The 112744-nt window shown below is 35.6% G+C and overlaps 3 protein-coding genes across 6 annotated transcripts in view; 2 read left to right on the top strand and 1 right to left on the bottom strand.

The window, feature by feature from the left end:
- Positions 1 to 310: 310 nt before the first annotated feature.
- On the bottom strand, positions 311 to 86401 carry LOC149785908 (coatomer subunit beta-like). Of its 2 annotated transcripts, none has more exons than XM_089976135.1 (24): positions 86298 to 86401; positions 76040 to 76145; positions 72107 to 72336; positions 71054 to 71223; positions 42802 to 42916; positions 39602 to 39694; positions 34490 to 34627; positions 31341 to 31460; positions 27661 to 27768; positions 26514 to 26657; positions 25731 to 25876; positions 25108 to 25204; positions 23294 to 23348; positions 21835 to 21937; positions 20873 to 20996; positions 18675 to 18746; positions 17770 to 17925; positions 16660 to 16749; positions 12769 to 12855; positions 11759 to 11903; positions 6794 to 6913; positions 3561 to 3796; positions 3187 to 3342; positions 311 to 2527 (listed from the first exon to the last, which is right to left on the bottom strand). In XM_089976135.1, the coding sequence occupies exons 2-24, from the start codon at positions 76128 to 76130 to the stop codon at positions 2468 to 2470; spliced, it is 2856 nt and encodes a 951-aa protein (XP_089832261.1). In that variant the 5' UTR covers positions 76131 to 76145; positions 86298 to 86401; the 3' UTR covers positions 311 to 2467. The 2 variants fall into 2 exon arrangements, with proteins under 2 accessions (XP_089832261.1, XP_089832260.1); XM_089976134.1 differs by lacking the exon at positions 86298 to 86401 and adding an exon at positions 77312 to 77335.
- On the top strand, positions 47172 to 61119 carry LOC149785909 (uncharacterized). Of its 3 annotated transcripts, none has more exons than XM_089976139.1 (5): positions 47172 to 47644; positions 51223 to 51525; positions 52774 to 52856; positions 56847 to 57135; positions 59252 to 61119. In XM_089976139.1, exons 2-5 carry the CDS (start codon positions 51243 to 51245, stop codon positions 60022 to 60024), a joined length of 1428 nt encoding a protein of 475 aa, XP_089832265.1. In that variant the 5' UTR covers positions 47172 to 47644; positions 51223 to 51242; the 3' UTR covers positions 60025 to 61119. The 3 variants fall into 3 exon arrangements, with proteins under 3 accessions (XP_089832265.1, XP_089832264.1, XP_089832262.1); XM_089976138.1 differs by lacking the exon at positions 47172 to 47644 and adding an exon at positions 48816 to 49211; XM_089976136.1 differs by lacking the exon at positions 47172 to 47644 and adding an exon at positions 49355 to 49599.
- Positions 86402 to 103686: 17285 nt separating the features above from the next.
- Positions 103687 to 112744, top strand: part of LOC149785910 (solute carrier family 22 member 7-like) — a 65702-nt gene continuing 56644 nt past the window's right edge. Inside the window, exons 1-5 of the mRNA XM_089978084.1 lie at positions 103687 to 103800; positions 106450 to 106761; positions 109968 to 110386; positions 110797 to 111036; positions 111532 to 111666. Coding sequence (XP_089834210.1) covers positions 103687 to 103800; positions 106450 to 106761; positions 109968 to 110386; positions 110797 to 111036; positions 111532 to 111666 — 1220 coding nt within the window. The remainder of the gene's footprint in view (positions 103801 to 106449; positions 106762 to 109967; positions 110387 to 110796; positions 111037 to 111531; positions 111667 to 112744) is intronic.

Below are 112744 nucleotides of genomic sequence, written 5' to 3' on the forward strand. Positions count from 1 at the left end.
TTCACTGTGACCTATTTTTACAACACATACTCAGCCATAAAGTTCAATGACTGTGTACAGCAGTTGCAAAGCAATGGATCTTAACATCAAAACTCAAAGCTGATGCTTACAAGAACAGAAAATGATTGCAGCAAGGTCACTGAAAAAGATGGTGTGACATAAAAGCCCATCTCTAGTGGGTACCTTCTCAGGAGCTTCCAAATAAAATCAGTTGACTGAGATCCATGTTCATGATTAGACTTATTTTTAACTATACATTTTGTGTTGTTGAAAGATGTATGTGCAAGTTTGATAATAATAATAATAATAATAATGATGATGACCTTTATTCTTGTAACATTGGCCCAAATTACAATAATACATTCAATCTGGTGCATACATATTCTGCTTTTAAATTATAAATTACAAAACCATTCCCTGATCATCAATGATTCCTGCAGGAATAGTACAAAATTATGCAAGTTATTATATTACATGATCTTGGCATAAAGTTGTACAACTTGAATAATTAGCATAATGGAACAAGATCTTCTCAAGTTGCTGTACATCAGATATTTAACAAGAAACTGATGTTGGTCTTCAGTATCTGTACAAAAAGGACACATCTGCTGTATACAGGTATATTTTTAATTTACTTAACAATTATTGGAAAGTTTCCATTTTTGACTATACGTTGTAAACAGATGATATATGAAGTATTAAAGTGATGTAATATCGAAAAAAGAAAACATTTCTTATCTTTTTAAAAAATAAAAGTTTAGCTTTTTCCATTGAATTTAAATCTCTACTGAATTCTTGCAAGGAAATGTCTTTATATCCCTTTTAAAATACAATAAAAAACATTTCCGTTACCTCCCAATGAATCCAAATAACTCCCAAACCATATGACAGATACAAAATCTTACTATATGTACTGGTATTCTCCCAAGTTCATGACAGATCCAATATCTCACTATTTGCATTGGTATTCTCCCAAGTTCATGACAGATCTAATATCTTACTATTTGCACTGATATTCTCCCAAGTTCATGACAGATACAAAATCTTACTATCTGCACTGGCATTTTCCCAAGTTCATGACAGATCTAATATCTTACTATTTGCACTGATATTCTCCCAAGTTCATGACAGATACTGGCCACATATAGCATATCTTGTGTTGAAAAATGGCTTTAAACCCTACAGCAAGACAGATACAAAATCTTCCTATCTGCACTGGTATTGTCCTAAGTTCATGACAGATACAAAAAAAAATTAATATTTGCACTGGTATTCTCCCAAGTTCATGACAGATACACACATCTGGTCTTTGTTTAGTGATTCCATGAACATATTTACAATGAAGTATGCATTGTTTCTATTTCATTAGTTTTGTGAAATTGCCAACTCTGAGATGTCATTCAGAATGTATGTTATTTTGCTATAAAATATATGAAAAAGTAGTTCTGAAGACAATATGTGAATACAGTTAAATTTTAATGGGCAATGGAATAACCATATACGTGTATATAGAAAATGAACCCCTGGATTAAAAATAAAACCCAACATAAAAATCTTCAATAATTTTTAACATTAATGTACTAATGTATGAAATGCAGCTTGAAGCCAAGTCATAAAAATGTACAATGCTCTGTCAATTTCACATCCTCTTTCATACAAGTAGAAAAATGGTGGGAAAATGATGATGGTCAATCAAGTTTCATCAGTAGCATTTACATGCAGTATACTCACTCATAACCTTATGAAGTAAGCTTGCTGTTTCTTCATTTCATTATTGTGTATGTTGGGGCTTAAATAAATGGATATATAAACAAGATCTATCAGTAAGCAAGTGCTATGGAATTCCTACCATATGAGATAATAAAAGTACTGACAAAGGTGAATCTTGAATGGGATCTTGATGAGAATATTAACTAGACAAGAGCAGGATGGTAATCTATCAGTAAGCAAGTGCTATGGAATTCCTACCATATGAGATAATAAAAGTACTGACAAAGGTGAATCTTGATTGGGATCTTGATGAGAATATTAACTAGACAAGAGCAGGAAGGTAATTAAGCCCATCCAGCTTATAAATGGTTGGAATTTCCTAGGTAATCAAATAATCCTGGAGGGGTTCTCAAGGTCAAATATTGCTATTATAATGACATCGTATGTGGATTGACCTTGGTGGATGGCAAAGGTGGTGGGTGAATGAGGGACCAAACAATATGAACATGCACATTTATTGGTGATAAGTTAGGTTGGTAACATACTGGAGGGTGAGAAATTGAGTGAACACTGTATTTTACATTTAATTATAGCACAGTACATGATTATGTTTCTCATACTGATGCCTATATTAGTCCCATTTGGATATGCATTTAAACTGTACACACTGAAGAAGACAAACTTGTCTGTTTTAATCAATGAAAATTGCCAATAGAAATTTCAGTGCTAATTGCTGAATACAAAATACATGTACTGTTTATTTTACTGCTTTCTTCTGTGAAAGATTGATCTTGTCTCCCATACTCAAAGCCATACCCTGAAATTAGGAAAAGAAAACCAATGATAAAACATAAAATGAAAACTACCCTGCTCACACATTACATTCATACTAATGGTATAAAGAAGTATGCTATATCTAAATTAAGTTCATCCTAGTGTATAAAGAAGTGTATTATGTCTATATTTATTCTACTGCTACAAAGAAGTGTGCTATGTTGACATTCATACAAAGTGGAATAAAGACTGGGGCGTCATGCTGCAGACATGTAGCATGATGTCCCACCCAGTCACATTATCCTGACACCAGGCCGACCAGTCCTAACACTAACCTCTTAAATGCTGAGCGCCAAGCGAGGCAGCTTAAGTACCATTTTTGTAAGTCTTTGGTATGACTTGGCCAGGGATCGAACCCACGACCTCCCGCATCTGAGGCGGACACTCTAACCACTAGGCTACTGGAGCGGTCAGATACTGCAGGAATTATGTGTTTGTTTTGCATCTTTGCGACCCCTGGTCCAGTCTCTAGTTGTGACACTGGAGTATGGAGTTGTCTATCCATGGTCAGTTCAGTGGTGTTGGCAGAGTTCTCCCTCCAGCTTCCTACATTTAATTAATCCAACTGCTGACTACGTTTAAATTTTTAAAAATTAATTAAAGATTATGACCTTGCTAAGCTGGAGTCTGATGATGAATTACCTGACTCTTGGCCCTAATCCGGATATGACCCTGTACAGGTGCTTCACTAGGCAGGTGGGCCTGCTTTTCTATGCTAAGATTGGCCAGAACATCCTCACCAAAGATTGACTTGGCATACAGATTGGCTGCCATGAAACCACAGTCCCCAGACAATGCCTAAAAGACAAGATATTCAAAACGTTTCACTAATGTATTAGATTGAAAACAAGCATCTTTTCATGAAGATAGTAAATTTATTATCCCTTCAAGCAGAAATTTTCATGTGACATGGAATCTTAAGCATTAAGAGAGTTTAATAACAAAAGAAAAATGTTTTCGAGAGAAAGTCTTCAAATCAAGTTAGTCTAAACATCAGTGAAAAGATGATCACACACCTTTTCTGGAGTGAGACACTTCATGTTGGTGCACTTGATAACATGCTGAAGGAATTCATGCAGATCAGAGATATTGGTATTGACAGCTACTTTGTTCTCCCACTCAAACTCTGCCCACATCTGTCGGAACTCAGAGTCATTACATGTTGCAGGCACAATATAGTCCATGATATCAATGTGGATATCATTCAGAACCACGCAGTTACGGTCACTTGCAGCTCCTGATATGTCATAAACTGAAAAAGGATTGGACAGTCTTAGCTTTATTAAATACATGCCATGTAATGAAATTGGATTGGACAATCTAAGCTTTATTAAATACATGCCATGTAATGAAATTGGATTGGACAGTCTTAGCTTTATTAAATACATGCCATGTAATGATATTGGATTGGACAGTCTTAGCTTTATTAAATACATGCCATGTAATGAAATTGGACTGGACAGTCTTAGCTTTATTAAATACACGTAATGAAATTAAATATACTGTGTAGTCTATTATGGTTGTGTCATCCCTCATTATACTTTGTAGCCTATTATTGCTGTGTCATCCCTTATTATACTGTATACCCTATTATGGTTTCATCTCTTATTATACTGTGTACCCTATTATGGTTGTGTCATCCCTCATTATACTTTGTGGCCTATTATTGCTGTGTCATCCCTTATTATACTGTGTACCCTATTATGTTTGTGTCATCCCTCATTATACTGTGTAGCTTATTATTGCTGTGTCATCCCTCATTATACTGTGTACAATTTTATGGTTGTCATTCCTTATTATACCATGTACCCTATTATGGCTGTGTCATCCCTCATTATACTGTGTACCCTATTATGGTTGTCATTCCTTATTATACTGTGTACCCTATTATGGTGTGACATCCCTCATTATACTGTGTACCCTATTATGGCGTGTCATCCCTCATTATACTGTGTACCCTATTATGGTTTAATCCCTCATTATAAAGAACCTAATTATAATGTAAGCCATATTATAGTTGTCATACCTCAGTATAAGGCTCCCTAACTTATAATGTAGGTCACTGCTACAGTTTTCATTAACATGTGTTATAATGAGGTAGGAACATACTACCAAATCATTTTCAAATGACCTTGACTTCACATCTAACTCTTAAAAAAGCCAAAGGCAGATGTATTAGCACAAACAGCCCCATTTTGTTGAAGACATTGCTGTAACAATGTCTCTTTCAAAATAAAATAAAAGGTTACATTAGAATAAATGTTATTTTATGTGCAGTTATAAAGTAATGGGTGTTATTGAAACCACAACTTGTTTTCCACCACTTATTTCTGTCAAAATGCTGATCATTGCTGATGGAAAAATTAAAATACACTGCAAAAAGTGGCCTGACAGTCCAACATGAAACAAATTTAAGATTTTTGGAGGCTTGCAATTTCTAAATTTAAAAAAAAAATCAAACAGGCTGACATTTGTATCAATACAGAAGATTTAATCCTACTTTCATTAAATCCATTACATCAAATCTTTTCAAACACTCATAGTTAAACAGTAATCCTACTTGGAATCGACAGCACCGTTATCAGTGATTACCTTTTCTAATCAATGGTGGCCATATTTAACGGTGAATCAACAAGATTTGTATAACTTTTAAAGTCCTTAATGCCAGAATGATTTTGTCTGATTTGATCAAATTTTGTTGAGCATTTTTTGAGAAGACATATAAAGTTCTTTTCAAAATGATTTTGTAATAGTAACTGGCATCAAATTGGCACCACTTGTACAAATTAAAAAGGCCTTTATGTCAGGATGTTTCTGTTGAAGTGTTAAAAATTAAAAAGAGTGGCTTTTGAAAAGAGAGTCATTTAAAAAAAATTTTAACAGTGGCAACCATGTCTGATTGCATCATTATTAAAAACTGAAAGCCCTTTATACCAGGATGATTCCTTCCAAACTTGATCGAAGTCTGCAGAGTGGTTTTCATCATTAGTCATGTTTGTATTTTCTTTATTTTTAGTAACAGCCATCATGTTTGAATGCTAAATGGATTCATATGTAAAAGAATTTAAAGCCCTCTGTGCCAGGATGCATTATGTCCAAGTTTTGGTCAAATTCTATGAGATGTCATGTAAAGCTTTTTCTATATTTATTAATGGTGGCTGATGGTGAATTGGTATTACTTGGATAAATCTGAAAACGGCTAACACCAGAATGATACCTGTTAAATTTGATGAAATTCCATTCAGCACTTTATGAGAATTTGCTTTAAAATTTTCTATTCTGAATAAGGGCAGCCATATTAGATGGAAGATAGGCATCATTAAAAAAATTGGAATAAATTTCAAGCCTGGATGGTTTCTTTCAAATCTAGCTAAATTCTGTTCTGCAATTTGAGATTCTGTTTAAAGGTTTTTCAATTTCCAAGTAATGGTAGCCATTTTGGATGATGGATCAGCATCATTTGAACAAATCTGAAAAACCTAGGAGGCTTTCTGTTAAATTTGGGCAAATTCAGTTAACCAATTTTCAAAAATTAATCTCTGAACAAATCTGAAAAACCTTTATGCTAGGAGGCTTTCTGTTAAATTTGGGTAAAATCAGTTAAGCAATTTTCAAAAATTAATCTCTGAACAAATCTGAAAAACCTTTATGCTAGGAGGCTTTCTGTTAAATTTGGGCAAATTCAGTTAAGCAATTTTCAAAAATTAATCTCTGAACAAATTTGAAAAACCTTTATGCTAGGAGGCTTCTGTTAAATTTGGGCAAATTCAATTAAGCAATTTTCAAAAATTAATCTCTGAACAAATCTGAAAAACCTTTATGCTAGGAGGCTTTCTCTTAAATTTGGGTAAAATCAGTTAAGCAATTTTCAAAAATTAATCTCAAGGTTTATGTATTTTTAGAAATAATGTATTTGATGGCAGATTGGCAAAATTTTAACAAATCTGTAAAGACCCTGAAACCAAGATACTTTGTGTCACATTTTGGTCAAACCGTACTAAGAGATTTTTGAGAAGCTGTTTCAAAATTTTCTTCATCCACTGAACATATATGAAAGGCACTAATGGCAGAATGATCTCTGTAAAATTGTTCACAAACTGGTGAAGCAGCTTTTGAGGAGCTATAAATAACATTGTGAAAGAATGATTGCGATCAATGAAAAACCATAACATAAACTTAATTTAAATTATGGCCTGGTGATCTAAAATTACATATAATTTCCTTTCACTATCTCATAATATAACCTCACCTATATTGCCAAATATGATCCCATTTTCTGTGGAGGCCACCTTGACATTGGCTTTGATGTTGCAGAAGTCATGGGGGGCCATGGTGAGGGGCTGTGGCTTTTCTACCAGTTTTAAGTCACCTATTGATAGAAAGAAAATATCTCTGTTAAAAGCAAACAAGTGGTGCACTGAAGGTGATACAATATTAATTGTCAAGAAAGCTAAAGGACTGTTGAATTATTTTTCAGGCTGTGTTGGAGATTAAACAGGAAAAGTTATTATTGGTGATTAGTGATGACACCCCATTTTAGGAAGGAAACCTGGCTTATCATTAGCATGACAACTGTCAGAAGGAAACTGCATGTAGTTCAGATCTATGGATAATCTTAAGCTCACTTGCTCTCATGTTGAAGTTAATGTTATCATAAATTACAAGTCATGTATGATAGCTACTTCAGTGAGAGACCACTCCGGTGGCCTAGTGATTAGAATGTCCTTCTTGGAAGTGGGAGGTTGTAGGGTTGATCCCTGGCCGAGTCATACCAAAGACTTGGCGCTCAACATTAAGAGGTCAGTGTTAGAACTGGTCAACCTGGTGTCAGGATAATGTGACTGTGTGGGACATCATACTACATGTCTGCGGCATGATGCCCTAGTGCTGGGCATCACTATAAACTGCCACACTGCAGACATCGTAGCGATAAGAGTGAAAAATTGTTAAAGCTACATTAAAAATCTTAATCACACACACACTTCAGTAAGAGGGGAGGATGGCAGCTCAAATTTGGATGAGTTTGGTCATGTCAAAATCCAGGAGAGATTCCATTTGGGAATAAAGTGAGTGAGCGTGTTCTAGATATGTCAAAATTGGACCACAAGTCTGAGATTACCTTGTTGTAGCCAGAATCATCTCTTCCATGAAGTATGAACATATCTGAGATCACAGAACAGTATCCTAGGAAAGTGATAGGGTCTAACCTCTTTTCTTATGAGAAAAAGAGAAACAAGTTGATGTCGGGGAAAACAGATGCGGAAAGAGGTATGACATAACTGATTTGACACCCGTCATGGACAACATAATTTCCCCTTGTATGTGGAGAATCTTCAGCTGATGTAATCCTCTCTATGACTCAGACTCCAAACTCGATGAGGACATTCCTGAAAAAAGCCATTAGCGAAGCAGTTTATCAGGACATTGATGGAATAGTGGTGATTTTGAGCGTAGTTGAGGTTGCTATGACTCCTCTGAATATGACACTAAATTGAGCAGATTGTTGATCCAGGATGTGTCAGCTTAGTGAGGCAATCAGAGCTATTGCAGTCTGTGCCCCTCATTTCTTAATTACCTTCATTAAAAAAAATGGAAAGAGGAATTGTGCTGGGCTTCGCCAATGTCACAAACTGCGATTCTTTTTCCTTATTAGCAACAAAATATCATATCTACTTTTTGGGTGAAAACATTTTTGGCTGTTAAAACTTGTATACACAGTCTTGGGTTTTGGAGTGGGGAAATTCAAAGGCACCACGAAAGCCATAAACTTTGAACTAAAATGCACTGGAATCTAGTTACATAAGTAAATCCTTTGTTCATATTGACAAACCATACTAACAGTGCATTGTTATATCATAATCCTCTTATTCTGATATCTGGCCTTAGTACTATATGCTGGATTATATCCCAATTAGTCATACTACCTGACAAGCTACAATCGACCACCACTGAAGGTGGGAACGGGAATGACTACCATTGCCATTGACCAAACGATAGCATTTTGTTGTTGTTGTTGAAAAATGTACCAGAAAAAATAGTTTTGTTGAAACTTCAAAGAAAACTGATTACCTCTGAAACACCAATACACTAAGCAAATGAAAAAATGTTCTACAATTATTTAATGCTGTCATAACAAATAACAAACTGGCATTAGTTTGGTCCTTCAAAGGAAGTCAGCACCAAACTTAAATAAAAGCATTGGAAACTGATTTATTGTTTCATTTTCCAAAGTGATTGGAACATTTATAGTGCTGTGAAAGTTTCCTGTTTGCAAGAAAAAAGTTCATGCTATGATTGCTATGAATGGTGGCAAAAAACAGAAATTAAATTTCCAATATTTCGAAACTACTGATATCGGGCTATCAAGTTAAATGAAGGTGAAATATCTCGTAAGAATGTTGTTAAACTTTTTAGTTTCATTTCCCTATGAAAAGCCCGACACCCTTGGAAGCCTTGGCAAGATGGTAGTTACCCCTGGCTGACCAAAATCTAGGCCAATTTATATACAGGTACATGAAGCATATAAACAACTATACAGCCACGTGCTACAAGAGTAATGAATATCGGAGTGAATTATTTAGTGAAATGTGTTTGTCAACAATGGGATATAGATCGAACAAGGACTACCATTATATATATGTGTTATTTGTGTTTCTCAAGGGAATTTGACTTGAACATGAATTTTCTAACATATAATCTACTGCTCAAATTCATGGATTTTTCACATACATGCACATATTTGAACACATTTTGGGGTGTAATTCACAAATGTAAGTTGTCAATATACAAGTGCATTTCAGACAAGTTGTCTTTATTTAATAAAAATTTCCACTGGTTCTTTTTCTCTCTCTGTGTACAACAACAACAGACAACATGTCTGGCTTGTTTTTCTCATATTTTCATGCGCGGACAGGGTAACTGATACTTCGACATGTTAACACATCATGGGTGGTGGACAAGTTGGACTGTAAACCCCCATGTCACTGGTGGGATGATACTAATTGCTAGCCCTTGTGCCTCATGGGCATAGTCCCCATGCCTCGTTGGCAGGGTGCTAGGCTTATCCCCAGTAGAATTACAATATATAAATGCCTTTCTTTCATCAATATAATGACAACAAAGCTTTCTGAGTCATATTGATCATATGAGATTCCAATGTCTGTTTGGAATCAACTCCAAATGCTTTCTACTGTATACAGATACAGTATGATCTACAGATGTTCTTGTGTCTGCAAGGGGAGAGCACATCTCAAAACCCTCCATGAGACTAATCAATGATTCTACTTTATTCAATGATACAGTTCATTCTGGTGCAGTTCATCATTGGGGAGGGGAGAGAGCATTTTGACATCACCCATGAGGCTAATCAACAATTATACAGTATTCATGGATTACAGAATGTTTTGGTGCCATTTAAGCATCTGCATTTGGGGCGGCGGGGCTGTTGTTGTAGGGTTTAACGCCATTTCTCAGCACATGATAGGCTATACATGGCAGCCAGTATTACTGGTTGAGGAAGAACCCGGGAAAACCCCGTAACAATCCACCGACCCATGAGAAGCTACTGGTAAGCTTTCTCACATATCCACATCAGTATGTGGAGAGTGCCTTAGACCACTTGGCCACTCGGGGCCCCTGGGGCGGCAGGGTTGAGAAGGTATCTTGACATCCCCCATGAGGTTAATAAATGATTCGGATGGGAGGTGTAGCTTAAAGGTTTTGCTACAATGTACGTTCCTTGAGCTGCTTTTCAAAATGCTTGACCAAGTATTTTCATACCAGAGTGCACACACATTATATGTGATCAATTTACCAGAAATTTGAAAATCTAACCCCTATAATTTTTTATTTTTTTTGGTACACACTGGATGATTTAATGCTAGAAATTGTCAGAAACAGGAACAAATACTAATTTTTACAACTTTTATGCAGATGTAACTATTTACAACATCTACAACCAACAGTAATGTAGGACAGTATCTTACTTATTTAATGGCAAAGTTGTATCAAAGTTGTATGTGTTGCAGTCTTTCATCTTCTGAACAGGCACCATGTTTTGTTCGGGTGACCATTTAGAAATTGCAAGAGTGCAACACACTCTCAGACATAGGATAATTGCAGAAGCCTTTTCTAGTTCTGTTTTCTTTTCTTTCCTGGAGAAAACTCTGAATATTCTACTTTCCTTTTCAACATGATTAGAAGTTGAATATTACCGAGATACACCGATAGAAGCAACTACTTTGCACAATTCAATATGGCAGTTAAAGACAGGCATGGTAGCCTTGATTTTGAATGAACCAATCATATTGTAGAACTGTATTCCTATATACATGGGATACATTACTGTCAGAATGGAACCAAGTGCCTGTTCTAAAGAGAACGTTGGAAGGAAATTGTTGATTAAATTTTTATACATTAAAAATTGGATTTTTAATAAGAAAAATGTACACCCGTATTCAGGTCCAAAATACGGGACAAATATGGGGAAAATGGGACACTTGGCAGCTATGGTCTTTATTAGAAATTACCTTGTCCTGGATCTCGAGCCTTCTTGGCCCCTACACTTTCAGCTAGATACATGAAATCTTGGGTCAATGAATAGTCATATTGTGCCGACAATTTTGGAATATTAGTCATAGCTTTGGGGATGGGGCAAATGGTACGGGTGATTTTACATAAATTTTAACAAACTCCTTAGTCCTATGTCTGAGAATTGGCATGTATGATCAATGACCTAATTGTCAACACATATAAATCTTGAATCTCTCAGTAATGCCCTAAGGTTTATCCATATGCCAAGGAACCTACCCTTACTAGTAGGGCATGAAAAGATAAATATATACATGCAAGTAACAATGACACTGGTTGTACATCTACCACTGGGAGTTAACTCCCTGGGTAATAATTTAGTAGCTAGTTAGAGATCCACCTGATTTCCAGATGTACACTTACTGGGCATGAAAAGACACAATTATACATCCAAATGATACTGGCCCTGTTGTCCATCCTTAACTTCCATGTGTCTTAACCCCCACTCATAACTATGCACATTTATTTATTGATCAAGAAAAGAATAATCCAAATGTGCAACAGTTATCTGTCCCTTATTTGACATAAATATGAAAAAACCCCACAGGAAATGAAAGTTGAGATTTTTGATAGTCTTTAAAGATAAACTAATGTAATGATGCTGAAAACAGAGTTGAGTGCGTACCAAGAGTAGCCAGTTCTAAAGACAGGTTTTGCAGTGTGTCTGCTGTCTGGTTGACCACAAGAACGTCCAGAACAATGTCAAACTGATTGACATTAACATAGGCCTCTGCATAGACTGGGTCTGAGAAACCCGTCAGCTGGGTCACCTGAAATGACCAAAAGGAATAAGGTATCTGTGAATTTTACTCAAAAAATCTTTACAATCTTCTGTATTATTGGATTTGTCCTTAACTTTAAACCTAGAATACATTATATACTTGTGTACCAGTCCACAGACCCTGATCTTTCATTACATAACGCACCAGCAGATCAGGATCAATGTTGTCTGTTTTACTGATTACTCCTAATAAACAGCATAGACCTGGATCTGCTGGCACATTATGTGATGGCATATCTGGGTCTGTGAAGTTGGTAGTTTGACTTGTAAGCGAGTATATATGGTAGGTAAGTTTATAAAAAAAAATTTAGCTTAGAAGATGAGAATGTTTTTTAAAGAAATTAATGCCATTTTAGTAGAGCCAACTTGTATTTAGCTAAGTAAAAATCCCTCATATTAAAGTAAATACTTGGTGAAGACAGACATTTGGATAAACAGACAAGCACAAGGACATTTAAGTGATCACCATGGCAGGCTTGACAAATATTAACTAAAATTAATGATGCTGAGTGAGGTTATTGACTTCAAAGATCTGTGACAAATATTAAGTAAAATTAATGCCAATGTATGAAGTGATCGACTTCAAAGACCAGTGATGAGTATCAACTAAAATTAATGTTGCTGAGTGAACTGATCGACTTCAAAGATCTGTGACAAATATCAAGTAGAATTAAGTTTTTGAAGTACCTGAGTTGAACTGAAGCTAGTAAAAGAGTCATTGAATAAATCTATTGTTGGAGAAGAATTTTGTTATCCAAAATTATTCTTCAGTCTCGATTTAAATTGCTGATATTAGACATGGCAAAATCTAATTTTAGTAAAGGCATGCAAGGACAATGTGAATTGATGTGTACCTTGTTTAGCTTGGATGATCCAAGAGGATCTGCCTCCTTTTTGCTGGTCATGCCAAGCGCTTGTGAAAGAGTCAGCTCAAACATGTTCTGAAATCAAACAATAGGTGGATCAATACACAACCATTAAAATGAAATTAACATCCTTTTTTCATGATGTAATTGTCAATTATCTTTATCCTTTTCAAAGTGAGATCCGTATGGTATAAGGCTCTTTATTTCAACTGCTAGAAAATGTTACCTGCAATGTGATGAGTTGATGTGCCATTAAACAACAATCAATTTCGCAATCAATTCAATAGGTAACAAAAGACATAAGTGAACTAGAGACTGGTTACCTGGTTGATATCAACCAAACGCAAGAGCAGCTGGGTAAAAAAACTGTGGTTAGCAGGATGCTTGTGTAGAAATTTCTCAAAATTTTCTTGGATAGCATATGTTATGAAAACTGTTTCAATGAAGATTTCCCTGTATTATTTTATTTTCTTGCCTATTTAATTTGCACATCAGCATACTTTTTCCATTATAGAAAAAGCCTTTGTTGCAGAGAAAGCTTCCTGTCAAATCTAGTCAAATTCTGCAATGAGCATTTTTTGCATTAAAGATGTTTAAATGTTTTTAAATTTTTATTAGCAGCAGCCATACTTGATGATGGATTAGCATGATTGGTATCAATCTAAAAATCCTTCATGCCAAGGTGCTTTCTTGGCAAAGTTGTTTAGATTTTCTATTTTTGGTAACAGTGTCCTGAAAGCCCTTCATGCCAGAATGATCTCTGTTAAGTGGATTTTGAGAAGCTTTAAAAAGCAAGAAGACACTCACTGGATGAAGGACCAGACCAAAGATAAGATGAGTTACAATGAATGTCAGGGCTTGCATGTCAATCACAGCATTACTGTAAAATGTTAAGACCATGGCTCCAAGGTCAAAAGTTGAGTTAGCATGTCGCAGGATTATTAATCTAACTTCGTAATAGTTCAATCCATCAAGGGGTTTAGGAAATGCATGCAAATGAAAAACTTTTCACCGAAACGGGAGTGAAAAGTTTCTTTACCTGTGACCTTTACACCCAAAGTCAAAAGGACATGTGATCATGTAACAGAATTAATAGTTTAAGCTTCATAAAATAACTGATGCCAAGAATAACAATAATCTCTGAAGGGGTTTAGAAAATATAAGCAAATGAAAAAACTTCGATCAAAAACTAAAACAGATTTTCTATGACTAAAATCTTGACCCCAAGGTAAAACGTAAGCAAACATGTCATAAACTGAATGCATCGTGTTCAAAATGATTCATGCCAGGTATGATTATAATATCACATGGGATTTAGGAATAATATGCAAATGAAACCTTTAAACAAATCATAAACCACTGATACTACCATAGCCACCATCTGAAACATGACTGCCATGTTTTCTATCCATTAATGTTGGTTTAACAAAGGATTTTAGTTTCCTGGGTCTCGAATGTGTCTATAGAAAAAGTGAATATAAATCCACTGTGCAGAGTTCAATGACTAGTAAAACTGAAAATTAAGATTATATTATTATCCTTACACAATTTCATTATGACTTAGCTAAAGGGATGATTTAAAAAAGAAATTCGTCTTAAACTATGTCAACACAAGATAACTTAGTATCAATAGTTTGCAACTCTTACCGGTTAACCCACTTTCTACACACTAGGTGGCTGCTGTTATACCTCGTTTAAAACAGTTTTTTTACCTCAGTGACATCGTAAGCAATGTTAACATTGTGGGGGATGGAGGCAGGGATTGCTTTTAATGTGATCAGGTAAGTATCATCAGAAGCACATAATTTACTAAGCAATTTGATACATTACTTGATCACATTACATTAGGATAATAGGTTGCAGGAGGAGGAGGTGTGTGTGATTTGGATTTTTTAAACGTAGCTTTAACAATTTTTCAGTCATATCGCTACGGTGTCTGCAGTGTGGCAGTTTATAGTGATGTCTAGCACTGGGGCATCATGCCGCAGATATGTAGCATGATGTCCCACCCAGTCCCATTATCCTGACACCAGACTGACCAGTCCTAGCACTAACCTCTTAATGCTGAGCATCAAGCGAGGCAGCTGTTAGTACCATTTTTTTGCAAGTCTTTGGTATGACTCGGCCGGGGATCGAACCCATGACTTCCTGCATCTGAGGCAGACGCTCTAACCACTAGGCCACCAGAGCAGTGCAGGAGGAGGCAGAGGAGCATCCTACCTGTATGTCACCCAGTAGGAGCATGACTGATTTAGAAAAACGACGAACCTCTCCTGTTAGTTTAGCAAAACAAGAGACAATTTGTTTATACATGAGTGTATGAGATTCCTGTAGGATTCAACACATTCCACACTTGATCATTACTGAATCCAGCATAAGTGGCAAATTCATGTCTGGGTCAAATATTGTGTTTTCATGAATGGGGAGTTGTCACAGTCTGTGCAGCTACCACCAACTCAATGAGACTCAGTTCTCTCCTAAGCAAAGCCATGTCATGCAAATGGTAACTAAAAATGGTCGACTGGGCATGATTGTGAGCTGACTCTGCTATGCTCCGAACTGAGACATTACATTCAAGGCCACGTTCATGGAAGTTGCTCATATTTAGTGATGACGTTTAATTTGCATGCTTTGAGCAGTCACACTCCAGTGACCATAGAAAGCAGGATTAAACCATTGCTTGGTTAAGAAACACATGGTAGCTGACCATAGATGACAGCTGACCAATGGTTACATGACATCTATATGGAAAATTTGGGGGGATTAGAATGGCCATTGTGACCAGGTGACTGCTGAACTCAGGTGACCATTAGGACAAGTTTGACGTTACATGCAGTTCTATTCTAATGGTTCATTCATTCTAATGGCACGTCCTAGTTCCTTCCTAAGAAAAACACGCTGTCACTAAGTAACCAACAATAACTATTTGTTCTCTCTCCTTGTTCGATCTGTCAGGAGAAGCAACAATGAAGGACCATGAATGTAACCTCACATTATCTGAGATGTATGGACAATATCCACACCAACTATGAAGACTATTATCTGAGATGTATGGACAATATCCACACCAACTATGAAGACTATTATCTGAGATGTATGGATAATATCCACACCAACTATGAAGACTATTATCTGAGATGTATGGACAATATCCACACCAACTATGAAGACTATTATCTGAGATGTATGGACAATATCCACACCAACTATGAAGACTATTATCTGAGATGTATGGATAATATCCACACCAACTATGAAGACTATTATCTGAGATGTATGGACAATATCCACACCAACTATGAAGACTATTATCTGAGATGTATGGACAATATCCACATCAACTATGAAGACTATTATCTGAGATGTATGGACAATATCCACACCAACTATGAAGACTATTATCTGAGATGTATGGACAATATCCACACCAACTATGAAGACTATTATCTGAGATGTATGGACAGTATCCACACCAACTATGAAGACTATTATCTGAGATGTATGGACAATATCCACTATGAAGACTATTATCTGAGATGTATGGACAATATCCACACCAACTATGAAGACTATTCTTACCAATGATGGCAGGAATGCCAGACATAACCCCACAACCATCAATCACTTGGCTAAAGAGAGTTATTAAATCTGTGTACTCTGAAGTCTCACAGGTACACTATGAATTTAGCTGTGCTACTTATTAGGTGGGGCATATAAAAATCAGCACATTTATTAAACATTTGTTAATAAGCATAGTCAACATCTTAATGGCAGAATCTCACACACACACAGACACACACACAGACACACACACACACACACACACACACAAGTGCAATAAAAAAGACCATAAATGATGCAACATCAAAGTCAAGTTACTTCAGTTGCTCCTAGTTCATCCCTGTTGATTAGCTGAGAGAAAGAGATTGGGTCATCGGCATGAACTTTCACTATCTTCTTCTCAGCAGCCTGCAAGAAATAGACACAGAGACAATTAGTCTTTAAAATACTCATCTGCATAGACTTTGAATAAAACGTGAATGTCTGCAACATTACAAAAGATGAGGATTTTATTTTGTTTGTAATAAGATTTGTATGCAAATCTGCATTAAATATTTAAAACGCATATTTAATAAAAGGACTCATACACTCACAATGCTCACAAGGCTGAATGCCATTCGTAATATTCTGAAGTTTTTGTAACAATTGTATTTTTTTAATGTTATCTTCATTAAATAATCTGAATGCACATGACACTATAATACAATTCAACTTAATATTAACTAACAACTATATGGTTTGAATTTTACATATAAATCAAAAGAAAATATACTACAGAAACTTAAAAACATTTATATTTCTTGTTTTTTTTTTCACCCCAAAATGTGAAAGGAAAAAATATCACTGGAACATGTTTTTACACGCTTGATAGTCATGACTTGAGTTGCATTCTTTGGAAATTTCATTTACTGCCTATTTTCTTGAACTATTATTAAAAGACTTTCTACTTGTTAAGACCCAGGTGATGTAATGTACATGCAATAGTACCACCACAATTTAGCTTTTCTCAACAACATGAATGCTTTTACAAAGTTGTATGGGCCCAGAGTGGCTGAGTGGTCTAAAGCATTCACTGCTGTTGAGTACTGCCATCTCACCTCTGTCTGCACAGGTTTGAGTCTGGGGCTCAGCCAAAGTGTGCGTACGTGAGAAAGCTTGCCAGTAGCTTCTCGTGGGTTGGTGGTTCTGGCTGGGATTTTCCTGGGTTCTTCCTACACCATTTATCGTGGCCACCACGTATAGCATATTTTGTGCTGAAAAATGGCATTAAAACCTACAACAAAGTTGTGCAATAGACCTTAATGGACTAAATGTAAGATCCTAACACTGACACCACTGATGCAAACGTCAATACTGTCAGAAAACTGAGAACTAAGCCTTACAGACGCTTCACATACAAGATAAATCTGAATTGTGAATATGTTTTACCCTTTGCATCTCTTTCTCCTCTGCCTGCTTGGCTGCCAACATAAGGGAGAGAGACTGCCGACATGAGCGGTTGAAGATCTCGTTCATCAGCGGTGTCTGTTCTGACAGTACACGTAGGCAGGTTGCAATGCGGTCCAGATCATCATCTGTGATGGGCTGTATGTTACAAAGGTAAATAGTTATATTTTAAATCTGTGATGGGCTGTATGTTACAAAGGTTTAAAATAATTATATTTTAAAAAACAACAGTGGAAAAGTCATGAGCAGTTCACCCACCAAGTTGATAAAATTAAATCAACTTGTTAAGATGTTTTGTAATCATGGCCCCCAAATAGTCTCCTCTCATTTATAGTCATTTCTCAAACCAAGCAAGTGTCCAATTTCCCAGAACTTTCATTTACAAACCTGAGTAGTTACCTTCCTTTAAAACTCCAAATTACAAGATCTACTTGCTCTAAGTGGCAAGGACTAACTGGGAACATCTTGTCTACTGGACATAAATCTGCACTTGCAAAGTCATGAAAATAAGCCAGCTAACTTTTCTGGATAACACACCTGATTATGTCTGGAAACTGGGTTATTACGATCTAATTTCTAGTGAGCATAATTTTTGAACACCCAGGTTTGCAAATTCACTTTCTTCATATTAATTTTCCCATCCCTATGTGGTACCCAGTACCCATATAATCATCTAAACCCATGTTAATTCTGGATATTGCTTTTTATGCTTAAAGATTATATTCTAATAAAACAAAACATGCATCCTTCAAAAGGAACTAACACTCGATTTACTGAAAAGAATTTCCAGGAAGTGAAATCTGCAGTTATAGTGAAGAGGAGATAAGAGTCAATTAGCATTTTTTTTAAATATGCAAGTGCTAATATGAATAATTTCATTATATTACCTTGGTGGCCAGTCCCGACTTTCCAAGATGAATTATTGTAGCCATAATAAACATGGACTCTGCAATGAAAGACTGAAACAAAAGGACCCAATTACTAATGACACTAGTTGCACCTATTTTCTATATATAAAAAAGTGGCAGTTATCTAACAAAGGAAAAATACTAGAGTGCAAAAAATTTCAGATAGCTAGGTGTAATCAAACTGTCATTACACAGGCATGGTACACAGATAAAAGATATATTCTTTCCCACACTCTAGCCTCTAAAATACTACACTTCAATTTCCAGTTATATTTTCTTAAATGCAATGAAAGGTGCATCCAAATACTTTAAAGCAAACAAAGTAAACAGGTTTTAAGCAAAATTGAATATAACTAGAACAAACTTGTTTCTATAACCAAAAATATGTCTCCTCCTCCCCGCCCTGATAATTAATATTATTCTGTGACTGGTGCTTGAGAGAATAAAAAAGACAACTCTAGAAATGGGACTTAAATTAAGTGTGATACAGAAAGTCCCAGAGTTTCAACCTTCTTACTGTAAAATCTAAACAGTGCAGTCAATTCAAGTTTTCACGTAGAAAGTTCAACTTTATACAAATAATGAGAAGTCTGTCACTAATCCTGGAAAGTGGAGCAGGAGGCTGAAATCTTGGACAAAAAAAGATTTGTTTGTCAAACAGTGCTGAGCAAAAAAATCAAAGTATACAAAATTGTAAAATGTAGAAAATCTGGAAAATTATTATGATTGCACGAAATTCTAATGAAGCCATACAGTGGCTCCCCTCTTACAAGGTCACCCCTTCTGGAGATAAAAACATTTTAAGTGAAGTGTAGCTTAATTAAGAAATGGTATTAATTCAGAAGATAAAATGTCAAATGGTTAACGATTAGTGGTGTCAGCACATTCATGGAAAAATATGAACTCTAGTAAATTATGATATATGCTAATTATTCAATATCTCAAAAATGCCTACACTCAAAAAAGATGTTTTCATTCAGTGTTTGTTTAAAAAAAATTACAGTTGCTATGAGTATGTACAAGTGCCATTTAAAATTAAAAAAAATAATAATCTGGGCCCCAGTTTTTTTCATGAGTATTTGTAAAACTTCTGTTCTAAATATAGATTAAGTACTTCACAATGCTTGCTACAGTGCAAACTGTAACAATTGGATTAGTTCTACTAACATCATGACTAGCAAATACAGGACTGTTATCGGCATCAGTGACCACTGCTGATATCGTGACTAGCACTTAATAGGATAAAAGTTATTTTATTCCTGATTTAGGTCGATTGAGAAGTAGCCAATTCGTGATTTTTTTGCATACGGCACAAATCCGTGAATCGCTATCGAGAGTTGTGAAATTCATGCCAAAATCATGAGGGCTGGCAGTGTGTTCGAGATGTGTATATTTTAACATATTCTTTTGTGGGGTTAATTTTGCCTTTTCTGCTAATATTACCAAATTACTACCCCCCCAAAGAATTTTATAGGAGTCAGATACAATGAAGTCTTATGACTCGATGGTCTTAAACTAAGTAACAGAAAAAACGAAACCGACAAGTTTATTAAAATTCAACAAACAATTTAATTCTCAATGTTATAAAATTCAAATTTAAGAAACACCTGTTGAAATAAATCCCAAATAATCCTAAAAATTCTCTCACAAGTCCAAAAGTATAAAATATTCCAAATAATTCCAAGTCTTGAATGCTCTGACATATCAATAGTCTTGAATGTGTTGATCTACCAAGTCTCGCTGCATCATAATGATATATCCAGAATGTTTCTGAATGAATTCACAATAATCCCAAAGTAGTGTTTTAGTCCAAACATTCAATGAGCACTTTGTAATAATTTAAATAAATAACTCTCAATTTATCACTGAACACAACTAAAAATGATTCCACCATAGATTCATCTTAAGACAGGAATAAATAACCTCCATTTGACCTATGCCACAAAAACCTTTTCTGAAAATGTTTTGTAGAATCTTTGAAGGTCAAAATGAAGGCTAGGTCCTGAACTCAACCCAAGTAAAGAACCTGTTTTAAAGCTTACTAACAAGATGAACAAGACAGTGGTCAGGTAGACCTCTACCCTCAATAACAGACACAGGTCAAGCAAACAATACAAATTAAATATGCTTAATAGAAATCAGATTTATTCATCAAGATCCGAATTCTAGCAACTCACATTCTTTTTCTTCTCATCTTTTGTAATGTTGGCATATCTGAGAGCCAATTTTGTCAGTGTAGTAGCCAGAGCTGCTCCAACAAAGAAATCCCCTTCCATCAGGTAGCCTCGCAGTGGGGGACGACTGGAATGCAGATTGGTAATCTTGTTTAACTTTTTGAAGAACATAAGAGACATTAAGAACATTAACTAAATAGAAGAGATAAGAGACCTTGCTGGAAAATAAATACAGCAAATTGAGACTTAGCAAAAAAAACTCCTGAAAAGGTTGACCATTTAATTTGGCTAATGTACCTTCTGTGACTGTTGCTTTCAGGATAAATTTAAGCGTGTAAACACAAACACAATAAGTTTGCTTTTGTTGAATTTTATGCCATTTTTCAGCACATGATGCACTATACATGCCTGCCAGTATATCTGAAGATGGAGGAACTAAGGAATAACCACCTTCCCAGGGGAAGTTGCTGACAAGCTTTCTTGCATACCAATGTTGGCTGGACTCAAAACCATGTTGACAGATAACAAATCCATCCCTCACACTGGGTATAAATAAATATATCTGCTGGAAAGGTTATTGAAAATATCACGTTCCACTTCTCTAAATGAAATAGTGCCATGAATTAATACTTGGTTTAAACATCTTGAACATATCATAAATACTCACTTACAAACTGCCCAGACCCAGCTCTGCCATTCCATAGTGTGCAAGTAGATCTGGGTCTATGAAGTTTGTTCGGAGTAATCAGTAGAACAAACACAGACCATGATTTGACCCTGAGTTACTGGTGCATTATGTGATGACAGATTAGAGTCTATGTTGTTTGCAGATGGGCTTGACTTATGAATGAGTATATTCAGGAACTTTAAGGAATGACTGCTATTCAGATCTCATAGGTGTGTATCAGCGAGAATGCTGGACAATTAACAAGTCAGGTATTATATTTCATATCCATTAATTTTACCTCACTTCCTTTTTCACAGGGGCCACAGTGCTGAAAGCACTTTGGGAGGCATATGTTCCATCAGCGGTCACCAACTTCTGCACTGTGCCTCCCATCTGGGTGTCTAAATGGACAGAAATGTTGCAGAATAAAACTAATAATTTAAATGTCACCAATGAACTAATCAGATCTTTGCAATACATGTACTTTTTGTACACTTGTATTATTCCCATTCTTTTTAACAGCTTATGAGATAAGTAGACAGCAATATGGATAGAAAAACTGAAATATACATAAATCAACCCAGACATCAATCAATGCATATACATGTATTCATCCTTCTGATATAATCATTTATCCTGCTATTCAACCAATCACCATCCACACAAACAATTCAACCAATCACTATCAATACTCAAACAATTCAACCAATCACCATCCCTACACAATTTCTACTGCATAAGAAAGGAAAAAGTATACTAACTAGATGATTAAAATAACACTAAAGAGCAGGCACATCCATGCTCAAACCCACACAATCACCCCATGTAAAGTAGACATTTCCATGTCAAAAACCATACAATAACACATGAAAAGCAGGCACACCAGTTCTAAACCCAATACAATAACACCATGAACAGCATGCATATCCATATTCAAAACCATACAATAACACCATGAAAAGCAGGCACATCCATGTTAAAACCCATATAATATCCCCATCAACAGCAAGCAATCCATACTAAACCCATAAAATATCCCCATCAACAGCAGGCACATCCATGCTAAAACCCATAAATTAACCCCATCAACAGCAGGAACATCCATGCTACAACCCATAAAATATCCCCATCAACAGCAGGCACATCCATGCTAAAACCCATAAAATAGCTCCATCAACAGCAGGCAATCTATACTAAACCCATAAAATATCCCCATCAACAGCAGGCGATCCATACTAAACCCATAATATAGCCCCATCAACAGCAGGCACATCCATGCTAAAACCCATAAAATAGCCCCATCAACAGAAGGCACATCCATGCTAAAACCCATAAATTAGCCCTATCAACAGCAGGAACATCCATGCTAAAACCCATAAAATATCCCCATCAACAGCAGGCACATCCATGCTAAAACCCATAAAATAGCTCCATCAACAGCAGGCAATCCATACTAAACCCATAAAATATCCCCATCAACAGCAGGCGATCCATACTAAACCCATAATATAGCCCCATCAACAGCAGGCACATCCATGCTAAAACCCATAAAATAGCTCCATCAACAGCAGGCACATCCATGCTAAAACCCATAAAATAGCTCCATCAACAGCAGGCACATCCATACTAAACCCAATACAAAAACACCATGAAAAGCAAGCACATCCATGCTAAAACCCATGCATTAACACCCTTACATTCATTGATATGTTACATCTTGTCTCAAAAGTCAATTTTAATTATAAGCATTCTCTCACCATCTTCCTGTACTTCTCCAGCTGCTTTTTTCATCTCATCATCAACAATAGGGATCTGGATGTAAAAGAACAAATTATTAAAATACTGCATTTAAACAGTATGTTTTGCTTACTTACATAGCCTATAATGTACCCCAAAAAATGTATTATTTCCTGTTTTTGTCATGTTGGCAGTGTATGAAGCAAGCTGGCATTTACCATAATCCTTGTCACACTGGTAACTGGTACTATCCCCCTGCAGGCTTGAGTGATTTTAACATTTACAATATCATGCAAGAAGTGTGTCCTGAGGCACTCAATATATTTGAAATCCATGCTGTTTCTCTTGTATTATACTGTTTGCTATAGTTACCGCCTGAGGTCACCTGTGCAAGCACAATATGGTGCTTCTTATAGCACCAGAATTGTTTACATTGCCAACCATGCAGACCATTTATTTTCAAAACTCGATAACATAAAATCTACAAGTCAAATCCTTTTCAAACATTCAAATAATGGACAAGAACATGCAGTGATTTATGTCCTGTAACATACAGTAACAAAAAAAGCCCTACATGGAGAAAGGTTTCATATCAAACCAAGTACCAGCCTTACATGGAGAAAGGTTTCATAACAAACTAAGTACCATCCTTCAAGATTTGAAATGCTTTAATCATGACTTAAATGTCGGTTGCAAAGAAACAAAAGGCCGGGGTAATTTTTTGAACTTTAAAATAAGGGAAAACATTTGTGTTTATTAAAACATACAGCATAAGCCAGGAGCATCCAACCTTTTCAGACTGAGAGCCAAAATACTTCTGGCAGCATGAGCAAGAACAATTTCTTATCACTAATTATGCATATTAATTAAAATGCATATTTTGAAAAGGACTGCCTGCATGGCAACAACATGCAAAAGACTGGAACACATGAACCTATCGGCCATGAGTTGTACACATGTGGCATAAGCCCTCTGTTCTTTCTGTCCACACCTTTGTTTTCGTTTTACCAATCTTCAAGAGTTTTTATTCATACACATTATCTCACTGATGCATTTCGATATCAACTGGGACTTTGCAAGTCCATCATTCAGGATAAAACTTTTAACATGTTTAAAAAAAGTTACATGTAAGCTAAATGTTGAAAACTTGGACTCACATTTCCCTTTATGACTGACATGATCAATTTCAGTGAAAGAAAAAGTATTTGCTGAAATCTGCAGGACTTCACTTGCAATTTGATGTGCTGTTCTGATTTTAAAACTGACTCTAGTAGTTAGTAGTAGTATATACCAAACTATGTTTTGACCACCAAGCATCATTTTAATTACTTCAAAAACCATCCAAAATTTATCACTCTTTGAAGTCATGTTTATATCCAGGCTACGGGCTTCAAAGTTAGGATGGTTTTCTTAGTTCTTACAGTTCATACTAGTCGAACTAAATGTAAGTAATGGATCCAAACTTCAACATAGCATATTGTGTCCTATCTACTAAATATCAACATGGGCTGCATAAGGAATTCCAACATTTATAGAAATTCCTACATTGAGAAACACAAGACTAACCATAATAGCCACTTAAAGTATTAAGCACACACAGTAAAGAACAGAGAAACAGTCAAGTACAGTTTTGTTGTAAACTAATCAAACGTTATGAATTACATAATGATGATCAGTGTACTATATGTCTTGGCAAAAATTTAATTTCAAGATGAAAACTTTGAAATCATCATCAAATGTAGGATATCATATATGTGATATTTTATTGGTAACTACATTTTACACTTCATGCCAGATCAAAAATTGTGGTGCACATTATAATATGCTTTCTTACCTCTCCAAGAGATTGTCGGATCAATGTCATGACACTCTGAATGTCTTCTGCTGTGCTACAGTATTCTCCCAGAATCCACAGGGCTGCACGATGAATCCTACAATTAGATGGCACATTAAGAACTCTGAAATGATGCATATGTGGAATTAATAATATAAAGAAAATGAACTCTGATCCATACTTACAGCAGTTAAATTCTCCGAAAAGAACACATTTCCTGAAGTTTTAAATAGTGGGCCACTATTAAAAATTCACCATCAGAAGCACCTGTTGAGATTTACAAAGGCCCAACATTCATTTATATGCATGTTTACTGCAATGATGAAAAAATAAATAAAATGCTGTGCCACATGAAAGTACGAAAGTCTGTGAATTTCAGGGCTTCTTTAAAGGACAAAACTCTGCATTTTGAAAAAATATATATTTTTCCACATGAAAGCACCAACAGTGATAGAAACCCATGTGAATTTTTGAGTTTCCTCAAAGGATGATTCTGCAGTTTGAAAAAATAGATATTTTGCCACATGAAAGCACCAACAGTGAAAGAAACCTGCGTGAATTTTTGAGTTTCCTCAAAGGATGAATCTGCAGTTTGAAAAAATAGATATTTTGCAGGATCTTACTTCATGGCCTTGATTGTGGGGAAGACCTCCAGTAACTTGCAAACAATCAGCTCCTGGAGTGGCTCAAATCTCTGGATGGCTTCACGGACAAACACGAGGACATCAGCTGCTGCAAGCTCATTCTGGTCTCCCAAGAACTCTATCAGCTGGTGAAACACAGTGAGACACAAATCAATAATGCCCATGTAATAGGATTAAATAAAAATATTCAATTAGGGGGCACTTGCAGAATGATCACTATAAAACTTAGCTAATTTCTGATTAACAAGAATATGAGATGCAATAATTAACACACAGCTGCAAAGACTCTATATTGTTCCATGCATTATCAGATGAAGATGATAGAGGTTTTGCCAGAGTGCAGATAAAATATTTATGATGCAAAATTTGTATATTAAAAACAGACATGATTAATGGTATCATTCCATTTTTAGGTTACATTCCTTGTGCCTTTTTTTTGTCTGATTTTATTTCACTTGGCTGAAACTTTCATGTTTACTTATTTTGCAGTTCTGTGCTTTTTGTTTACTTCATCTTGAGTTTCAAGTGTCTGCTTCAACTCTTGTCAGTATAATTAATATGCCAAAATTGATGGATGAAACATTTTACCTCAAAAGCCAATCTTATTTGGCCTTCCTACCCTTAAATATACTGGAAATGTACTAAAATTTAGTTTTCTACATGTGGTTTAGCAATGGCAAATTATGACTGAAAATTTAAGATTTGTGTCACTCACATATCTGGGTCAAAGAGAGTGACAGACAGACATTCACACAGACTTACCACAGGGATGATTGTGCTGGCAATGTCTGGGAATCTGATGCTGCATTGGTGCAGAGTTCTGACAAGAAGCTGACGATATTTTCCTGTGTCCTCGTGCTCTACATTATTGGTCTTCACTACCTCCTTCTTTAGGACAAGTATCATCTAAGATAAAAATATTTTTGCTGCATAAAAAATATGCAGAAATATGCTGGTGCAACATTTAAAAAAATTAACAGAAAAGTGTTAATATAAAAAAAATGTCCTGCAAACCTGTTATTGTATGAACCAAAAGTAAATTTGCATGAAAACCCAACAATAAACAAACACCTCATCTCCAGTTACTGAAGATCACATTGATCTATTTTTGGTAAGATGATGCTGTACTCCTAAAATGCATCCATCAGGCCGCATGCATCTGTGACCAAAGTTGCCAGAGAAACTAAATTAAACAAAGTTCAAATTTACTGAAGTATGAAAGTTTGGTCATGATGACCTACATCTGACAAGATGGTATTACATTCACTAAGATGCATCAATATAATAAACTGCATTACTCCGGGCCTAATAACTGACCTAAATGCAGAACTTAACCAAAGCTAATGAAACATAAATTTAAGGTCAAAGTGACCTACTTTAGGTTAAATAGTACTTTACACACCAGGACTACTCTACACATCAAGCTGCATTGTTCTGAGACTAAAAATGTATCGGAAACAGACATAAATGCAAAATCTAACCAAGAAGCCATGGATGGATGGACAGATGGACAAAATGACACTATAAGCTTTTCCATGTTCATGATGAGTTATGTAAAAAAAAAATCTTCTGCTAAAAAGCAAAAAGGCCAAAGTCTAGCTGACCTCAACAGAGTACTGTTGAATTATAAAGGTAATACCTGCAGAAAAAAATGTATGATGACTTAGAAACTAATATGCTCATACTAGATAGAAACATACTAGAAAGGTTAATTTAATCTTGTGAGTCAATAGTGGTTAGATTAATTAAATGTAGTGAAGTTAAGTTAATACTGGATATATTAATTAAATTTAGTAAAGTCAACACTGGATAAATTAAATTTAGTAAAGTTAATACTGGATATATCAATTAAATCTTGCAAAGTCAATATTAGACATGGTAATTAATTTTCTGCAAAGTCTCTGCATACCTCTTCTGCCGTCCTGGAGGTGACAAGGTCCAGGGCCAAACTGAGAGTCTTCTTGCGGACTTCGAGATCTGGGGCACTCAGCACTCGCAGGATGTCCATTACAAGGTCCTGTAATCAAAATTAAAACTTTTACTTTAGAGATTCTTGCATCTTTTAGATTGATCAGACTTATACTGCATTTCAGTGAATTTAGATTGATCATGACATATACCGCATTTCAGTGAATTTAGATTTGTCAAGACATATAGTGACTTTAAATTCACCTAGACATACTGCATTTCAGTGAATTTAGATTTGTCAAGACATATACTGCATTTCAGTGAATTTACATTGTCAAGACATACTGCATTTCAGTGACTTTAGATTCATCTAGACATCCTGCATTTCAGTGAATTTAGATTTGTCTAGACATATACTGCATTTCACTGAATTTAGATTTATCAAGGCATATACTGCATTTAATTGAATTTAGATTCATATAGACATACATTTCAGTGAATTTAGATTTGCCTAGACATATATTGCATTTCAGTGAATTTAGATTTATCAAGACATATACTGCATTTAATTGAATTTAGATTCATATAGACATACATTTCAGTGAATTTATATTTGTCTAGACATACAATGCATTTCAGTGAATTTAGATTTGTCAAGACATATACTGCATTTCAGTGAATTTAGATTCATATAGACATACATTTCAGTGAATTTAGATTTGTCTAGACAAATACATTTCAGTGAACTTAGATTCATCCAGACATATACTGCATTTCAGTGAAATTAGATTTGTCAAGACATATACTGCATTTCAGTGACTTTAGATTCAACTAGATATATACTGCATTTCAGTGAATTCAGATTTGTCTAGACATACATTTCAGTGAATTTAGATTTGTCTAGACATACACTGCATTTCAGTGAATTCAGATTTGTCTAGACATATACATTTCAGTGAATTTAGATTTGCCTAGACATATACTGCATTTCAGTGCATTTAGATTCATCTAGACATATACTGTATTTCAGTGAATTTAGATTTGTCCAGAAATACATTTCAGTGAATTTAGATTTGTCTAGTCATGTACTGCATTTCAGTGAATTTAGATTCATCTAGACATATACTGTATTTCAGTGAATTTAGATTTGTCTAGTCATGTACTGCATTTCAGTTAAATTAGATTCATCAAGATATATACTTTATTTCAGTGAATTTAGATTTGTCAACCCATATACATTTCAGTGAATTTAGATTCGCCTAGTCATATACTGCATTTCAGTGAATTTAGATTCGCCTAGTCATATACTGCATTTCAGTGAATTTAGATTTGACTAGACATACACTGCATTTCAGTGAATTTAGATTCGCCTAGTCATATACTGCATTTCAGTGAATTTAGATTCGCCTAGTCATATACTGCATTTCAGTGAATTTAGATTTGACTAGACATACACTGCATTTCAGTGAATTTAGATTTGACTAGACATACACTGCATTTCAGTGAATTTAGATTTGACTAGACATATACTGTATTTCAGTGAATTTAGATTTGTCAAGCCATATACATTTCAGTGAATTTAGATTTGACTAGACATATACTGTATTTCAGTGAATTTAGATTTGTCTAGTCATGTACTGCATTTCAGTTAAATTAGATTCATCTAGATATATACTTTATTTCAGTGAATTTAGATTTGACTAGACATATACATTTCAGTGAATTTAGATTCGCCTAGTCATATACTGCATTTCAGTGAGTTTAGATTCGCCTAGTCATGTACTGCATTTCAGTGCATTTAGATTCATCTAGACATATACTGTATTTCAGTGAATTTAGATTTGTCAAGCCATATACATTTCAGTGAATTTAGATTTGTCAAGCCATACACATTTCAGTGAATTTAGATTTGCCTAGTCATATACTGCATTTCAGTGAATTTAGATTCATCAAGACATATACTTCATTTCATTTAAATTAGATTTGTCTAGGCATATACTGCATTTCGGCGAATTTTGCAAAACTAATGCAGGGCTATATCTGAATAAAAAGATGTAAATTTCATACTACTGATGTCAAGCAGATGAAAGAATTGCATATATGAAAAAAAAATGTCATCTTTGTAAATATTAGGTTCCTAAGAGTGAAACAAGTTGCAGAAATCTTCATTCTTTTCTGAAACTAGCCGTCAGTGCTTTTTTCTGTTTCTATTATTAGGAGTCCCTGAAAACAAGAATATGAATACAAAATATGGAGAATACTGGTGGTTTTGGGGTTGAAGTTATACTAATGTACATAAGATCAGATAGACAGACATCACTCCCACTGATAATGCTATACATAGTTCTTTTTACTCCACTGATAATGCTATTGATAGTTCTTTTTACTCCACTCATAATGCTATACATAGTTCTTTTTACTCCACTGATAATGCTATTGATAGTTCTTTTTACTCCACTGATAATGCTATACAGTTCTTTTTACTCCACTCATAATGCTATTGATAGTTCTTTTTACTCCACTCATAATGCTATTGATAGTTCTTTTTACTCCACTCATAATGCTATACATAGTTCTTTTTACTCCACTGATAATGCTATTGATAGTTCTTTTTACTCCACTGATAATGCTATACATAGTTCTTTTTACTCCACTCATAATGCTATACATAGTTCTTTTTACTCCACTGATAATGCTATTGATAGTTCTTTTTACTCCACTCATAATGCTATACATAGTTCTTTTTACTCCACTCATAATGCTATACATAGTTCTTTTTACTCCACTGATAATGCTATACATAGTTCTTTTTACTCCACTCATAATGCTATACAGTTCTTTTTACTCCACTCATAATGCTATACATAGTTCTTTTTACTCCACTCATAATGCTATACATAGTTCTTTTTACTCCACTGATAATGCTATACATAGTTCTTTTTACTCCACTGATAATGCTATACATAGTTCTTTTTACTCCACTCATAATGCTATACATAGTTCTTTTTACTCCACTGATAATGCTATTGATAGTTCTTTTTACAATCTTAAACATGCTGCTGTAAATAATCTTTCTTTTTCATAATTTTCTTTATTTGAGTGTTTTCTTTTATATATATTACCAGAGGTCCTGGATGGTCAAGTGTGCCTGCCTTTACAGATCACTCATACAGGTTACCTCTGTCGTAGAGTCCAAGTCTCAACTCGACCACTATAGTGGTATGTGAAAAAACTTGCCAATACCTTCCTGTCGGTCGGTGGTTCTTCCCAGGATCTTTGCCATGAATAATCTAGCATGTGCTGGAAAATGGTGTTAAACCCCACAGAACCAATTAAAAGTACTTGTTATTTTACATTATTACCAGCCATGGAACTATTTCCAAAGGAGACAACTATTACCAGGTCTTACAATTTACCTAAATCTGAGTTGCTTTCCTTGACATATAAAATTTGACATGAAAGGCCAATACTCTGATGCTGATGTTAGTAAGACCATCAAGGTTTTCACTCTTTTTAGTAATAAACTATATCGGGTAACACAGAAAAGACATTATGCCATAAACATAAAATGACTGAAATATTTCAAAGCCAAAATGCCAAGGACATCATAATTTGATTGATGATGACTGTTTCAAGTTTAGCCAACAGTCATGGTTTAATAAGGTGTTCTTTTGACCATACCTGCAGAACTTTTTCATGTGATGGAACCTCCTTCAATGCAATCAACCTGTCCAGGACAATCAGTTTCACATTGTTGTCACTCTCTTTTGCTATCAGCTCAATGTAACAGCTAGCAGCAGCCTGAAATTGAAACATTACATTCCCCTTATAAATGTAAATAAAGCTTATAATTTCAAGAATACTGTGAAAGACACATAATATGCGAAGCCCATGTTCATTAGTCCTCCATGCAGAACTGTTTGGCCATGGCTAACTATGGAGAAACTTTACCAATGTCTCATTGACATGGACATTTGGTCAAGATCTGTGGTCAAGTCTGATAAATCAGATCCCAGATCTGTACAATATTGATGGGTGCTTTAGGCATGCTGATCTCACCTATTCATAACACTACCTGATCTGTACAATATTGATGAATGCTTTAGGCATGCTGATCTCACCTATTCATAACACTACCTGATCTGTACAATATTGATGGGTGCTTTAGGCATGCTGATCTCACCTATTCAAAACACTACCTGATCTGTACAATATTGATGGATGCTTTAGGCATGCTGATCTCACCTATTCAAAACGCTACCTGATCTGTACAATACTGATGGATGCTTTAGGCATGCTGATCTCACCTATTCAAAACAATACCTGATCTGTACAATATTTATGGATGCTTTATGCATGCTGATCTCACCTATTCAAAACGCTACCTGATCTGTACAATATTGATGGATGCTTTAGGCATGCTGATCTCACTTATTCAAAACACTACCTGATCTGTACAATATTGATGGATGCTTTAGGCATGCTGATCTCACCTATTCAAAACACTACCTGATCTGTACAATACTGATGGATGCTTTAGGCATGCTGATCTCACCTATTCATAACACTACCTGATCTGTGCAATATTGATGGATGCTTTAGGCATGCTGATCTCACCTATTCATAACACTAACTCCTGTCCACATTTCTGATTAGTGGGCTACAGCAGATAATCTACTATTCCATCAATATCAAGGAACTAATTAGATGAAACTACATATTTAAAATGGTTGATATAGTCATGTGACTCAAACATATGTGGATTTATCATGTGACTGTCACATGATATTTCATCATGACTATTATTATATTTCAACAGCAGATCAAATTACAGAATGGGCAGATTATCAGATAGTGTTCTGAACAATTAAGGTCACAATGTAAAATTAATCCAGTCTGTAATGGGACAGTTAGCTGAACCATGATAATATGATCATATCCTATCTGAATGTGCAAAGCTGCATCTAACCGGTTCCTTGATTTTGATGGAACAGTGCATTATTAACCAATGTAACTCCATATATTGCAACAGGATGTAGGATTGTGTTATTCCATGTGGATTTACAAGTTCATGATCATCTGATATGATCTTACACTATGCTGTACAAATTGCTGAAAGGTCCTTTCAACTGTAACTCATGAACTGAGAGAAACATCAGTAAGTGTATAAAAGCAACCAATATATGCATTCATGTGTTGTAGAGAGACCTGCTTGCAATAAATTCCTTGATTTTATGATCATACCCACAAACCACCCATCAATATCAGTACTAGTATGGAAGCTGTTACATCAGACTAGAACTAATCTTTCATACAGGCCAACCAAATGAGATGTATATGCATAATGTTTACTAATGTAAGTGGCAAAAATGCATAATCAGAGCATAAAATCCATAATCTGTAAATAATTATTACTAACATTAGTACCGCTACTTTCATGAGGTTACAACATCGTAGCTAATATATTATATACCTTAAATTCAGTACACTGTATGAAAAATGTCATTTATTCTTACAACTAACATGGATCTGCAGAATATTCTCAATTTTGTAAAATGGGTGAAATTGAAGAGATGATAATATAAATTACAAGCAAAACTTTTACTGCTTTATTTTATTTATAAACATAGCAGAAAAGCGTAATCCATACACAGTCGAGTATAAAATGTAATTTGGTAAAGAAAAAGGTAATGATTTTGCCAAAAGAGTAATGGTTGGCATGTATGATCTGACCATTTTGTTATTCTTGTAACTCAACAGACAGAAAAGGTTCTGATCCATGCATTAGTTCAAATGATCCAACTGAGAATATTTTTTCTTTACTAATTACAAACTCTACATACAATAGGGATCTCTGTTTAAATGGGAGTCCTGGCATTTTATTTTATTACTATGCAGAAACTACAAATTTTCTTATGAGATTTTAGCTGACCAAAATAACTGACCGTTGGACCTGAAAGTCCACAAAGTATGGTAAGACATTTTAAGTAAAATTATTCTGCAAAAACATTTCTTTGAGCCACAATGACCCTGACCTTTTGACCATTTGCCTTCAAAATCTAAAGGCCTAGTCCTCCACAAACGTTTGGTCAAAGAATGTGGCCTAAAATTAAGTTATTATGCAAAACCATTGTTATTCTTTCTATTTGTGACCTTGATATATAACAAGGCAAAAAGATGATGGTAATGTCTGTAATTATCATAGTATGGCAAAGAGATGGCACTATCTGTAATTATCATAGTATGGCAAAGAGATGGCACTATCTGTAATTATCATAGTATGGCAAAGAGATGGCATTATCTGTAATTATCATAGTATGGCAAAGAGATGGCACTATCTGTAATTATCACAGTATGGCAAAGAGATGGCATTATCTGTATTCATCATAGCATGGCAAAAAGATGATGGTAATATCTATAATTATCACTGCAAGGAAATAATAGTAATAATAATAATAATAACAATAATAATAATGCTTTATTTATAGAGGGTGACTCATTAGTCAAGGACTATTCTCCCTTGAGGCCCTCTTAAAAAACAGATGGTAATGTCTGTAATTATCAGAGCAAGACAAAAAAATTATGGTAATGTCTGTAATTATCACAGCGAGGCAAGACAGTATTATCTGTAATCAAAACAAGGCCTAAAAATGATGGTAACACCGGTAATTATCACAACGTCATTAATTATCACATCAAGACAAAATGTTGGTAATGTCTGCAATTATTACAGCAAGTCAAAATGATGGTAATATTTATAATCAAGAATAAGTAAAATGAGGGTAACTATAAATGTGAGACAATGTAAATAATGACAAATTAAAACTCACTTTGACAGCTGTAGGAGCACTGGAGAGGGTGACTAGTGTTCCAGCAGCCTCATAGCGTACAGCAGGACTGGAGGAGTTGAGGAGATTGTAGATACATCGGATGAATCTGGCCCTCTCTGATGGGTTGGCATGGCACACCTAAAACATATGGACAAATAAATCATTGTGATACTGAGCCAGCTCTGTAAACTGTATCTTCCAAAAGTGCAATTTGTACAATAATTATCACACAGAAAATAAATTAAACTGATCTTCATAATAAAATGTTGGATCCTTTTCTAATCAAAGTTTTTTTTTTTGTTGCAATTTGGTTTCTTTAAATTGCACCTTTAAAACTTCCAAAATTTTAATATTAAATTTTATATGGCATTATATAGCCAGTATTGTGCTGACATACCATCAAAATAACAAGCCAACCAATTAATCTACCAATTAACCTACCTAGTACCTATGGTGTGGGGCATAAAAGGCGTAAAATATACATCCCTTGAAAGGACTGTGGCTCTACTGGCTGAAAAGAAGTTTCAGGAGTTCAAGATATAATTATATCTTCCTTTTAACTGCAGATCATTGAAACCATCTTTGATATTCTTCAGAAATAGCAAAATTTGATATTAGCTGCTGTGGTGGATATAAATTGACACCAACTAGACATTTAAAGAAGTCTTTGAGTGAAAACCTCATGTCAATAAACTTTCGTTCTTGAGGAGTAGCAATAACAATATTTTCAAAATGCTGCTGTGATGACCATATTGGATATAATATAGGTACCATTTTATTTAGGATGGTAATATGATTTTGAAGATGGCTACTGTGGCAGGTAAATTAAATGTCTAATGCCACCATCAGGACCAACCAGACATCATAAGATGTTGTTTAGTAACAATCCTATGTTGATACAACCATCCATTCAGGAGAAGTGATAACAATATTTTCAAGATGGCCACTTTTGTGTCCCTAGTGGACATCAGATTGGCACCATTAACATATTAAAACAACATCTTTTTCTTGTGAAAACCTCAAGGCAATATTAATTTTCATTTGGAAGGATTAGCAATAACAAAATTTTCAAGATGGCAATGGAGGCTGCCATATTGGTCTTTAGATTGACACCATTTTCTTTCATGCCCAAATATACATCATAAAAAGTCTTTCAGTCAATACTCCATGTTCATTAGACCATCCATTTTGAAGGAGTTGCAATAACAAGATTTTCAAGATGGCCATTCTGGTGGCCATATTGGATATCAGATTGGCACCATTTTCATTTAAAACCAACTAGACATTATAATAAGTCAATGTGACTTTCCATTCAGAAGTGATAACATGATTTTCAAGACTGCAGCTGTGGAGGAAATATTGGACATCTGACAGGCACCGTTTTTATTTAGGATGATCACATTATGTTCAAGAGGCCACTGTAGAAGGCATATTAAATGTCAGCATGCCACCATCAGGAACTGTTGTTGTTGTTATTGTTTTGGGGTTTAATGCCATTTTTCAGCACACGATAGGCTATGCATGATGGCCAGTATTAATGGTGGAGGAAGAACCCGGGAAAACCCCATGAACAACCACTAACCCACGAGAAGCTACTGACAAGCTTTCTCACATACCCACATTGGTCGAATCCTCGACTTGACCCCATGCCGACAGAGGTGAGATGGCAGTGATCCGTAACGGAGAGCGCTTTAGAGCACTCGGCCACTCGGGGCCCCATCAGGAACTGTAGTAGGCATGTTAAATGCCACCATCAGGAACTGCAGTATGCATGTTAAATGTCTAAATGGCACCATCAGAAACAATTAGACATCATAAGAAGTGGTCTAGTAACAATCCCAGGTTGATGCAAAGTTCCATTCAGCAGGAATAGTGATAACAATATTTTCAAGATGGCCTCTTTTGTGGCCATACTGGATGTCAGATCGACACCATTTTAATTATAGAACAACTATACATCATAACAAGTCTTCCTGCAAAAACCCCATGACAATATTACTTTTTATTCGAGAGGATTAGCAATAACAATATTTTCAAAATTGCCTCTGTGGTAGTCATATTATACATCAGATTGGCACCATTGTCTTTTACAACCAACTAGACATCCAAAGAAATCTTCTGGTGAAAAACCCATGACAATATGACTTTCCATTCAGAAGGAGTAGCAACAGCAAGACTTTCAAATTTGGACATCAGATATTTTTTCATTTGTTGAGTCTTGAGTATTACTGGCCCTCATTGACAATTATCTTAACCAAGTGTTGAAATCCAACTCAAAGTTTCCCTTTCTATTATGTTTATGTGTGTGTGTGATTAGGATTTTTAATGTAGCTTTAAAAATTTTTCAGTCATATCACTACGATGTCTACAGTGTGGCAGTTTATGGTGATGTCTAGCACTGGGGCATCATGCCGCAGACACGTAGCATGATGTCCCACCCAGTCACATTATCCTGACACCAGGCCGACCAGTCCTAACACTAACCTCTTAATGCTGACAAAGTGGTCTTCTATTATGTTAACTGCATAGCTAATAAATTACAGGCTTCAGTGTCAATACTTCCTATTTTTATCAACAAGCTCTCTGATATCAATGTTTTACACAGTGTCAGCTACAGTGTACACCTCCTTATTATCCCATTTTAGTTACTGTTATACAGCAATTAACATTTACATTGAAAAAAAAAGTCTACTATACAATACTGACCATTTAATATGCTGCTATTTTTCTTCAAGCTGAGATAATTTATTTTCTTTATCTCAAGATCATTCATTCTTTTTGAAAAAACATAATGCCATGGATATAAGATGGTGGCACTTTGTTATAAGTCAGCACAAGATATTTTTTCAGCTATGTGAGAACTGGAAATTAAAAAAATTGTCTCGATCCCTTCCCCAGAAAATTAAATTGTTGGTCCCTAATTGTGGTGAACCATGGTACATACCATGGTATGTTCAGAAAAACCTTTAGCACACAGTGGTACAAAATATTTCATGTTACCCATCTTTAACAATACAGGTAAAGTTATCTCCCTCTACTGGTAGGTGCAATGAAACCCACTCCAAACTGTTGTTTTGGACTAAGGAAGAACGACTGGTTGAGACTCAGTTATGGTATACATATTTATGTACTTTATCTGTGTTGATGATGGGGGTTGTACAATAACTCTCATGTCTGTGGAGGTGAGCTAAAATGAATACAAATCTAGACTATATGCAGGATATTTTTAGATTCATAAAATTTTGTCAACATGGCTTTGGCTCCATTTATTCCTGATGCAAACGGTATGTATGTACGGACTTTGTATTTTTTCACTGTGAGAGTCTGCATCACACTGCTGCACATCATGTATATTATACTATAGTCTGACTATACCTCTCCCTTTGTTTTTAACCCCCTACTGATTTCAATAATGGAAATCTCTAATGTGATAAAAAGTGACAGAACTTTGTCAATTCATTCAATGATTTGCAATTTCTAACCAGACTCTGACAAGAATGGCCCCAACACTGGCATCCTCTATGACTTTCATGCTGAATGGACTTTCCATACTAATAAGGTGCCATATTGGGTACACTATAGGCTAGTTTATTTTCCTCAGACAACATAGTGACTATTTCATCCTATTCGATAACTGCCGAATAATTCTGTAAATTAACACAATGTTGTGAGTTTAGAGTTATATCCATTGGCAAACATGACCAAAGAAATTACGAGGCTTGTTACATCCACAGGAAAGGCAAATTTGTACTTGTCATTCTTTTCCTTTGCTTGATTTGACATCGTAAATATCAGAAGCAGAAAACATATAATTTCCTTCTATGTTCATACATGTGTAGTCGTGCAAACACGCCTTTGCTAATAATGAACTTGTCTAGAAAATGGAAATGATTAGCAAGCAGGTTAGACTTTTACACTGAACACTTTAATTTGGAATGAAACGTACAAATGATAATGGTGTTAAGACCTAACACCCCCACCCCCCAGCATAATCAGGTTTGAAATTATAAATCAATATATGAACTAAGTTTTATGCATCTTTTATCAAATCTGTGCTTTTCATTTTGTAAATCGGTAGGGGGTACAAACAAACAAACAGGGAGGTATATTCAGACTATACTACAACCCCACCCCACCCAAATATAGCTTGGGTGCAAAAGTTTGTGCAGATGGAGGAAAGTGTGGTTGGAAATAATTGAGATAGACTGTAATTGTGCCACATATTTTCATTCCAAACCTGAAGGTGGGATGCAATTCATAACGAGCAGATCATGGTTAGGATGGCTGGGCCACGATGTGTGCAGTCTACATGGGTGATAAACACAATATACATGGGATATAAGCACTATGTACATGGGATATAAGCACAATGTACATGAGCATGAAAGACCAATTCAACACTGGAGTTGTAGATCTGTAAGAAGGCCATGAAGTCCTTAAGGTAATGTTCAACATTATCAGTTATTGGAATCTAAAGGAAGCATTTTTTGTTTTGGTGTTTTATAGCACAGCAACACAAGAAGGTTTCTCAGTGCCAAGGTAAATAGAATAAACTGCTATGAAACTAAGTCAAGTCAAAACTGAACATTTTCTTGTGATTTAATATTGGAGAGATGTTTTTATTTTATATTTTATTTGCATCAACAGCCGTATTTTCAGTCAATGGAAAATAGTATGATTCATTTGCAAGTTTATCATACTGGATATTTTTCACTCTATCTTATGTATGCAACCTAAGTACACAATACTCATGTATGCAATCTAAGTACACAATACTCACATATGCAATCTAAGTACACAATACTCATGTATGCAATCTAAGTACACAATACTCATGTACACAATCTAAGTACACAATACTCATGTACGCAATCTAAGTACACAATACTCATGCATGCAATCTAAGTACACAATACTCATGTACACAATCTAAGTACACAATACTCATGTACACAATCTAAGTACACAATACTCATGTATGCAATCTAAGTACACAATACTCATGTACACAATCTAAGTACACAATACTCATGTACACAATCTAAGTACACTATACTTATGTATACAGTCATGGGAGATTTCCTGTAAAAATGACTGAGTCAAGGCTACTACCTTGTAGATAAGCTCCACAATAACCAGCTGCAGGATGTCTCCAAATGAGGTCACCTGATCTATACAACTACTGAGATAGTTGAGAGCACGTTCCTGAAATATACAACAGAACATAAATTACATATACACTGTCAAGTGACTTGCAAGCAATTATCTTGTCAAAACTACTTCGCTCTTGCACAGCACATTTATCATGATGGAAAATATACATCATTGGGGATAAATAACAATATATTTAACAAGTCTAGGTGAGGACTGACAAGGTTTATAAACCTTTTCTTTCTGGTTTTAATGGGCACAGCCATATTTGTATCATGTGACATTCTGCCATCACATTACTGATATCACTGAGCACTGTGTACTATGGAAGCTATATTTGTACATTTACTGGACATGTCATTTATTTGCACAAGCAGTTAGATGTACATTGCATACCTGTCAAAACAACAGTGAACTGACTGCCCTAAAATTTCACCATGGTTTTACTTCTGAATGTTTCCTGTGTAATATTGTATAACTGGCTCATTTTTATCCAAGACTGTAATTCATGGTAAAATTCCTATTTTGTCAGTTAATTATTGCATAGTTCTAAACTTTGAATTATTATATCAAGTTGTCTTTAAAAGAAAAATTTTATTTTATTTTTTGGTCCTTATCAAACATGCCACTAAAACAGGTATTAAGTTTCAAACCTTCACTTTTGCTTATATTTTTTTTGTTAACTGACTTTCATACTTTCTTGTGAGAATACATCTGTAGGTACACAACTGAATTATAAACACGGTAAATAAACACAAAGATAAATGAATTAATTGATCAATAAATTACATTCTGTTCACTCGGTCGATGTACATCAAATTTGTAAATGCCATGAAGACTTTAAAAGCTACAAAGCAATTTGATGACCACTTACATCTGTACGGTCCTTTCTCTCATTTTTAACGAAAATAATATATTCAATTAGTAATTATAAAGGTGATTATATTTACTTCTTTACTTATTAAAAGCAGTATGAAATAAAAATATTATGTCTTTCCACAAACTGTTTATTAACAATATTGTATAAATAAGATGACAATCCAAAGATTTCATTTCTCTCAAAAATATTATGTTCTAGCTTTATAAATCTTTAAGAAATGTATATTCTTGTTCGTAATTTCATATCAGGAAAGTAAACTATGAAACCATTAAATGTATCAAATGGTCAATTTTTCAATTACTTGCCATTCTGTCCTGGACAGTAATAGCTCAGGTTTCCTGCACAATAATTTTTTAGAAAGATGGACCTCAATTTTATAAGCACAAACATCTTAATAAATATGTAATTTGTGCTTTACTTACATTCTGATGTAGCTATTTTCTGTAGTATTTGAGTATATTTTGGAAGCTTTATGCGGAATTATTGCGGCATGTCCTGTTTTATACAGTCTTTCTAATGTCAGGTACATGTCAATACCAGTTATCAGTACCTTAATGGCGGACACATGTAGTGACACATAGTGGTCAGGGAAATTAAATACTGATGTATTGTCCACAGGAAAGGTCTATTAAAGTACATGTCAATGTGGTCATTTAGGTGCATTGACTTATTTTAAACTGAGTGCTAATTTTTGCTCAAAAATTTAATACTAATACAGTTTGAGCAAAGTCTATTCAATCCTTATTACTGAATGGTCTGCACCTTAAATGTATTGGAAAACCTGCCAGATTAACTGTATTCATCACTATGGATTTTACAGCAATGGCCAGGTCTGTGGGTCAAGAAAAGAGAATGGCGGGTCTCATGATAACATTGTACTATGGATGTTTATCAATGCGCAGTTTTCACTGTGACATCATAGTATGTGACATTTAATTTGGATTGTACTGATCTCACCTTTAGGCTGACCTCATCAAAAAATGTGCACACTTGACATTGAATTTGCTGTATGTATTTCTCAAGGCATGTATATAATGACCTTCCCAGGAAAATGAATGCATGATATCAAAATAAAGTGAATAATTGCCATTATTATTTGTTTAATCAAAGTCTAGAAACTTACATCATTACTGAAAAATGTGGAACTAAACACTTACATGACCTGTATGATTTGTACTATAACTGACCTTTTTAAATGTTTTCATAAAAAAAACTGAAATTGATATAAACTTTCAAGAACATGCCAGACATGGGTGTCAAATTCTATTTTCTGAATTCATATCTGAAAGCACTGAAATCTGATGGAAATATTACTCAATGGCAAATAGCTGGTGCTGGGAATTTCACAAATTTCTAAGAGCTGTTTGCTCCTGAGATATTTGATTCTAATGTTGGAATGATTCTATAAATAAAGATTTCAAGATTTTATAAATTCAACGTCAAATTTTGTTCTTATCCTTAAAGTTTATTTGTCAACCACAATGGAGTGAAGTTGGTTAATTTAGCTGGTTTTACCTCTCCCATTTCTTAATGCAAGATCAATTTTTTTACAGTTTTTAAACTCCACAATTCCTCAATAAATTACCTTTCAAATGGCTTACTATAAATTAAATCTACAGCTTAGTTACACCTATTATGACTGAAAATCAGAAAGAATTTATCTATGCAACAAGTCTCTACAAGAAAACCAAAATGACAGGCCTAAATTCACTATAAGCTGCTGTACAATTATCGTATCAAGAAACAATTCAATTCTCTAATTCATCACACAACATATTAAAATATACCTCTGCAGCAAATGGGATTCTTAGAACAGACCTAGCTTTAAGTCCGGAATAAGACCTCTACATGAAATCCAGTAATCTAGATAAAATTCTTGGGACTTAAGATTTACCAATCAAGTGTCCTGACATAAACTTTAAGAAATGATGATGAAACTGGGACAAGGCATTGATTTTATTAGCAGAAGTTTTGCCTGTACTTGACAAAAATATGAAGCTAATCAATCTAGCTTAATTTCACCAACACGTCTTATGTCAAGTCTAGATTTAAGACATTTGACTGGTCATATTAAAGTCAGACCTAAATTTCAGCCAATCAAATTATTTCAATACTTAAGTTATGCTGGTGAAATTCAGCTCTTAATGGACAAAACCTTAAGTTTAAAAATTCAAATGTCATTAGTGTAGACCTAATTTTAAGACATTTTGGTGAAACAGGGGCCAGAATAAACTGCATTTGTTCCTTATTTCAAACAAGCAGGAAACTGATTATATTATACCTGATCAGCATGGATTAACATCATGAAAGCATTACGTTTACATGACATGTCTTGTTCACCCTCCAAAAAGTTGGCAATTAGTTCCGGTGCATCAGGGATCAAAAAGTCAAAGTTCCTGCAATAAGAAATTAAATGCCAGACATAAACAAATGTTGGATGCGAAACCAAGCCAATTTATGTAAATCTTTCTCATATATGATACAGTAAAATAACTTCTATTCATGTGCAACTGATTTTCATGAATTTGCAAGCGGAATATGTCTGCAAAATTAAACGGCTGCAGATTTTTACTAACAAAATTAAAAATTAAAATATAAACTAAGGTAGCAGCAAATATATAAAACTTCAAGAAATAGCTTGAGATTTAGTAAAAATTTGGTAGCCTCAAATATAAGTATACTTGCTTCATTTATGATGATTTTGGTGTTTTTTAAAATTGATAACTGTGACAAAAAATATATACCATATTTGACACAAAGTTTTCAGCAATGCCTAATTTCCTATTCAATTCAATGATAATAAATTTCTATTCAATATGAATGATAATAAATTTCTATTCAATGCAAATGATAATAAATTTCTATTCAATGCAAATGATAACAAATTTCTATTCAATGCAAATGATAATAAATTTCTATTCAATGCAAATGATAATAAATTTCTATTCAATGCAAATGATAACAAATTTCTATTCAATGCAAATGATAATAAATTTCTATTCAATGCAAATGATAACAAATTTCTATTCAATGCAAATGATAATAAATTTCTATTCAATGCAAATGATAACAAATTTCTATTCAATGCAAATGATAATTTCTATTCAATGCAAATGATAACAAATTTCTATTCAATGCAAATGATAACAAATTTCTATTCAATGCAAATGATAACAAATTTCTATTCAATGCAAATGATAATAAATTTCTATTCAATGCAAATGATAACAAATTTCTATTCAATGCAAATGATAATAAATTTCTATTCAATGCAAATGATAACAAATTTCTATTCAATGCAAATGATAATAAATTTCTATTCAATGCAAATGGCATAATTTCCTATTCAATGCAAATGATAATAAATTTCTATTCAATGCAAATGATAATAAATTTCTATTCAATGCAAATGATAACAAATTTCTATTCAATGCAAATGATAACAAATTTCTATTCAATGCAAATGGCATAATTTCCTATTCAATGCAAATGATAATAAATTTCTATTCAATGCAAATGATAATAAATTTCTATTCAATGCAAATGATAATAAATTTCTATTCAATGCAAATGATAAATTTCTATTCAATGCAAATGATAATAAATTTCTATTCAATGCAAATGATAACAAATTTCTATTCAATGCAAATGATAATAAATTTCTATTCAATGCAAATGATAATAAATTTCTATTCAATGCAAATGATAATAAAATTCTATTCAATGCAAATGATAATAAATTTCTATTCAATGCAAATGGTATAATTTCCTATTCAATGCAAATGATAATAAATTTCTATTCAATGCAAATGATAACAAATTTCTATTCAATAAATGGTAACAAATTTCTATTCAATGCAAATGATAACAAATTTCTATTCAATGCAAATGGCATAATTTCCTATTCAATGCAAATGGCATAATTTCCTATTCAATGCATCTGGCATAATTCATATTCAATGGAATTATTTATCATTCAAAGATTATAGTGGAAAAAAGACTTTACTTTTTTTTCTCAAATTTTCCCAGTGTCAATTTTTTTTGGTAGTATGCTATTACTTATACTCTGTGTGTGTTGTGTGTGTGAGTATGTGTGTGGTATTGTTTTATGGCACCTCAGTTTAAAGGTTGCTATGTAGCGCAAATAGTTAAGTTTCAAAAATGTAAAAATGAATTACACAAATTTTAGGAAGTTCAACCCTTCTAAAAATGTAAAATTCAAAACAACAATACAAAATATACAAACATAAAAATGTAAAGATAAAGCAAGACATGTAAAGTCTTCAAAACATATACAAGCTAAGAGATAGCTAACTTGACTGCTTGCACACTGAATCTGCAATTAGCATCCTCAAATATAACAGACCAAGGTCAAATATAGAAAACTGACAGGTCACTCTTGTTGTGAGACTCATAAAGTCTTTTAAACTGGCATCTACAGGAAAGCATGGATACACCATGTGTGTGCTTTATAACTGGCATCTACAGGAAAGCATGGATATACCATGTGTGTGCTTTATAACTGGCATCTACAGGAAAGCATGGATACACCATGTGTGTGCTTTATAACTGGCATCTACAGGAAAGCATGGATACACCATGTGTGTGCTTTATAACTGGCATCTACAGGAAAGCATGGATACACCATGTGTGTGCTTTATAACTGGCATTTACAGGAAAGCATGGATACACCATTTGAGTGCTTTATAACTGGCATCTACAGGAAAGCATGGATACACCATGTGTGTGCTTTATAACTGGCATCTACAGGAAAGCATGGATACACATTGTGTGTGCTTTATAACTGGCATCTACAGGAAAGCATGGATAGACCATGTGTGTGCTTTATAACTGGCATCTACAGGAAAGCATGGATACACCATGTGCGTACTTTATAACTGGCATCTACAGGAAAGCATGGATACACCATGTGTGTGCTTTATAACTGGCATCTACAAGAAAGCATGGATATACCATGTGTGTGCTTTATAACTGGCATCTACAGGAAAGCATGGATACACCGTGTGTGCTTTATAACTGGCATCTACAGGAAAGCATGGATACACCATGTGTGTGCTTTATAACTGGCATCTACAGGAAAGCATGGATACACCATGTGTGTACTTTATAACTGGCATCTACAGGAAAGCATGGATACACCATTTGAGTGCTTTATAACTGGCATCTACAGGAAAGCATGGATACACCATGTGTGTGCTTTATAACTGGCATCTACAGGAAAGCATGGATACACATTGTGTGTGCTTTATAACTGGCATCTACAGGAAAGCATGGATAGACCATGTGTGTGCTTTATAACTGGCATCTACAGGAAAGCATGGATACACCATGTGCGTGCTTTATAACTGGCATCTACAGGAAAGCATGGATACACCATGTGTGTGCTTTATAACTGGCATCTACAGGAAAGCATGGATACACCATGTGTTTGCTTTATAACTGGCATCTAGTGGAAAGCATGGATACACCATGTGTGTGCTTTATAACTGGCATCTACAGGAAAGCATGGATACACCATGTGCATGCTTTATAACTGGCATCTTTTCATTCTGACCAACCAAGCATCATAAGAAGTCTTTCAGTGAAAACCCCAGATTAACATCAGACAATGAATGCTCTATATTCCTCATGTTATTCTGAGCAAATCACTTTTCCTGTCAATTAGTTTCAGTTCCTTATCCCTTTTTGTTCCACACTTGTTCATATATATTCTTTCCTTAACTAACTGATGGGAAATATCAGTTTCCCACAGGAAACACTATCGATTTATTCAAACAGTCAATGAAAGTTACATTTACTATGATGATGATTTATTCAAACAGTCAATGAAAGTTACATTTACTATGATGATGATTTATTCAAACAGTCAATGTAAGTTACATTTACTATGATGATGATTTATTCAAACAGTCAATGAAAGTTACATTTACTATGATGATGATTTATTCAAACAGTCAATGAAAGTTACATTTACTATGATGATGATTTATTCAGTCAATGAAAGTTACATTTACTATGATGATTTATTCAAACATCAATGTATTTACTATGATGATGATTTATTCAAACAGTCAATGTATTTACTATGATGATGATTTATTCAAACAGTCAACGAAAGTTACATTTACTACGATGATCTAATTATTATAATTACACAAGTATGAAGACATATCTGATGTTGCAACATACGTAACAGTTTTATTTTAAATGAATGTGCTGAATTCAAAAATGAAATCCAATTTTTCTCATCACATATAGTATTCTGGAAGACATCTGTCACCCATTTTTTTAATGGGTGGTATTTATACATACATGCAGTTATGCAATATATGTGCACATTATACACACAGAAAGGTTTATTCATTATATGTATATGCAGAAACAATATATATGTATATTAAAATATTTAACTCTTGGATCGTCAAGGCAGTTTATGTAATAAAATTATCAGCAACTGTAATTTTAACCAAATTGTGAAAAAGCACTGATGCATTTAAAAATATGCCTTTGGCAGTCAAAAGAATGAAATATATGTAGTGTTGCTGACAAAACCACCCTTGTGGTTTATATATAGATAATTATACTTTTCTCTTTTTAAAGACTTGTTCAACATGGCAACAAGAGGTTGTATAAAATAACTGACATATTCTGCTATATTTGTGGTAGTTTTGTAGTGTAGCAACAAAGAAGTTCATAATTCTATCAAGAAAATTTATCAATCATAGTTTGGAATAAAGCTGGAGATCAAGTCAACTCATGGGCTCCACACAGAGTTTGTTGAACTTGTATTGAGGCTTGGAGAAAATGGAGTAAAGCAAAAAAAATTCATTTAACTTTAGAATACTCATGATATGGTGTTGCAAGAAAAACAATTCTGGACAATTTGTACTCTTGGAAATTTACTTGTTTATTACAAGCAATGAAATATATCTGACACTTTTTGTGACAAAAAATGACACATGAAAATGGTTGCGCCACTTTAAATCAGAATGGCAAAATTGTAAAAGATCACTTCACAGAAAGATCACTTCACAGAAAAAAAACATCTCATCCTCGGTTCTGAAATGCATACAAGTGTTATCAACCTTGAAAGATCATTACAGGTAATATAATTTTGTAAAATCCAACTGGCTTGCACACTTTGTTTTGGTGATGCATCTCACAATCAATTATGGATTGGTCAATAGAATAATATGAAGCTATCAGAATATAATTATCCTCAGATCTTATTACTATTTTTATTTTTCATTAAATTTTAAAAGCTATCCCTCAATGTAGGACCATTAACAGAGCTAAGTGAGCTGTGATGCTGTAACAGTCCATCAGCAAAGAATAATGTTGCCAGATTGCATTAGCAAATGATGTTTCTGTAAGACATGGATACTGACAAATCATAAAATGTTTGGTTTTGGAAGGCTGACAGTGAGGAAAGTGAATTCAAAAAGATGAAATTTCTTCATGGAGAGTGTTTGATCTAGTTCAAAGAGCAGAATATGGCTGTAATTTGTGTTAAAAAATGGAGGCTTTATCCAGTAACTGGCTCCATGTAAGGCACCATGTGGTGTTGCAAAAACAGCTGCCACCTTTTCTTCATAATTTTTGGTTAAGAATTACTTTTTTGGGGTATTATTCTGGAGAAAACAATGGGAATGAGTGCAAACAATGTTAAATGTTTTGAGATAAATTTGTTTATAAAATGTGTATCAGAGAATATTTAATTTGATGTTGTTCCTTGGAACACTGATTTGTGCAGTAGTAAGATGGGTACATGTCAATTTTATTATTTAATGTTTTCAACCTTCGATCTTAGCTGTAACAAAAGTCACAGCAATAATGTCCTTGTTTCCAAACAGATTTACTTAGGTGCCTTACATTCATTTTATTTCAGGTATATAAGAGAATTACAAAATATAAAGATAAGCTCCTATTAAACAGCTTAAAATAACTTTATAAACTTTAAGGTTATCCCACCCAATCACTAGAGCCGGAACTCTACAGTCTTCTACTCTGCATAGGGTTTGATATTTAAAGAAAAAGAATTTCTCATGGTTTCATCACTGGCTACCCTGGCTTTTTTAATAAAGACCTTGTATATCTTAAATTGTGTGAAAACACACTTTAAATTTCCTTTATTTTGGTGTATGAATGATGGGTCTAATTTGGGTTATAGATTATACAGCTTGGCCTTACTGGAGATGTCAAAAAACTGCTAGCTCTGTCTGTTCACTTTTACACTGCTAGCTCTGTCTATTCATTTTCACTTCCTGGATTTTAAAGGTAAATTGTAAAAAGAAAATTAGCTATCTTTTCATACTTAATATATATATTTTGTAATTCATTCATTGCACTTTCAGAATCTGGTATTGCCTACTGTGACAGAAGCTGGTATTGCCTTCTGCAACAGAATCTGGTATTGTCTACTGTGACAGAAACTGGTATTGCCTGATCTAATAAGTACTAAAGTTAGTGTACGTTGGAATAGTTCAGTTTGAATTTTGAAGCAAAAGGAAGCAGCCATTTTTCAGCTGTGTGCTTATATCATGCACATTTTCCAGAGCTAAAACATGTAAAGAAATGTCAGCCACAGTACATGAAAGTAGCAGAATGGTATACAAACAAAATCTTTACACTGATACCAAATTGTTCAGCATAACAAGGTGCAGTGCACAGGTAAATATACTGGTACAATGCACAGGTAAAATTTATTATGTATAAATCACCTTGAATATCAACACTAAGCTGATGTGATGAAACAGTAAACTGAAACTTGCACCTTTGTCCCTATATACCTATATACCTTTATCCCTATATACCTTTCACTGAAACATTCTCAGGAAATCAATAACCAGTCATGAATTATCTGATATGGTTCTTTATCTATAACTGAACAGCTGTTGTCACAAATGCTCCGATACCGTCCTTTATTTGTATTTGCACTGGTACTATATATAGCCTTTATTCAAATTGAAAGTCAAAGTGCAGTCAGGTTGGGAGAAAAAAAGTTTGAACAACCTGCTTGATGAGTCAGAGTACACCATAATGTACAACTGGAGAGAGGGTGCGTAGAAGGAATGTGTTTATATGGCATATATTTACACACCATTAGGCTATGGCATCCATATTCATCAATATGGGTGGTAAACAAGGTGGGAGGTGGTTAACATGGTGGGGTTTCAGTCAATTTTATTACAGGGTCCATGCTGGCCAAGTTGAACAAGATAAAGGTTTAATTGATTGCAAACAACTTATCAGCATACATGTACTAAAAGGCAAGTACATCTCTGTACACTGTTCAATAAATTAGATTTCATTTTATCTTACAACAAGAAAAATGAAAGTGAACAGTATGTCAACTCTGAACCCCAAAGAACTCCATTATTTAGGATTTGTATACCTGCCAACTTTCTAGACAATGGAGATTTCTATTTTCTACTTTCATCTGGGGTGGGGGAGGATATGGTCAAAAGGGGTGGGTTTAGCCTTGTTCACAACCTGAATCAATGGAAATTTATACTGAATAAAATGTGTTAATATACACCACTGAATCTGATTGATTCTTGTTTTGCAAGAATTTTCAATGGGGAAATAATGAAAGATACTGGCCTTTAAACAAACAACGACTTGACATTCACCATGCCAAGTCTTTCTATGACTATCAGTGCCACTGTTTTCTATTTCTATTATACTCTGTCCCATTCATTTTATTAAAAATATTCTAAATAAATGCCTACAATCTAGTACAGATTATATTTCATAACATGATATTTCCAGAACTTTTCAGTGATTTTTTCCTTCTATCAGTGTTCCATCTGCTCTGAACCTTAATCTCCAAAGTTACTTCCCCTGCATCCAACTAATTTCACTTCAACAGCAGCAAAGGTGCAGTCACATGGATACACTGTTGACTGCTTGAGTATTATTATATGAACAGTCAAAACTTTCCCTGAAAGAAATATTTCTTCAAATGGGAGAACTGTAAAATTGTTTGAGAATATGCATTCCTCACCCCCACTGCTGCTTTTGTTTTGGGTACATTTTGAAGAATTCGAGTTTTTTTCAAACATGACTGTGTCAGAGGGTATGATAGTTCAAAGTCATATTTTTCATGTGACACTCTGTGACTCAGCAGGGGTTTGCCCCTTGAAAAATCATACTTCCAGATTCCCAATCAACCATCATCAAACCTTGTATTTGTCACTGAACTGACTTTAGACCCACCAACATAAAGATGCCAGCAGTGGCGTCATTCGGGTTGGTGTCACCCAGTGCGGTAGCTCATGGTGTCACCCCCATGGTCCTCCTTCCGTAACATACCATACAGAATCCTTAGTAATGTCATTTTGGTGTCACCCGGTGCAGTCCGCACCCTCCGCATCCCCCTAGCGACGCCACTGCTGTGCCTGCTAGTCATGTATTTAACTATGATCGGTTATCCACTTATGAAATCCGACTAGATTGAGCAGTGTGTGCTCTGTAAAATTTGCAGTTTTTCATTTTGGTGTCACCCCTCTGAGATGGTGTCACACGGTGCGGTCTGCACCCCCCTAGCGACACCACTGGATGCCAGATATATAAGTACCATTTTTACGCAATTGTTACAGTTAGAGACTCACTTAAACATCTTTACAGCAAGTGTTCATAAAATTAAATCTCTAGCAATTCTAGTAGTATTCTATTCCAGGTTCAGAAAGGCCCATACAAATGCAAACTACAGAACTTATGTTCAATGGACAGAAACAAAAAGTAAAAGTGAAATGGGGAGAATTCCATCCTAAATACATTTACCTAGTATTAATGGAGCAGACTGTCCTGACAAAAAGATGTCTTCATTGGATAATGGACATTTGCTACACTGCTGCAATACCACTGCAATTTCTTTCCTACCCCTGCATCTATGATGTAATGGTTTATGGCCTAAACAGTGTGAAGGCAGGGTCAGAAGTGTACTATGAAGTGTGTGGGACAGCCAAATTTTTTATCTCAGGTAATGTCTAAATACTGGCCTATTGCTATATCTATGGTGTGTGGCCTAGATAGTGTAAGGCAGTGTCAGAAGTGTACTATAAAGTGTGTGGGACAGTTATGATGGTGTGTGGCCTAGATAGTGTGAAGGCAGGATCATACGTGTACTATGAAGTGTGGGACAGTTATGATGGTGTGTGGCCTAGATAGTGTAAGGCAGTGTCAGAAGTGTACTATAAAGTGTGTGGGACAGTTATGATGGTGTGTGGCCTAGATAGTGTGAAGGCAGGATCATATGTGTACTATGAAGTGTGGGACAATTATGATGGTGTGTGGGACAATTATGATGGTGTGTGGCACAAACAGTGTGAGGGCAGTGTCGGAAGTGTTCTCTGAAGTGTGTTGGGCAGCTGATTTGATGGTTTGTGGCCTCAAAAGTCTGAAGACATCCTGAAATCAATCCTGTGTGTGCGCGTGTGTGAGAGAGAACGCCCAGACTTAACTGACATAATTACATAAAAGTTGTTAATAACTTAAATCATGGATGAAACAATTATATTTGAGCACTTTTTTATTAACTGGAACACTGCAACGAACAGCAAGATAATGAAAATATTCCTAGAAAATCAGAATTTTACCCCTGTGGTGTAACTGTACTACATACAAGTTTACTTCTAGTTTAGTGATCTATCAATGAAACAGGAAAGTGACCTGATGAAGTAAGATTGTGTAGTGCAAGAATTAAGAATTGTAAGATGCAAATAAATGTTTACATTTACATATAATTTTTTAATTTTTCAGTTTATTAGTATTATTTATTTTCCATTTCTGCATTTTGTAATTCATGACCTTTGATGCAAAAATCCCAAAATTAAAATTACACATTTTCCACATACATGGTCTATAACATGCATGTAATGAACTAACTGGTATTCATTTCTGGTGGTCTAAAGCACTCACCTTTACTGACTGCTGCCATCTTTCAGTGTAGGTTTGACTCTTGGGCTCCACCAATTTGGGTATCTGAGAAAGCTGCCAATAGCTTCCCATGAGTCTGTGGTTCTTACCAGAGTTGTCCCTAGTTCTTACTCCACCAGATATACTATCTGCCATATACAGCCTATCTTGCATTGGGAAATGGCATTAAATCCAAAAACAAACAAACAAAAAAAAATCTGGTACCTGTAAAACAGACGCATCCGTTGGCATAAGTAATTAAATTGAATAAAAATAAAAGAATTCAATAATCTGCTTCTGTATCTTTTTTCAGATGCTAAGGAATCCATGGAAATAGATCTAGAAGTAAAGGACACACCTTGGGTAGATGATGTGGACACTCAATTTATGACCAAGGTTAGTATACTTATCCCATTTTTATGGTACTGACCCTTTCATTTTCCGAAATCGGTGTGTGTAAGTGTGATATTTTTTGTATTTACGTCTTGATAATTTTAAAAACTAATATAATGAATAATTATTTTTTTCATTTTCCCAAAACTTCTCAGCAAGAAGAGTTATTTTCAATTATTTGGAGCCAATAATTTGTAGGGAGGGAGTGGGGGAATCCATGTGGAACCCACTCATAAAAAATTAATAGTCAGTCCCTAACTGATTTCTATTTTGTAAATACAATGGGCCCCAATAAAAGTTACAATGGAGCCCACCTATAACAAACTGAAAGGTACAATGGAAACTGTTAATTAATACAGATTTGTATTCTTTCAAAGGGTATATCATCAGTGATACTGAAATTCAAGGTCTATTCTATAACATGCAATTGCAAGATTGACACTAAATTTCTATAAAAAACTGCACTGAAAAATCAACTGAATTTTCAAATACATGTAGTACATCAATTTTTGAAGCCCTATCTTTATTTCTAAAGTAAATCCCACCTGTATTTCAGAAAACTACCCCTTGTTTTTATAATGTAGATGGGAATTTGCCTCTTTATTTCAAGTCTGAGGATAGACCCTTCAAATTAGACTCCACAATATCTGAAAATATCCTTACTCCAGTTCAATATACACTACTAAAGATTTTATCATCAACAGAGATCACAAAAGAAACCCTGAAAATCAAGATGATGGCATGACCCGGGGGCAATGTCCTTTAGTGGTGTCCCTACCATGGCACCCAGGAGAACTGTTTGTTGGTGGCAAACCTACTTTGCCACATAGAATAGTGTTTATGCCAGCTGCCAACCTTCCTTCTCCCCACCCCCACTCCTAAATATGTTATATCAAGGATTGAGACTGTTAACAAAGGTGAGGCAACTTTGCTAGCCAAGGTTCTGATAACCCTATCCACACCTTGGCATATCAAGCAGATAGCCACTGCATCCAATCACAATTAAGTTGTTTAAATCTGAACACTGTTCCTATGTCATTGAGACATGGGGAGCACACAACTTGAATGGACTGATAAATAAGCAATTTTCCAGTGTTGGTCCATGTTTGCACAAATACCTTTCACTCAAATACACCTGTAATGGCTTCCTCTGGTACACAGTCATAATTTCGATGTTAAACTTACAAAGTATCCTTTTTAGGTCAATTGCCACCACCATTTTCGGTGGATGTACAATACACCACACTATTGGTTAGTTGACATTATATACTATGGGAGGCAACAAATGAAATCCAATAGATGTCGCTAGGACAAAGCACCAATATAGCTGCTTGATCTGCCAAGGTGTAGATAGGTTTATCAGAACCTTGGCTAGCGAAAATGAGGTTAGGTGAAACACTGAAAATTATAAATAAATAAAAACACTCAACTGCACCCCTCTTCACTTGGTGCCTGTGGGGCTACAGCCCCAACCAAATGTGACTCTACCCCCTACCTTGTGCTGCCACTGGGCATAACATGGTTATACAGATCTCCCAATCAAAATAGTGAAAATATTTTGCAAAACTGTACACCATGGTCAAGAAAAAAGGAGTATCCAAACATGGGCATTGCCTCTTTCATCACGCAAAAAAAAAGAGATGCTAATAAGCAAGGTGATCTCCAGCACATTGCTTGTGATGCATGTGAATCACGATGTAAACAATTAAAGCAATTAAGTTAATGCAGTATATGTAACTGGACAGTCCACACATAATTAGTGAACTGGCAATTGACTTGTGTCTGTCCTTAAACATGTTCTACCTCAAATAATATCTAACCAAATCATTTTTAAAACCCCAGTACCACAGACTGTAATCAGTGCTATTTTTACTTCGTAACACCTACATTAAAAAAAAATAAATAAAAAAAAAAACAACTTGGATATTTCTTCTCTGATGATTATGCTTTTCATTTTCATTTTTATAGTTTTTAAATTAATATACAATGTAAGTTCCCAACTTCCCTGTGGTGTCTTACAGGGGGAGAGTCAAAGGGATAAAATTGGACACCATCGGACATGTCATCATGCTGTCAAATCAAAAGTCCTTGAGAGTATTTACACATGGAATGAAATGACAAGTCCTCATGCGAATTTACACATGGAATGAAATGACAAGTCCTCATGCGAATTTACACATGGAATAAATTTCAATACCCTCACTAACCCAATACAACAAGTTTGTAAAAAGTTCAATAACAGGTTGCCACTAAACCATGTTGTCATGGCATTAAACTGAAAGCTTCCAGGATCTTCGTAACTGCAATAACATTTTTTTTAAAGATTCTGCTTTCAACCTCAGTGACTTCCCGATGAAATGTTGGTGGAGTGAAAGTTCAATGTGTCCCTTGCTTCTGTGATTTCCCACTGAGATGCATGTTTGATCAAAGTTCAATGCATCCCTTGCCTCAGTGATTTCCCAGTGAGATGCAGGTTGGGTCCAAGTTCAATGCATGAGATGCAGGTTTGGACAAAGTTCTCTAAATTTCAATGCATCCCTTGCCTCCCTCTTTACCTCATCCCCACCACCTCAAAGCGTGTTATAAAAATGCATATGTACCCATATTTTTGTTACTGATCACATTTTTTGTCGTTGGTCAATTCTTTTATATATGCTATAAAGCCTTTCAGACCTGGAAAAGGGGCATTGAGGGTGTCAAGAAAATAGCATGTCATCACAGGTTACAAAAAACCTCAAATATCTTTGCTAGAACTTTACCATGGAATGAATTTTAATATACAGTATGCAAATTTACAAAGGTCAAAAGGCTGCAAGATCTACAACAATTGTTACAGTGCTACAGAAAATATAAAGAATAATAACTGTACATTTTTTTTACATTTTTTGACAAAATATTTTACATGGAGTCATAGCAGGAAGCAAATTGAAGCAATGAATACTGGGTTCTTGACCCTGGGTAAATGTGCAGGGGTAGGGTGGGGTAAAAGGGAAAAAAGGGCTGGGGGGGAGAAGATGTGGATATTTGTAAGGGTAAGTCATTTGTTTAAGTGTAGCACATCTTCAGACTGCTTTAAATCTTCATTACACATGATTATAAAACATCAGTATTTTGTGTATTTCCAAAACATGGGTATTTTGTGAATTTCCAAATGTAGGTATCCCGTGAATTTCCAAAGTACAGATATTTTGTGAATTTCCAAAATGTGGGTATCTTGTGATGGTGCGCCATCAACTTTGCTCACATAATACAATACTTTCTTGTTTAGCAGGGAAGACTTTGGAAATAAATATCAAAATGCCATCCTCACAACCACCCCTTTTTGAACTGTTAGATAAAGTTTACTTGGGCAACTTGTAAAGTACAATAATTCAAAAAAATGTGACTGTACTAAAGATGTAACAATTATTTCAAGTGAACATAATAGATAATATTAACTAAACTCTTCTGTATAAACATTACACTTGACTGACTCGATAGCAAAACATCAAGTGTGCTTCAACTTTTATTGTGAGTATTACTCTGCAAAGTTCTTTTTGCAACAAAAAAAAAAAAAGTAAAAAGTAAAAAGCCTCTAGGTTGCTGTAGAATTTATAAAAGGGAATTAATTAAAAAATAAATTGGTTATTTTAGGATAAGTTCCAGATCATCAACTTCTGTATAAATTCGGAAACTTTATTTTCACCCTTCATTTCATGTCAAAGAAAGTTAAGTTATAGTGTAGACAGTCTGAATTATAATGTTGTCAGTCTTAATTATAATATCAGTCTTAAATGTCTGTCCATTATAATGTTGTCAATGTCCAAAATAATGTTGTCAGTGTTAATATACTGTTGTCAGTCTTAATTATAATGTTGTCAGTGTTAATATACTGTTGTCAGTCTTAATTATAATGTTGTCAGTGTTAATATACTGTTGTCAGTCTTAATTATAATGTCGTCAATGTTCATTACAGTATTATTAACATACACAATAACTAATGCTCTCTTTCAGGAGTCATTTACACTGAACATCAACCACTCACCCCCATCAACTTACACACTCCATCATCTACCAAAACCAGGCCTAAATCAACTTGCATATCTGATTCATGTTCACCAAGAAGTGCCGAGAAAAGATCTACTGTTTCTACTTTTAGCACCCAAGAAAGATTTTTACACATTCCCTGTCAATTTTGTTCCCGCCAGTGACTATGTTGTGACAGTTTTTATAGGAAAGACTACCCAGAATGGAATGATTTACGAGACATGCTCTGTATCAAGACCCCAGCATTTCCGAGCATGTAAGTACATGCATGGAACAATGCTAGGAAACATCAATCATACGTCAGTAAGAGTCAGGGACCAGTGATTATTGCTAGCAACTATCATCATGATAAATGCCTTAAGAAACATGGATGTAATTAAAACCTTATAATCACGATGATCATAGCCTAATGAAACATGGATGTAAATTAAAACTTTAGATCAAAATTGGTGAAAGGTATACCGACTATGAAATGGGTAATTTGATCTTTAGATGAAAATTGATGAAAGGTATACCGACTATGAAATGGGTAATTTTTTTGACCTTTAGATGAAACTTGATGAAAGGTATACTGACTTTGAAATGGGTAATTTGATCTTTATATCAAAATTGATGAAATGGGTAATTTGATCAACTCTGCATTTCATTTGAATTACAGTCTGGAAAAGAACAAAAAAAAATGTATATAATGATCTGATATGATTTTATGGCTCTCAAATAAATAGGGGATAAAAATAATTTGAAAAATGTACATCTGAGTCAAGAAACAAAAAGCCCAAGTGGACCATATATCACTCACCTGCTTACATAGAAAACTGTTGAAAATTAACAATGCTGGTTTATGTACTTTTGGAAAACACAACCTATTTGAACTATCTCTACTTAGTGCTAAAATATTTGTGTAACTCTGTACTCTGTATTCAAATCATATCTGAATATTTGTTGTGATGTCATTTTGAAACACTGACCACTGTTACTGCTAAGTTTTGTTGAATCAGAAGCCACAAATCCAGAATGTCAAACAAATTCTGTAAATAGCTACACCTTATCTGACTGGTAAATAGACTTGTCTCATCTTTCAGGTTGCTGAATCACCAAGCTATGTAACCATTCTACTAACACTTACAAAAATATTTATTTTCCTGAAATTTATTCCCATGGAAGCTGCCACCGTTGTATCTGCATTATCAGTTGCAGCCATCAAAAACTGACGATGTGTGGGAAATCTATTACTGAAGCATATTCTCAAATTATTTTCTGACATCCGTGAATTTTATTTAGTCTATGCCTTACTCAGCTTTCACAAATGAACAAAATTTAAGTATATATTTATCTATTTACATAATTAAACATCAAAATATTATGACCATAAAATTCATGGACATATGTTTTGATAACTGCATTATTGTTGTTGCAATTTCCAAATAATTACTGAAATGAAGTTAAGTATGTACTCAAGTTAAGGAGAATTGAAAGCTGGGCATGATCGTGTCAGCTTTTCCAAGAATGCACTGTTCTTACAATTCAGAAGGTGTGTTAAAGATGCACTGCATGCTTTGCCAGTGACAACTACTGTCAGGTCATTGCCAGTGACAACTACTGTCAGGTCATTGGCTTCGTGTTTGACACAGTTAGTGCACATGTACACAGCATTGTCACTAAATGACAACACGTATCACCTGGATGTCTCAAAGAATTAGCAATTTATGATGTCTTTTAAATCAGGATTTTTTTTAATGTAAATGATAAAACGCATATTCAGTTACAATTTTCTGATTTTAATTTCCCACCCACCCCTTCTTATTTGAATATTCAAATATTTGTTTCATTACTAGTTTTACTATATTATGAAAAAAATTCCTTCTAAAAATAAAGGCGTAACTAATACATCTGGAATACCTTGCTCATAATCAAAGTCATCCAAGCTCTTGACAATATTTGCTGCCACAACCTTACCATAATATTAGTTACAAATCTGGTTTCAGAAGGAATAAAGGTTTATTAAAAAAATCTGCATCAAACAGCAAACAAGGTTTTTATTCTGGATCCTCTTGAAACTATACAGTCATCAAGAATCATTTTGGGGTTTCAAATTACCGAGATCAATTTATGATTACCAGATATATTCACTTATAAGTTGAGTCCAACTGCAAACAACATAGATCATGATATTGCATAGCATAATTCACCTGCATATCAGGGTCTATGTTATTTGTTCTACTGCTTACACTTAAATAACTGCACAGACCCAGATCAGATAGTGAAATATGCGACAACAGATCAGAGTCTGTGCAATTTGCAGCTAGAATCTGCTTATAAGCAAGTATATAAGGCATAAAATTCTGAATTTAAGCTAATATTTATATTTGCAGATATGACTCAACAAGAAGTGACTGAGCTACTTATCAAAGGGGAAACCTATGCAAGACAACAAAATACAAACTTTGTCCAGATCTGCTATTTGTATAGAAACAAGTGGCCTCAATACTACAGTCATGTCTTGTGTGCTGGAATAATGTACAAATATGCCAAAAATTGGACTGGAGACAAGGCATCCACACTCCATCGAAATCTGAATGGGCTTTTTTTCAGTGCGAATATTGACCTTAGAACTGGTGCTCCTCCAGAATGTTCCTTTTATGGTCCAGTTCGACTAAATATACCAGCTATTCACTTTCTACATCCTGACAAAAACCTGTATTTTGCTGATTTTTACTGTCATTACACCAACCATAAAGTCATGCTAGTTGTCACTGAGAAGGGAGAACATTCTGACAAATGGTGTAACAGCAGACTGGTTCAGCTGAATCAGTTCTGCAATCCATTTCTTTTCCGCACATTAGATGGGAAAGTTTATGTCACTAAAGGGATCACCGTGGAGTTGTTCTATACAGAAAACATTAATGTTGGATTTCTCCTACAATATGGAGGTGCCTACTTTAATTATGTTACACCAATTGGTGATGCTAGGCACACTGTCCTTGGTATTCCAAAAAATCCAAACTGCGACATTTGTAAACTGAATCATCGAAAATCCCAAGAAAAGCAGGATCAAGAAAAATCGCAAACAATCACCACACCAACTGTGGATCAATTATCCATTTTAGTAACACAGATGTCCTTCCAAAATAATCAAACAACATAGAGGTATGAACTCATTTATTTTTGTTGGTATCAATTATCATCATTTTGAAGAAGAAAAAAACAATACACGTCTGTTGGTACTCAAATCTGTGGATTACTGATGGGGTCCTAATGTTTTCACATGAAAGTATTGTTCATTGGATTTTTGTTTTTGTGTATTGTAGCAACCAAGTATTTCACAAAAAGGTGTACCTACTGAAAAGTTATGAATCTGGAGTGTTTTATTCCCTCAGACCTCTGGTTGCCATATTAAACGAAGAACACGGGTCCTTGGTCATAAAAACCTTTACAACAAACATTTAACATCCTAAAGTTATTTGCGTCTTTGCAACATCTGCGATTTGCACCATGAAAGGTTTATGCAGAACTATGTAGACTCACGAGTCAAACAAATATCACTAACAAAACCCACTTGCCAGAACTTTTCTGATTGTCTAGACATAATTCTTACTTGCACAACTATTACATAACATCCTGCAATCTTGTGCCATAGAATCAACACTGTGTAAAAAAAACATTCTTAATACTTAAGTTGAATTACTTATCTTCTGTTAAACTATAAAGTGAAATTGGCTTCAACACTGAAATATGGTTCAATGAATACACTTGTACTTTACTAGGTTCCACTAAATAACCAAAACCTGTTCCAGTGAAAATGATACAGCATGCCAAATTAAAATGTGAGTACTTGCAAGCCACTGTAGTACAGAATAAACTATTAGAAATTGTGTGCACTCAGAAAAGTGCAATAATAATGACCTCAATCACATAATGCTTTGCTTTATTTTATGTGTGTTCACTGTTGCCAACAGAAGAGTACAATAATAATGACTTCAATCCCATAATGCTTTGCTGTATTATAAGTGTGTTGGCCAACAGGGTACAATAACAATGAACTCAATCCCATAATGCTTTGCTGTATTATACATGTGTTGCCAACAGGTTATAATAATAATGGGATGGTTTAATAATTTTCAGTTCTTTTTTTTCTTACTATTGCTATACATCAATGACATAGCAAATCACAGACCACATCGCTTAACATAACTATAGCATACAAATAAACAATTTTAAAAATAAAATATCAACAAGATAATGTTCTTCTCTTTTCCTTTATTTTATTTATTATATGTTTGAAAAATGCAGCAAGGAAATGCAGTCAGTCCCAATTTTTTTGAACTATGACCAATCAGACTCAAATTGCAGTCTGTCAAAATTTTAAACAGTGACCAAACACTCTCAAATCAGTCTGTCAAAATTTTACACAATAACCAATCACTCTCAAATCGCAGTCTGTCCAAATCTTAAACAATGACCAATCACTCTCAAATCGCAGTCTGTCCAAATTTTAAACAATAACCAATCACTCTCAAATCGCAGTCTGTCCAAATCTTAAACACTGACCAAACACTCTCAAATCGCAGTCTGTCCAAATCTTAAACAATGACCAATCACTTTCAAATCAGTCTGTCCAAATTTTAAACAATGACCAATCAATCTTAAATCCCAGTCTGTCCAAATTTTAAACAGTGACCAATCACTCTCAAATCACAGTTTGTGCAAATTTTAAAGAATGACCAATCAGACTCAAATTGCAGTTTGTCAAAATTTTAAACAATGACCAATCATTCTCAAATCGCTGTCTGTATAATTGTAAATAAGGATCAATCACTCTCAAATCACGGTCAGTCCAAATTTTAAACAGTGACCAATCAATCTCTAATTGTGGTTTGTCCAAATTTTAAAGTGACCAATCATACTCCAATTGCAGTCATTACAAATTTTCAACAATGACACTAAAAATGTCAACTTCACCTTCTTCTGGTAGGAAAACTAAAATGACTTCGCCCTGTGATTTGTTTAGAGGTACATTAACTGAGCATACTTCCTGAGAATCCCCCCCTCGATTTACCAGGTTAGTTCTAGTGTTGTAGCAAAATGCAATCAGAAGCTAGGCCAAGTTTTGATATCAATTACGCCGACAAACAAACTCTATACACATTCACAGGCATGTGTTTTTTTTTTATAGCTGAATGACCATTAACCCTTTCCCGAGTAAGTCAGCAATTACCACTTCCCAATTTCCTCATGTTATCCCTCGATGATAAAACATACAAACTTGTGTTTTAAAGCTTTAACAATAGTATGTAAATAGCAATTTGTGTTTTAAGATCAGAATTGGTGATCTGAATATTTTAACTGCCTCTTGTGCACTATTTCATCATAAAATGAGTTTGAAACTGCAAGTGAACCAGTAACGGGGAAATAATGGCAAACAACACAATGTCTGGGAATTACTAGTTTACTAGATTGTCTTTTTTCGTAAATCATCGGGCAAATATATTCAGAAAAATATACAATTCACAGAAAGCACAGCCTAGGTATTATGTTAATTTAAGATTTAATTTTAAATGCAATTATGTAGGTCAGAAACATATGGGACAATGTAGAGGAGTTTGCGAGAAGCGCTGTAAGGTCAAAGTTGTTTTCTGACTTGACTTATATTTGTGAAAATATGGAGAAAAAACAGCAAAACATACTATTTAACCAATGCCTAACATTACTGTGAGTATGTAGACAAATATATAATCCATAAATTTTTAATTCTATCGATGGACAATATTAATAAAGCTATATAAAGCGAGTGGTTACATTATGAAAACCCCTCCTTCTAAAAATAGATCACTCACGTCTGCATTGACTAGGTTGGGAAAATGGATTTAGTGCATACACCAGTGATAAAGAAGCCACATCTGTAATTATATGCATTTTAGTGTGTTATGTATGAATAGTTACGGTAATGTAATTATATGCATTTTAGTGAGTTATGTATGAATAGTTACGGTAATGTAATTATATGCATTTTAGTGTGTTATGTATGAATAGTTATGGTAATGAAATTTTATGCATTTTAGTGGGTTATGTATGAATAGTTATGGTAATGTAATTATATGCATTTTAGTGTGCTATGTATGAATAGTTACCGTAATGTAATTATATGCATTTTAGTGGGTTATATATGAATAGTTACGGTAATGTAATTATATGCATTTTAGTGGGTTATGTATGAATAGTTACGGTAATGTAATTATATGCATTTTAGTGGGTTACGTATTAATAGTTACGGTAATGTAATTATATGCATTTTAGTGGGTTATGTATGAATAGTTACTGTAATTAAATTGTATGCATTTTAGTGGGTTATGTGTGAATAGTTACAGTAATGTAATTATATGCATTTTAGTGGGTTATGTATGAATAGTTACGGTAATGTAATTATATGCATTTTAGTGGGTTATGTATGAATAGTTATGGTAATGTTTTATCTGCAACAAAAAAATGAGGACAAACAGTATTATCTGAAGACGTGTGCATTTGCCCTCATTTACATGGTACAGGGGTTGTTTCAAATGCATTTAGAAATATTTAGAAAGTATAACAACAACAAAAAAAATTGATTAAGGGTAGCTGATTAATCATTTTTTACTAACATGCAATTAAAATAATGCAATCTATGTTACTCAGTTAAAATTTGTTACAATGTAGTTTCTATTATTCTCTTTTACAGCGATATGGCCATAATAAGTCAAAAAAATTCTGCTTGAAAATAAAGTATTGCTTAAATCAAATATGAATTATGAGAAATAGAGGGCATAATTCAAAAAAGAGAACACACACACACACACACATATATTGCATTTCTTGCTTTGCATCCACTTCACCCTAATGAGTTCTCACTTCTCCCTGTTCTGTCCAAAAGGAGAAGTCACTTCTTGCTAAAATTCAAGTCTAGCTTGACCCTTGATACCCCCTCAGAAAATGATAACAAATATCATTAAGATGACAATAGGATCATATACCTGTCAATCTTCCAGATGATGTTGTAGGGGTTTCATGACTCAACAGAATCTGTTTGGTGGTGCCAAGTTGGGAGGTCAGTGCACCAAAAAAGCAACATGGTACAATCAAGAATATATAATAAATCTCATAAAAGCCCAAAGATAACTGAAAATTCAATCCGAATAAAATAAAACAAGTTTTCTTTGAAGAATTTAATACACTTTCAAACAAAAAGAAGTCATGTAAAGGGGCTAATGTGCAAAAGGCCAAAAAGAATTTTCAGGAATTGAAATAAGACAAATTCTTCTTCTCAACTGCTGCTGAGTGTTGAAACCTTCTCTGATATTCTTTTGAAATAAGATTCTCAAATTATCCACTGTGGCAGCCACACCTTATCTAGGACTGGCACCATTTTCATTCTGGACAAACTATATACCATACCCAACATTGATATACCATCCATTCAGGAGAATTTCAATATCATAATGGCAGCCATATTGGAGGTCAGATCAGCACTATTTTCATTCAGGACCAACTAGATATCATTATTAGTCTTTGGATGAAAACCCCATGCTGGTGTAATTTTCTGATGAAAACCCCATGCTGATATATCTTCTGTTGAAAACCCCAAGCTGATAGAATTTTCTGATGAAAATCCCATGCTGATATATCTTCTGTTGAAAACCCCAAGCTGATAGAATTTTCTGATGAAAATCCCATGCTGATATATCTTATGATGAAAACCCCATGCTGATAGAATTTTCTGCTCAGGAGAAGTATCAGAAAAAAGATTCTCAAGCTGACTCTTATAGTGGCCATACTGGATGTCAGGTTGGCATTATTTTCATTTAGTTCTAACCAGACATTATAAGAAGTCTTTTTGTGAAATTCTCATGTTGGTATGACCATCCAATCAGAGAAGCGTTAATTAGATTGTTAAGATGGCCATGTGGTGACCATATCAGATCTTCATGTGGCACCATTTCATTTTGGGCCAACAAAATATCATGAGAAGGGTGTCCCCTTTTGGTCTAAAGCACTCACCATTATGGATCACTGCCATCTCACCTCTGTCTGCGTGGGTTCGAGTCTTGGGCTCAGCCAATATGGGTATGAGAGAGCTTTCAAGTAACTTCTGTGGGTTGGTGGTTGTTTCCAGGGTTTTCCCAGGTTCTTCCTACACCATTTATACTGGCTGCCATGTATATCCTATCTTGTGCTGAAAAAGGAGTTAAACCCTACAACAACAACATAAGAAGTCGGGTGGTGAAAATCCCATGATGGTATGACTTTCTGTTCAGGATAAGGAGCATTAACAAGATTTTCAAGATTGCTGCTGTGAAGGCCATACTGGTCAAGAGATTTAGGACTAACTAGATACAACAAGAAGTCTTTTACTGAAAACCCATGGTGCTGGTAACAAGATTTTCAGGATGTTAGCCATATTGTATGTCAGATTGGTGCCATTTTAATTTAGGCTCAACCAGACATCAGAACAAATCATTCAGTAAAAACCACATGCTGACAGATCATCCACTCAAGAGTAGTAGCAATATCAAGATTTACAAGATGATTGCTATGGTGACTGTATTGGATTTCTGAGCAGCGCCATTTTCATTTAGGACCAACTAGGCCTTGGAATAAATATGTGCATCTAGTTTCTTGGCAATTCTTCAAGAAGTTTTGGAGAAGTAGCGATAACAAACTTGTGTTAATGACTGGACAGATGTCAGATGACAGACAACAGGTCAGCCCATTAGCATTGTCATATATCACCAAAAAAACTCACATAATCACAATGAGACAGTCATTTATAACAATAGAAGTTCCTGACCTCAGAAACCGTTGGAGAGTAGAATACAGACTTAATGGATCGACCAATTAGTTTTCAAAGGGGGATGGAACCTGGAACTTTTTTAAAGAGAAAAAATTTATGGTTCTCAAATACCTTCCAGAAAAATTCTTGCTCTGATTATAGCACCCAAAAGCCCTCTTACATCCATCACGTCTTATATCCATCACATAAGTCATATCCATTAAATAAGTCTTATGTCCATCACATAAGTCTTATATCCATCACATAAGTCTTATATCCATCACATAAGTCTGACAAAAAGCACTCTTATATCCATTATATAAGTCTTATAACAATATTGCTATCTGGGAACATTTCCTTACACAGGCCTGAAAAATCATGTGCAACTGCAAAACTGGAAGACTGTGCATTGTTAGAAATTACAAAATAGCAAAGAGAGAAAAAATCAATTCAGCTCTTATTACACATACGAGTAACAACAGCCATACCTAAAGGGAGACAACTAATACTAGTACAACTTCTACCTGGTAGATATTAAATTCACTGTTGCAGGGTAGCCATGACATACACAATTTTGGCACAAAATATCCTAAGAAACATTTTATCAAGTTTGATGTAAATTTGCTGAGAATATGAAAACATGTTAACTGCCCAGTTGCCATGGAAGCCACTCCATTGCAAGAGAAGCCAGCCTAATTGGTTCAGCTGTTTTAGAGAACTCGAAATAGGTTTTCTACCTGGTTGTTATGGACGCCATAACGCTGCTGGGGGAGTCATCCTGAATATAATTTTGGAACAGCATGTCTTTGAACATAATTCTAACCAAGATTTTTACCATGTATAATAAAAAGTTGTCTCAGCATTCTTGTTCAAGTTCATCTGGTTGCCATGGAAGCCTCAAGGTTGTGAAGGAGCCATCCCAAACACAACTATAGTAGAGCACATGATATGGAACATTCCTGCCATGTTTGATCACACTGTTGTTGTTGTGTTGTTGTTGTTGTGGGGTTTAACGCCATTTTTCAGCACGATAGGCTATACATGGCGGCCAGTATTAATGGTGGAGGAAGAACCCGGAAAACCCCGGAAAGAACCACCGACCCACGAGAAGCTACTGGCAAGCTTTCTCACATGCCCACATTGGCTGAATCTTAGACTCGAACCGCCGCAGACAGAGGTGAGATGGCAGTGATCCGTAATGAAGAGTGCTTTAGACCACTCGGCCACTCGGGGCCCCTTGATCACACTGAAGTATGCTATTCTAGAGATGACGTTAAAAACGTTTCCACATGGTTGAAAAGGCAGTTGCACCTACGTTAAGAAAGCTACCCAGATACAATGTGGGAAACCATTTTCTAAGTATCATTCCTATCAAGCATAATCAAAACTGTTACAGCTGTTTTAGAAAAAAGCTAAAAACACATTTTTAATCTGGCTGTAAGGGGATCTACCCCAAAACAGTTTTGAGAGAGCTTGTCCAAAAGAATATTCCAACAAAGTTTGATAAAAAATGGAAAATCCATTCAAAAGTCAAAAATAGGCTTTCTACCAAGCGTTTAGGGAGACCCCAAGATTACTAGGTCATTCACTCAGGCACAATATCAGTCATGCTCCAACAGTTCAACCAAGTCGGATCTGCAGCTCTGGAGTAGTAGTTGGAAATATGTTTTCTATACACAGGTAAATGATCTATAGTAATCACCTGTGTATAGTTACCATTATGTACATAAAGATCAGGTACAAAAAAATTCCCATTTAAACTGATTAATGTTCACATATCCATAGATAAGGGCCACCTGCTAATGAAGACCATTTTATGTCATTCCTATGTCTGATCTGTATAGTCAAGTTCATATGTATTTTCTATAGAAGCCACACCATTGCTAGAGAAGCCACCACCGACATAATTTTTTAAACCATATGTCCTAATAAATATTCCTATCAAATTTTATCAACTGTCTCAGACATTCTGAAGAAGTCAAAAATAAGTTCTTTACTAATTTGCTAAGAAAGTCATGTTGTTGCAATGGAAACCACCCCCAGCCCCAATTCTGATAAGAGTATGTCCAAAGATAAATCTTATCAAGCTTGATTTTTAACATACTCAGTCCTTTTAGACAGCAAGTCAGAAATAGGTTTTCCATATGGCTGCTTTGGAAACCGTACTATTGTTAGGCAAGCCATCCTAGACAAAAGTTTTGATACAGCGTCTCCTAAGGAACATTTTTACCAAGTCTAAGCCAAACTGGCTCAGACATTCTGGAAAAAAATTAGGTTCTCCTTTGAGGCTATGAAAACCACTCCACAGGCATTTAAGTCACCTTGAAAATAAGTTTGACAGCGCATGACTAAATCATATTCCAATCAATTTCCCTGCTTGTGTGTAGATTCAAGATGCTGAGTGCCTGCCAGAACTTATCAATACTGGTGTTATCTGGGTTGAATTCGACTTTACAGGAACAGCAGAATACATGTTCATATCCATTTGAACTTGATCCCAACCAATAAAATTCCTGTTTCCATCATTTATTTAATTTCATGTAATATTTTGGTTGTTTTAATTAAGGTGTTTTAGCTTTGGGAAATCACAACTTCTAGACATCGACAAATGTTAAATACCGACCATAACAAACAAACCTGTTTTATGCCACCCGAGCTCTTAAGTAATTTCTAATCCAACCATAATCCATTAATATCTTTAATCCTTTCCAAATTACTACTGATCACATACAGTAATTAATCTAAGGTCAGTGTCAAATTAGCCATTAAGTGTCATGCTCAGCCACATGATAATAGGAGGTCTTTACTGGAAATATGCTATACTGGAAGTAAGCTGCAAAAGAAACCACTAGAATGTGGAATGTAGAATATTTTTTGTAATAACTTAGACCTGCCAACCCTGACAAAACCATCTATGTAAGACAATTGAGTTTTTTCCATAAGTTTGACCAGTTTTCAGTAAGTTGTAACAAAGTATTATGAACCGCTATTGTAAGGCTGGAAAATGTATTTAAAGGTTCAGTAATCAAAACATGCACCAACGGTAAACATTATGTTCAACTGAAAAGTTTGTAAAGTACATGTAGACCTTATTTACCATTAGCACAGTTGCACAAACTTCAGTTTCAAACCCTATGCAGCTCAATGGCTTGTCGCTACCTCTCAATTTGATGTAAATTTTGGAATCTTTTTCCATTTTAAATGATGAAGGCAATCGTATCTCTTGCCACGAGACATATTCAAATTGGCATGTGATGTCCAATAAACGTAATTGTGTCCCTTCCAGTTGTTATTCGCGAGAATCTGCATATTCCATTTTATTCTTCTGTCCTGATTATTAACACTTTTTAGGAGACTTATTATCACTTTCGTCTTCAACATGCATTACTTGCTGGATGCCATTTTTAAATAATACTAAAATCAACAGTTTGATCATGCAGATGCTTTGCATAAAAAAATATGTACAGTTTAAAGAGATGAGTTACTGCTGTAAAGTTAGTCTGGTTCCCAGGATAATTCCACTAACTGTAATATGAAACCCGGATCCAAATCAACCATAGATGAACCGATTATCTGGATTTTTTGTAGTTTTTGCTTCCTTCTGTAAGTCCATATTTTAAGGATCCTTTTCGGAAGACTTATGGCAAATTCGTAAGGATTGGCAGGTCTGATAACTTTGAGTATGCAGTAGAGTTCAGTGGGTGATGTGGGGGCAGGAAACATCTTTTATTCTGGGATGTTAACCCTCCCATTTGGGAGATTCACTTTTATGATCTGTGCTGATTATTGTGGACTTTTTAAGAGACTGATTGTCCAAATCACCTTTAGTGTTTTCTTTTGATGAATGACATTTTTAAGCTATACAGGCAGTTTACATGAACATGGGTGGATTAAAATGTCTAAGGTACACTCTCTGAAGTCAGCCTGCTTCATGGACCAACTACATTAAGTCCAAAACCTGGACCAGACCAAACCTGGGCAAACCAGTCTCTCAATTTTTCTCAACAATGTAGCATTCCTACCAAGTCTGATTAAAAGCTGGTTCAGTCAGGTTTGAGAAGAAGTCATACACAGTCCTTGCACTAGTTTGCTAAGCATGTCACAAAGATGCTATGAAACCTGCCCCGGCCCAAATTTTAAATACTGCATGTCCTAAGAAATAAAACAACACAGTATTATCAAAATTAACTCAGACATTCTCAACAAGAAGTCAGAAATATGTTTTCCATATAAAGCTAAGCATGACATAGTGGTCACCTTTGTATTTTATCAGTCTATGCACAACAGTCAGGTACATAAATCCCTAGTTAAACATACAAAGTCCATTTTGACTAGTCAAAAAATTGGCTGAACCATTCTAGAGAAGCTGAAAATAGGTCTTCCAAGATGTTGCTTAGAATGCTAGGCCACTGCAAGGAGACAAAATTCAGATGCATATCCTAAAAAATATTCCTTTGTATTCTGCATTAAAACTGGCTCAACCCTTCCAGAGAGAAAGTTAGCAAAAGCATTCCAAATGTCTGCTATGTTGCAGGAAGAGTAGACCTGGACAAAATTTTGATGCATCATGTCTAAACATTTCTTTCAAGATGACTCCAAATTGGCTTGACCATTCTGGAGACACTACAAATAGATTTTCTATATGGTTGCTATGAAAGCAACAGGACTGCTAGGAAGCCAATGTGAACATCAGTTTGGTCAAGCATGTCCTAAGAAGTATTCCTAGCAAGTCTGTAACTGGCCAGGCAGTTTTCTAATTGACTGTTGCAGGATGGACAACAGACAATTCAAAGCATGCATGAGGCTATATCACAGGATTACCTCACCTAAGTATGAATGTGGCTGCAAGAGAAGAGCCTCTCATATAATACAAAGGCTGATTTGTTGGCAACTTTTATCATAAAATTTAAAAGCGATATTCATTTCTTGCTGTCCTTAAAATGTGCATTGAAAATTACATCCAGTACAATGTAGTCTGTCCAACTTCTATATGATGACTACACACCAACTATCCTGTAGCATTCACTTATATGGTATAAAACCTTCAAATACTCTGGGATTTTGAAACCAAAGAGGAACAGAAATCAAATTTTACCTTCCTCTGAGGGTGACAGTTTCACCTACATGCTATATATGCTTGAACAGACTTTGACCTATGACTTTTTGACCCCAAAAAGCAACCAGGTTCTTCTTTACCCATGTGCAGGCATATAAAAACCTTGCTGAGAAAATATAATTTTCTCATGCCAATAATTTTGTACAAAATACATGGGTACATTTCAAATTTATGTACAGTTTTTCTTAAAAATGTAGCTTCTGCAGCACCATTTGATATTTTCCTATTTTTTCAACCTTTCTGATTGTTTGAAATTACCTGTAAATGGTGTAAATGGCCAGGACTGCATTTCGGCGCACATAGGAATGTCGGTGTTCTATACACTGTCGGATTGCTGGCATAAGTGGCTCCAGAAGCTCTGCTTCCTTCAGCTTACACAAAAACCTCAGGGTGGAACCACGGATAAATTCATTTGGATGCTGCAAGTCCTGCAAATTGTAGACAATGAGATGTTTTATTCTGCTTCTTAACTGAACAAGGCAAAGTGCCAAAAACAAAAAAGAAAAAAGGGCCTGCAACAAAGAAAAATGCCATTGCAACTATTCTTCAAATGTGTCAATGGAAAAGATTCATTTTTAAGTTACTGATAAAAATATTTGACTTTTTTAAACTATCCTTGCCCTTATTATGCTTGCTGGATGATTGGAAAATGTCTCAGAAAGTTGCCAAAGATGAACAGATATTGTGCTTTCAATCACTTGCAAATATCCTATATCATGATACAAAACATGGTTTGTACAGTCTCAGAGAGCAGCAATCAACTCTGCTCAGAAAATCATTGGGACCTTACCACAGGCCAATGGAATACTTTCCTATACAGATGCAAAACAAAAACAATGAATCACTTGAAAAATGCATGTGATCAATCAAGTATATTTAAATATTGCTTATGAAACAAAATAAATGTTATATTTCAACTGTCATACAGGCTAATGTGACAATTTGTTCTGGAAGATTAACAACAGTAAGATTTTCAAGATGGCCAAAACTGAGTCAATACTGGACATCCATGTAGAACCATCTTCAGTGAGGATCAACTTAGACCTTGGAATGAATATAAAGACTCACTGCAATCCTCCAAGTAGTTGCGGAGGAGTAGCAATAACAAACAATGGACAAAAGGTCACACCATGAACTCCTCTGGTCTATGACAATTAGATATATTAATAATAATAATAATAATAATAATAATAATAATGATAATAAGGGGAACTGGGCATTTATTAAGATAAAACTTTGCTGACAATGTTTTAGTACAGGATGTAGTGGACTAAGAAGTGACCACATGCACAAAGAATTGTATCTTATCACCTTTCTGTAGGCATCACAGACAAGGATCATTTCATGCAGCATTTTGCCATCAGGATTGTACTTTGGGACAACCTCCCAGAAGATGAGAAGGAGCTTTTTGATGGTGTGATCCTGTAGTGGCATCACAAAGCGGATGATAGTCATCAGAAGCGATGGCATCTTTTCACCATTCAGTATCAACTGTACCGTTTTCTTTAATGCCTCTGTCTTGGTCTTGACATCCCCCTTTTCTGAAATAATAAGTATACATTTTCACTGCTATAACATGAATCAGTTTTTATAATAAGGAAGCTCTGGCTATAACATTTTGTAATAACATGTATTTGGATACAGCATGGTCACCAAAGCCATACACTACCTGCTTAATGGTGATACAATGTCATACACATCACAATACACTGTGACCCAGCTACAGTGCGCTTCGTTATAACTTGAATTCGAATATAACACGGTCGTGGTGTGGCTCCCGAAATTTCATATACATGTATTTTTCTTGTGCACAAAAAAATTCTTTCTTAAAAGTATGAAAAAAGGTAACAACTATTATCATTTTGGGTAAGAGATCGTGTATGAATAATACAAGACAATCGTGGCGTGACTCCTGAAATTTTGTATGTATTTTTCTCATACACGAAAAAGTAGTTTTTTCTTCTTAAAAGTATGAAAAATAACGCATAAAAAGATTATTCTGGGATCGCGTAGGTCTTCGCCAATGTCGCAAATTTGGATTGTTTTTCCTTATTGACGGCAAAACATACCATGTGGCGATTTTTTTTATATTGGTGACGTTGTTGGCTGTTTAAACTTTTATATACAACCATTGGTTTGGAGTGCAGAAATTCAGAGGCTCCATGAAAGGATATAAAATGCACTTAAATTTATCTATTGTTACATAAACAAATTCTTTGTCCATATTGACAAACTATTTAAACAGTGCATTGTTATATTATAATCCGCTTATCCTGACATCTAGCATGAGTACTGTATGTTGTGAAATATCCACTTTTTTGTTGTTGACATTTCTGGCAATGGAGATCAACCGGATGTGGCATTATCTCGTAATCTATCTTTCATCAGATTTTCGGCTGCTCGCTAGTAATTAATATATTTACAAAGACTGACATTTGTATGTGGTTGGTAAGTAAAATTCTTCTTCTTCTCACTCAGAATTAAATCCTTCAGAACACTCACATTTTCTGTAATAATTCCTGTCATCAAACCAGAACACCTGCATCTCTATCGTCCGTTGACCCTTTGTTAATTTTCAGACACATGTGTGAAAGGCAACATCACACTACTACCACAAATGTAAAAAATAAAATAAAAATAAATAAAAACTACATCTTACTCATTGGTTTATTCAGCATGCATGGTGAGACAGTATCTAGAATAGTACAAACGAAGGCCAATTCCTTTTTAAAAATGTACCCAGATAAAATAGTTTGCTGAAATTTCAAAGGAAACAGATTACCTCAAAGCACCGATTGTTATGAAAACGTACTTGGAAAAAAAAATCAGTCTCAATCATGCAATACAATTATTTGATGTTGCCGCTGCAATAAGAAATGGGCATTTTTTGGGTTCTCCAAGGCTGTCTTTTAGCGGTGACTTCAATAACGCATGCACCCTTCATCAAAGAAAGCCGACTACAACCTTTCAATAAAACAAAGAACTTTTCATCAAAGGAAGCACCAATTCTTACGAAAACGTACTTGGAAAAAAAAATCGGTCTCAATCATGCAATACAATTATTTGATGTTGCCACTGCAATAAGAAATGGGCATTTGTTTGGTTCTCCAAGGCTGTCCTTTAGCGATGACTTCAATAATGCATGCACCCTTCATCAAAGAAAGCCAACTACAATCTTTCAATAAAACAAAGAACTTTTCATCAAAGGAAGTCAATACCAGACTTAAATGAAAGTGATGGAATCTGATGGATTTTTGCATTTTCCATTGTGACTGGAACTCGTTAACTGTGCCATGAAAGTTTTCTTTTTGTAGGGAAAAAGTCTATGCTTACAAACGCTACCAACGGCAGCTTAAAACACAAACTAACTTTTACCGACTTGGGACGTACTAAAAAGTAAATGTGCTTCATCATTTGTTACGTGATTGTGCTACATTTTCCCAATGAATTCAGACCAATATGACCTGTGACAAAATTATTGAATATTTTAAAGCTATGTGTGCATATTTTCGATGGAATCACTTTTATTGTGGATTCAATGTATATGATGAGGTTCGCGGGTGAGTACATGATGTTGATACTATTCATGCTATACATTAGACATTTATACATAAACAGTATTCACGTATATGTACCAATTCATGGTTCTCTAAAATAAAGTAAACTATTATATCTGTCTTCTCTGTTTTCACTATAGGTGTATTTCTCATTTAATATGCATCGATTTAAGATGGTAACTGTGCCGATGAAGCACATATTTTACCACCCGCATTTATTACCTACACCCCATCCCCGCATTATTTTTGGGGTACATGCATAATTTTCTTCAGCTAACTCACCTGGTTGCTTATAACACTGTTCGGTCTATAACGCGGTCGGGTTCTATGGTTCCCAACTACCGTGTCATAGTAGGGTCACACTGTACTTAGGTGATGATAAAATACATACCTTTATTATACATTTTGCATACAATGCATGTTGCAATATAGGAGTATTGATACAATACATATCATAAAAACTCTTTGTTTGTTTGCCTTTTCATGTAATATCTACACTGTATGTTGCCAAATATAGATTAGATGTGTATGTCTAAGATTTTGTCTGCCAGGTTGGTCTTAGCAAAGTATTTTGGGATCAGAGGGTTTTTCACACTGATATTACACTGACAAACTCTCTTTCATAGCAAAGTTTGTAATAAAGATATAAATATACAATATGTTTAATTTATCATTCTACCTAACAGTATCTGCCAAAACATATTCTGGTGCTCTGTCACTGAGACTGAGTTTTCCTTGAGTCTTTTAACTGTAAGTAACGATAAGCAAAACCAGACTGATATTAATTTATTCACTTTCTGTGAGTGCTCATGAATCGATGAAACCATTATTAGACTTTGCCGCAATCCACATTTCTGTTGCCCAGATCAACTGTTAATTATGAAAGATAGTGGTTTCTGCTAGCTGGCCATGTGTGACACTGGCAGTTAACTTGTATCGCTTTGGATCTCTGATAGCGTTAATATTTACAAAAATTAATATGATATCTGCTCTTGGTCAAATTTGTTAACTTAAACAGCCATTTCATGACAGGTTCAGTGCTAAATGTATACAAAAGATTTGATAAAGCTGATATTTTTAAAGCCCCATCCCCCTCAATTACGACATTTAATCTATAGTTCATAAATCACGATGTCATTTATTAGACCCCCAAGAAACATGTTTAATTATGTTTGCTCGCGCTTGCTCTCTTTTTAAATTTTCCTCACTCACACTTGTTCTCTTTTTAAATTTTCCTAAGTAATGTAATCTGCCCCCATTTAATTAGTTGATACTGAAATTCCTTCCAATTTTCCTGTCTAAGTAATGAAATCTGCCCCCATTAAATTAGTTGATATTGAAATTCCTTCCAATTTTCCTGTCTAAGCAATGAAATCTGCCCCCCCATTAAATTAGATGATACTGAAATTCCTTTAACGATTTTGTTACTGATCAATATAGTGAGATCCGTCTGTATGAAATTCAGACAAACCAAATTTTCAAATATAGGATTGAAATTTGTTGCTATAATATTTATACTATGTTGGATTTTTCCTTTATTTTAAAGAAAAACTGGCCTCAACAATGTACCTGCTTTTTTTGTCTTGTAAGGTTTACTGCCTGAAATATAATGACTAACTAGAATATCAAAATCTCTAATACAAAGAAATGACTATTACAAAATGATCAAACAGTGTGACAGTCCTACCTAAGTCCTGACGCAGCTGTATCTCGGTGGGGGGCTCAGCATCTGATGGGATGTTGATCAGGGTGTAACATGGTTGGTCAGCCATCGACATCTTGCCCTCTTTTTTCTGAAAAGTAAATACTGGTTAAATACATATGTTTCAGATTTACAACAAAATGCGACTTTCATATAATTTCACAATATACAGCTCACATTCTATGCCAATAGTTCTGAAAATTGATATTCAGGAATATTTAACATTCATATACTTACCATACTATGAAGCATGTGTAAGGCAAAGCTGTTTGCACAATGTAATGAATGACTATAATTGACACTGATGAGCCTTTCTTTTTTCAATCAGCTTGCAAGAGGAATATTTGCCTTCAGTGCATGCATATCATATAATGAAATATCTCAGCTTCATATATATTCACGCCATAGTATGATGAGATTTTATTAACAGATTTAGGAAAAGTAAACAAATGAAATATCTTAGACTCAAAACTTAATACCAACTTTGTGACTTTGACTCCAAGAATACTCAAGTATATTGTTGAATGAATTGACTTGGGTTCATATTGATTCATGCCAAGAACGATGAGAATCTATCAATGTTTCTAAGAAATAAAAGCAAGTAAAAAATTACTCATCGAAACCTTAACGCCAATTTTCTCTGAGTGTGACCATGAATCTATGGTAATTAACATGGATATCGCAGAATAAACTGTCTTAGACCTTAAATGGAATTTATTGTAAATCTCATAGCTAACTCATTTATAAAAAAAAATACCATACATCTTTGGCAAAATACTCACATCAATAGTTACCAACCACCACAAAAGTTTCAAAGAAATATTTCATGCATCAGTGCTTTTTTACATCAATGAAAAGGCAAAAGAATTGAAAATTATGTATACTACATTGTAACTAATTATGCTTCAATCTGAAAAAAAAGCAAAAAGTTTAAGAAGGTCAAGATGGGAAACCTCAAATAAATGCCTATAGAAAAATAGGAAACCCCAAACCAATAACTACAAAAATATGTGAAACCCAAATCAATACCTTAAGAGTAAGAAAGAAATGAAGGTGACCAAACCCTAAATGAACTGGAGAAAGGAAAAAGGGAACAAGTCTTCCTGTCAATGCTATGTAAGAAAAATGATATTATATAATACCTTAGTAGTCTTCAAAATATCAAGTCACCTATAAAATGGCACCATATATAAAAAGAAAGTTACAAACACCCATCCCTGGGATAATAAAATCTACTTGATGTAACTTGTACCTTACCTCAGGCATCGTTATTTATGTCTCTGTATATGAAAGCTTAGAAGAAAAAATATAATGATAATCTTAGTTGAGTATATGGTATGTAGTTCTATCAATGATCTTACAGTGATTTATTATTATGTACATCTTCAGGTGATGACAACAATATATATCAAATTTCATGGAAATGCATCCATAACTACAGGACTAGTTGTGCTAATGAGATTGTGTCATACACCGACATACGCTGTATTAAGATACTAGAAAATGGGCAATAACTTGAGGAAATTGAAAGAAAAAAAATTAATTTTTCCAAGGTATGTAGAGTTGCACTAATGAATTAGTGTCATGCACTACATTAAGCTACAAAACAAAAAGGACAATAGCTCTATGAAAAATCACAGCTGCATGTGATTTGTTGATATGTGCATCTTTGGTGATGAAAATAATATTCATAAAAATATGTGTGACTAGTTGCGCTAACGATATTTTGTAATGCACTGTATTAAACTACAACCCAAAAAGTGCAACAACTATAATAAAACTTTGGTGAACAACACAGATTATCATTGCATCTTCTGTTCATCACCACAATATTTACCAAGTTTCACAGCAATCCAAGAAAAACTGCAGGAGATTGTGGCATACATTGCATAAAGCCACAATACAAAAATAGGCAACAGTTCAAACAAAATTTCAGTGATTTGGTGATATAACAAATGTTGGCCATGATCATAATATTTACCTAGTTTTTTTGGCAATCCATAAAAAATGTTGAAACTGCAAAACTTGTGCACAGTAGAGTGCCCTAGAGAAGGATGGGTGCAGTGATTTGCAAATTTTTATAAAAGTTTGCTTGCCCAGAGCAAGATGTCTGGAAAATTGTAATGTAGTTATTTATGGGGGTGGGGATAATTCTTTAATACTAACTTTTTGTTACATAATGCCAACCCATGGCAATGAAAAAGTGTAATCCAAGTGGACAAAAAGAGTAATCTGAGCAGAAAAAGAGTAATCCACATATAACATAATAAAAATTCAATAAGCATATGTACAAAATGATTTATTTATCCCTCTGGACTTTTAACATCAATTACTGCTTCAAGATTTCTTATATAACGCTTTGAGCTTTAAAAAGCAACAGGCTCTCATACCGCATTTCAAAACACTTTGTACCAGCTGCGACTATGAATGTTTTGCACATAGTAGTGCACTGAGTGCTGAGTTACAGAGCCTGGGTCTCAATTCAGTTTTATTTTTGTTAACAATACTGAACAATCTCTCACAGTCAGCATTAGAATGGTAAAGAACCAATATTCTTTTCCTAACCTGACAAAGAGGAAATTTATATCTTACAGTTATTAAGTCTTTAAGCTGGGAAATAAGATGAAAAAAAAAACCAACTCTGTCCGCATGAAGTACATTGTCAGGTAGAGTGCCAACTTGATAGTTCTTCTAATTTATTAGCCACCTTTCCTGCAGCATGGTGCATCATATGACAGGCAACCAGATATATACAATATTGGAGACATTTTTCAAAACATAAGAGTGCAACTCCTTTATGAATTCCAGTCATCACTAATGCAGTTATCAGCTGAAAACCCCATACAGTTCTACCAACTTATGTTTATTCAAAGCATTATCAAGCAAATAAAAAAAATGTTTTCTCCAGTGGAATCTGCTATTAATTCTGGTAATAATAAAAGAAGAGCATTCTGACTTTGCCCTTTTCGTTGTCAAAGTCTCTTACACAGACTGGGTACAACTTTTTGTCATAATCACTACTTCTGTCTGCTGCAATACTGAAGGACACAATTTTCATGGCTTCTGCAATTTTAAGTGAAGTATCTTCTGCTAAACACCTAACAATATTAGATGATTTTGTTCTTGCACATGCATATTATTTGCAATTCTGGAATCGGGAAACATCGATTTGAACAAAGGACCAATGTAGTCTTCTAGTGCTAGGGGTAGTCCATGTTCTATTAAGAACTCGGTAGACGATGCCTCTGCATTTATAAAATTTGTGTCCACAATTAAGTTCTGCTATAAAAAAGAAGTTACCTTAGTATTGGAGTTTGTAAAATGAGCTAATTCAAGGTTTCTTTGTTTTACCACCATGACCAATATTAAAATCCTTTTCACATAGCCAGCAAGGGGCATGAAGCTGCCCTAGAATGGTACGCTGTGTTATGCAATTCACGTAGTCATCTCTGAATTGGTTTTTCATCTTTTCCTAATCCATCTGTGAAATTATCTGAAAAATATTTTTGCTCTAACACACGCATCGACAAGAATAAATCTGACTTTACTTTTAGCACCAAATACCTACAGAATGGTTCTGTACCAGATGTGAATTAGAACAAAGAATCTGCAAGCAAAGAGTAAGAGTTAGAAAACCAGTCTGTTCTCTCCTAACTAAGCATACAGCTGCTATAAATAGAAACCGAGGTCAAAAGTAGAAACCAGCATATTTCTTGCAAATAGGGCAATTGATATAAATAGAACATATTACTGTTAGGAAAGTGCATGCAAGTCTTAGGAAAAGCGTACTCTTATGTCGTAGTTACATAGAAGCCATCTTTTCTAGAATACGGTCTGTGGGATTAATGGAATGTTAATAAAAATGAGAAAACAAATTATTATTTTTTTTGGAAGGGGATATACCGAAAAAGCATAATCCAAATACACTTATGCGTAAGGTGTAATTTAGTTAAAAAAATGGTAATGATTACGCCAAAAGCATAATGGTTGGCATGTACATTGTTGTTGTGTAGCTTTGTTTCATGTCGAAATTATGGCCTGTTCAATGTGAATATATCCTCCCACTGAGTTGAGAATTGTCAGTAAGACAGCGTCCACTCATGTACCTTGCACGGCCATAAACAGAACAGTCATCTTTTTCATGAACATCATTGTGCCAGGACATCAGAACAGGGTGGAAGGAGGGAAATTGGCAATACCAACATGTAAGTATTATAACTAAAATTAGCGTTACACTTACTTCCCCATCTACATTTCAATATCAATATCTTACCTGTTGCTATTCCATCACTGAATTTGTCAGTTGGGTAGGAAGGCTTATGTGTTAAACTGATCAAAAACAAAAAATGGAGTGTACTCACCATTTGAGGGAAAGATCCACTTTACAAATTGTTGGTGTCCCTCTAGGCCACATGCTGTGCTAACAAGTGGAGGTAGTATAACAAGGTTGTATGGGATTGCCAAAATGCTGCCTTCACGACGTCATCCAATGAAGAATGACTTAGATAGGCTCGTGACGCAGCGATGACTCAAATCTCATGGGCTTTTAGTTTCATAAACAAGAGGTTTCTATTGGTAAGGGAATAAGCTTTTCTGACAAACCACCATGAGATAGTGGAGGCCAAAACATTAACGGAGCTCTTAAAAGAAAGGAAAACATGTTTCCAACCCTTTTTTTCTCTCTTTTTTGGTATTTAGATAGAAAATCAGTGCCTTACCTGGGCATAAAAGCCTATTAATCATAAAAGCCTAATTGATCATCTCATGCACATATTTATCTGATACTGGGAATCTCTGTAGGTGATGGAACTATTGAAGGTATTGGATTTTTGGCTAAAAGTCTGGGTTTGCAAAAGAGAGAAATAAAAATGTAAATGCCATTAAACCAGAAGCAGTCAGTGTCATCTTCTCACAGATGCAAAAGCACTAGTCTTGAGTGTTAGGTCCTATCAGAAGCCTCACTCAATGGTTCATAGAGGGTTTGGGCTAAGTATCATAAAATGCAAGATTGATTATATCTGGATGTATTTGAGCAGATTAGAGGTCTCTGTAGCTGAAAGTTCTTTATGAGATCAGCAAGGTGTGAATCCAAACTGATTGCTGAGCCTGGTGAGAATTTAAGTGTGTTGGAAATGGCAACAGTAGCACTTGATAGTTGATACTGGTCATCTTTTGTTCTCAAAAGGAAACAAAGAAGGAAATCAGCAATGGAAGTTACAGAGGAACAGCTAGCATCAATGTGTTTCCTACTGCAACAATCACAGATTCTCCACCTGGCAGCGTAGACCTTGCATGTTGAAGCTGTCCGGACCTGAATAACACAACTCAAAACTGGGCACAAAAGCTTGTTCTGCCAGATAGATTACCTCATATGAGCCAAGTGTGAAGGCGGAGGGTTGTACACGTGGAAGGCCCTGTGTTGTGAAAGATCCCTCCTGTGAAGTAGAGATCTGAGTTGATCTATCAAAAGGTCCGGCTAATGTCGTTATGTGAGAAAGCTTACCAGTAGCTTCTCACGGGTCAGTGGTTCTTTCCGGGTTCTTCCTCCACCATTAATACTGGCCTCCATGTATAGCTTATCTTGTGCTGAAAAATGGTGTTAAACCCTACAACAACAACAACTATCAAAAGGTCTAGAAGATCATAACAACACAATTGTTGGTGCCACAGTGGGGCAATTACAATTATATGAACAGTGGAAGTTTTGCAGAACATGGGGTCACAAATAAGAGAAGATGTACACAAATCCCACTGCCAGCTGAATGCACCCACTGCCAGCTGAATGCACCCACTGCAAGCTGAATGCACCCACTGCCAGCTGAATGCACCCACTGCAAGCTGAATGCACCCACTGCCAGCTGAATGCACCCACTACTAGCTGAATGCACCATCTGCTAGCTGAATGCACCCACTGCCAGCTGAATGCACCCACTGCCAGCTGAATGCACCCACTGCAAGCTGAATGCACCCACTGCCCATGCTCTCTGGTCCAAGACTGAAGAGATGTAAGAGGTAAGTCTGGTGTTGAGCCTGGTTGCAAACATGTTTACCAGAAGCTTTCGAAATAGGGACAAAAGGGACTTTGTTATGGAGCTGTGAAGATTTCATTTCATAAAGACTTTTTCCCTGACCTGGACAAACTGTCTGCTAAAACCTTCTTCTTCCCCTGAATGTGATGAACTCAGGGGGCTTCTCTTTAGTAGCCCAGTGGAAGAGGTTCCAGACCTCCATGCAAAGAGAAGGGCATTGTGTGCCTCCTTGACACTGGAAATATGCTACAATTGGCATGTCATCATCTGAGACCATGACACATCAATCTTACACTATTAATGCACCCATGCAAACACTAGAAATATGCCTTTCATTTCTAGGTTTTTGATGTGATGGCAAACAAAAAGGAGAGAGAGAGAGAGTCAGCCGAAATCATGGGGTCCTCAGTCAGAAATATGTCTCAATTCATCCACCAGTGCAAATGGCAATGAAAATCTGGTGCTGGAGGAATCAGAGCTTATAGCGAATTTCTGTGCAATTATCAAGCTTTCGTATAGAAGGAGAACCTGTAGCAGGCATGTTTCAACTCTACAGTCTTAAACTATTAAAAGAAAAAAGCAAAACCAACAAGTTTAGGACAATCAACAAATAATTTATTTCTCTAAGTTATAAAGTGGAATTTATGAGACACAATAGTATGAATAAAATCCCAAATAATCCTAAATGTCCTAGTACAAGTCTGTTCCAGTATGTGTAGAAGCTGAATTGGTTTGGACATAAAATTATAATCAACTGGTCAGTTCTGGAGCACATGGCAGCTCGCAAAGCCAGTTGTCAAGGTGTGGACCAACTTGAATAATTTTATTGGCAATAAGCTTGCTTATTTGGCAGAATGTTTAAAACTTCGAATCATTTATGACTTCACTGGATTCATTCATGTTAAAATATCGACGTTTTTTTTATTGTGCTTCAAATTATAATCATTTAGACAAAATGGGAATATATGGCTTCTCACAAAGCCAGTTTTCATCATGGGATTATGTTTTGTTGGTGATTAATTTGCTTCAATAGGAAAACATTTAAAACCTAGAGTGTTTTAATTAATGGATCAATCAGAAAAAATTAAACGGACATAACACTCAGTGCATACAGCTTAACTTGAAAATCACAACGGCGCAAAGAAGTCTGTTTTCTTTTCTGTCTCGAGTCTCGGATATTGACCCTCAGACTCCAAAATAAAACCCAGAAAGGTAGTGTCAGCTCTGAGGAGAAGGAGAGTCAATCTCTGACATTTGTTAGAAAATGTACGAAGGATTGGAATAGTGACGTGACAATTCTGTGATGTACATCCTTGATATCTGAATAATGTTTAACCTTCATAGTTGTAAATGTATATGTTTGCGTATACTATGATTTGAGCAGATCATAATAGAATATGTTGGTAAGTTGAAGATATAATAAAGTATAAAATAATCCTCTGTTTCATATACAAAATTCATACACAGTAACACATAGTTAAAAAGAGAAACGCTTTAAAAAAATTCAGATTGTAAAATAGTGTACAAGTATTTCTCATTATTCATCACGAGACAAGAAATCTTAAAATATCATTTGTTTCCACAATGAACGAGGAATCACATCTATGGGCTCATGACTGTTCAAAAGAACTGACTATCAAGATTTCAGCTTTGCCTCTCAAAATTTTGACTCTTGAGATTTTGGAGTCGAGGGACAACTGACTTCAGTTTTGAAGTCTATTGAGAACCCTGCAGGACAAGGAATGACCTAGTCACACAGTGTAAGACATATCACAAGTTATTTATGTTTTAGTGCTACGTCTTACTGCCCAAACAACGGCCTTGTGTAGCGTGTTCTGATGTCGGTTGACATCAGAATGAGTAGTCAAAGATTCAGGAATATCTCATATACTTGGCAGCCCATATCAACAATCTTCCACAAATTGATACATGTATGTAATTAATATATTTACTGTGCTGTTTTTATCCTGATGGAATCAAAATCTGACACTAGCAAATGGACGCATTTTCATGTTCTGTTGATATACATTTGAATTTGGTGAAATGCGAAGGTAGTAGAGGTATGCCTAAAAAATGTTCAAGTAGGTTCGTATAAGGATACGTTTCTTGAACCAAACAAAATGTTGCTTACTGTTACAATGGGCACTACAGACAATATATTTGTACTCATTTCGTTACAGAATAATACTTCAACTTGACCAGATTTTGACATTCCTGGCTTCAATCACTTTCCAGCCAAATGAAATGTAGGCCAACGCAACTTGAAAATAGGTCTATTTGCTTGTGTGAGAATGTGAACTTATTAGAAAAAAGACATCAGAGTAAGTAAAGTCTGACATATACATTATAACTTTAATTTGTAGAAAAGTGCCAATATGGACTGCCAAGTGTGTGATATATTCCTGAAAATTTAACTTTTGTTATGATGTCATTCGACATCAAAACATGCTACATAGTGCCAACAATTAGGCAGCAAGACCTCAACGCCTGAAACATAAATATCAAGGTTGAAGTCTTACACTGTAGGACTATGAATGACCCAGCATCATGTTTGTTATATTCCCGATCATGTTCATGCTTCCACTATGCATCCACTTTCAAGTGAAACAAGCTAGCGTTATGTCATCAACATTAAGTATGAAACATTAGAAGGATCACAGAAATTTGTGTTAATTTGACAAAACATGACACCTATTGAGAATTTCCTAGAAGGTGCCATGTTTTGTCAAATTAATCGCTCTTGTGGCCTAGTGGTTAGAGTGTCCGTCTTGGATGCATGCAGCTGCGGGTTTGTACCTGGCCGAGTCATACCAAAGACTTACAAAAATGGTATTAACAGCTGCCTGGTTAATAGTCCTACATGTAAGACCTCGATGCTGATATTTTTGTTTTGGGCATCTGGGTCTTACGGCCTAACTCACGGCGCTGTGTAGTGTGTTTTGATGTCGATTAACATTGTAATTAAAGTCAAATTTTCAGGAACATCTCACACAACTGTCAACCAATAATGATGCTTTTCTGCAAAGTAAAGTCATAATGTTTTAGTCAGACTTTACTTACTCTGATGTATTTTCTCTAATAAAATTTAAATTCTCACAAAAGAAATGGACCTGTTTTCAAGTTTCGTTGTCCTACATTTCAGTTGGCTGGAAAGCAATCAAAGCCGGGAATGCCAATACTGGGTTAAGCTAAAATATTATTCTTTAACGAAATGAATAAAAACATATTATGCGTATACGAACTGTAAGCAACGTTGTTTCATTCAAGAAACATATGAACCTACTTGAACATACTTTGGCACACCTCAACTACCCCGCCATTTCAACAAATTCAAATGTATGTCAACAGAACATGAAAATGCGTCCATTTGCTAGTGTCAGATTTTGACTCCACCAGGATAAAAACAGCACAGTAAATATATTAATTACATATCAATTTGTGGAAGAGTGTCGATATGGGCTGCCAAGTGTGTGAGATGTTCCTGAAACTCTGACTACTTGTTCCGATGTCAATGGACAAGGCATGTGTGTGTGTTTGTGAGATTTGGATTTTTAACATAGCTTTAACAATTTTTCAGTCATATCGCTATGACGTCTGCAGTGTGGCAGTTTATAGTGATGTCTAGCACTGGGGCATCATGCCGCAGACATGTAGCATGATGTCCGACCCAGTCACATTATCCTGACACCAGGCCGACCAGTTCTAACACTAACCTCTTAATGCTGAGCGCCAAGAGAGGCAGCTGTTAGTACCATTTTTCTAAGTCTTTGGTATGACTCGGCCGGGGATCGGACAATGCCGTTATTTGGGTAGTGAGACGAAGCAGTAAAACAAAAATAACGTGATACGTCTTACATTACAAGACTACCTCGATGGGCGCTCAGCATTAAGAAGTTAGTGTTACGACTGGTCGACCTGGTGTCAGGATAATGTGACTGGGTGGGACATCGTAATATGCCTCAGTACTAGACATCACTATAAACTGCCACAATGCAGACATCGTAGCGATGTGACTGAAAAATTGTTAATGCTACGTAACAAATCCAAATCACACACACACTACTCAAATTAACACGAAAACCAACAATTTCAGAATTTGACCGGCTGAAAATGTGAAGCGTTTGTTACATTATCTACCACATAAATTATACACCAATTTACACTTTAAAAGAAGTAGATTATTTTCACCGTATCTGTATGTATACCAGTATTACCTTTCCTCCGCTACGAAGACAAAAACTTCAATCAGCGTCAATGATTGTATTACTTGAACGTGGCCAAGTCACGCTTCTCGCGTAAAGAGCCGCGAGACCAAGGGAAAATACTTTTGGCACAGCGTTTTAAGCATATATGTAGTTACACCCCTTACAGAATGATAATTCTTTCTAATTATGTGAATTGTTTCAAAGAGTACCATGTACACAAAACAAGCAAACAGACATAAGCACATAGCAAACATGTTAAAAACAGTTTTAATTAGTTTATAGAAAAATTACATTTCTCTTTGTTTTAAAAAAATGATGAGCACATGTACATTTAAAAAACGGTTAGACAGTAAGCTTAGTGCCTGACCCCTTTATTATTCCTCATATATTCATGACATATATCAATATACAATAAATGGTATTGTGAAACTCCCATAATACTAAACCCCCAGAAGGTCGGGGGGGGGGGGAGGGGTCCAGATAAAATCATGTATTTAGTTCTCTATCAGTATATTAGAGCATGCAGCACCAATCATATAGGTAAGTTTTTAACGTCACTCGTTAGTTAACAGGCCCTGCACTAAGGCAAGGCGAACGAGGCAACCGCATTGGGCCCGCGCTTTCAGGCAATGCATTTAAAAAAAAAAATTTTTTTGTTGCTTGAAGCCCCTCGCTCATCGCTTGCTGCCTTGGGCCCTGCACATCCTAGGGCCGGGCCTGTTAGTTAACATCAAATATATCCCCTTCGCATAGGTTGTTTTACTGTATCCTCTTCGCATAGGTTGTCTTATTATATCCCCTTCATAGGTTGTCATATTGTTTGATAAAACAAAATACATTTGAATTGACAATTGAGTAGAATCAGTTGTCAGTGAAAACACTGAAGTAAAGTCCAAGTTTCTTTATGATACGTATTGTGTGATTGGCGGAATCCCTAAGTGCGGGGTGGGGTTGGGGTGCGAGGGGAGTTATCTCATCGCATCCAAAGGTCTTTGCGTAAAAATGAAATAATGTGTTAGCTCTAAAAATAACATTATAGAAAAAGATCTGGCTATACAACTTGCATTATATGTCGAGGGCCTAAGACTGCTTAAAAAAAAAAGCAAAGGGTAAGCAATGAGATCAAATTCTATGCAAGCCAAAAGATCCAATTCTACTTGACTGCAGTATACCCTTCAACAAGCTGGACATTGAAAAATTATTTCACGAGCACCACTGTTATGGTCCCCAATATAACACCTTCAAGTGGATTCAAACTTTCCTTGGAATAGTATCATTCGAAATACATTTATTCAATAATGTTAACAACCGTCCAGACTTCAAAAATCGTTGACAAATATCTTTGTTTTCCAGCAGAACTTGTATCTGCAGCACATTCTTCAATCGCCCAGCCCTAGACAGCTGTTTCGTAAGGATCACCAACTAAGCAGCAGAATGGGTCCGGGGGGTGGGGGCAGACCCCAAAAACTAGTGGCGAATCGTCAAGGTCACCGTTGGCAAAAAAAAAAAAGGGGGGGGGGGGCAAAAAAAAATGATGTTTAAGCCAAGTACTGTTGACTCATTAAACTATCTAAAGACCAATCCAAGGCTTGTATGTAAGCCAGGTTACTGTCCATGAAGGCCCGCCCCCCCCCCCCCACCTCCATTCACGGCCCTATTGTGAGAATGAGGTAATGTTGATTTACTAATCTGAGTCTAACAAAAAGGAGTGACGGCGACCAGGTTGATTGACGTTGAATATCTGCTGAATATTTGGCAATTATAATGGTGTTTTCTTTTCTTCTTGCGTGAACATACCACCTGGCGAATCGCTAAGTGAAAAACGAAATTTTAGTGATTCAGAGGGCTGTCCAGGCTGATTTTCAATTTTGTAATCAAGCACACACCCAAGTGAACCACGGGTGCTACTAAGTGAACACCCTTGTTTTGGTTCGGAGGGGGTCCAGGCAAGTACACCTGGGTTAAGTTTTGTGAGTTTACAATTACCCATCCAACGATATTTTGTCTTTTTTCGGTGCATCACAGGCACTTCCCACTAATAAATAAAAAAATTTAAACGTAGACAATATGTCAATCACGCCCTGGGAATCCAGCACGTGAGTTAAGTTTCCACAACTTGATCGGACTCCTTAACCAACTCGGCCACTGTCTGATTAAAAATATACACCTAAAAAAGTGTGCATGAACTTTATCAGCTGTGCTGTTTTCACAGCGAGTTACAGGTATATTTGCCCTTATGAACCAGGCAGATAAAATATTAGTGTACACGGCATTTATTCAGTGTCTGAGCAATCCAGTTCTATTATAGCAACCGGTATTAAATTTGCCTGAGGCTGGGTAACCCAGCATGCTTTTATAGGCCAAAAATTCATCATAGGTATTTTTAGCGGCTTGGCACGTGATAATGGGGATTTCTGAATGTGTGTCGAATTGAAAATTCCCGCAAATTCGCTACGACTGAAAAAATACTACTAAAATCTTTTATGTCAAATGACTTATGATCTATAATTAAATTGTTGTAGTAATATTGTAATGGGTGATTCTGCTCCGACCATGTAATCTCGTACAGCTAAATTAGCAAAAGAAAAATTTAATGCGATCTGACAGCAACTATAACAGCGGGTACAGAGCAGTTATTTTTTACAAATGTCGAACCAACTAAAAACTTGTTACAGCACTTTTGTGTAAGTGTTTTCCAAACAAGTAGTTAGATCATTCATAATGTTATAATGTCATATCATCACGTCAACGTTACTCCGACATCCAATCAAATTAAAAAGCTGCAGTCGGAAATCAGTGGAGTTGCAGAGCCCAATTAAATTATTGTTGACAGAACGTCAGCTAAAACACTACACTGGCGCCAAGAAAGCAAAAACTGTAGTTCGATTAGATCTTTCTGCGAATGCGATCAGCGACACAGCAAAGAACGGCGGTATATTTCCGCTGCTAGCGAGATATCGGGGCTGATTGCCGCCACAGCTGCAGCCGTTTGAAAAAGCAGCTGCACTCGGCGCCGTTGTAATAGCCTCCTACATGGCGCTGAAAAAGGCAACCAGAAAAGGATTAAAGACCTCAACAACAAAAAAGGGACTGGGTCTAAGATTACTAGGAACGTGACAAGGTCAAGGTCTGAGGCTGCCGGGGACGCTTCGTTAAAGGTATCCATGTCAATTGTGATTTACTTTATGCTGCTCGGAGATTGAACATAGAAGACGTCAGAGGTGTTTAATGCGTGATCAGTTAACGTAAAAACCAAACCGTGTTAAAACTGGTATCATTAATCTCGATGGCCGTTCTGGTCCAGATACTCATTAGGTTGCATACGCGGTTGACCCACGTAGCATTGTTTTTTTCGATTCGTATGGACTGGCAACTCAGATGGATTTTTTTTTTTACGGTATAGTGGCTTAGCCGGTGACACATCAATCTGGTATTCAACATTACCAACATAGACATTAACGGATTCTTTGGAAATCCAGTGGTCTTCAACATTAGTCTCACTGACATTCGCACATGACTCGATGACATCGCCGATAAAATCAAAATATTACTGCTAGTGTTGTTCATACGACTCCGCTCATCAACGCCATATGCAGAGTAGAGTCTGGATCAGCAACGTGGTCACAACAAAACAACTCGATTAAGCATACCACTGAGGTAACCGCGGTGTACAGGATCTCCGTGTTTAGAGCCGCTAAATTTAGAATATTCACCACATATCTATGGCGTTATTCCAACGATAGATTTCCCGTAACCGCGTCGGTCGTGTTAAAATTCCGAGGAAACATTCATAATGGAACCAGGAGATAAAGTCTGAACGGCAACGATGTATTGGTGGTGTGTGGAATTCGACGCAAAAACACCACAATTGGTAACTTAGTATATACCATAATGAATCTCACACAGCCCTTTCAGTATAATCAAGCATGTGCGTGGACGGCATCGCTGGAAGAAACCATCGATGAGCACATGTTAAAACAAAAAAATAATATCGCAGACGAATCAGTGGCATTGACAATATTGTATACGCGGTTTCCTCGCTGGTCGCTGAAAAAACGACGTTAATCGGTACGTTATGAGCGACGCACGTGATATCGCTTGTGGTTGGAATCGGTGTCGCTGTTGTTGTCGGTGTTGCTGGTATCCTCAATATTATCGCGAGAAAAATATTTACATGTGGCAGCATAAACACAGAAATAACGTACACGGCGACACATGCATGTATACATATATCGTCGATATTGTCAACGGGTTTAAACAACGCAGCAATATCAGACAATGAATCTGCTGAATTAGGGATATTTATTATTAGTATCACAAGAACGCAAACATACCGTTGCCAACGTTGCCAACGCCACATTTAGAATGCTCAGTATAGATAATAACGACCGCAGAAATAACCACACGACTGGAACAGACCATCCCTAACGCAACGCCTCCGACTACTGCAATATCAGCGATGTCAACACGGCCAGAATTTGATACTGGCTTTTCAACTCAGTATAGATAATAACGACCGCAGAAATAACCACACGACTGGAACAGACCATCCCTAACGCAACGCCTCCGACTACTGCAATATCAGCGATGTCAACACGGCCAGAATTTGATACTGGTTTTTCAACTCTGATAAAAGCCGCCAATGGTCGGTTACTTGAGATCGCACTTGCACAATTACGACTTTATTATAGTTGGCCAAATATCAGAGAAAAATAATTTCGCGGATTAGACGCCGAAATTTCGCCAATATTTATGCATGAAACCAAGTTGGAAGGGACAAGTCAGTCCCAGACTGGAAAGCCGTCAGCGTACCAATAGGATATGTCAAATCGAACAAATAAATGACGAACTTCAGCGTAGAATTAAATATATAACAGGAAAAGAATCAAAGATCGCTATCAAAGTACAAGAGCCAACGCTTAGCTCCGCCATTGAAATATCAACGCCTAATTACGCCGTTGACATTCACAAGTCAGCAATCAAGACCGTGATGACATGGCTTCTGGGATTGCCGATTTATTTTGGACCACCACAACCAGCCTGATCTGATTATTTGACCAATACATATTCATAAAGAACCAGGGTATAGATACGACTGACACTGTTATGATCTGACAGGCAGTGATATAACATCTGTGCTTGGTCGCGGAGTGACATGCGTCTACGACGCCACAACACCATCGAAAATAAGCTGTGATACGTGCCCGATTTGACACCACGCTGTTTAATCTCTCTGGCAAGACGGTGAGTTGGAGTCAGCACAATCATATCCGAGTTTTTAAATAATTCTATCGCACATTTTGTTTAACAAGAGCCACAAGGAATATAAACTGTGCTGTATCCCGTGAGTGGATCGTTCACGCACGGAAACGATGATGGTTCTGATAATTTATCTTTTCTCGCATTAATACTGTAACTCTCCTCAAAAATATCGCCGTTACAAAACCGTATTGTTCTTTTCAACGGAAACTTTGTTACTGTTTCAGTCCAGGCGTGTGAATTATTGTCTATGATCGGTATTGGGGCGCCCTTACTACAGTATTTGCCAGAATCATATAAAATCTCTTTTATTATTGTTTTTACCATGATCGGAATGTTCAATGTTTTTTTCCAACACTGCTACGTCATTTATTTTAGCTCCGTCGATGAGAGTTTTCCCATTGTGTTTTTTGTGTGCATATATTCTCGATTCTGTAAGTCCGTTTCAACGTCTTGAGTTAATAAAATGTTCTCTGACGCGTTGGGCCACGCAATTTAACTTGTCAGTGAGGCGGCATTAATGTTTGCACCACGCATCGGCGCAAGAACAATAATATTGGGAACGTTTAAACGCTTTAGTACATAAACCACCGCGGTTACTGGATACGCGTTGTTGTAAATTGGTTTGTCTATTCCAGTAAAACGTGCCCGGTTTAGAAATTTTGTCCACTAAGACGACATTGTTATCTCGCCGTGATACCTTATCAGAGTCGAGCTTATCACGGATAATCCATGTTGGGCCGTCTTCGCTGACATGTTCGACAATCAATTTTATTCTGAAGAGATATCGTTAGTGGTCTACAAGATTATTACTAATCGTAGCTGCACCTTTGACGTTCATCGTTGAGTCAACAAAAATACCGTTGCTGTCTATCTGGAATGTTGAAAAACGTGAAGAGATCTCGTCAGTCGTCTGCAAGATTATTAATAATTGTAGCTGCACCTTTGTTGTTCATTGCAGAGTCGACAAAAATACCATCGCCGTCTACCCGGAATGTTGAAGAAACTGGAGCGAACTCATTTTTTGTTCATTATGGTAAATTCGTGTAACTGCAACTCAGGCGGCGATTGTTGTTTTTTTCTTTTTTTTTCTTTTGTTTATCTGTCGAAATCAAATCTAGTGGTGTGTTGTGGTTCAATCACCGATACTCTCTCGTTCTCGTTCAAAAAGCTTGTCTCTGCGCTTTTCTGGTTCGATCTCTGATAATCTCACAATTCACTTGCGGTTAATAATTCATTTATTCCTTTTTGTTTTGTACGATTTTCGACCGTGGAAAAGCTGATTTCATTCCGGTTAGACTAAAATAATGTTCCATTAGCCGCTTTGCAACAGTAGAATTAGTCATCTCTATATTATTAGAAAAAGTAATTTCTCCAATTGGACTTTCTCCAAATAATATAACATGGCTGGAGAAAATATAGTTGTCGATGGTTCATGATCGGATCAGTTACACGTTGGGAAAACAATGTCGTGGCGAGTACTGCGGATATCACATGGCCAGTGTTCGCCGTGGCAGCACTGACCAGAACCATGTCTGAAATGCGGAAATGATATTAAGAGATAATGAACGCTCCTGAAGACATCAGAATAAAGGATACAGGAGACTATCTACAGAGATATTCCTCTGCTGATAATAATGTTATATTAGATAAGGAGAAATTTATAGATGGAGCAAGCTGAACAAGTATTTATCTTGATGAATTCATGAGGCATAAAATATTTGTTAATTATGAAGCACATCAGGCCGAGGTCATAAGACATTGTCGTCGCAAAAAAACTTTTGGAAATGTCAGCAACATAGGGTACATCACTATTGAAATTCCAGGACAAATATCTTTCACACAGATTTGTTTATGAGTGTTTTAACGGCGTTTTCAATGATTAGCACATTTGTGATCCCGTGAACTCAGATGGAACAGATAATCATTTTGAAAATTTACGTGCCATCACACAGAGAGAAAACACATTACGCGTGAAAACAGCTAATTACAAAAAGCACCTCGACTAATAGATCAGATACTCTTGAAAATGGAGAAACAAACGAATTTAATTCTCTCTCAGCTGCTGATATTTTGATATTTGCCCAAATTGTTTACAGCTCGTCGCAGATGGGGCAACTAATTCGACTACATCGTACCGACTTAACCTGAAAATAAAATTCACATATATCACACAGTAGTTATTTCTGCTACCTGACCCACAGACAGGTAAGTTGACATAACATATTTTAGTATATTAGTAAGGCATTTTTTCAGCCGCATCGAATTTCGGCAAAGATTTAGATATTCCCATCACCCATCATCACGTGTCAAGCGTCTAATAATACCTATGATGAATTGTTCGCAGATATGAGCACACTGGGTTTCCCAGTCTCAGGCAAAAATTAATACCGGTTGCGATAATAGAAATGGAATGCTCAGACACTTAATAAATGCCGTGTACACTAAAAAATTTTATCTATCTGGTTCATAAGTGCGAATATATTTATGATTCGCTGTGAAAACAGCACAGCTGATATAGTTCATGCAAATTATTTTAAGCGTATATTCTTATCATATCTTATGTATACTTTGTATACTTATTAAGAGAGTTCTTCTTATATTTTTTATCCTCATATATAAATAATCTATAGGAAAAGGAAAGCTTATATATATATATATATATATATATATATATATATATATATATATATATATATATATATATATATATATATATATATATATATATATATATTCTTTATGGATTAAGTGTTATGTATATAGGATTCAATTTATATCTGATTTAGTTCAATTGTTTGTTTGTTTTCTCAAAACATTTTATACTCCATTACATGCTATTGTAATGTAACTTTATTTATTTAACTTTACATTTTCGAGAAATTAGTTTAACCCGACTTTTTTCGAAAATACTATTAATATAAACTTTGTCTCTAATGCTGACCTAGTTCCTGGTCTTGATTCAGAAATCAGTGAGTTGAAGTAAACAACATTTTTAAATTTAACAAAAACTCTTTCCCAGAGTAAAAAATCATTGGTTTTAGTCAAGACCTTGCAGGGAGTACGTGATGTTAGGCATGTAACACGCTTTTATGTTATTCTATAAACGTTATCATGTGACCCTCATAAGAGAATGTGTTTTGCGTCTTAAATTAGTGTATAACTCTTTTCTACAGAGAATTTACTCAGTCAAGCATTAAACCATTGACACTTAAAGGTGTTTTGTTGTGACCAGTTTAAGCTTAATTTTTAATTTTGCTTCAAATAATTTGGGTTCCAAGAGATTATGTTTTCCTGGAAATATTTGTGCTTTAAATTAATTCTTGGACAAAGACAGTTATATAAATTTATACAGAATTCGAATTGGAAAATTATTTTCTGTGATTCAACAAAGAACGGTTGACATACCAGTACGACACTGACCACATCATACCTCATCGCCTTCCATTTTGGATTTCATCGGCATTCGAAATCAGTTTCATTAGGACATTTTATTACTAGGACTTCTATATTTTAATTCTTGGATTATTTTTTGGGATTGATTCTTTTTGTCATTTTTACTGTTTTTCTAGGGAAATAAATTATTTGTCAATTTTTACAAAGCTTGTTATCTTTTCTTTGTTCTTTTGATAAGAACCTAAACGGAACAATCTATCTATCTATCTATCTATCCATATATATATATATATATATATATATATATATATATATATATATATATATATATATATATATATATATATATAGAACTGATAAAAATAAGTTTAAGTCATCAATTGTTATCAAACATTCACACATTTCTATAACCCAAGTAGTGTGGGTAGACCTTCACGCTAAGAATTGTGAATAAGAAATTATTGACTGATGTGCAACCCCATGCACTGTACGAACAGAGTCAGCATCTGCCGAAAAAGAAATCTGTTTACTAGGCTACGGAATTTTGTTTCACATTCCAGCTGCGCAAAAATTGACTTCTGGAAAATTTAGGATGACTGGTTATATTTATACTGGTAATTTTATAAATAACCCTATGGTGGAGATGTCTTTGTTCATAAATTCGCCACAAAGAACCTCTTGGTAAAAAAATACAAACACACACAATATGGTGTCCAAAGGTCAAGTGAACGAATCTTCACCTACTCTGGAAGTAGTATTTTTAACAGTTCTTGAAAGTGTACAAAGTTTTCAACAGTGGTATTGACTTTTTTCATGGAACATAGTATATAACTGAAGACAGAAGATGTCGCGTCTGGGGAATTCTTATAATGTCTTCACAGTTGATCAATGTCCGACCATTTGAGGCTTTTCAAAGTAATCAGTCTTCATGTAACCTTCAGATGCCCATTAATAAATGCCATTTCGGATGCAAATTTTTCTTTGCATTTCACTTGAATCTGCTACAAGTAGTTGTAAATGCATTATCTCAGCTCAGGAGGTAGATTAAAAAATGTGATCATCTTAACTTTCCCACCATTTGTACATTTTCAAAAAGTATTTGCTTTTTCATAGCAATCATATAAAAATGATACGTCAGTCTTTTCAAACTGGATTCTGCAATAGATGCTGACTTTGAAGGAGGAAAGAAGCATCACGTTCACCGATAATTTGTACAGCCTCATTAAATTCCTGTCCGTAAATCGTATATTCACAGTGTTAATATTAATATATATAATGAGATCTTGGACAAAATAGTCTATTTTGGAAAGGAAAAGTCACGGAAAAACTACATTTGCGAAAAGCGAATTGTAAAAACAGATTTATCCTGTGTCCCGACGAGTTTCGCGACAATAAGGACATGGTTTAGGAGATATGATTCCATGATGTAAAAGATGCATCTTTGACGCAAGGCCAATAAATTCTCCAAAACGTCTTGATTGACCAAACAAATCTTAAAGAAGCCTTCATGAAAGCAGGAAATATTGTGTTGATTCAATAATAAACAGACTTTTCGGGTGCCCAAGACACCATTATAAATTCGTTATGGACATCTGGCGAAGGTATGACTCCTTCGTCTACGCCAAAACAAGGACAAGGTACAAAAATGCATCAAAAACTGTTCAAACATAATAAACACGTTCGGAAAAACAAATAGTAAAACAAGAACAACTAGCGGAGAATTGAGCGTTTTTGAGAAAAGGATAAAATGATAAACTAAGATCCTTGCGGATGATCCAAGTCAGATCTTGATCTATTGGATATGCAGATGACGATGATGACGTTGCAAGAATCGTAATGTCTAGATTTTCATCATGCATCGTCTTTGACTATCGCAGTCCCCACTGAATATGAAAACAAAGGACAAACCGAATAATAGTACATCGATCTCAATAGCGGTCACATGTACCTGAAATTCAAAGTTCTCAAAGCAGACAATACCAATCCAGGGGAAGATACCAAAGTATCTCCTGTCAACAATTTCATCCATTCATTTGTTTAGCTAAGTGGATTTGTACTTAAATAACAAACTAGGCAGCAACAGCATCGATACTTACTCTTACCGTGCCTACCTATAAAATCTCTTGACATGCTGAAAGAAAACCAAGAACACACATCTGGGTGCTTTGGTGGTACGGAAACCTGACAATGGATAATAAAGATCAACAACACATCTTTGAATAAAACCATCATCAATGAAGGCAGAATTGACGTGCACCATGTGGGCGTCTTAACTAAAATGGGAAACGACACCAGTCAAACTCTGATGACAACAACAGCCAAGTATCCAATACAACGAGTGGAGGAGGAAACCTTTACAGTTCCCTCTTGTCTCAGATCCAAGATTGAAGGTCATGTTCAAGGACAGTTAGGCAAACTTTTACTGATTGACATCGTCAGTAACGTGACCCACGAATGTGTCATTATTCAAAATCATTTCCAGTTCCAACACCAGTGTGTGCAAGATTCAAGACACTCGAGATGGACAAATGTTATGTACCAGACCTTTTGAGCCTAACCTATCCCAGAAAAGAATATTTTAGATCTTATTTGACACTGTTTGAAGCCACATGACAGTTAGGTACCACGGTATTTGATACGACGACTATGCAGCAGAATAAGCCTTGGGCGGGCTTTTATTTCATTCCAGACCAAGGCAGGGACAAAGGACATTTACACTCTAAAATATCTGGACCAACTTCGTGTGGAATATCAGCTAGCAGTAGCTCAGATCAATACCATGAGCGTCATCTTCAGTGCATATTTTGACAATATTCTTGAAATTCACAATTTAAGACAGGTGATTCTAAACTGTTATAAAAGATGGAACACGGATAACCTGTGGAGATAGGCAGTATGATGTTTTTAATGCATAGCAAGAAGAAGAAGAAAATACGGTCATTATGTCAGAAAAAGAACAACATTTGACCTCTTATTTTGTTCGGGACTTGGCTGAAAGAATCACCGGTTCTCATCAGAGAACATAGTTATGGATGTCAAATCGATCATCCTAGTCAGAAACAACACGACAAATATATGATGATAAATCAAGAATGAAAGTTGGAAGAGTATCTGGAAGAGGCACAGACTCTCATCTCATAAGAGAAAATATTGAGAAAATGATACAAAGACTTGGGTGATCATGCATGAGCTGTATTGACTAACCTGGAGACCAGATGCATAAACGCTTTATTTTAAATTGTGTGCAGGATTGTAGTCTCATCCATTGTCAAAAGAGAATAATTTTCCAAATGTTCCAAAACGAGAGCTTCTTCTGTGGTTGGGAGAGCGGTGACTGGCGTTGGAAGCAAGGCTACCGTTGTTCTTATAGTCAGTGTATTTCACACAGGATTAGGAAGAAGAAACCAATACAACTGCTGAGTAAAATAATGCAAAACTGTCTATCTTCCTGTTTCAGACTCAGATTTCCAACGGTTGCTCCAATGACACAATGTACCACAAATGTTTGGCAGGAAAACATGATTAGATTTATAGGGACACATTCTCCACACTACACCCACAATGATCTCTTTTGGTAGTTTTTCAAGATAAGAACTCTGAGAAAGACAGGCAGTTGCTGTGTTTAGAAGCACGATGGTCATGTCATCGTTTTATAGTAGATGGTCTGTGAAGCTGCAATTCAAGAATCGAAACTAATTGGATATCATTTCCAACGAACGTTCACTTCTTTAAGTAGACGTTTGCGCACTTTACATGTTTATGCTATCGTACAGGAAGCCATCTTTGTTTGGTCAGCAATGTACACCGTTTCTTTTAACCTTTCTCCGTTGATATCTTTCAATTTAAAAACAGAATGGCCATGTCCACGCACTTATCCAGTGCCACGAAACATTTATGTCATCCAGATAGGTACATATCCTTTGTTAAAAGTGCGTTTTGGCTTGCTCAATTCTAAACCAATCTCCGGTGTATTACGTCGTTATATGGGATCAATTCCTTTGGTGCACAACCAATTCTTTCAAAGTTCTTTGAAAACGGTGTACGAAACTAGCTCTCGTTTCTGGATTAGCTATGGGGAAAAAACGAACGTGTCTTTTTTTCCAATCTTTTGAAAAGGTTGGTCCAGAAATTCCGTACCCTTGTTTGATTTTATTGACCGCTTTGTTTCAAACCACCTGCAATACTTGCACTAACTGGGAAGTCAAAGGAACTGCCCAGGCTGATTTTGAAAACACGTCAGTGAGACAAAACAACTATTTGTAACCTTGAGTGTGCGCTGCTAAATGAATTATCTACTAAAATCTGCTTGCTATTTATGATCAATGCCTGCTACTTTGTTTGACTTGTGGAATATGTCGTTGTATCGGTTTGTGTAACATGTACATCTAGTGTTCTTGCAGCCATTGTTATGATATAGCAACGATAAAATTTGTGTATTAACAGGATTGTAAATGTTAGATAAAGGTGTATCTATGATGGACTGACTGTTTTATTGCCTCTCCTCAATAAGTTGTAAACTGAGCGATACTGCTCTGATGTTGTTTTTGTAGTATCATTTAGGATTGTGACGATGCTTGACGTTTCTGGAGAGAAATAGGACTAAACTGTTATCATCAGTGTTTTGTTACTTTTTTCTTGATTTACTTTACACTTATTTCTTCCCCTCTTCTACTGCTGAGCGTGTCGACATCATGTTTTTGACCCAAGCTTTCTTTTTTTCGCCTGGAAGTGTGGGAAAGTGTCAACAAACAAACTGTCATACTAGGTACTGGAGCCTACGGAGTTTGAAACACTACACTTGTTTCTTCTTACGTCCCTGTAATTCTTTCGGTCATTAGGGCTGTTGGGTTTAGCATTTATTCTCTTTTCGTGACATTCTAGAAATCTGTTAGAATATATTTAGATGTTTGGTATACAGAGTTTTGGTGAAAAGCTGGAGACGTTACTGTAATTTTCCGTACAGTTGCGATATCTATGTTTCTGGCACATATGGCCGAACCAGCAACGACTGTAATTCTTGTGGTAAGAATACAATCTCCGTGAGATTTGGATCGTGGGTAAATTTGGGTGTCCGTTGTTTAGTTCCATCAATCACAGGCAAACAACTAAAGCGACTTTTCGTCCTTACATACTTTCCAAAGGTAGAAGCGTGTCCTTTTATTGTTTCTTTTTAATCGTGTCGTCACTCACTCTGAATACAGTCCACCAATCGATCCTAACAACAGAGGAGCCACTTTTAAGACTGGTTCTATCAGATTGGTAGAATTTGACCGATATGCATTGTCTTTTTCACCATTTGGCAAAGAACATTGGACAAAGGCACACTTCCTTTTAAAAACACACAAACAACATTCACAGACGGCAAAGATGATTTCCATGCTTGCTTTTTGAATAGGTTGTTTTTGCATCTGAGCGTTGGACTTGGTACGGACTAAATATCCTAATATATTGCTAAACAAAGAGCGAGTCTCTTTTCCCCTATTTTGGAATCGGTTTCTTGGGATGATTATGGTTTGAAGTTCCTGGTGACATCTTTGTTTCTGGAGGTAAAACACTGAATTGAATCTTATCCCTCATTACTTTCAATTTTATACTCGAATTCGTCTGCATTGATTGTCGGTACGTCGTATGAACTTCTTCCAATTTTATACTCGATTTCGTCTGCACTGATTGTACTTAATGAATTTGAATTTATGTACTACTGGTATTTTCAACAGATTAAATTTTGATCTTTTTGGGATAAATTCAGTAAACTTTGTAACACACCTGTTCTGTCTTGTATATTTTAGGAGAGGCCATTTTTTGGCTTCAGTCGCATCTATTAAGGCTGTAAACTTCGTGCGTTTCTCAGCAAGTTAAATTTGGTTTTCTTTTTTCAACAGTTATAGACAATGTCTTTGACATAATTAGACACTTCTTGTGTCCAGGTTTCGAAGTTAAGATTTTCCCGGTCACGAACATCATTCCAGTCTTGATTCCTTTTGTTTAACCAACCAACTAAGCACGCTTCTTGGTATGTATGAGGAATAGATAAAGTACGACGAGTGTCTTTTTCACACGAGGTACACTTCTCGTACTTATCACAATTCTCAACACTTTTAACACAGTGAGTGTTTAGTGCATCGATGGAGTTTTGTGGGTCATGTCTTTGCTTCATGTACTATTCATCAACTGTTCACAGCCGATCTGCTGGTAAACCAAATCCGAAAAAAGTGTTAACACCCGCACATACCCAACCACCCACTGTTATGTATATTTAAATTTGCATTGTTTGTTAGTTATGTTTTAAAACTATTTTTTATTTTATTATATGCCGTTGTAATATAACATTGTATGTTTTACTTGACCTTGTCCAAAATTAAGTTCATTTTCGACCTGGCCTGAACTATTGATTTTGGATTCATAGTAACTGTTTATCTCAATCTGCGTCTTGATTATGAATTACCCAGTCTATCTGTTGGTTACTATACAGTATCTGCGTCTTCAAAAGACCAAAGTCGTTGACGTAGCCTGAAAAATCCATTCGTTGGAGTTGTCTTGTTGATAATGTTCTGAGACATTAATTTTGAGTTGCAATGATGTGATAAAACAGAATGGTACACGTTCGTCGGTAGTAACACTTTACATTTGACCAAACCTTTGAATTGACGAATGTACTCCACGGTGATGTGTTCTGTCAACATTTCAGGATGGCCAATGGAGAACCTAGTATATTTGCACACCGAAACATACAAGGAACACATGTCATGTTCTCCTAGAGATTCGTGCACGTCCTACAACAAGCGTATCGCATTGGTTCGTCCTCCAAAGAAATTGTCGCGCGGATTTGAAGGTATTTTCGATTTCCTAACCAGGGCGCTACGTTGATATGTTTGCTGGTACAACTCTTCCATGATGAACTTTAAGAAATTACTGTTAAGATTTCGTTGGAGAAAAGAAGTTGGCCATTCATAAAATAAACATCTTTGAAATTCATAAACGATCTGTAGGTTTCTTAAATCGCAACGATCAACGGTATGATTTCCAATAATATTTATCCCACTATTTCTGGTATGTTGTATCTGGCTATCTTCAGTTTCGCACACGTAATGTTGCCAGAGCAAGATGATCGACGGCTGACAGAGAGATGTGATTAAGGGGGTATGATAGTTAATTTGTTCTCGAGCATGAACTGTTGTCCACAGACCAATCAACAACGCGTTAGCTGTGAAAGAAGTTTCCTCAAAAGATCGATACCTCCGTGATCCAGCAATAGTTGTTGAAATGTTCCACAACAACGCCGTAAAATGTCTACATCAGCTGGGCACAGTTTTAGCATTCCTTTTTGAAAGTAAAAAGCTTCCAAAGAGTGTTGATACCGTCAGCATTGTAATAGTAAATTACATGCAAATGAGGGAGCGCGTCGTTTGGAAAATAGCCGTTAGCTATTTCTATCTTTCCAAAGCTGTAGGCATTCTGTTCAAATGTATAGCCAGATAACTCATGGAATCTTAAACGGTACGCTTCCCACTTTCTTGAGAATGTGTTTGGTTCCATTCATGGTCATTGTTGGAAATTTGTGCCTTATTCTCAGTAATGTCTATTAGGAAATTGTCCATCGTATCCTGAATAAATGTCAGCCATGGAAGTAGCATAACGATGGCAGTTCCCATAATAGTGGATTTTGTCTTCGCTCTATGTTTCATTGATGGTGCTGAAATCTATTCGACAAAATAAGAAAGAGTACTAGAGCTCCAGAGGATCTTTTCCCGTCCTCCTAGAATATTCGTACAATCTCGACATTAAAAAATCGGCAGTTGTATATACCTGTTACATGCACTATGATCTATGAATTATCCCCACGGATAGGGATGTTAGAGGTAGTAGAATAAACTTTTGTTTCCTTTAGAAGTGGTTTCAGATCTAGCGTATCCCTCTTCATTTACATCAGGCCCCTCTTGATTGTTATGATATAAACGTGTGTGTACGTGTTCCTACTCTTTTCTTTGGTTCTTAAGTTTGTGTGGCCAAACAGTCCCACAATATTGAACTTGTGTACCATTTCTTAACATTACCATTCCAATATATGTTATAACGTGTTCCTTTAGGCTATGCAGTCCCATCTTGTTAAACTGGTGGACATTTTCAAGATCACTTTCCCGTTAGAGTTCATACAGTCCGATCTTGTTAAACTGGTGGACATTTTCAAGATCACTTTGCCATAAGAGTTCATACAGTCCCATAATGTTAAATTGGTGCACATTTTCAAGATCACTTTCTCGTTAGAGTTCATACAGTCCTATCTTGTTAAATTGGTGGACATTTTCAAGATCACTTTGCCATAAGAGTTCATACAGTCCCATAATGTTAAATTGGTGCACATTTTCAAGATCACTTTTCCGTTAGAGTTCATACAGTCCCATCTTGTTAAACTGGTGGACATTTTCAAGATCACTTTCCCGTTAGAGTTCATACAGTCCCATGTTGTTAAACTGGTGGACATTTTCAAGATCACTTTGCCATAAGAGCTCATACAGTCCCATAATGTTAAACCTATGGATAAATTCAAAATTCCTTTGAGGTCATAGGGTCATCCTTTCCAATGGTGGCTTGATGTTAATTCCCATATTGTGCATTTGATGATATCATCCTGCTTTATACTACAAGCGATCAACGAATACTGTTGATATGAGCCTGCTTTATACTACTAGCGATCAACGAATACTGTTGATATGAGCCTGTCTGGCCACTTTTATCACTTGAAATGATTGTGAGTGTGATGCATTATGATAACAGATGCGTGCATATCTTCATATACACATGTGAGCTCTGTTTAATATCAGTATCGAATCCATGTTTTGAACCTACAAGCTATCAGGTGAGTGTGTCGTTCTTGTACAGTTAACAAAGTGTACGCCCTATACATATGATCTAACATTTTCTGTTGTGTATGTGAAAGCTGATCGTATGGTTCGTTGGATTTCTGTTGTGTATGCGAAAGTTGATCGTATGGCTCGTTGGATTTCTGTCGTGTATGCGAAAGTTGATCGTATGGCTCGTTGGATTTCTGTTGTGTATGTGAAAGTTGATCGTATGGTTCGTTGGATTTCTGTTGTGTATGCGAAAGTTGATCGTATGGCTCGTTGGATTTCTGTTGTGTATGCGAAAGTTGATCGTATGGCTCGTTGGATTTCTGTCGTGTATGCGAAAGTTGATCGTATGGCTCGTTGGATTTCTGTTGTGTATGTGAAAGTTGATCGTATGGTTCGTTGGATTTCTGTTGTGTATGTGAAAGTTGATCGCATGGTTCGTTGGATTTCTGTTGTGTATGTGAAAGTTGATCGCATGGTTCGTTGGATTTCTATTGTGTATGTGAAAGTTGATCGTATGGTTCGTTTAATTTCTGTTGTGTATGTGAAAGTTGATCGCATGGTTCGTTGGATTTCTGTTGTGTATGTGAAAGTTGATCGCATGGTTCGTTGGATTTCTGTTGTGTATGTGAAAGTTGATCGTATGGTTCGTTGGATTTCTGTTGTGTATGTGAAAGTTGATCGCATGGTTCGTTGGATTTCTGTTGTGTATGTGAAAGTTGATAGCATGGTTCGTTGGATTTCTGTTGTGTATGTGAAAGTTGATCGCATGGTTCGTTGGACAGGTTGGCTCTTTAATCAGTCAGTTAGATGGTGCATACTTGTGATTGTATTGGTATATTAAAATGTGTTTTAATCAAAAATAGATATAAAAAATTTACCAAGTATTTATTGGGATGGGTGATCAATATCCCAGTAAAGTACGTTTGGAAATAATTAAATATTTGATGAAATAACGTCTCCTTGACCCCCCCCCTTCCCTGAACCACTATGTCTAGAATAATCATTTTAGCTCATTAATATTCAGTTCCATTCACATGACGTGGATGGATGAAAGTATGAATATTCAGATAAGTTTCAGCAAAAACAAACTTTTATATGACCCCGACATTTACTGCATTAGAACTTTATATATATATATATATATATATATATATATATATATATATATATATATATATATATATATATATATCTGTGTGTGTGTGTGTGATAAAATGATTGTTTCTAAGCTAAATCACAATGAATGCTTTAAATGTTCGTTCTTTATCGTTGTTAGACCACTATATATGTATATGGTATGCTCAGTGTTGAGACCTAATCGTCGCAAAAGGTGACTTTCGTGGATCTTTCAACTATTAGTGTTTGTCCTGTTTAAAATAGCACATGTCAAGTCATTTAAGGTGTTACGTGTTTAGGCTCTAATAAACAGTAACACCGAGATAGTGAAAACAACAAGCTTTTTAAAATTTAACTTTTTAAATTATTTCCTTGGAAAAATTCTGTAAAAATAAAAAAGAGAAGAACTTACGGTTTCAACAATCAAAAATCCTAAAATAATCCAAGAATTGAAATTGAATTGCAAATGTACTATTAATACATTTTGTAATAATTTCAAGTTCGAATCCTAATGGAAAATCCAAGATGGATGACGATGACGTATGCTGTCATCTGTACTGAGTTGTCTTTTACAGTTCCTTGTAGAAATACAAATAAAGACACTCCGGTGTTGGAAATCCAAATTAAATTTATAAGCAATGTCTTTCCAAAATTTATATGTGAGCACTCCTCAAAATATTTAAATAGAAAAAAAGAATTAATTCTTTTGAAATCCAACGGATCTGAAGAACTCAAGATCTGGCAACAACAAAATAACTTGATATCAGTGTTAAAAGCCCAAAACTGAGAAATCTCTCTCTATGCTTCTCTATTAAAACTAACAAATGTGTAGCAAATCTAAACTGCGAAATCAAAAGGGGTGTCACGTGACTGTGTTTATGTCACGTACACTAAAAATAAAATAGAACTTGTTTGTAGAAGGTTGCTACAAATTCCGAAACAAAGTCAAGATTTAGATCAACACCTGGTGTTTACAAAAAGAATGATTCAGGTCAACCGATTTTCTGGAAAAATATCATCTCCAGTGAATAAATTTATATTATAATAGCATATAATAGAATAAAAAATTTAAAATTGATAAGCAATTAAATTAAAATAAATATGAATTAAATCAGATATTTGTAACAAAGGGATCTTATAACGTTATACATTAGTCGTCTTTGAGCGACCTATGTACATTGGTTGTCTTTTAGCGACCTATCTGAAATTTCAGCCGAAACGTCAGAAGCATGTACTCATTTGTTCTCATATGTTCCTCGTTGTGCCTGCCATATCAATCCTAGCTGATCTCAGAAAAATAACAACAAACATAGCGGATCAACTTTTGGCATGTTTCTCCATCTTAGTTCTTGATTACTCCCACCTCGGAGACGATATGGATCCTTCACCCGAGAACGAGGTTTTTGACTGTTCTCGAAAGGTTTGTTGGCGTTATGGCGAGATCTACCACGATAGATCTATATTCGGTCAAGAACCTTGTCCTCATATCAGGCCCAGGCATACTCATTGTTTCTATCTTACTAATCTTTTACTTTCAGGCATTTCTAAATCGTACAATTATGCCAAAGGCGGCTGCGTCAGGGAGTTATGACTTCAATCAGCTATTGCAGGAGATTGGGGATTTCGGACGTTTCCAAATTTTCTTGATCCTTTTCATATCTATAGTAAATATTGTGCCGACATGGAGCATGCTAGTAATGATGTTTGCTGGAGCAACTCCAGACTGGACATGCGCAGAAAACTCAACGGTCTCTGCCAATGACTCCATGAGTCTCTTGTGTTTCAATTCGGATAGATTGAACTGCACAAGACTTGCATTTGAGGGCGACATGCGAACCATCGTTAGTGAGGTAATTAAAATTAATATTGAAAACAAATCAATTTCAAATTTATTGACACCAATACGACCTCTGGTATAACACTCACAAACTTGCATAGGAAACGATATTATTTACTATGTTCGAAGTCTTGAAAGTGAACACACTGTTTAAGTTGAGCGGTGGACAGTAATAAAGATTTCCTCTGGGACCAGGTCACCATAGATTTTATTCTATAGTACCTACATATATTTTTCTAAGCTGAACTAAGAGTAATAGCAATGATTAGGAGTCCTGGGGGTGGCAGTGCCATTATATACCATTACAAATGCCAAGATTTGACATAACGTGTCAAGCGTATTACATGTAACAGTCAATCAACATCTCTTGGGGTCAATGATTCTGTTGCATGGTCCATCGAAACAGAATTTGTGACCGTATGATACGCTAACTTTGCATTTGCGTTTCTGCCACAATGCTTTTTAATCAATGAAATGCATCTTAAAATATAGAATGATTCGTTCGCAATTATTGCAAGGCAAAACTCAGTTCCTTTTAGGAAAATGTTACAATTAAAGGCACAGGTAAGCAAATATATAAATTCGCATATGAACGGAATTTAGCTTTGTAATGGCTCAAAATCATTCTTTCCTTGTTTGACCCATCTTGAGAATGATATTTCTTTTCTTCTAAACTCATTGGGCACTAATTGTTTGCACAGACTTAGAATTAATGTAATTAAATGAGTAGTTTAATGTTTCCTTAATCCTCCGGAAAGAACCAACGACCCACGAGAAGCTACTGGCAAGATTTCTCACATACCCACATAGGCTGAATCCGAGATTCGAATCCACGCAGACAGAGGTGAGATGGCAGTGATCCGTAACAGTGAGCGCTTTAGACCACTCGGCCGCTCGGGGCCCCTAGAGAAAAGTAGAGACAATGGATAAAGTGGCTGGGTTTATTAGCTGCGCTGCAAAGCGGTTTAATTTTTTTTTACTGTGTAATCAAAAACGTACAAGACACCACCGACCCTCAAGATACTGCTATTAAACAATTCGCGAGATGGAATACTGTCGAATCATTACTACCCCTATCGCAATTGCCCCTGTGATTACAAATTAAAGCTATGGTCTGAGTTCCGTCGCCGGAAATGTTTTGTGATAAACCTCAGCCACTCAGCTCATGAGCTGGATAAAGAGTCTAATCTAGTCGTACTAGCCCTGAACATTAGTATTGGTCCACCAACAGAGGTCAAGGGAGTTGGAGCACTCATCTTCCTGCTAAACTGATTCGTGTAATGTATCTTAAAGAAGTGTTGCGATGGTTACAAGGAATTATTCACATTCCTCTTGAAGCGCAAATGTTTTTGTTGAGAAATGTTATCGATCTGCTGCTATCAACGGAAGCCAACATACGCGATGAAATCCACGTCTTGGCCTAAACAAAGCTCAACACAACCACAGACCACGTATCTTACGCGCTGTGCAACATTTCCATTTCCGAAGAGGAGTTAGAACTTATCCAAAATGAAGTCAACGAATACATAACCATTAAAAGTGACAAATACGCCTCATCGTACAAGTCGCGTACTTCGGTTGCACTCGACGAAGTGGCAAACAGCGAATTAATAGCCGGTGGAATGAACCAACTGCCGCGTGGATATCACGAAAACCTCACTCGAAATTCATCATAAGCTGTAGGTTGTCGGTCTTCACAGGACACCGTATGCATTCGATGCAGTTTTTCATTAAGTTACCAACACCGCCTGAACCTCAGGCCATGTAAATGGTCATTTATTTGCTGTTCATGGCATCACATGCACGCAAGTCCACACATATGCTTGTTGTTATTCAGAGTATTTAACTACCCGGATCTTATTATATTTCTCAATGGATGCACAACCATTCTCAATAAAAATATTGGTAACAAATGTTCACACAAAGTACACTTCACTATTTTTTAAGCACACTGTGAGAAAGATTTCTTAACTAAATATCGTGACCGTTTTATGTTCATGTTATGGAAATTGATTGACTAAACATCGTGAAGTAAGAACTGCAACGACAAGTGCAATGACAATAAACTTTTAGCCAACTTCAAACGGTGGCTTTATAGGCCTAACAACATCCTTTTTCCCTTCCTGTTTCATGTATATATGGAGTTTTAAAATAAAAACAAGGAGTAGGAAAACATATATGGCTACCTGAGTCGCAAGGGTTTTCAATTGAACCAAGATCAAGGAAATTCTATTCATTTGTTAAAAAGAAGAAATGCGTAATGAATATGTGCGGTACTAAATCGCAGTAAAAACGTAAATTTGGGATTGCAAATATATGTCACGTCATGTAGATATTTGTGCGTATCCTGTCAGTGAAATAAGGTCAAAATTTATTCCTTGTATATTCAGAGTCTTGCTTCTCGTTGTGATGCACTGCTTAATGGCACCATTAGGTTCCATAGGTTACTTGCAAAAACTAGGATTTCGCAACACGGAAACATTCCTAAATCGGAATGGCGGAAATATTTAACTACACAATGCTCAATAACGCTACCCAGAGGTGAAAATTAATCTCCTGCCTAAGAGTATAATAGTATGTAAGTGTGATCGTTTATACCCCATTCGACCCAGTTTGGATATTTATAGTTATATGGGATATAGAGGTTGTAAAGATGTAGTTTGGTCTTTGCGTGTTGTAGAGGATTGTAGGGTTATAGGGTTGTAGTTTTATTTATAGTGTTTGCTTTATATGTACCTCCTTTCCTTACTTTATATTCTATCCTTCAACTACTGCTAGTAGGTAAGAGTGCCGGTTAGTAAGTGTGGGTGTTGATCTGTAGATGTGCCTGTTGTTTAGTCAATTTACGTGTCGGTCACTAAGTGCAAGAGTTTTTCACATTACAATTTCCCTTTGTCACCAAAGAACATCAATGGAAATCTCATGATAATCCTATTGATGCTTGTTACATTACATTTTTCTTGTCACCATATCAACTAATAAAGTAAGACATATGGACGTTTTAAATATTAAGGTTTCATTTGTCACAATGCCATCCCATAATGCTATGCATAAGGATTAGTCTTAAATTCCGTTATCACCATAGAGTTCAATTTTAAAGATGGTGATCAGAATGTTAATTCCCGTTGTTGCCAAACGTTCTTTTTGTCACCATATCATTCCCTTATTGCTACTTGTGCAATCAACCGAATTGTTCCCCATTTTTGTTTGCTTTTGCAGTGGAATTTAATTTGCGACAAGAAATGGATTACACAAACTATAACAACGCTTCAGATGATTGGACAGTTAGTTGGAGAATTCGTCTTTGGTCATGCGGGGGACACGTTTGGCAGGAAACCCATTTTCTACCTCAGCGTAACCACGCTTTTGATTGCAAACTTGACTGCATATTTCTCTGTATCATGGGAAATGTTCGCTGCCTTACGATTTTGTATAGGTTTCTTTGCAGGAGGTCTATGTTGTGCGGGAACAATTTTAGGAGAACTTCTTACCAGCAAATGGCGTCTAAATATTAATCTATTCCAAAGTCCAGCAGTCTGGGCGGGACTGTTGGCTTTATTCTGCTGGCGACTACATGATTGGAGATTTGTCCATTTGGCTGTTAGCATAGCATGTGTTCCCATTCTCCTAACCTGGAGGTATCATACACATCTCTCTCTCTCTCTCTCTCTCTCTCTCTCTCTCTCTCTCTCTCTCTCAACCATATGTATAAATAAGCACAAAGATGACGATTTGTAAGCATTAATTTATGTACAACAGGTTGTCTCAAAAAGACTTACATTTATTTCACATTCACCTTTATCCACGTCCCCATCCCCTTCCACTCCCACAAACGGCGAAATCGAGTAAACGTTTTGTCGTGTCGTCGATAGGTGCAGGTTGAATACTGTTGAATCTTAACATAAACCTTTCTTTTTATTTTTTCGCAGGATGTATTTCCAAAACTAAATTTAATCAAGATGTTCTTAAAATATTTCGAGTAAAATATCAAGTGCAAATGTTTTCAACTATTGTCTCTAAAATATTGTTCGTTACTACATATTTCTAGACTTTATCCAGAGAGTTTCCGATGGTATATTGGAAAGGGACGTTATGAAGAGGCGGAAGCCGTCTTGAGACGCGTGGCCAGGGTAAACAGAAAGCCCTTTCCAGATCTGAAGCCGGCTTGGGAGTCTCTGCTTCAAAGTACAGAAATAAAGAAACAAACAGATAGAAGAATTTACACCTTTATCGATCTCTTTCGAGCCAAAAGTTTGATGAAACTGACTGTCACTTTAGGAATTATTTGGTATGCTCTTTCTATTTTGTAAATATATCAATTCATCTTGTTGATATGGCATTTAAGACTACTTTCTTGTTATGACATATCTATAGTTGTTTTTATGTAAAGAAAGGACTACAAGGCATATATTTTGTCTTGACTTTTGAAAATATTAGACTGATAGTTCTTTCTTTAAATCACTGTTTTGGAAAATATAACGTTATATGTACCCCATATATATCAGGTTAAGTACCTAATGTCGTAGTTTTCATCCATGTTTTTAGCTTAGTGTTGATGTGTATTTTTTTTACAGTTACAATATAAGAGTGCTAGCTGTTACATTTATCAAGAACACATTTTTCTAATACAGTTTGTCTTAGAGATCGTCTGTTTCAACTCTTTTGCCATTATTTTCCATTATGTATTTCTGTATTTAAGGTTCCGTTTTCGTATTATGTTTCCTTCAAAAGGATGATATTTTAGCTCTTATTGTTTGTTTCCTATTATTCTTTGATATTTAAGGCTGGCATCTGCTTTTGGATATTACGGAATCACATTCAGCGTACAGCTGCTTTCTGGAAATCTGTATCTTAACATGTTCATCATCGGAATCATAGACTATCCCGGCAGTATATTAATTGTCATCTTCAATAGGTGGTATGTAATAGCAAATACAACTAGATTTATGTTACATTTGATAATTCTCTCTCTCTCTCTCTCTCTCTCTCTCTCTCTCTCTCTCTCTGTACACTGTATTAACTAGTTGATCCACTATTCCCATACTCCACAGCGGAAGTGAACGCTACTCAAGTGTATAGCTAAATGCCAAATTCAATATCTGTTGCAATTCGAATTTATTCTTGTGATGTCGACACTATTTTTTGTCATGTCCCATGTCTTACTTACATACTTGTCCACAGAACTGAAGATTCGGGTTTAAAACATGATGGCGTCTTTATATAACCCACTGAATAATTAAGCTTTAACCTCAAAGATGTATCAGTGTACATTATTTAAGCTGTAACCTCAAGATGTATCAGTATATAGTATTCAAGCCATAGCCTTATAGATGTATCAGTGTGTAGGATTTAAGGTGTAACTTCAAGGTGTATCCGTGTATATTATTTAAGCTATAAACTCAAGATGCATCAGTGTATAGTATTGAAGCCATAATCTCAAAGATGTATCCGTGTACAGTATTGAAGCCATAATCTCAAAGATGTATCCGTGTATAGTACTGAAGCCATAAACTCAAGATGTATCCGTGTATAGTATTGAAGCCATAATCTCAAAGATGTATCAGTGTATAGTATTGAAGCCATAAACTCAAAGATGTATCAGTGTATAGTATTGAAGCCATAATATCAAAGATGTATCAGTGTATAGTATTGAAGCCATAATCTCAAAGATGTATCAGTGTATAGTATTGAAGCCATAAACTCAAAGATGTATCACTGTATAGTATTGAAGCCATAAACTCAAGATGTATCAGTGTATAGTATTGAAGCCATAATATCAAAGATGTATCAGTGTATAGTATTGAAGCCATAATCTCAAAGATGTATCAGTGTATAGTATTGAAGCTATAATCTCAAAGATGTATCCGTGTATAGTATTGAAGCCATAAACTCAAGATGTATCAGTGTATAGTATTGAAGCCATAATCTCAAAGATGTATCCGTGTATAGTATTGAAGCCATAAACTCAAGATGTATCAGTGTATAGTATTGAAGCC

Source organism: Sinohyriopsis cumingii, chromosome 12 (genome assembly GCF_028554795.1).
Source record: "Sinohyriopsis cumingii isolate HCF-2022 chromosome 12, ASM2855479v2, whole genome shotgun sequence".
NCBI classification, from domain to species: Eukaryota; Metazoa; Mollusca; class Bivalvia; order Unionida; family Unionidae; genus Sinohyriopsis; species Sinohyriopsis cumingii.

Coding starts and splice junctions, on each gene's coding strand:
- LOC149785909 (XM_089976136.1), top strand. Junction 51,526..52,773: donor AGCCAAATTTTTTATCTCAG/GTAATGTCTAAA, acceptor ATCTTTTTTCAG/ATGCTAAGGAATCCATGGAA. Junction 52,857..56,846: donor ACACTCAATTTATGACCAAG/GTTAGTATACTT, acceptor GCTCTCTTTCAG/GAGTCATTTACACTGAACAT.
- LOC149785908 (XM_089976134.1), bottom strand. Junction 25,205..25,730: donor CCCACAATCAAGGCCATGAA/GTAAGATCCTGC, acceptor ATCTAATTGTAG/GATTCATCGTGCAGCCCTGT. Junction 3,797..6,793: donor GATCATATTTGGCAATATAG/GTGAGGTTATAT, acceptor ATCCTTTTTCAG/TTTATGACATATCAGGAGCT.